At 53.3% G+C, this 130,604-nt stretch overlaps 2 protein-coding genes and 1 long non-coding RNA gene across 10 annotated transcripts in view; 1 reads left to right on the forward strand and 2 right to left on the reverse strand.

The window, feature by feature from the left end:
• Positions 1-2,125: 2,125 nt before the first annotated feature.
• Positions 2,126-96,392, reverse strand: ARHGAP23 (Rho GTPase activating protein 23). 6 transcript variants are annotated; one of them, XM_057300369.2, is made up of 25 exons: positions 87,120-87,272; positions 56,324-56,485; positions 53,655-53,682; positions 51,646-51,741; positions 51,391-51,469; positions 51,205-51,259; positions 47,237-48,401; positions 45,265-45,420; positions 44,929-45,040; positions 44,660-44,717; positions 42,571-42,714; positions 36,683-37,000; positions 35,079-35,140; positions 34,693-34,823; positions 32,428-32,549; positions 31,893-32,048; positions 28,373-28,451; positions 24,328-24,401; positions 23,953-24,042; positions 22,976-23,101; positions 16,689-16,730; positions 16,005-16,101; positions 15,561-15,583; positions 13,886-13,917; positions 4,470-4,575 (listed from the first exon to the last, which is right to left on the reverse strand). In XM_057300369.2, exons 1-23 carry the CDS (start codon positions 87,180-87,182, stop codon positions 15,564-15,566), a joined length of 3,435 nt encoding a protein of 1,144 aa, XP_057156352.2. In that variant the 5' UTR covers positions 87,183-87,272; the 3' UTR covers positions 4,470-4,575; positions 13,886-13,917; positions 15,561-15,563. The 6 variants fall into 6 exon arrangements, with proteins under 6 accessions (XP_034797891.2, XP_034797890.2, XP_054958155.2 ...); XM_034942000.3 differs by lacking the exons at positions 15,561-15,583; positions 87,120-87,272 and adding an exon at positions 96,243-96,392 and having other exon boundaries at positions 2,126-4,575; XM_034941999.3 differs by lacking the exon at positions 15,561-15,583 and having other exon boundaries at positions 2,126-4,575.
• On the forward strand, positions 62,285-70,640 carry LOC106633966 (uncharacterized). The gene is made up of 3 exons (XR_001337321.4): positions 62,285-62,960; positions 63,061-63,280; positions 63,863-70,640. It is a non-coding gene; the product is annotated as an uncharacterized LOC106633966 (long non-coding RNA).
• A 13,359-nt stretch (positions 96,393-109,751) lies between the features above and the next one.
• SOCS7 (suppressor of cytokine signaling 7) overlaps positions 109,752-130,604 on the reverse strand; it is a 54,930-nt gene continuing 34,077 nt past the window's right edge. For all 3 annotated transcript variants that reach the window (XM_034942005.3, XM_003846066.5, XM_034942004.3), the window contains 3 exons: positions 119,921-120,056; positions 119,367-119,517; positions 109,752-115,830 (listed from right to left, as the gene is read on the reverse strand). In XM_034942005.3, the coding sequence (XP_034797896.2) occupies positions 119,397-119,517; positions 119,921-120,056 (257 nt within the window). In that variant the 3' untranslated portion in view covers positions 109,752-115,830; positions 119,367-119,396. The remainder of the gene's footprint in view (positions 115,831-119,366; positions 119,518-119,920; positions 120,057-130,604) is intronic.

Consider the following 130,604-nt stretch of genomic DNA (forward strand, 5'->3'; position numbering starts at 1 on the left):
AGTGATTCACGCCTGTAATCCCAGCACTTTGGGAGGCCAAAGCAGGAGGATCGCTTGAACCCAGGAGTTCAAGACCAGCCTGGGCAACATAATGAGATCTTGTCTCTACTAAAAAAAAAAAAAAAAAAAAAAAAAAAAAAAAAATAGTTGAGTGTGGTGGCACATGCCTGTGGTCCCAGCTACACTGGAGACTGAGGCAGAAGGCTCACTTGTGCCCAGGAGGTCCAGGCTGCAGTGAGCTGTGATCACACCACTTCACTCCAGCCTGGGCAATGGAGCAAGACCCTGTCTCAAAAATAAATAAATAGAATAATAAAAATAAAAATAAATCTAGAGATATTTTCATTCCTCTTTTATTTATTTATTTATTTATTTATTGAGACAAAATCTCACTGTCACCCAGGCTGGAGTGCAGTGGCACAATCTCGGCTCACTGCAACCTCCACCTACCAGGTTAAAGCGATTCTCCTGCCTCAGCCTCCCGAGTAGCTTTCCTGAGTAGCTGGGATTACAGGCATGTGCCACCACGCCCGGCTAATTTTTGTATTTTTAATAGAGATGAGATTTCACCGTGTTGGCCAGGCTGGTCTCGAACTCCTAGCCTCAGGAGCTCCCTGCCTCAGCCTACCAAAGTGCTGGGATTATAGGCATGAGCCACTGTGCCAGGCCTATTCCTACTTTATTTTTGAAGGAGAGCACAGGGTTTTCATCCATTCTCACTCAAAGTCTACTACAGTCTGGAGAAGGTGGCCCAATGGGCTTGTTACCCCATCTCTGTGTCCTTTCTTTGGACTTAAACTTACCCTGGTTCCACAGCTTACTAGCTATGTGATCTTGGGCTGGGCAAGTTATGTCACTGCTGCATGCCTCCATTTCCTCATATATAAAATGCAGAAAACAATGGTGGTGTGCTCAAGAGTGTTGGAGGACTGATTTAAGACGTGTTGGCCGGGTGTGGTGGCCCATGCCTGTAATCCCAGCACTTTGGGAGGCCGAGGTGGGCGGATCACCTGAGGTCAGGAGTTCGAGACCAGCCTGACTAACGTGGAGAAACCCCATCTCTACTAAAAATACAAAATTAGCCTGGTGTGGTGGCGCATGCCTATAATCCCAGCTACTTAGGAGGCTGAGGCACGAGAATCACTTGAACCTGGGAGGTGGAGGTTGCAGTGAGCCGAGATCCAGCCTGGGCAACAAGAGCGAAACTCGGTCTCAAAAAAAATAAAAATAAAAAAAATAATAAGACGTGTAAAGCCCTTGGAGCTGGCAGAGCCTACAATGCTATAAGCTCATTTGCCCAACAGAAACAACTTGGGAGGGTGGGGCATAGGATTCAGTGAGCAACTGAGCTCTTCCCAGCTCCTGGGCTCCTCCCTAGATTCTCTTTATATATATACAGATTTAAATATATATATATATATATATATATATATTTAATAGAGGAGGGGAAGGGACTATACTATGTTGCCCAGGCTGGTCTTAAATTCCTGGGCTCCCGCCTTGGCCTCCCAAAGTGCTGGGATTACAGACGTGAGCCACTGCCCCAGCCCTCCCTAGATTCCCTTTAATGACTGTCACCTGGTCTTCCTACAGAAAGCTGCGAGGCTCAGCAGAGGCAGCCTGTAAACTGGCTGGGGCAACTACAAAGCAACCGCCGGCACAGAAGGATGCCCACCCCATGTTGTAAGCTTACACATGTGAAGGGGACAACCGGCAAAACCCATTCTGTCCTTTTGCAATATTATCTGGGCCTGGAGTGCCTACGACAGCTGGCCCAAGCCTCCTGTCTGCGGGGCAGGACTGCTGGAACCATTGTGAAGCTCCAGGTAGGCCTGAGAAGGTGCCTATGCACCTGCCTGGGCTCTGTAGGAATAGAGAGCAGGTGCCTGGAAACCTCGCACAGCAATGAGGGCCACCCACTCTTCCAACTCATATCTGTCCCTGTGTCATTGACCAGTCCCCCAGGACACTTACAAAAAGGTCACCAGGAAGAAGTCTGCCTCCGCCCTGCCACCCCTTGGTCCAGTCCCCATCGCCCTCCTTCCCTGGGCCAGGTACCTCTCCTGTCTCCCAGCCCCACTCTGGCCCTTTCCCTCCAAAACAAGTGAGACAGCTGACTCATGCCTTGAGGAAAGCCATTTATTTCCAAGATATAGACTGTACTTTTAAGACAGGACTTTTCAGAAGCAGGAAATTTTAGCTGTTGCCAGAGAGGTGTGTCAAGGACACAGTGAAAGGAGCCATGCGGACATGGGGTGGAAGGCTTTGTCCAACACTGTTACAACACTTATGTAAATGAGCAAAACATCTTTAAAAATCCTTATAAATTCTTTATAATATGTTACACATTTAGAGACAATATTTACAATAAAAGAATGGGGGAGGGAGGGAAAGAAATCTACTTTACAGTAAATCTTTGCATAAAACAAGAGGACTGATAGACGTGGCAGCGGGTTCACCACCTACCTGGGCTTCCCTGGAATGAGTGTGGGTGTGTGGGGGCTGGCCTAGTGATTGGAAGTCTATTTACAGCCTGTGGGGAGAAGAGGGCGCTGGGTCCTGTCCATCCTGCAGGAACAGCCCAGCTCAGACCCCATAAATCAGTGTGTGAGTGACAGAAAGACAGCAGGGGTGTTGACTATCCCTCCTCCTAAGGGGAAGAAGGTGGGCTTCTGTGTGCCTGGGCTGTGGAAGGAACAGGCACAGATGGAAAAACAAAAAGAGGGGTGAGGGAGGTACCAGCAAGGGGGACCCTGGACCCCCCCCCCAAAACTGTCTGGGGAACAGGCAGCTGCCCGTGGTTAAAGCGCTTAGAGGGTGACTCAGGCAAAAGGATGTTGGGGAGTAACCCTGGTGAGGGTTTCAGTCCTGCCTCCTTGGAATGGCCCCAACCCCCTTCTCTGGCTCTGGCAAGGGGGGCGGGCAGGATCCTGTGTGCACCAAAGGCAGGGAGCCCTGGGGCGCAAAGTGGGGACCAGGGTGGGGGTAGGGGGACAGAAGTCGCTACTGGAAACACCTTGGGACAATGACTGCACACACTCGCCCACACAAGCCCCTCCCCCCATGGACATACGCACCCTACAACTCCTCTCCCCAGACATACACACATCCCCACTTACAAGCTGAGGTGGGAGGGCAGAAGAAAGAAGCAAAAAGCCAGCATCACCCAGGATCTTTCCTTTAGTCTGAAACTCAGGGGTTCCCTAGCCACACCCCATGGTCCACAAGGGTCCCCAAGTGCAGCCACAGAAAGGCTCAGAAGGACCTATCGGGCGCATGTGTGCAGGGACACAGACCCCAGCAGCCCACGCCCCCTCCTCTTCTGCTCATCACCTCTGGAACCCCCTTCCATTCACTTAGTCCGGCCCCAGCCTTCTCCTCTGCCCTGCCAGTTCCAGCACACCAACTAGAGACACTGCCTGCTGCGCCCTCCACCCCCACCATGCACCCAGGGGCAACAGAAGAGGAGGTGCAGGCTGGTGAAGCCTCCTGGTTCCCAAGGGGCTCTAGGGAGGGGTGGCGCCCGAGCGGCGTGGGAGGTGGGGATCACAGACACTGATGCAGGCGGGAGGCGGCCGAGCGGCGCGGGGGCTGGCTCTGCAGGGACCCCGTGTCCCCGGGCGCGGGCGGCTGCGAGGCAGCGGACGACGGGGCCCGCGCCTTGGTGGACTCCAGGCTGCTGAGTCCGGAGTCCTTGTTGTCACTGTGCGCCCGCGCGCCCGCAGGCTCCGGGGGGCCCCCTCCGCCCAGCTCCTTCCACTCGTTGAAGTTGAGGTCAGTCAGCGGGCTCTGCACCACCACGGTGTGGCGGCGCCAGCTGCTCCGGCGCCGCCGGGTCTCGGGCGACAGCGGCCGCCGCAGGCGCACGGCGAGCATGTCGTCCGCCGTGCCGCGAAGCCTTAGCCGCAGCGCCTCCATGCGCGAGGGCCGCGAGGCCAGCGCCGCCGCCGGGGGCCGCAGCGACTCCTGGCTGCTGGACGACGCCGAGCCGGGCGGCTCCGGGGCGCGGGGACCACCCCGGCCCGCGCCCTCGCCGTCTGGGCGGCCCCGGGCCAGGCGGCGGCGCGCCAGAGTGTCGCAGGGCATGAGGTGGTGCGAGCTGAAGGACGGCCGGCGCGTCAGGCGCCCCCCAGGCCCCGCGCCCGCCGCGCCCTCAGTGTCCGTCTCCACGTGGCTCAGCTCGCTACGCTCGTCGTCCGCCTCGTCCCCCGCGCCTGCCCGCCGACCGCTAGCGCCCGAGCACACGCTGCGGTCCATGGTGGACAGGGTGGAGTAGCCCGACACAATGGAGCGCGTGTCCGCGGCCGGCCGCTCCTCCGGCGCCGCCGGGGGACTGAGACGTCCGGGGGCATCGGGGGCGACGGCGCCAGGCAGCGGCCCCTGCGGCCGCTCCTGAGTCCCCGGCGCTGTGGCCCCCGCCCCAGGCTTGTGCGCCTCCTGCTCCGAGTCGTCGTCGGTGCTGCTGCCCAGCCCCCGCGCCTCCCGCCGCTTCTTGCGCTTGCGGTTGACGGCCGAGATGAAGGAGATCGCCAGCATCTCCCGGGCGTACGGCTCCTTCTTGGGGGCCCACGAACCCTGTGTGGGAGACAGGTCAGGATGCGGGGGGCGCCCGGACTCGGCCCCCTGCCGACCCCGCTCTACCCGGTCCACCCCCACGTCACGGCACCCAGTCGCCACAAGCCCCAGCCAAGGCCAGCACCCACGGCCGCATCATAAAACGCTCCTCCTCCAGCCCCGTGCCGCCCTCCGTCCAGAGACTACCCCCGCTGGCCCAAATCTAGGCTCTCAGCTCTTTCTTGTGAGGTGGGCTGGTCTCCCAAAGCCCCCTTCCATTCTGTTTTCCGTATCCAGCCCTGGCTAAATCCTTTAGACACGGCTCTGGTGATGACAGTCTCTCCACAGTGAATAACGCTTGGCAGCCTGAATCCGTTTCACACACGCCCCTGGGGTGTCATCACCAGAGCTTCCTGCATGCTGATCCCCAAATCCCCGGCAGGGGCGCTCTCTGACCACAAGTCCCCCACCTCCTCTCCACCCGCCGCCACCTGGAAACCTGCCTTCCCACCTGCCCAGCATCTACAGGCCTCTCCAGGGCAACCCGCCCAAGTTCACGTCCTCCCCTTTCCGCCGGACCCCACCAGCTCCCCACCCCGCTAATCCCCAATCCCAGGTCAATCCCGCCGCCAGCTCCGCCCCTGCAAGTGGCTGAAAGATCCCGTATGGTGTCATGGTTTGGATTGGAGCCGCTCCCAAACTGTGATTTCCAACCCCAAGTTGGGCAACTTCATGCCGCTGTTCTCACCTGAACCAGCCCTCACTGCTACACCCTGTGGTGTTTTGGGGCCTTGGCCTTTCACACTTTCCCAGGAGGGCCCATGCTGCCGGCCATGGCCTTCTGGAAGCTGGTTTTCATCCGCCCTTCTGGCCTCTCCTCTGCCTCTTGGGAGGTTCTTCTTGCCCGCCCCCCGCCCCGCCTCTGCCTTCCCCACTAAGACTCAGTGTTCCCAGGACTGTTTTTGGCCCCTTTGCCTTCTCTGTTCGTGTTCCCTAGAAAATACCATTCCCAAGCAGCACTGCTATCCAGGCCTCCCTGTCCAACACCACACTCACTTGAGCTCCGGGACTCTTCTTCCCATTGAGAATCCATTTCTACCTGGGTGTCTGTAGGCTCTTAAAACTCACCTATCCGGAACCACAGCATCCTACCTACCCCTGCCCCAAACTGCCTCCATTCACACTGCTCACCTTAGGGCGGTCTTGTGACTCCTCCCTCTCTCCTCCACCCACAGCCAAGTCCTGGATTCTTTTGAAATGGCTCCCAAAGCCAACTCCTCCTCCTCCTCCTCCTCCTCCTCCTCCGGCAGGCCCTCATTCTGCCCTCGCTGGGCCCTCCTGCCCCTCCTAATAGGGTTTCCTGCCTCCACCCTTGCCCCAGCCCGGGTCTCTCCTCCAGAGCCACCATTCTGAAGCAGGAATCTGATCCTCACCCAGCTTTGCTCAGAAGCTTGCATGCCCCAGCACCCACCAGGATAAAGCACAAGTTCCCCAGTTCAGCACATGGGGCTCTTCACAACCCAGCCCCAACTTTCCCAGCCTACTGCGCTGCTCTGCCCTGACCCCAACCCCAACACAGCCCTCACTGTGGAAATACAGCCCTACTAACCCTTCCTTTGATGTGACCTACACTGTTACATTGCTGCCAGCCCTTAATGTCCCCCTGCCCTATTTGCTGGATGAGCTCCTACTCACCCTACAAGGCCCAGCTCGAACATGGCTTCCTCTGTACAGCAACTTCCCAGCCCTCCCTTTGCCTGAGATGGGAGATCACTTCTCTATGTTCCTGTCATCTCACTATGCTCCTAGCTCTTCTCACATCAGCCTCATCGAACTCTGAGCTCCTTAAGAGCAAAGGCTGTGACTTGGTTGTTTCTGCATGGCACATAACAGGTGCTCAATAAACATGAAATGAACAAACAATTGGTGAATGAAGTCCCCTTAACACAGGAAGCCTTGTAGAAGCAGACGCTGGGACTGGTTCCTCCTGTCTTGGGCTGGAATGACCTGACAAGGTCACGCTGCCCTTTCAACCCCTCCTCACAGACCACCTCTTGTTTCAGCCATGGTGTAATAATGAATGGAGACCCAGATGCCTCTTGTGGCCACTGCAGCCACTGTCCTCGCTCTCACATTAATTAGTTCTGAGAAAACCAGAGCATGTCAGGGACTCAGGAGTCACAGGCATGTGGCTCCTGGGCCATGGTTGCCCACAATGCACAACACCAGAAGGCACCCCCTGGAGTTGTGCAATGTGGTTGCACTGCTAGGATCAGCCTGGAGCATATGGTGGCCAGTACTGCTTTCTTTCCTGGCCAGTGCTCTCTGAGAGACTTAAGAGGCTGCTTGGATCACCTGATCAAACTACCCTCTCATCCCAGCTGGTTCCAGAAGCAACGAGATCAGACTGATTTCTCTTCCAAGGAATGCAGAGGTCAGCAGATTCACAGAATGATCAGGGAGTTAATCCAGGATATACTGCAGGAAAGCAGGGGGCCAGGAGGAGCAATGGACGGAAGTGACAAGGACCTGGATGTAGGTCACTATAATGAACTTTCTCCCTGTCACAGCAATCTTATGATGGAGGTCTCTGTCACCAGAGGTGTCCAGGTGCAGGCAGGGGCTCCATGCAGAGCTTACAGGGGACGCTTGCACCAGGCTAGAGCATTATTATTATTAATTATTATTATTTATTATTATTATTATTTTGAGACGGAGTCTCCCTCTGTCACCCAGGCTGGAGTGTAGGTGGCGCAATCTCGGTTCACTGTAACCTCTGCCTCCCGGGTTCAAGCAATTCTCATGACTCAGCCTCCCGAGTAGCTGGGATTACAGGCATGCACCACCACACCTGGCTAATTTTTGTATTTTTAGTAGAGACGGGTTTCACCGTGTTGGCTAGGCTGGTCTTGAACTCCTGGCCTCAAGTGATCCTCCCACCTTGGCCTTCCAAAGTGCTGGGATTATTACAGGCATCAGCCACCGCGCCCACAGCCTTTTTTTCTTTTGTCCAGTGTATTCATCCGACACACACGGAGCACCTGCCAGGTGTCAAGCACATGGCTGTGGAGTGGGCTTACAAACCTGGCCAGTGCAGTGCTCAGAGACCCAGACAGAAATGAGCCCAGTTCCACCAGCCAGTCATCAGCTGGTTTCACTCACTGCTATGGACTAAATCGTGTACCTCCCAAACTCACATGTGGAAGCCCTAACCCCCAGTTTGGAGGTGGAGCCTTTGAGAGATAATTAGGTTTAGGTGAAGGTGGGACCTTTTGATGGGATTAGTGCCCTTATTAGAAGGGACACCAAAGGGCTTGGGCTCTCTTGCGCTCTCTTTTCTTTCTGCCTTGCCTTGTAAGTACACAGTGTGAGAAGGTGGCCATCTACCATCTACAAGACAGGCAGGGAACCCTCACCAGAAATGAGCCACACTGGCACCTTGATCTTGGACTTCTAACCTGTAGAACTGTGAGAAAATCAATTTCTGTTGTCTGAGGCACCTAGCTATGGCATTTTATTACAGCAGCCTGAGATGACTTTATACACACCCTGCCCTCAAGCTCTAATCTCATAGCCGGGCAGGGTCACCCAGGGCAGGCCTCATCTCCTAACGGGTTCTGTCTCACAGGGGAGGCTCTGGAGCAGGTGACTTGCTGGTTGTGAGACCTGGGGCAAGTTACAGAAGCTCTTCTGGCCTCTGTTTCTTCAACTGCAAAATAAGGACAATTCTATCTCTAACTCACAGGGCATTTGTGAGGATTAGTAATTCTAAGCACAGTAACACAGCAAATGCTCAATAAATTGTAACTATTCATATTGTTGAATACTTTAAACTTAGGAATCAGCGATGACCAAAGGCATTATTGACAGCTAGACTGACACCTTCTGCCAAACAAGCTAATTACCAGCCGGAATACTCTGGAGAAGGCACTGTTAACTGGAGTCCCTGGGTAGGCTTTGGGGGTCCATAAACTCCTTGAACTTGCCACAGGATTTGTGTAGATAGGTGTCTTTCTGGAGCAAGAGTGCATAACTTTCCTTATTTCTTTTTTTTTTTTTTTTTTTTTGGAGACGGAGTCTCACTCTATTGCCAAGGCTGGGAATGCAATGGTGCAATCTTGGCCCACTGCAACCTCCGCCTCCCCAGTTCAAGCGATTCTCCTGCCTCAGCCGCCTGAGTAGCTGGGATTACAGGCGTGCACCACCCCCTCCAGCTAATTTTGTATTTTTAGTAGAGATGGGGTTTTGCCATATTGGCCAGGCTGGTCTCAAATTCCTGGCCTCAAGTGATCTCCCCACCCTGGCCTCCCAAAGTGCTGGGATTACAGGCATGAGCCACCATGCTTGGCCTCCTCTGATTCTTGAAGGTGCCTGAAGTAGATAGGGAATCCCTGCATTCCAATATCTGTTGTCAATGCAAAAATTTTCACAGCCAGTTCTCTGTCAGGGTCAGGGTCATGGGGAGGTTTCTTATGGGGCAAGGGTTGGGGTCAAGGAATTTGAGGAACTTGAATAGGGCAGGGCCGGGGAAATCAGAGCCTGGTCAGGAGCTAGACTTCTCCCTGTACCAGTGGGGGTGCTCGGGGATTATTGCAGGCTGTAAAGAAAGCTAAGCAGTAGGCGAGGGGCCACCAGAGAAGACAAAAGTGGTCCCCTTCCTCAAGAACTTGGAATTAAGATGATAACGAGAGTGGGGTGCCGTGGCTCATGCCTGTAATCTCAGCACTTTGGGAGGCCGAGGCAGCAGGATCCATTGAAGCCAGGAATTCAAGAACAGCCTACACAAAGAAGACCCCATTTCTACAAAAAAATACAAAAACATTAGGCAGGAGTGGTGGTGTGTGCCTGTAGTCCAGCTAACTCAGGAGGTTGAAGCAGGAGGATCACTTGAGCACAGCAGTTAGAGGCTGCAGTGAGCTGTGTTCAGGCCACTGCACTCCAGCCTGGGTGACAGAGCGAGACCTGTCTCAAAAAAAAAAAAAAAAAAAAAGATGATAAGGGAGCCTTCTGAGTAATGAACAACTCCACTCCACCCACCACGGAGCTGAGAGACTGCCATGTGTGCCTGGCCACACTCCTACCCGGGACAGCCTAAACCATCCACACAGGGAGGCGAGATCAGAATGTGGCTGTAACTTGGGGCACCGACGCCGCCTGGGTGTCCTGGACACAGCCTGGAGAACGTCTACAGACAGGACTGTCACATCTAGAACAATGGTTTCTGATGAGCTTGGGAGCACTCTGTCCAAATCGAATCCTCCCTAGAAACCCAGCAATGTGAGACAGAACCAAGAGTGGCTCAGATGGAGGCCGTGGGAGCTTGGATCCCTGCACGCTTGGTCCTGTCATACACCTGTTGGTGGTCACAACCCCATGGTGGCTCCAGGGAACACAGTTTGACCATCACGGACCTGGGTTTTAGAGTCAGGCAAGAGAGACAGAGGCTGGCAGTCGTGAGTGTCCGGCACTTGCAGGATTTGTGCCCACCCTCAGAGCTCACAGCCTGGCGGGAGGCCAGGCCCTGGTGCCCGAGGCAGCCCCTTCCTTACAGCCGGGACAGGAGGCCGCAGGCTCTCAGATGCCTGATGCCTCCTGCTTCCCTGACTCCGATTCCTGGTCTCCCCAGTAGATGAGACTGAGACCACTGCGGCACACACAACTCAACGTCCCTGTCCCTGCAACAGTTATTCCTATCGCTGTACTTCATAGACCGGCAGCCTCGTCTGTGCCTCCGTTTCTTAGAGGCTTGGCCGGTTGGTTTCAGCTCAGGCTCAGGACAGAGCCAGTCCCTGTGCCAGAAAATCAAGAAACACTCAGAGCCTGAGAACAGAGGATCAGAACTCAGATACCAGAGCACCAACCAAGGAAGGAGGCCACCTAACCAGCTCCCCTGCCTGAGGCCCAAGAATATGCCCAAACTTCTAGTTACTTAAGTTCTCTGAGCCTTGGTTCCCCACATCTGTAAAATGGGGATGGTACAAAATTCAAGGGTCTTCCGTAAAAATGAAATGAAACCGATGTTCGTGAAAAGTTATCTGCATACTGGCTGGCACCTAGTAGGCGCTCAGTAAATGTGCATTCCCTCCTCTTTCATCTCATGCTAGTGATTGTGATGAACTCACTGGGTCACAGTGAAGTCTCTGAGTCAGTTTACAGTAAAGACGTACTCTCTGAAAAGCACATTCTATTGTTCAAGGCCCTGTGATTGAGAAGGCCTCCTGCAGGAGTTCCCAGGTTAATGCAGGAGTCAGGCAGGCCCAGACTGGGAAGCGGTAACTGCTAGCGTCTCAGGAGGAAGGAATTTCAAGCCAGGAGGCTTCAGGGAGGCAGTGGCCTGTGAGCTCTGGGGAGGTCAGTGTTGAGTCCACTGGAGACACGGTGGGGTCACAGGAAGCAAATGAGGACATCTTCTGGCCAGAAGGGACTCAGAAGGGGCTCTCCGGGGACTGTGGAGAAGCCAGGCCCAAAGGGGCGGGGCACGGCTGCTGGGCAAAGTGCTGGCTCTCGAGAAGGGGCCGCAGCCTTCAGAGGCCTCGGCCTGCCCATGATGCTTCTCGGCCCCTTCAGGAAATCTGCCTTGCTTCATGGGACCCATTTCAGACTTCCTTCACTCTGCTCAGACTTTCCCTGCCACCTTCACGCCCAGCAGAGGTCTTCACCTTCCACTTCGCTGAGGAAAGAGCCATCAGCTGGGAGTGACCCCAATGACCTGCTGCCAACACTGCCTGCTAGTGTGCCCCTGCCACCTCCCTCTCTTCCTACTACACCTGGGGATGCATCTGCTAGGAGCACAGTCTACTGCTGCTTCACGGGCTCTGGGCCCAGCTCTTCCTCTCTCTCTCTGTCTCTCACCTGGATCATTCCCACTGGCAAGTAAATTTGTGCTTTCGTCTTTTTTTGTTTGTTTGTTTTTGAGATAGGATCTTGCTCTGTTGCCCAGGCTGGAGTGCAGTGGCATGATCATGGCTCATCACTGCAGCCTCAACCTCCCAAGCTCAAATGATCTTCCTGCCTCAGCCTCCCAAGTAGCTGGGACTACAGGCATGCCCCACCATGCCTGGTTAATTTTTGCATTTTTTGTAGAGTTGAGGACTCACTATGTTGTCCAGGCTGGTCTCGGACTCCTGGGCTCAAGGGATCCTCCTGCCTCGGCCTCCAAATGTGTTGGGATTACAGGCGTGAGCCACCATGCCTGGCTGCTTTCATCTTTTAATGAAAGTTTCCCTCAAGCCACATATTTTTCCATTTTTGTTCTGTAAATATCTCTTCACAATCGGACTTCTCACAAGAGTGGTCTATGTATGCGCTTTTCCCTCCCTCACTTTATTAGCTAATTCCATCTGGTTTCTGCCTCCACTGTGCCTCCAAACCTGCCAGACAGATAGTCTATTTCTTCATAAGCTTAGTGTCTGTCTCTCATTAGAAGATAAGCTTTGTGAGGGCAGGAACATATCTGTTTGGCTCATTATTTATATTTTCAGTACCCAGCACAGTACTGATATAAAGTAGACGTTCAACAAGTATTTGTGGTATTATCAAATGAATTAGCCCTATCTTTTTCAAAAGCATTGTTAGGTTTTGGTATCAGGGTAATGCTGGCCTCATAAATGAGTTGGAAAGTGTTTCCTCCTCTTCTATTTTCCTTTCTTTTTTTTGAGACGGAGTCTCGCTCTGTCGCCCAGACTGGAGTGCAGTGGCACGACCTCGGCTCACTGCAACCTCCTCTTCCCAGGTTCAAGCAATTATCCTGCCTCAGCCTCCTGAGTAGCTGGGATTACAGGTGCATGCCACCACACCCAGCTAATTTTTTTGTATTTTTAGTAGAGATGGGGTTTCACCATGTTGGCCAGGCTGGTCTTTAACTCTTGATCTCAAGATCCGACCTCAGCCTCCCAAAGTGCTAGGATTACAGGCGTGAGCCATGGTGCCCAGCCACCCTCTTTTATCTTCCAAAAGAGATAGTGGAGAATTGGTATTATTTCTTAAATAACTATTTAAATAACATTTGAATAATTCAAATATTTAAATAACTATTTAAATATATCAATATTTAAAATTATACTATTTTCTATTTAGAATATTTTAAAATTATTAAAGTAAATTGTTTAAAAATTTAAAAAATTCCTTAAATATTTGGTAGAATTTAACAGTGAAACCATCTGGTCCTGAAGTTTTCATTGTTGGGGGATTTTAAATTACATATTCAATTTCCTTAGGAGGTATAGGACTATTCAGGTTATCTATTTTTTCTTAAGTGAGTTTTGGCAGTCTGAATCTTTCAAAGAATTGGTCTATTTCATCTAAGTTATTGAATTTATGGGCAACTTTATGCCCATAAATTCAATTACTTAGGGGTCTATAGCCAGGCGCGGTGACTCACGCCTGTAATCCCAGCACTTTGGGAGGCCAAGGGGGGCGGATCACGAGGTCAGGAGATCAAGACCATCCTGGCTAACCTGGTGAAACCCCGTCTCCACTAAAAATACAAAAAATTAGCTGGACGTGATGGTGGGCGCCTGTAGTCCCAGCTACTCGGGAGGCTGAGGCAGGAGAATGGTGTGAACCTGGGAGGCGGAGCTTGCAGTGAGCCAAGGTGGTGCCACTGCACTCCAGCCTGGGTGACACAGCAAGACTCCGTCTCAAAAAAAATAAATAAATAAAAAATAAAAAATAACTTAGGGGTCTGTAGTGATGTCCCTCTTTCATCCCTGATACTGATAATCTGTGCCATCTTTCTTTTTATTCTGTTAGTCTGGCTAGAGGTTTATCAATTTCACTGATTTTTTTTCAAAGAACCAGCTTTTGGTTTCATTGCTTTTTTTCAACTGTTTTCAATTTCATGGATTTCTGCTCCTCTCTTTATTTCCTTCTGCTTGCTTTAGGCTCTCCAAAGACCTTAAAGGATATCTGTTTTATTTATTATAGCACCCCACAGATTTACTGATATTCCCATTTTATAGATGAGGAAGCTAAGGATCAGAAAGTGGTTAAGTAACTTGCCCAATGTCCCAAACTACTAAATGGTGGAGCCAGAACTCAAACCCAGGACTGTCTGACTCCAGAGTCTGTGCTTCTAACTACTGAGTGACATTGCCTCCTAGCCACATAACTCCCAGGCCAGGTCCTTCTACTACAGCAGATGCCTCACCAAACCTGCCAAGGTAAGCAATTTCTCAGCTTACCTTGGGCACTCGGTACCTCCTGCCTTCCCTCTCAGGGACCATCAACTTTCCCCATGGTCCAACTGCCATTCCCTCAATTCCCTTGAACAAAAACCAAAGTGGGCTGTCTTGTACAGGGATCAAGCCTTCAGAATTGCCTTCATACGTACCTTGGACTTGGCTGAACTACAGGTGGTAGAATCTGTTGGTGAAAGACAGAAAAAAAAAATGAAAGTTGCATCAGGAAAAAAGAAAGCTGAGTCTTACGCACACAATTCCCTCTCCTCAAAGGCTTCAGAAACCAGGGAATTCTGAAACATGAGATCTCCCCAGGCCCTAGGAGTATGATGGACATCTGATGTCCATCTATGGGAGAGGGATGGAGGAGAAAATGATGTTAACTGCCACTTCTTCTAGAGGCAGGAAGTGACATCAGGCTGCCAGCCACTGGCCCCTCATTGACCGATGGCTAAGGGCAGGGGGGCATTGTCTTTGAGCCTGGTTCCTCTCCCCTTCCCCGCCCGTCCCTGTTACTCTGAAGCACTGGAGAGAAAATGCCAAATATCAGGTGCAGTCCATGGAAACCACCACAGTGAAACACAGCAAATCACAGATGCTCTGGAGAAATGGAGACCACACAGTGCACAGAGAGGTGGGTGCCCTACATCCACCCCCGAGCACACAACAGAGAAGAGGGACCACATGAATAATGGATAAAAGGGCAAAAATGAAGTGGGTGGGACGCAGGAGGTGGAGTGGGCTGGTGATTAGAGCCTTGATAGGTTCCACCTCCGGACCTGGGGTCACCCTGCCTCATGGGCAGGGTCCCCAGTTATCACCCAGTTATGAAGGAGACTAAAAGCATGATTTCTATGGGACTTGGGTCCCACTCCTTTAATATCACTGGGGTGGAGAAGGAACCAGAAACACATCCTGGTGGGTCCCCTCCAAGGCTAAAGAGGGAGCAGGTTGGTCCAAGGGCCTCCTGGGGTCCCACAGGGTAGTGGGCAGGTGCGGTTAATCCACACTCTCTGGCAGGCAAGTTAGACGCCCCCCTCTCCGGACCCCTCCCCCTGCACAAGGTGAGAAAAGCAAGATGGGCGACCACACACAACACACAGGGCGCGGGGGGCGGCGGGTGATTAGAAGAGACACGGGGTCCCTCTCTGCCGTCCCACCCCCATGTCTTCTGGCCCCTCCTGAGCCTGCCTCTGGTGACTAGGGAGCTCCTGTGTGCCTCTGTCAGAGACGAACAGAAATGCTAAAACTAAAGGGAGGGACAACCATGGCGGGGGGAGGAGTCAGTGGCTGCAGCCACAAAGGGAGTGACCCTCATCTGTCTCTGAGCATGTAAATCATCTGTCCTCTGCCATGAGAGGGCCACAGGCCCTGCAAACAGGACTCAGGGCCCCGGTTTCTTAAGCAGGAAGAGGCGGCCCATTGGGGTGACTGAGGCAGGAGTTAGAGATGAAGAGAAGCTTCTGGGCGTGGCATCGCTGGTCTCCAGAGAGTGTCGGTCCCCAGCCTGGATGACTAGCAGTGGTGAGACTCGGCAAAGAGAGGCCGCAGGGTCTGTGGCACTGCAGGAGGGCAGCAATTCGATGCCCAGGTGTCCAGGCAATGGGGAGGGCCCTGGGCCCAGTGAGTGCCTCCTTCCTCCTGAGAAGGGGCTTTAGAATGGGAGGGGCATGGACTGCTGGGGTAAGTGGATAACAGGCAGGGGTAACTGGCATGTCAGTGTGGGGTCCTCACAGTCCGGGACATTCTGCCTGCCGCTGTGCCCACCCAGCCTTCTTATAATCACCCGCCACTGTTAGTGACCGAGGCCGCGACACCGCACTGTACCCTTTAAATCTCCAACAGGTCCGCTGGAGGAGGGGAGGGGGAGGAGAAGAGAAGGGGGTAGGAGGAGAGCACGGGGAGAGGAGGAGGGAGAGGCGGGGGTGCAAGGAGAAAAGGAAGAAAAATTAAAAAGAGGAACATGCCCAGAGGGACACAGCCAGCCCACGAGAAATTAAAGGCTGAGGAAAGAAACCAGTGAGAGAGGGGGAACAAAGCTCCGACCCTGCCCGGGGCGGGGCAGCTGCGCAGACAGGAGGTGGGCACGGGGCAAGCTGGACTTCCCCAGGGAGGGAGAAGGCCCCCAACAGCCCCATCTCCATGGTGGCTGGCAGGGGAGGGCCCCGCTGGGGTGGCACAGGGAAGCTGGGCATCTGGCCAGGCATCTGGGACCCTCAGGAATGCAGTGTCCACCCTCCCGCCTCCCCACTCCCAGGCCCCTGCGCTCACCTGACCCCGGGTCGCCAGGGGGCACTGTCCTGCCAATGTTGGGCAGGAGGTACTCAATGTTGGGCACTGCCTGAGGCTCCTTGTCGCCCACAGGGGTCTGCGAACAGGAGGAGGGGTCAGCTGGCATGCCCTCAGATGCTGGGCTGCCAACCCCCCAGAGGGGGGTGCCCTGATGACAGAGCCCATGTCTCCTCCATCAGACCGGGCTCACTGGGGCAGGGACCGTCTCCCTCATCAGCCGGGCGCTCTTGAGGATGATTCCTACATGTCCCCTATTAGACAGTTTTGTGCCTTCCTCAACACCTCGGAACCGCGAAGGCCAGAGCGGCCCCTTCAGCTAGGGGCAGGAGCTGTGTCTCCCGCACCAGACTGGAACTCCTCCAACCTAAGTCCTTCTCAGTAGCCTGGAGGGCAGGAGCTGCCTTTACTCCTGAATTGGGTTCCCTCTGAGCAAGGCCTATATCTCCCCCATTTCGACTGGGGATTCCTGAAGGCAAGCTTTGTGCTTCTCTATCAGACTAGGGGCTCCTGAGGAGAGGGTCTGTGTTTCCTCCATCAGACTTGAGGGAAGCCTCAAGGACAGACACCTTCCCCGGCTTAAGTCCCGCTGCCTGCCCCACCCCCAAGGACTGGGGCTCACCTCAGACCAGCCCCCATGCCAGCCCAGCCCGCGGCATCACTTACTCTCTCTCCCTTGTCCTCTTCGTCACTGAAGAACCAGTCTGACTGCAGAGAAGACAAAAGGAAGGGATGAAATCAGCATGGGAAAGAAGAGTCTCTTCCACCTGCTCATTCCAGAGGACCCGCTCAGGCGGCAAGGGGCGCCTCTCTCTCAACAAACCCCAGGCTGGCGGGGCTGCAAAAGAGGGCTCAGAGGGAGCTTAACGGACCCTAAAACCTGACTCCACAGACTATGAAAAACTCTGGGGGAGAGAAAAGGTGGGACCCCAGTGTGGGAGGAGACACGGCAGGGAGTGGGAGCATTCACCTCAGACAGGAGATAGGCTTAGGGAGAGCTTCGCTTTTACTGGCTTTTCTCTAAACACTGTCCTGAGCACACCCCTATGGTATACTCTCCATAGCGAGCCAGGGGGCAGGGAGGCACCAGTGCCGTTAGTGTTGGCCAGGTCCATGGCTGTGACAGCCGAGTGTGCCCCACGCCACCTGCCACCCATGGGTGCCACACTGACAACAGGGGTGTCACGTACTCAGCCCAGAAAAGGAAATGACAGGAGAAAGGTGTTGGAGGTTTCCTGAGGGGCAGGAGGTGAGAGCTTTCTCATAAAGGCCAAACAAGAGAGAAAATAAAGACCCCCACAGTTTAATATATTTTGTAAAATTTGAGAATCTTGAAGATAAAATTCTAAGTTTTCTGAAAAAAAAAATCCAGATTGCTTATAAATGAACACGTATCACAGGTACTTGGAACTTTCAGCAGCAAAACACAAGAAGACAAGAAAGTAAGTTTTGACGTGTTGAAGGAACCTAGAATTTTATACCCTGCTAAACTCTCATTTAAATCTGAGTGTAAAATAAAGCTATTCTTCTTTTTTTTTTCCAACAGAATCTCACTCTGTCACCCAGGCTGGAGTGCAGTGGTGCAATCTTGGCTCACTGCAACCTCTGCCTCCTGTGTTCAAGTGATTCTCTGGCTTCAGCCTCCCAAGTAGCTGGGATTACAGGTGCACACCATCACGCCTGGATAATTTTTGTATTTTTAGTAGAGATGGGGTTTCGTCATGTTGGCCAGACTGGTCTCAACTCCTGACCTCAAGTGATCCGCCCACCTCCACCTCCCAAAGTGCTGGGATTACTGGCATACCACAGATCGTTTTAATCACCCCTTAAGTGAACCTCCTGCTCTCTGGAGCCACCACACCTGGCCTTGAAATAAAGCTATCCTGAGACATCAGAAAATTTACTACACAAAGACTCTCTTAACTGAATACTTGAGCAAGTAAAGAGATGACCTTCGGCAAGCTCCAAGAAATAACTAAGGCCCTTTTGGCTTTTATTGTATTTATGTATTTATTTTTGAGATAGGGTCTCTCGCTGTTATCCAGGTTGGAATGCTGTGGCATGATCCTAGCTCACTGTACCCTTGAACTCCTGGGCTCAAGAGATTCTCCCACCTCAGCCTCCTGAATAGCTGGGACTACAGGCATGTGCCAGCTTGCACAGCTAATTTTAAAAAAAAAATTGTAGATTTTGGGATTACAAGCATGAGCCACTGCACCCTACCACTTTTGGCTTTTAGATGTGGTGGAAGGAAGACACAGAAACTGATAAGCATTAGAAATTGACAGTGACAGGCCGGGTGCAGTGACTCACACCTGTAATCCCAGCACTTTGGGAGGCTGAGGCGGGCGGATCACCTGAGGTCAGGAGTTTGAGACCAACCTGGCCAACATGGTGAAACCCCATCTCTACTAAAAATATAAAAATTAGCTGGGCATGGTTGTGCGCACCTGTAATCCCAGCTACTCAGGAGGGTGAGGTGGGGGAATCGCTTGAACCCGGGAGGCAGAGGTTGCAGTGAGCTGAGGTCGCACCACTGTACTCCAGCCTGGACAACAAGAGTGAAACTCCATCTCAAAAAAAATAAATGAATAAAAATTAAGGCAATTACCCTTTACCCCCCTCAACACCTATGAAAGAAGAGGAACAGGCAATTTATAATCTCATTATGTAGACTTAAAACACACAAAGAATATTATATATATTTAAGGATAGCCATGCATTTACAATAAGTGAAAGGTGTCCTGGAAGGACACATATTAGCCTATTAAGAGTGGGCACCTAGGGGAATGAAGAGGGGAAACAAGGGGACTTGCCTGAGCATACGCCATGAGCCTCAGTTATTATCGCTCATGATCTGACATGTGATTAACTCAAACAGCACAGGAAGGCCAGAAGGGAAAGAAGAAAGAGATAGAAGAGAAGAGAGCAAAGGAAGATAAGAAAAATGCAAGCTCTGGCCGGGCACAGTGGCTCACACCTATAGTCCCAGCACTTTGGGAGGCTGAGGCAGGTGCATCAGCTGAGGTCAGGAGTTCAAGACCAGCCTGGCCAACAGGGTGAAACCCCAGCTCTACTAAAAATACAAAAATTAGCCCGGCATGGTGGCATGCACCCATAATCCCAGCTACTTGGGGGTGCTGAGGTGGGAGGATCACTTGAGCCCAGGAGCTGGAGGCTGCAGTGAGTGGAGACCGCGCCGTTGCACTCCAGCCTGGGCGACAGAGTGAGACTCTGTCTCAAAAAAAAAAAAAAGAAAAGAAAAAGAAAAATGGAAGCTCTGGAGTCAGTCATCTTGGTTCAAGTTCACCTTAGCCAAGTTACTTTCCCTCTGTAAGTCTATTTACTTATCTCTAAAATGGGCATGATGTGAGTACCTCCTTCTAGGCCTGAGGAGGATCGAGATGAAATACTGTATGGAAAACGTCGAGTGCAGCACATCGTTAATGTATAATCGATGTCAGCTACCGCTATTCAAAAGTGTGGCTTCCAGAGACAGGCTGACCAGGGGACCAGGATCGGCCCAAAGAAGCCAGCCGTTAACTCAGGTTGGAAGGTGCCCAGAAGTACTCTGCAAGCCACAGCGTCTACAGGAAGCGCCCGGGTGGCCACGGCTCTCAAGAGGAATCCACACTAGTTCCTGCCACCCTGTTTCTGCACGTGCTGTTCTTTCCGCCTGGGATGCCCTTTCTCCCTGCTCTGCCTGGCTAAGTTCTCATCATGGTCCTCTAAGGCAGTTCAAGAACTCCATGACTACGACCCCAGCCCCGCACCCAGGGCCGGGGTGGGTCCTTCTGTGGGGCTTCCTTGGGCATAGCCCAGAGCACAAAGAGACGCAGCTCTTACTTTGATAAACATTATTAAATGAATAAATGAATGAGAAGCATCTTTTTTTTATGGATTTTTGTGTGTGTGTGTGTCAGGGTCTCACTCTGTCACCCAGGCTGGAGTGCAGTTTCGCAATCTCGGCTCACTGCAGCCTCCCACCTCAGCCCCCCAAGTAGTTGAGACCACAGACACGCACCACCACACCCACTGGCAATATTCCTTCTGAGCAGGCTCCCATTCACCTCCGTGTTCCCAGCACGGGGATCTGTCTCTGGCGTGGAATAATGACCACGACGAAGAGGATGACAGTCAGTTCTCACACGACACTTAGGACCTGCCAGGCACTGCCGCGAGTGCTTTAGCAGACATTCACAACGATGTGAGGTAAACAGTATTGTCATCTCTGCTTTACGGATGTGGAGACTGAGGCACAGCAGGTAAGGAACTTGTCCAAGGCCACACAGCACATAGGAGCAGGCTGGCCCCAGAGCCACTGCCGTCAATCCCCCCACCCCAGTGGGCACTTGGCAATGTCTGGAGACATTTTCGATTGTGACAACTAGAGTGATATTCCCAGCATCCAGCAGGTAGAAGCCAGCGATGCTGCTAAATGTCCTGTAACACACAGAACAGCCTCCCACAAGAAAGACTTATCTGGACCCCAGCGCTCACTAGTGCTGAGGCTGAGAAACATTAGGTATCGCTGCCTTTGCTGAGTGAGTCCCTGAGCAAATGCCCTGGGTGATCTTTGTTTGGGTTCCATTTGACTTCGTAAACATAGGCAGGGGCTCCTGGCAACTTGCCCGCTGCAAGATCAGACACCCAGGTTTGCTCTCCTCTCTGCTCTGCCATTATCTTGCTGTGTGGCCCTGGGCAAGTCGCTGTTCCTCTTTACCCCTCAGTTGCCACCCTCTTTCCGACCTGAAGACTGGTCTGGGTACCCCAAGTGACAGCAGCACTGCCCTGGCTATGGAGCCTCCAGCCTACACAGAGCTGGCACGCTTGGGTGGGCAGGCTTTCAGGGCTTGCAGAGTGGGTGGCTCATTCCCTCGACAATCATCCAGGGCTGGTTACGTTCAGATGCCAAGGAGGCAGAGAAGGGAAGGACACTAGCTCAGTTAGCTCTCGGGAATGAATCTCTGAGTAGAAAAGCCCAGCCTGGCTGGGCGTGATGGCTCACACCTGTAATCTCAGCACTTTGGAAGGCCGAGATGGGAGGATCGCTTGAGTCCAGGAGTTCAAGACTAGCCCTGGCAACATAGTAAGACCTCATCTCTACCAAAGAATACAAAAATTAGCCAGGTGGTGTGGTGGTGGCATCTCTAGTCCCAGCTACTCAGGAGGCTGAGATGGCAGGATCGCCTGAGCCTGGAAGTGGGCCGTATCTGCCCACTGCACTCCAGTGTGGGCGACAGACTGAGACTCTATCAAAAAAAAAAACAAAAAAACAAAAAAAAGCGAAAAGAAAGAGAGAGAGAGAAAGAGAAAGAAAAGCCCAGCCTGACGTAACCTCAATTAGCAATTTACTCAGTCATTTATACTCCACAAACACTGAGTAGCCACTGTGTGCCAGTAGTGTCAGTGCTAAATGAGACAAACTCCACCTTCTCCACCCTGCCCAGAGCAGGGACTCCCCCTTGGGGCTTTGGCCTCCTTCCTCCCTGAAGGCTGCAGTTCCTGACACCTCAGCTGACCTCAGACCTTGGGCTTCCAGGGACTTCTCCAGGAGCACAGGGCCAGACACCCATTCTTCCCTGCTGCTGCCCCCAAAACACACCCTCACGGGAGGTTCCGGGGCTCCCTGGTGCCCTGGAGAGCTAAGCTTTCCCAAGGCCTCATCAGGATCCCCGACGCTGCAGGGCAGCCCTGGCCTCCCAGACAGCTCTGGAGTGGTGTTCCCAGTGTCCGGATGCAGCAGGCTGTGATCCTCCCTCCTGTGGCTCGGAGCCCTGAGCATGCAGTGAAGGAGGGAGATGGGCAAGCAAGGCTGTTAACATGGCTCAGCTGCTCACCACCTCGCCTCCTTACCCTGGCCCCCTCCCTCCGTCCCAAGCCAGCTCAAGGAGGGACCTAGGAGTCTGGCCTTTGGGTTGATAGCAGGAGGAAAGCACAGGCTTTGGTTAGTCAGATCTGGCTTGAAATCTTGGGCTGCCACTTATTAGCTGTGTGACCATGAGCAAGTTGCTTTGCCTCTCTGAGCCTGTTTCCTCCTCTGTAAAATGGGGGTGATAGGGCCCAGCTTTCCTTCCCTAAAGTGTCTAGGGGGCTTGGGACTGAGGCTTCTCTTCCTCTGACCAGCTGCCAGTCTTATTTTCCCTGGCAGGAGGGGCTCTGTTCTCATCCTTTGTGGGCTCTAACAAGAATTGGAAATGGAAAATCTATGATTCATAATGACATCCGTGTGCACACCAGAAGGCGGCAGTGCTGCCTTAGGGTTGGGCTCTGGAAAACCAAGGCCTCCTGCGCCCTCTGCTGGCCACTCTGGGTTCTCCTCCGCCCATGCACAGTAACAAGAACCTACAGGACCAGGGCTGTTGGCATCCAGGAAGCCATGAGAAGGGAGGTGGCCAGCCCAGTACATGCCAAGCACTGGTGCAGGATCCTGCCTCAGGCCAAGGCCCTGTGCCCTGCCCCATCCACCCCTTGTTACCAGGAACATCACCACTATCTCCCCAAAACCTCAGTGGGGCCAGCAGGGAAAGTCACTAGAGCCGGGGCCTCCTGATATCAGGCCAGACCTTGGCCCCCGTCTGCTTGTGTCTGCCAGGACACCTCTCCAGGGGCCAACTTCTGCAGCTGCCCCTTCCGCCCTCCACCAGTAGCACCTTCCCTGCCCTTCCTCCTCTTCTACCTTTCCCAGGCATCTCGGATGCTCGGGGGCCTCTTGACTCTCCTGCTGGGGACACAACATCCCAGGGCAGCAGGGATTCCAGGATCCATTCCTGCCTTGCCTTGAAATGCAGCCCATGGCTTTGGAGGAGTATATACCACCCTAGCAGCATGCTCTAAAGCTGCCGAGCCCTTCCTGGGGCACACTCCGCCAGGCGGAGCAAGAGCGAGGGGCTCAGAGGAACATGGCCTGGGCCCCAGGGGCTGCCGGGCGCCCCCCCGGAACAGGGGCTTACGTGCTGGATCAGTGTCTCCACGATCTTGTAGCGGTCAGGCATGTGGGTCACCATGTCTGTCATGTTGTCCTCTGACGTCCTCACCAGTGTCGGCCCAAAGACCAGGGCCAGGTTCCGGGGTTCCATCTGGGCAGCAGGGAAAGCAGGTCACTGTCAACATCCTGAACTCGGTCCTCCCTCACTCTGGCACCTGAGGCCTCTGTCCCCAACTACATCCTCACCAGTCCCCAGCTTAGAGGGTGGACACCCCCTTGTATGGGCATGGAGATGCTTGATGAGTAGAGCACAGACCAGATTTCAGCCCCTTTCATCCCCAGGCCCAGCAGCCATGAGCAGTGCCCAACCTGCACACCTATACAAGGCAGCCCTGAGTGGTCAGTGCCAGCAGTGGGAGACCCTGCAGTAGGAAACATGTTGGAGGTCCCAGGGGTTATTTTAGGCCTGGGAAAAAAATCCGATCACTTCCAGGTGCCTGTAATCTCAGCTACTCGGGAGGCTGAGGCAGGAGCATCGCTTGAACCTGGGAGGCGAAGGTTGCAGTGAGCCGAGATCGTGCCAAGGCACTGCAGCCTGAGCGGCAGAGTGAGACTTCATCTCAAAACAAACAAACAAACAAACAAAACACAAAAAATCACTCCCCTCATTTTCCCCACTGCAGAACCAGAAGGCATAAGGGGTTTGATGAGGAAAATGCAATGCGAGGGACTTGAGCTAAGTCGGAGGATGGCAATGCATCAGATACGGGGCGCCGGGGTTCCCTGCCTCTGGAAAGCCCTCAGAAACTCAGGAGATGGCTCTCTGGGGGAAAGCACTGACCAGCATGTAGGAGCGGGGTGGGGACGGAGCAGTCATAGGAGGAGGGCGTGCCTAGAGGGGCCTGAGTTACTGGACCTGCTGGAGCTCAGTGCGTGCTGAGGGCCCCCACACAGTAAGTCCGTGCTTGCCTCCCCCAGACTCCATGCGGGACTCCTACCCACCTTGTTTTTCTCAGAGTGGTCAGCGATGGTCTTGAGATGGCCCACAAGGAATTTGAGCGTTTCATAGTAGTGTCCTGGGAGATCCCGGATCTGAGCAGGAGAGAGGAGGGGCATGGGGACAGGCTGTGAGGGCCTGCCCCTGTCCCCCGTCACCACCATGCCCCAAAGATCTCCCACTACCATGCCTCAGGGAGTCTGGAACCTATCCTCTAACCCCCGTTCTCTTGTATGGATGGGGAAACTGAGGCCCTGAGTGGAGCGGGGCTTCTCCAAGGCCACAGGGGTCGTGGGCAGCACCGGACTCCCTGCCTCCTGGGACAGAGGTGCTCAGGCAGCTGCCCCACCTCGTGCCTGACAGCACCTCTCTCTCCTTACCAGCTTCCGCAGCGTCCTCATTCGCTCCCGCGCGTCCTCAATGCGGTTGGCCTCGATGAAGTCGTTGTATTTGTCTAGAACACAGCGGAGACTCTTTAGAGAGGTGGGGGCAGCGCCTTCCCCTGTTCTCCCGGCCGAGGGCCCTGCTGGGAGGGCTGTGTTTTGAACTCCTCCAGTTCGGGGGCTCCAGCGTGGGCGACAGCCTCTTGTGTATGTGAACACACCCACCACAGCTGCACTCACCACAGCTGCACTCACCACAGCTACACTCGGGTGTGCACCTGACCTGGGGTAGCCCAGCTGTGTTCATTTGGGAGGCAATACCATCTGAGCTGCATGCTGATCCCAGAAAAGGGGTCCCTGCCCCCGTCTCCAGGACATGGACACCAAGGTTCAGCAGGTCAGAAGAGAAGGGCACCTGGAGAGGAGGAGGGGCTTCAGACAGCCTCCACCAAGGATTACCCCAACTCCCTTCAGAACAAGTCCATGGGGACCTTTAAAAAATGGAACATGATAAGCCTATTCTGAAATTCATCTGGATGAGCTAACGCACAAAGACAGCCAGGAATAGTTTTTAAAGAAAGAGTAACGCGGGAGGATCTGCCCTACCAGGGACTGAAACATCCCGAATGGATGGCACAACTGAAGCCGGCTGGCACGGCAGAAAAGGCAGAGCAATGTTAAGGCTAGAAAGGGGGGAAGCGGGCCATATGGATATTTATTATATGATAAAGGCAGCACTTCCAATCGGGGGGAAGGATGGGGGCCTCAACAGATGTCCCTGGGACAAATGGCTACCATCGGGGGCGGGGGGATCATTTCTAGCTCACAATACACAAATGCAATCACACGGCAGAGCCAATTGTGAAAATTATAAAAGCACTGGGGAAAAAGTAAGAAAATATTTTTATAATCCTAAGGCCATCCTAAACATGAGATGCAGAATCCATGAAGAAAAGATGAACAGCTTTGGTCACATTTTAAACAATTGTTTTCGGCCAGGCACGGTGGCTCACGTCTGTAATCCCAGCACTTTGGAAGGCTGAGGTGCATCAGCTGATCACTTGAGGTCAGGAGTTCAAGACCAGCCTGGCCAATGTGGCAAAACCTCATCTTTACTAAAAATATAAAAATTAACTGGGCATGGTGGTAGGCGCCTGTAATCCCAGCTACTTGGGAGGCTGAGACAGGAGAATGGCTTGAACCCGGGAGGCGGAGGTTGCAGTGAGCCGAGATCGTAACACTGCACTCCAGCCTGGATGACAGGGTGAGACTCGGTCTCAAAAAAATAAATAAAATTAAATAAAAATAAAATTAAAAATTGTTAGGCAGGGCGCGGTGGCTCACGCCTGTAATCCCAGCACTTTGGGAGGCCAAGGAGGGTGAATCACCTGAGGTCAGGAGTTCAAGACCAGCCTGGCCAACGTGGTGAAACCCCGTCTCTACCAAAAATACAAAAATTAGCTGGGCATGATGGTGGGCACCTGTAATCCCAGCTGTTCGGGAGACTGAGGCAGGAGAATCGCTTGAACCCAGGAGGCAGAGGTTGCAGTGAGCCAAGATCACACCATTGCACTCCAGCCTGGGCGACAAGAGTGAAACTCTGTCTCAAAAAACAAAACAAAACAACAACAACAAAAAATTTGTTTTCAGTTTCTACACTGCAAAGTGAAAGGCAAATGGCAGGCCAAAGCAAATATTTGCAAAAACTAACAAAGGGTTAATAGCTGTAAAACACAAAGAGCTTTTCTCCCACAAATCAACATAAGAAAAAGATAAACAACCCAACAGAAAAATGGGCACATGGTCTGATCAAGCAATTACAGAGAAAATAGAAACAGCCAATATGCTAATGAGAAAAGATTTAATCTCCCTAGTAATGAGGGCAATGAAAATAAAAACAATAATGAGATACCATTTCCCTTATCTGATTAGCAAAAGTTTATAATGTTAATAATATTTAATGCTGTCTGGGTGAAGTGGCTCAAGCCTAAAATCCCAGCACTTTGAAAGGCCGAGGCGCGATGATCACTTTAGACCAGGAGTTGAAGACCAGTCTGAGCAACGTAGTGAGACCCTGCCTCTACCAAAAAAAATTTTTTTTTAATTAGCTGGGTGTGGTGGCACAAACCTGTAGTCCCAGCTACTCAGGAGGCTGAGATGGGAGGATCACTTGAGCCCAGGAGGTTGAGGCTGCAGTGAGCCATGATTGTGCCACTGCATTCCAGTCTGGGCAACAGAGCAAGATCCTGTGTCAAATAATAGTATTTTTATTTTTATTTTATTTTATTATTTATTTATTTATTTATTTTGAGATGGAGTCTTGCTCTGTCACCCAGGCTGAAGTGCAGTGGTGCGATCTCGGCTCACTGCAACCTCTGCCTCCTGGGATCAAGCAATTCTCCTGTCTCAGCCTCCCTAGCAGCTGGGACTACAGGCACCCGCCACCACATCCAGCTAATTTTTGTATTTTTAGTAGAGATGGGGTTTCACCACAGTCAGGCTGGTCTTGAACTCCTGACCTCAGGTGATCCACCCGCCTCAGCCTTCCAAAGTGCTGGGATCACAGGCATAAGCCACCATGCCTGGCCTTCAAATAACAATAATAGTTATAATATCCAATGCTGTTGGGGATGTGGAGAGACAGACTCCTACATTTTAGTGGGAGTCTAAACCAGGGCCTCTTTCTCAGAGTGCAATTGACACTGGTCTCAGAAAGGTTCACCGGGACTTTGACCCAGCAATTCTACATCTAAGAATCTCCTTAGAGAGCACAGATCCAGGCGTGCAAGGACTTATTCAAGGAAAGCCATTGCAACAGGTTGTGTAATAGCAAACATTTGAAGACAACCTAAATATCCATCAATAGAGGAGTACTTAAAGAAATTGTAGTCTATTCAAACCATGAAATTCTATGTGGCTGATTTAAAAGAAGAATGAGGTAGAGCTCTCTGCACTGACACGAATGAATCTCAGAATTACAACTCTGCTTTTGTTAAAAACAACTCAACCAGCGGTGTGCTGGAGCCCGCTCACACCAGCTCCTGAGAGCGACTGTGTGCCTCTCTTCCCAATTCCATGTTGGTGACATCATGTTGGTGGCTTGAAATAAACCATGGTAGGAGTATTTACGCCATGGAAGCTGGAAAACGCTAGGCATTAGGGCTTTTTTCCCCCAGAGACAGATGTTAAACATCTGCCAGCACACCCCTGAACCCACCCAAATCCAAACCCCATGCAGGCACGTGTGTATCTCTGCCATGCATATAAGAGGGCCAGGAGAGAAACACAACAGATTGTGAATAAGCAGTTCAGCAAATGGCCAAAGCCCGTCAGTGCCCGACGCCTGGGGTGGAATCCTGGCTCTGCCATTTACAGCCTGTGCGACCTTGGGCAAGGCATTAAACCTCTCTGAGCCTTGGTTTCCTAATCTGCAGAGGGAAGACAATAGCACCTTCCTCATGGAGTTGCTGTAGGGAGTTGTGCTTGGCACACACTAATGCTCAGAAAGTGTTAGCCACAACCTCCCGTGAAAGGGAGCAGGACATTCACAGGGTCCTGTGCAGTTTTCTTCATTCACATCTGTACAATCTATGTTTTTTCAATAAGCTTTTGTGTTAAAAAATAAAAAAATAAAAAAAATAAGCCAGCGTGGTGGCTCATGCCTGTAATCCCAGCATTTTGTGAGGCTGGGGCAGGCAGGAGGATTGATTGAGCCCAGGAGTGCAACACCAGTCTGAGCAACATAGTGAGAAACTCCCCCCATCTCTGAAAAAAACTTTTAAATTAGCTGGGTGTGGTGGTGTTCACCTGCTGTCTCAGCTACTCAGGAGGCTGAGGTGGGAGGATCGCTTGAGCCCAGTAGCTTGAGGCTGCAATGAGCCGTGATTGCGCCACTGCACTCCAGCCTGGGCAACAGAGCAAGACTGTCTCAAAAAAAAAAAAAAAAAAAAGAGTAAAACCAACAAACCAAATGCAAAAGTAGTGGTCAGGGTGAGGCACGGACTGGTGTCCCCTCCCCGCCCCACTTCCACCTCCTACTCACCATCAGTGAAAAGAGGCTCGGGCAGCTTTCGGAAGAAGGACTTGAGCAGGCTGCTGATCACATTGAGGTCTTGCCAGCGCTGGGGGAGGGGTCAGATGTCAGGCCACAGGCAGGCCCAGCCCGATGCCCATGCCTCCATGATCATTCTCCCTAGAGCCCAATCAAGCCCACCAGGCCCTCCCTGGTACCTACTTAGACCAAGCTCTCTACTCATCAGGATGGTGGCAGCAGAACTGAGTCCCCACAGAGGTCCTGTGCCCACACTTACACTTGGCCCCAGCCCCTCCCTGCTCCTGCCAGTGCGTGGGCTCCAACACCTCCCCATGCACAGAAAGTCGCAGGCACTGTGGGGAGACAGTGAGTGGCAGCTGCTGCCTCCACGGGGCACAGTTTAAGCATCCGTGACACAGCAGTCATTCGTGCCGGCTCCTTCCTGTCTCAGGTCCTCTGCATGTGCTGGTTTCCTCAACCAGAACTTTCCTCCCCGCCTCCACACAACTGGCTCCTCATCCCCACCTAAAAGTCGCTCTTCAAAGAGGCCTTCTCTGACCCTCATAGCTAAAGCAGCCACCTTCACCACTGCCCTGTCATCTGCACCCCAGCCCTGACTTTGTTTCCTTCATGGTGCTTAACCCAATTTGTCATTATTTTCTGCTTTTGTTTCCGTGTTCATGCCTGTCTCCCTGCAGGACTGTAAGCTCCAGGAGGAGACAGGATCCCGTCTGTCTCATTTCCCACTGTGCTCCTATCACCTAGCAAGGACAGTTAACCTGGTACTTACATGGCCCTAAATCAGTAGTTCTAACAGAAGGAGGCAATTTTGTCCCCCAAACTCCCACTCCACCCACAGAGGACATTTGACAATGTCTGGAGCCATTTTGATTTTCCCAACTGGAAGGTGCCACTTGCATCTAGTGGATCGAGGCCAGGGATGATGCCAAATTCCCTCCAATGCACAGGACAACCCCACACAACAAATAATTGTTCTTCCCAAAATGTCCACTGAGATTGAGAAACCCTGCTCTAAAATAAATGGTTGTTGAGTACAAGAACTAACGGCCGGGTCGTTGTCCCTTCTATCCTCCAGGGGGCACCATCACCCCACATTGCAACCAAGTCGGGCACAGCCGCCTCGCTGGGAATGGCTCAGAATAACTCAGGCCCAGAAAGCGACCTAATACCCCCAACAAAGAGACACAGTACAGCAGTACACACACTCATTACAATGGATCCACAGCTTAATGCCAGACAATCCCATAAACAATACACTCCCCACAGGCTCACCAGGGGTTAGATTCATCCCCCACTACACTTACTCCCAGCACGACCCACAACAAATGACACAATGATATCCAAGACAAAACAACACACCCAATATACCTCGTATGCCCCCAGCTGGCCCTGGCTTGTACCAGCTGCCTGCCAGCATGGCCCCCTCATCTCACACACACCCAGTGCGGCTCCTGCCCACCCGACTCCGTTACCTCCTGGCCCTCAGGTGTGAGCTCCTCTCATCTCCCAGCTGCCAAACCCAATGCCCTGGCCAGTGCTTCCTGGTTCCTCCAGAGTGAAGTGTCTGCCCTCACCCCAGCCTCACTGGCGGCCCTCTCCTTCTGTCCCACTCAGAGCGTGGCCCCTGCTGTTCTGCGGCCCACCCTTGGTCATCCCATGCCCCAGCTGCAGAAGGACCCATGCCACTCTCTAGTCCACGCTCAATATAGCGCCTGTTTATGCCCTCACCCCATGCAAGGGACTTTCCACACCCCAAATCCAATGGAGCCACTCCCTGAGACGGCCCCTCCCTTCCGCCTCTCCTCACGCTGCCCCACTCCCTGGTTTCTGCCAAGGGAAGATACCACCAGCCCCAGCTCAAACATGCGGCTCTTCCTCGCCCCTCCTTCCTCCCTCTCATGCAGACAACTCTTAGGGTTGCTCCCATCCTCCCCCTTCCCCTGGGACCACCAAGTCCTCCCGACACTTAGCGCTTCCATAGGTCATTGACTTCTCCCCAGACCCCTGCCCTCCGCATTCGTATCCAATGGACATGAGCAGGAGCATTACTGTTTCTTGAACTTTGTTCTCACGATGCTTCCTCAGCTTAAGAACCATCAGAAGCTCCCTACTGTCCATCAGATCAAGGTCGAAGTCTTCAGTGAAGCCATCAAATGCCCTCTCTGTCCCCCTGGGGCCTCACCCTCCCCATCTCCAAGCCCAGGAGGTAGATACACTCTCTGTCCCCCTGGGGCCTCACCCTCCCCACCTCCAAGCCCAGGAGGTAGATCCACTCTCTGTCCTAACCCTCAAGCCCTCCCCGGCCCTTGCTGGGGTTTTGGAAAATGCCATCGTCTCACACCCCGAAAGGCTTCCCGTCCACCTGCCCCCTCCTATTCATTCCTCCAATACTCAAACCCTCCAGCCACCACCTGCTCCAGCCTGAGCACCCTCTCCTTCCTCATCACAGTGTGGTCCCTGATGAGAGATCATCTTTTTCTCTTGTCCACAATTTCACACACACTTGTCTCAGCTCCTCATTCTCCAAGGACAGGAAGACTTGTGTATTCCATGAGCCTTCACGTGTGTGATTCGTGGGACATCACTGCCCACGTTCATGGTTTTCCAAAATATCTTTTTTATCAGAGCCCCTTTGGGCAAATAAAATTGTACATGAAAACCCAGTACAACAGACTGGGCAAAGCAGGGTTGCTCTAGCAAGGACAGGGGGTCCTGACCTGCCCCTGGCCTCCCAAGGCCCCTCTGGGGAACCCTAGGACTCTGGGGAACACCCTTTGAGAATCGCCGGCCTTGCTGGAAACACTTAAGTGTGATTGCAGATCCCTTCACAGGCTGGTCTCATCTCGCCTGATCAGCCACTTCTCTTTCCATGTTGCAGCCACCCAAATTGCTGGCCATTCTAGAAAACATCATATATTCCCCTTTTTCTAAGCCGGCGGTTTGTAAACCATGGTCTGTAGGCAATATCTAGCCACAGCCTGCTTTTGGATGGCCCTTGAGCTAAGTATGGTTTTTACGTTGTTAAAGGATTAGGAAGAGAAGGAGGAGGAAGAGAAGGGGGGAACGCAACAGAGCAAACTACAGCAGAAAATATTTACTCTCTGCCTCCTACAGAGAAAGCTGGTTGACTCCTGGCACACTTTCCACGTCTACACCATTGAGCAGGCCATTCTGCTGCCTGGAATGCCCTCACCTGGCTTTCACCGGCCTTTGGTGAACTCTACTCATCCTAAACACTCGGACAAAACTGCCATCTGTGAGCCTCTGCCTCAGAGCTCCCCAGGCCATGACTGCATTTACTTGGTCAGCTTCAGCCTGGGGTGATGCCCATCCCCGGGCTGGCCAGCGGGGGCAGGTCCCATCTTGCCCATCTTGGTGTTCTGGACCAATGCCGGGCATGTCATAGGGCACAATGCATGCAACACAATAGACCACAGAACTCTCCAAGCGGAGCACCACCCACACACCATCTCAGCCCCCCTTCCACAGACCCCCCAGCTTCACCCACCTCATCCTGCAGGTTGATGTCACCAGGCCCGCGGTTGAGCTGCTCCTGTAGGCTGGACACCACTGCATTGTTGCCGGGCACTCGGTAAATGCCTGTGGACTCCAGCCCTCGTGCCTCCACAATGCGACAGCATGCAGCCACGATTAAGGGGACGCGCTGGGGACACATGGGAGGGGTGTTAGGGGGGACAGGGGCCAGAGGAGCTGGGGAGGCCAAGAAGGGGACAATGCAAGGCCCAGAGCTGCTGCCAGGAACCCTTGGGGGGAACAAAAGGCCCTTGCTGCCTCCAGTCTGAGAGCTAAAAATGACACCAAAGCCTCGCCATGGTCTGAGAAGGAGCCGGGCTCAGCCTCAGCCCTGCTGCTCCCTCCCTGGGAGGCCCGGGGCAGGCGGGGGCCTTCCCCTCTCTGGGCTGTTTTCCCAGCTGTGTTTGTACAATGAGGTGGAGAGCTGGTTCCATGTCCCTTGCTGCTCTGACCCTCTGTGCCTCGGTCTCCCCCTGCTGGGCCTGCTCTGGCGTGTGGCAGAGACCCACCTGGTTCTCCGTGGCTGGCTGGCACTCCTCCAGCCTGACCCCAAATGCCCTCGGGGCGGCCTTCTTATTTTTCTTGATGATGTTGATGCCCCAGGGGGTTTTGGGGGCTGCAGCACTGTCATCTGAAGTGGGGGAGACAGAGCCAGAGTGAGCTGGGGTATCCAGGAGGGTCACACACATTCACTGCCACATTCACACATTTGGACGTATGGGGATTCCATCAGAGAAGAAACCAGATGCCCAGAGCTGATGGGACATTGTATGGCAAGAGAGAAGGCCTGAAGGGGAGGATGCTTACCCCAAAGGAGAGGCCCAGAGCAATGCAAGGACTTCCGTGTGGCTCGTGGGCCAAAACTACAAGGCGGAAGCCACAGAACTTTGTTTCTTTAGAGATAGGGTCTCTGTCGCTCAGGCTGTAGTGCAGTGGTATGATCATAGCTCAATGCAGCCTCAAATTCCTGGGCTCAAGCAATCTTCCCTCCCCAGCCTCCCGAGTGGCTGGGACTATAAGCTCATACCACCACACCTGGCTAATTAAAAAAACATTTTTTTGCCAAGCACAGTGGCTTATGCTTGTAATCCCAGCACTTTGGGAAGCTGAGGCCGGCAGGACCACATGAGGCCAGGAGTTCGAGACCAGCTGGCCAACATGGCAAAACCCTGTCTCTACTAAACATACAAAAATTAGCCGGGCGTGGGCCGGGCGCGGTGGCTTACGCCTGTAATCCCAGCACTATGGGAGGCCGAGGCGGGCAGATCACGAGGTCAGGAGATCGAGACCATCCTGGCTAACACGGTGAAACCCTGTCTCTGCTAAAAATACAAAAAAATTAGCCAGGCGTGGTGGTGGGCGCCTGTAGTCCCAGCTACTCGGGAGGCTGAGGCAGGAGAATGGCGTGAACCCAGGAGGCGGAGCTTGCAGTGAGCCGAGATCACGCCACTGCACTCCAGCCTGGGCAACAGAGCGAGACTCCGTCTCAAAAAAAAATAAAAAAAAAAAAATTAGCCGGGCGTGGTGGCGCATGCCTGTAATCCCAGTTACTAGGGGGGCTGAGGCACAAGAATCGCTTGAACCTAAGAGGTGGAGGTTGCAATGAGCTGAGATCACGCCACTGCACTCCAGCCTGAGTGACAGAATGAGACTCTGTCTCTAAATAAATAAATAATATATAAAAAAATATTTTGTAGGGATAGGACCTTGCTATGTTACCCAGGCTGGTCTCAAACTCCTGGCCTCAAGCAATCCTCCAGCCTCAGCCTCCCAAAATGATGCTGGGATTATAGGTGTCAGCCACCATGCCTGCTGGCCCAAGGGAACAACTTTCTTTCTTTTTTTTTTTTTTTTTGAGACAGGGTCTCGCTCTGTCACCCAGGCTGGAGTGCAGTGGTGTGATCTCGGCTCACTGCAACCTCCACCTCCCAGGCTCAAGTGATTCTCATGTCTCAGCCTCCCAAGTAGTTGGGATTACAGGCGCACACCACCACGCCCGGGTACTTTTATTGTATTTTTTTTTTGAGACGGAGTCTCGCTCTGTCACCCAGGCTAGAGTGCAGTGGCGCGATCTTGGCTCAATGCAAGCTCCGCCTCCCAGGTTCATGCCATTCTCCTGCCTCAGCCTCCTGAGTAGCTGGGACTACAGGTGCCTGCCACCACACCCGGCTAATTTTTTGTATTTTTTAGTAGAGACGGGGTTTCACCGTGTTAGCCAGGATGGTCTCGATCTCCTGACCTCGTGATCCGCCCACCTCGGCCTCCCAAAGTGCTGGGATTACAGACGTGAGCCACCGCGCCCGGCCTTTTGTATTTTTAGTAGAGTTGGGGTTTCGCCATGTTGGTCAGGCTGGTCTTGAACTCCTGACCTCAGGTGATCTGCCCTGCCTTGGCCTCCCAAAGTGCTGGGATTACACGTGTGAGCCACCTTGCCCAGCCAGGTAAGAACTTTCTAACAGCCAAAGGTGAGGGAAATGGGAAAGGTTGCTCTTGGAAAGGGTGGACCTCTCATCCCTGCAGAGACACCAGCAAAGATTAGAGGACCACCCAGCAGGGATGTCAGGGAGGGGAATCAGGCTCCAGGCCCTTCCACCCCGAGACCCTGAGAGCCCCTAGACCCTCACAGGCATGCACACGCAGACAGACATACCGGCAGCCCTGGCACACAGTCAGGCACACACGAGCAGACACAGCCCAACACACACACGCGTGCCCTCCCCTCCCCATGCCCCCTGCCCCCACACACCACCCTGTCTCAGTGGCCACCTTCCTACCCTTGCTCCCTGCGGGCAGGTCCTGAGTCCTGAGGCCACGTGCCGCACTCTGCTTGAGGAACTCAGACTTGAGGCCCCCCAGGCCGCGAGAGCCTTTGGGGGAGGAATCAGCTTTGGGCCCAGAGCTATGGCTGTGTAGGAAAAAGGGGGAGAGGAGAGGTCTTCATTTGGGGTGGCCAAGCAGGCCACCCACCCTGGCCTCCCGCCCCTCGGGACCTCCCCTCCACCCTGAGGCAATGCCTCCATGCCTAACTGCAGCCTGGAGACCCTGGATACCCCTTCCCCCAGCAGAGGGCAGCCCTGGAGGTGGGCCAGGAAGACATCCTTTGCCTTCAGCCCCTTACCACCCCCACAGAGGATACTGCTCCACGAGGGCTGGGCCTCACCTCACTTTGCGATAATCATTAAGCTTCTTGCTGATCAGAGCTTGGTTGGCACAGCCGGGGTCCTGAAGCAGGAGAGGAGAGAGCGGATCATGTCAGTGCCCACAGCCAGCCCACCCCAGGGCTCATCCCTAGCCCTGCTTCCCCTCTTGTCCACCTGCCAGGTGGACAGCCCAGACCTTGGAGTGAGAAAGACCAGGCCTGGACTCCCCAGCACCCTCTCACCAGCTGAGGCCTTGGGGAAGCCTCTTAGCCTCTCTGAGCCTCAGTCTCCTCGGTAATAAACATGGGGGGCTAACAGGGAAGGCTCAGGGCCGGGTGCAGAATCATGCAGCACTCGCCACCGTCCTGGCAGACGCTGAGCAGGCATGGAGGAGGTGCCCCAGGAGGGACTGCTACTGCCATAGTGATGGTGACTTGGGATCCCCTGACTAAGCCTTGTTGGGGACAGCCAAGCCAGGCCCCCAGAGGAGGAGGCCCAAATTCCAGGTGCCTTCCTCCCCGCAGTGGGGAAAGCTGTTCCCGGGAGAGCAGAGCCTGGTCAGTGAGAGGATGTGACCTCAGCAAGAGGCCATGCACTAGCACCCCCTCCCACGGCCAGAGCAGGCCCAGGCCCACTGCCCTCTTGGCAGAGACCCCAGGCCTGGGACGCCCACATGACTTTGTGTGGGTGTCTCAAGGCACTTCTGTGTAGGTTCCTGGCCAAAGAAGTAAACAGGGAGGAATCCCTACCTAGGCCCCTGGAGTGTAGCTATGGCTGACCACAACGGGCACCATTAAAAAAAATTCTTCGGCTGGGCGCAGTGGCTCACACCTGTAATCCCAGCACTTTGGGAGGCTGAGGCAGGAGGATCACGAGGTCAGGAGATCAAGACCATCCTGGCTAACACAGTGAAACCCCATCTCTACTAAAAAAAAATTAGCCGGGCATGGTGGCATGCGCCTATAGTCCCAGCTACTCGGGAGGCTAAGGCAGGAGAATCACTTGAACCTGGGAGGCGGAGGTTGCAGTGAGCTGAGATCGCGCCACTGCACTCCAGCCTGGGCAACAGAGCGAGACTCTGCCTCAAAAAAAAAAAAAAAAAATTATCCCAAAATCCCTGCCGAGGCCCTTGGCTCCACCCCTGCCCACCTGTGGCCAAAGGCCAAGCCTCTCGGCCTCCTCACAAGGTCAATGTGCTCATCCTCCTGCAGACGGGCCAGCCCAGTGCAGTTCTGGTGCGGGGACACTCATGCCCTAACACACTCCATAGGAGGCCCCTGCCTTCCTCGCCTGCTGAGAAAAGCTGAGACTGGCCTGGAGCTGACCACTCCACACCGGAGCCTGCTCAAGGCGATCCTAACACAGTCACAATCATCCCTGTCATCATTAGGGTCAGGATGGTGACTGCCGGTCCCCGCACCTGAGGACGCCAGGTCCCCCGTGAGCCCTGCCTGTGCACCCTCCTCACCCCGAAACCTAGGGGGACACAATCACGAGGTGCACTCCTGTCAGCCCCCCTTTCTAGCAGAGGGAAGTGAGGCTCAGAGCGGGCATCCCAGGTCCACAGCCGGTGAGAGGCCACCCCGCCCGCCCTCTGTGGCTGCCGGGCTGGCCGGGCCCTCACCTCGCCCTCGGCCCTGCTGTTCTCCCGGATCGCTCTGATCCAGCCCAGCATGTCATCCCGGTCCTCAGCCTGAAAGAGATATTCACAGAAGTCAGCGGTGGTCAGCCGGAACACGTGCCTCCTCTTGGTCTCGCTGTAGGAGATGTCCACGAGGCAGGAGCCGATGCAGACGGGCGCCGCCTCGTCCTCACCTGCGCCGGCCGCCGCAGCCCCCGCCGCCGCCGGCCCGGGCTCCCGCCGCTCCTTGCTCAGCGAGAGCGAGCGCGCCCGCAGTGCGGCGTACACCCGCTTCCACTGGCGCAGGCCGCTGCCCGCTTTCTGCAGGGAGACACGGGGTTGGGGGAGACAGGAATGGTGAGAGGTCAGTTTTGCCCACTGCTCTCAGAGTAGCAGACAGAGGACAGCCAGGGGATGGACCCCACGCTGCCTACCAGGAGCCCCCTGCTCCACCCGGCTAGACCTGGGCAGCCTCCTGCCCACAGCCCACCAATGCTTTCTCAGCCCCTCGCCTGCCTAGACACCCCTACCCATCATCCTAAAGCCCCCCAGCAGACCCCAACCCTCTCCCCCTCTAAACACCAGCATCAACACTCACCAAGTGGTGGCAATGCTCAGACACCCAGCATGGCCCTCCATACATGAAATCCTGGGGATGCCATTCCCAGCCCACGCCCCTCCCCAGGCTGCCCCTCATCCCAGCAAACCTGCTCAGAAGCCGTCCGCACTCTTAGAGGGTTGTTCTCCCCACTTTCCTGCCGCCCACCCAAGACTCCACTTGCCCAGAAGCTCCTCTCAGGGACACCCAGAACCGCCATGTGGCCAAAGCCAGTGGCTGCTTCTCCCCAACTTGCCTTAACCCCTCAGCGGCATCTGACACAGCCAGCCCCTCCTTCCCTCTCCAGACCCTATCTCGGCACCTGAGACCCCACGTTCCCAGCTTTCTTCCTAATGCCACTGGCTCCTTCCTAGTCTTCTCTACTTGCCCTCCCCCACCCTCTACACCTGTAGTTAAACAGCCAGGAGACTCGTCCCCACGGGACATTTGTGTGGAGGGAGCTGGAGGGTGTGCTATGGCATCTGAGGGATGCGGCTAAACATTGCACAATGCACAGGACAGCCTCCCCCAACAAGGAATTATCTGGCCCAAAATGTCAGCAGAGCTGAGGGTAAGAGACCCCGCCCTAAAGGAGGCGGAGCTCCAGAACTTTGTCCTGACTCTCCTCTCCTCTCCTCTCCCTGCACACCTCCCTCAAGGATGTCACCTCTGCCGTGCCTTTAAACTAGGTCCATCTGCTGATGGCCATTCCCAAGCCCAGCGTCTCCCCCAGCCACAGCCCGGCACCCCCACCCTGCTCAGTGGCTTCATTTGCAGGTCCCATGGGCACTCTGCACAATACTTGCCAGGCCATGTGATTTCTTACCATCAAACCTCTTCTCCACTCTCTACCCCCATCTTTTCCAGCCCAGTCAATCCATCCAGTTGCCCAGAAACCTGGGAGCTGCCCTTGACTCCTCCCTTTTCCTCGCCCTTGACATCCCATCCATCAGGAAGTCACAACTATTCTGCCTCCAAAATATCCCGTCTCTGTCTTTCCTGCCACCACCCGGTCCACGCCATCAACGCCTCTTGCTTAGAGGATGCACAGACCTTCCCAGTCTCTACTCTCGCTCCTGCAACCATTCTCCAGCAGCAGCTGCAGCGATCATGTTAGAATGAAAAGGAGATCACATCTCTCCCCTGCTCAGCATCCTCTCAAGGGATCCCATCGCCCTCAGAATCAAATCTAAGGTCTCCTGTGGTCTGTCCCTGCCTTTCTCCAAATTCATCTTCACACCTTTCTCACTATGTCAAGCCAGGGGGCCCTTGCAGGTGAGCGAGCCAAGCCTTTCCTTTCTCAGGGCCTCTCTGCTTGCTGTTCCTTCTGCCTAAGCCCCCCTCCCTCACTTCTATATGTGGCTGCTTCCTTCTTCCCCTTCAGATCTGAGCTCCAGCATCACCAACGTCACCTCCTCAGTGAGGCCTTCTCTGGCCATATTTTTCCCTCAATGCAGCTCCCGCTTCTGATCAGCTTGATCCTTTCCAAGAACTTACTGCAGCCTCAGGCTGTCCTGGGGACAGGGAGCTTGTCCGTCCTCTCATTTCCATATCCCAGCGCCTACAGCAGCATGCAAGGGCTCATCAATATTTGTTGAATAAATGAATTAATGATCCTTGGAGCACCCTGAGGGCAGGAGCTCCATCTCCCATCAGACCAAGAGCTCCTCTCTGCTGGCTGGTGGCTCCACATCCAGCACAGGCCTCAGCTCTCCGAACAAACCAGACAAAGAGACCCCGTGGCTGGCAGATGGGCACAGCCCACATCTGGCCTCCCATCGTGTGGATCCTGAGCTGTGAGCCCTGCTCATCACAGAACTGCTGGATGGGGACAGGGACATTCAGAGCAGGAGACAGCAGAGCCCTCCAGGGAGAATTTTAATGTGACAGTGAGGTGGTGACAAGGGCACCTCTCTGAGGCTAAACCAGCGGCATAACCTAGGACAAGTCAACCGCACTCCCAGGCCTCAGTGTCTCCGGCTGGTAAATGAGTGAGGGAGTTGGTCACCAAGGCTGCATGCAGCTCCCATGCTGGGGCTGAGGCTGCGGGGACAAGTCACTGTCCCTTTCCCTCCTCTGCCTGACAGTCCGTGTCTCTGAAAGAGGCTGGGGCTGGGAGGGAGCACGGAGAGGGTGCCCACGGCCTGGGTGGACCAAGGGCCTGAGGCTGACTTGAAGATTCTCCTCTAACGTCCAGGCCACGGCACCAAGAGAACAAGTGATATCGGGTTTTGGCCAGCAAGGGAGTGGAGGCCTGGTCCTCCAGAACTGGCCAGTGAGCAGGAAGGGGACAGCTCCTGTCCCTGAACTGGGCTCAGGGCCCCCAGGAGCTGAGGGTCAGGCTCCCCGGCAGGGGGAGCCAGCCACCCTCACAAGGACCCTTCATGTGGCTCACACGTTAGACTGGAAGGGCTGGCCCACACGTGGCTCTCCTCGCACAGTGCACATGGCTGGTCCCTCCTTGCCTCATGGCTCCCACCCCATGGGTCACTGCCAATTTGCTGGCTCTTTTTGGTCTCTGTCAGCCTCCCCGGCCTCCCCACTTCTCTCAAGGCTCAGCCGGGTCTCTTGCCTTCTTCCTTCAAGCCCCTGCACAGAGGCACAGGTAACTCATCGGTGCTGACAGACAAAGGCCATCCCCAGGTGGGCCTCCCTCTAGTGCCACGCCCTCAGAGCCTCTCTCCCCAGGACACCTCCACTGGGGTCTGTCCCAGGGCCCTCAGACTCACATAGCCCCAGTGGAGCCACTTGGCTTCCTCTCCCCAAACCTGCTCCTCCAGTATGCCGTGGCCCAGGGAGGGTCCCACCACCCACCACCCTCCCTCAGCCCAAGCCAGGAATCCAGGAACCTTATCGCCTCCTCCTCCTTCCATACCTCCCAGCAGCCGGCAAGCCCTGGCCCTCCTTCCCCTGGAATCTCTCTCTAAAGTGTCTGCTCCACCCGGCCTCACGCCACTGCCTTGGGTCAGGGCCCCCAGCCTCACTCACCTGGACAAGGGCAATGGGATTGGCTCCTCCTGTCACAGACATAACCCCAGTCTCCTGCCATCCCCAGCCCACATTTAAAACCCTGGACAGAGCTGGGCACGGTGGCTCACGCCTGTAATCCAAGCACTTTGGGAGGCCAAGGCAGGCAGATCACTTGAGGTCAGGAGTTCAAGACCAGCCTGGCCAACATAGTGAAACCCAGTCTCTACTAAAACTACAAAAATTAGCTGGGTGTGGTAGCAGGCGCCTGTAGTCCTAGCTACTCAGGAGGCTGAGGCTCGAGAATTGCTTGAACCTGGGGGGCGGAGGTTGCAGTGAGCTGAGATCGTACCACTGTACTCCAGCCTGGGCAACAGAGTGAAACTCCGTCTCAAAAATAGATAAAATAAAATAAAATAAAATAAAATAATAAAACCCTGGACAGGCTCTTCCTGGGTATCAAGGCCCCACACTCTGGGCAGGCACCCAATTCCCCAGCTCATCTTCCACCTCTCGCCCTGGCTCCCAGCACACCTCTCCCCAGGACCCTCTAAGGAGACATCTTCCCTGTCAGGCCCCTCCACTGTCTCCAAGTTTTGTGGCTTCTCACCCTTTCGTGTCTCAGCCTCTGGATACCTCCCTACCCACGCCCACCCGCCCCCGCACCCCGGCGTCACGGCAGTCTGTGCACTTGGAACCATGACGCCACATGCGTTCTCTCTGCTCAACAGGAGCGACAGGAGCCCCAGGAGGGCAGGGCTGCCCTGGCTCCCTCACCACTAACTCCCCAGAACCTCCACAGAGGCTCCCGAGCAGGGCGGCCTTAGTCATTCTCCACAGAGGAGTGCCAGTCCTGCCTCGACTTCACCCTCACTTAATCCACAGCAGCCCTTGGGGTAGGATAACATTGTTCCCATCGTACAGATCAGAAAGTGAGGCTCAGGGAAGGTAAGTGGGGTGCCCAAAGCCACGTGCTTGATATGTGGCCGGATAGGAACTCAAAGTCTGTCTGCTTCAAAGCTTATGTTCTTTCCAGGGACCCCCAAGACCCCAGAAGGCAGGGTAGAAAATTCAAATAGCAGTAAGCGGGCTGGGCACGGTGGCTCACGCCTGTAATCCCAGCACTTTGGGAGGCCGAGGCAGACACATAATTTGAGGTCAGGAGTTCGAGACCAGCCTGACCAACATGGTGAAACTCCGTCTCTACTAAAAAAATACAAAAAAAAAAAAATTAGCCGGGTTTGGTGGTGAGTGCCTGTAGTCCCAGCTACCCAGGAGGCTGAGGCTGGAGAATTGCTTGAACCCAGGAGGTGGAGGTTGTAGTGAGCCGAGATCGCGCCACTGCACTCCAGCCTGGGCAACAGAGTGAGACTCCGTCTCAAAAAAAGAAAACAAATAGCAGTAAGCAGAAGTACAGCAGCTTCAAGTGCCAGGCACTGGGTAAACCCTTTACTTAGATCATCTCATTTAATCCTTAGCAACAGGCTTATGAGCTAGGGATTACTGTTAGCTCCATTTACAGGAGAGGACACTGAGTCATGGCCAGGTGAGTCACCCAGGCTCTCAGAGCAATGGGTGATGCAGTCAAGAGTCAAACCCGGGTTCATCCTAATCGCCAGGAGGGAAGGCAGTGGTCTCTCCTCCCACTTCTCCAGCCCACAGCGCAGCCTAGGGCCAGGATTTGCACCCCATGGATCCAGGGGCCCTGCCCTTCTCCTCTCAGAGTCCTGCTGGTTCCCTCCCAGGCCCTCCCCAACTACTCCCCGAAGCCCCCTTCGCCTCTCATCTGGATCTCCACGGTGGCTCCTAATTGGTCTTCTTGCCTCCAGCATGGCCCCTCCCTAACTCACTCCCAGGGAGCCAAATGGATATTTTAAAGCTGTAACTCCCTTGGCAAGAGCCCCCAAGAGCTTTTGGTTGCCCTTAGGATCAACACTAAGCCCTTTGCTGGCTTGCCTGCGTCTTCTTGGGCCTTAGCTCTCCTACGGAAATCACCCCGGCCTTGCTCCTTGTTTTCCATGAGCCCCAGCGGCCATCTTCAGGATGGCCTGTCAAGCCAGGGCCACTGTGGGATGGTTTTGCCAGAATTCCAAGCACGACTTGATCAGATCCATCCCACAGCAAAATCCACCTCTCTTGTTAACTTCTTTTACATAAGTTCTTTAAATCCCCCTGCCAGGAAGTTCTTCCTAGCATCTAACCTCCATCCTTCATGCAACAACCTACACTGGTTCTCTCTGGCTCCAGAGGCTGTCAGGGTGGGCCTAGGAGAGGCTGGAGGGTTCTGCTGGAGCCAGCTTCCACCTCATTCCTCCACCCATCTTACCTTCCCCTTCTTGGTGAGAATCTGCTTATAATACAACCAGCCTTCTCTCCTGATATCGCTGAAGGTCGCATCTGAGAGGTCAGAGGTTGAGTGTCGCTTAGAAGGAGCGTCAGCATCTTCAGAGGTGCCCCAGCTATCCAAGGACTGCAGGGAGACAACAGAGGACAATTTAGGGTGGCTCCCACAATGCCAGCATCTCAGGAACCCCATGGACCACTTGTGGCCGCACAGGCCTGATATATGTCTGTGCTACACCCCAATGTGCTGTGCGACCTCATGGGCATTGCTTGTCCTCTCTGGACCACTTGTGTTGAGGTCATGAGACATACATAAAGGAGAAGCCAGAAAGGAGGAAAGGCTATGACCTGTCAGCAGATCACACGCCTCACCACACTACAGGAGCCAATTCGGAGCCTCCCATAACTTTATAGACTTAGAAGAATTAAGGAAATGGAGGAAGTGATCGTGTCAACGAGGAGTTAAATAAACAGGGGAAGTGGGAACATCAACAAAGGCTGAGTGAGTGGAGCAGGTAGTCATGTCCACGAGGAGTTAAACAGAGGAAGTGACAGTCTCAACAGGACTCCAGCCAGAGGGCACAAGTCAAGGGAGAGTTAAGTAAGCAGAAAAAGTGATAAGAAATAAGCTAGGTGCCAATATCACCAGGGTGTTCAACCAACCAATGAGACAGAGCGCTTGACATCAAGATGGCTTTTCCAGTCCATCTATAATCAAAAACAGCCAGGGAAAGGTGGGGCGGGCACGCTGGCTCATGCCTGTAATCCCAGCACTTTGGGAAGCTGAGACAGGTGGATCACTTGAGGTCAGGAGTTCAAGATCAGCCTGGCCAACATGGTGAAACCCCATCTCTACTAAAAACACAAAAATTAGCCAGGTGTGGTGGCGCATGCCTGTAATCCCAGCTACTCAGGAGGCTGAGGCACGAGAATCGGTTGAACCCAGGAGGTGGAGGTTGCAGTGAGCTGAGATCGTGCCACTGCACTCCAGCCTGGGCAATAGAGTGAGACTCCATCTCAAAAAAAAAAAAAAGAAAGAAAAATCATGCATGAAAAATATATATATGATTTTAAAAACAACAATATGTCCAGGTGTGATGGCTTATGCCTGTAATTCCAGCATTGTGGGAGACCGAAGCAAGAAAATCATTTGAGGCCAGGTGCGGTGGCTCACGCCTGTAATCCCAGCACTTTGGGAGGCCGAAGTGGGTGGATCACCTGAGGTCAGGAGTTCGAGACCAGTCTGGCCAACATGGTGAAACCCAGTCTCTATTAAAAATACAAAAATTACCCAGACGTGGTGGCACACGCCTGTAATCCCAGCTGCTCGGGAGGCTGAGGCAGGAGAATAGCTTGAACCCAGGAGGCGGAGGTTGCAGTGAGCCAAGATCATGCCACTGCACTCCAGACTGGGCAATAGAGTGAGACTCTGTCTCAAAACAAACAAACAGCCAGGGCTATCACAGGCCTGATCCTGCCTCCCCAGGTCCTGAGGCTGGGAACTCTACCTGTCCACCAATCTCAACCCTGTGTCCCGGCCACACCTTTCCAGTGTCCACCCCGACCCCATCCCATGAAGACAAGACGCGATGCAAATACTGACTGAGGGTAGTGAAGGAAACAAATGAAGCCCCAAATATAAGTTCAGGGAGCTTCTATTCTAGCTGGGGAGCCAGGCAGGGAGGAAGGGAAACACCAATTGTGCATGAGGCGTGCTGAGGAGGAAAACATAGAGTAGCGAAGGGAGGCGTGAAATGTCAGGAGCGGAGGCTGGAATTTCAGGGAAGACCTAAAAAGCCCGCGAAGACAGTGGAGAAGTGAGTCATGTGGCTATGGGGGATGGGTCTGGAAAGAGGCAGTCCAGACCAGGGCCCATGGGCGGGGCTGCATGGTGTCATTCAGGGATGTCGGGGCCCACAGCAGAGGGCGGGTCCCGCGGTGGACACGAGGGTGAGGGGTGCAGGGAGGAGGAGGAAGGCAGGAGCTGGAGCAGGAACCCCCATGCAGAGGCTGTGGCCCCACCTCCCTGACACCCTCGCTCCTGCGCACGCACACACACTTGCAGCTCTCACCCCGTCGGTGAAGAAGCTCCGGAGCATCCGCAGGCTGGGTATGCGGTTTGGCAGGCGCCTGGAAAGCAAGGGTCGAGGGTGAGGGATGTGGGCAGCAAAGCTGGGACCTCACTATCTCGTCACCCACCAAACCCCAAGCCCAGAAGCCTTCCAGCGGGGGAGGCACACTGTCCCATGCATAGAGGACCCCCAGGGCCAAGAGCCCTGCCCCAGAGCAGCTGGCCACGGTGGCTGTGGCCACCCCACCCCATGTCCAGACAGGGCCTCACCGCAGAACCCGGCCCTCGTCGCGGAAGGTGTTGAGTCCATCATCGCAGGACTTGGAGCGCTCCGTGGTGATGGCCAGCAGGTAGGAGGAGCGGCGGCCAGCCTTGATGCTGCCTGCAAAGCCACCCACATCGGGCCTCACGGTCAGTGGGGCAGCAGGTCAGGGGCTTCCCAGAGCCCTCCCTTCTGGGCAGGGGCAGGAGGTGACTCTCCCAAGGAGCCGCAGGAGAAGCGGAAACCAGAGGAAGAGGCCAGACATCAAGCAGCAGGCCCAACAGAGACCCCTGGGACTGGGCAGCGAGGGAGAGGGTGGGGCTGGGGGTGTGGGGAGTGCTCACTGCAGTCCTGCGAGTAATGGCGTCCGAGGGTGAAAGTGAAGGTCGGGGAAGATGGGATGGTGCCCAGGACAGGGGCTGAGTTCATGGCACTGGAGACCACAGCAGAGGCAGGGACGTGCTTGGCTTGGAGGTCAATGCTGGGGCTGGTGGGCTCATCTATGCATGTGGAAGGAGAAAGGTGTGAAGGCAGCAGACAGCGGAGCCTGCCTGCCTCCACCCTAGCCTTGCCAGCCCCCGTGCCACTCGCCTCCAGGCTCAGACACATCCCAAAGGGTCCTGCTGGCAACATGCCCACTGTCAAGCATGACTGGCCCACTGTCCAGACTGTGGCCATGGAATCCTTACCCTCAGGAGTGGGGCTGAGCCACCCTCCTTAGACCGGGCTCCAGAGGACAGAGCCAATATTCCCCCATCAGACTGGGAGCCTGCTGAGGGCAGGGACGGTGTCTCCCTCATCAGACTGAGGGCACTTAGAGAGAATGAATTATGTCTCCCCTCTCAGACCAAGAGCCTCCTGAGGGCAGGGACAGTGTCTTCCCCATCAGACTGAGAGCTTCCTAAGGGCAAAAGCTCCCCCATCAGCTGGGGCTCCTCAAGGGCAGAGATGACATCTCCCCCTCAAACAGACTGTGCTGTGGAAGAAGAGACTGCCTCTCCTGGCCACAGCCTAGAGCCTTCCTTACTAGCAGAAGGGGCTGTGTCTCTGCTCCACCGAAGGCTGGCTGGGGGAGCCAGGGCTGTGTCTTCCCCCTGCCCCAGGCCTCCTCCCTCTCACTGTCTGGTAGGGTGAGCTCACCTCCCATCTACCACCATCCCTCTCCATTACCCTGCATCTTGCTCTTTCTCCCCAGCCCCGTCTATCGTGCTCCCTCTTGGACACCTCATATTCAACAGTCCTGAACTTTGTCCCCCTCTCACTCCCAACATGGGGGTGAGGCACCACCCCCAAGCCCGGCCAGAAACCTGGGCATCACCCAGCCACTCTACTCTCTTGCCTCTCCCTCTCCTGCATCCAGTCGAAGGCAAGGCAAGCCTTAGAGGGTTCCCTCTGCTCTCAAAAGCCAACCCCAGTGACTAATGAGACCCTTGGGCCTGAAAGGGTCCTCACAACCTGGAAGGGGGTCCTGCCTCTCTCCCTTCAGGGTCTTTGCATATTCTATTCCCTCTCCTTGAATATTCTTCCCCTGATAAACTCCTTCTCATCCTTCAAGTCTTAGCCCAAATGTTCTTTCTCCAAGATTCTCACCATAGCCCTTCTCTGAGCCCTTCTCCTCAAGCTCCCTGTCCCACGACACGCCCATCCCAATGGATTGTCCCTGCATGTCCACCACCCTCTGCTGGGCCATCCAGTCCAGGAGAGCATGGAGCCATGCACAGGGCCTGACACAAATATCTGTTGAGTCGATGGAGGGATGGAGGGTGGATGGAAAGGACAAAGAGGGAAAGATACAAAGGGAAGATGGAAGGAAGAATGGGAGAATGGAAGGAAGAGTCAAAGGAAAGAAAGATGGATGAACGGGTGGAAGAAAGGATGGAACAAATGAATGAACAAAAGAAGGAGGGAGAGAGGAAGGAAAGAAGGAAGAATAGATGGATGGATAGATGGACGAATGGATGGAACAAACGAATGAACAAAGGAGGGAGAGAGGAAGGAAAGAAGGAAGGAAGAACAGATGATGGATGAATGGATGGATGGATGGGGAGAGGGAAAAAAGAAAGAGTGTATGGAAAGATGCTGAAAGGATAAATGAATGAGAGGTAGGATGGAAGAAAGGATGACAGAGAACAGAAAGAAAGATGGAAGAATAGATGGATGGATGGATGAACAGATGAATGAATTGACAGAGAAACAAGATGATCCCACCAGCACCCAGCCGAATTCTGCCCATGGTAGACAGGCAGATGGGGTACAGCAGGACACAGACAGCCGACAGCTAAGTCCTCCAGGACAGCCACATGTACCATCACTCACCAATAAAGGGGATGGAAGCCAGAGAGTCTTCGGTGGTGGCCAAAGGGGCCACCTTCCTGCCCAGGCGTTCCCCTCGCCCACTGGCCTCTGGCTCTGGGGACTCGTCACCAAATCCAAGGTTCATCTGTCTTGCGGGGGTCAGCTGAACCTTGCGGCCCGTCGGGGGCTTCTGCCTCAGGACCACCTCATCGCGGCGATCCTCCGCAGGAGGCTCCAGGGCCCGGGTGCTGGGTTCCGGCCGTACGACCCTGGGTGGCTCGGAGGCCTCTGGTGGGAATGACGCAGGGGACTGGGCCAGGTTGAAGGTAGGCAGCCCCCCAAAGGGTGAGTCCCGGAAGGAGAGTGCGTGGAGGAGGCCGGTCCGGCGCTGGAATGATGGGCTGTAGCTCCGGTAGCCGATGTACCCGAGGTCATCCAGGCCCTGCAGGCCAGACGGGGGTGGGGCCTGGGGCCCTGGCAAGTCCCGAGTTGGGCAGGCGGGGGTGCGGGCAGACGAACGCTGGGAAGCCCAGCCACACCGCTCAAAGCGAGGTGACACCAGTGCCCCTGGCCCCAGTGCCTCGGCAGAACGGGTGGCCCGGCTCAAGTAGTCATCTGAGCGAGCTCGGTGCCAGCCCTCCTGGCCCAGCTGGCTCAAAGCATCCTGGGAGGTGGAGCAGGGCCACGGGCGGGGGGCAGCCACCTCCTCCAGCCGGTCCTGGGAGGCGCTGCGGGCCCGGGGGGCCATGGCTGGGCACCGTCTCTCCCCCGCCCGGCGGGGTACCTGGTTTGACAGCCAGTGTGACAAGGCCTGCTGGCACTCCAGTCTGCTGGGGGGCACCCGGCTGCCAGGCTCTGGGAAGGCACGGGGCGTCCGGGGCTCCGAGGAGAGGTGGGGGAAGGCACCAGGGCTGGGGCGGGGCTGGCTCATCCCCAAGGAAGAGTTGTCCAGGTGGGCACGGGCAGCAGGTGGCACACGGAGCCCCGGGTCACTCCAGGCAGCAGGACTCCGGGGGTCACTGGGCAGTGCTGAGGTGGGCTCAGGCACCATAGTGGCCCTGGTGGAGGCCCGGGCAGGAGGGGCGTAGGTCTTGCGGGGGTAGCAGATCGGGGGTGGCTCTGGGATGCTGCGGGCCTCTCCAGAATACGGCTCGTTCCCTTTCAGGTAGGCATCCTGGGAGTAGGCCTGGCCGGAGACACAGAGACAGGTAAGCAGGGCCAGACAAGTCCCACAGGGTAGGGGAACGGCAGCCCGAGGAGGTCAAGGAGCCCAGGAGGGGAATGAAGGGAGAGGACCAAGCGGTGGGGGGAACGAGGGGGAGGCATAAGTGGGTGGGGGTGGAAGGGCAGGTCCAGGGAGAGAACAAAGAAGAAGCAAGAAGCCTTTGAGACGCAGGCAAACTCCAGCAAAAGTGGGATTTCGCTAAGTCTGTGACAAGGACTGCCCTAGCCACAAACATTCCAGCATCTGTTTCCTGGGGTCCTCCCCCAGTCCTGGCCTCCACTGCCTGCCTGCCCCCTTATGTCCACCAATGCCCAAAGCTCCTCGGGTGGAGCCGGAAAACCCCACCGAGACCAGTCAAGGTGGCAGATGAGAGAAGAAAGCCGGCTAGGGGTGTGTCTGGGTGGGGCAGAGGCTGGCAGAGCCCAGCTGTCCCTCCATCCCCGGGAATGGGGAGCTGGCTCCTGAGCCACAGGGGTGAGAAGGAGTTTGCCCACCTCCTGCCAGGCTTGAAGGAAGGGACTTGAGCCACCTTCTGCCACCCCTGGGCCTGGAATTTGGCACTGGGAGCTGAGGCTGACGCTGCATTGCTAAGGAGTGACAGGGCCAGCGCCCAGGCCCAGCCAAAAAAGGAGTCAGCTCCCAGGGACAGCGGCCTTGTGGCCTGGGCCCAGCCTGGCCCCTGCTGAGCTGCCCAGGAGCCTAACTCAAGGCAAAGAACCAAAGGGTGGGAGGGTGAAACCAAACACACACACACACCACACTACGAGGAGACACTGGAAGATACACACCCAGAGACACACACACACACAGTAAAACACAATGAAACACACACAAATAACTACACCTCCAGTCCCAGGCACAAACATCATGTGATGAGGACAAGCTAAACCACACCCCCGCACACTCAGCCCCCTCCAGCTGGCACAGGGCCGGCACACACATACCTCTCCCTCCTGCCATCCCGCCATCTCCCCAGGCTCCCGGCATCATCACGGCGGCGGCAGCATCCCAGCCCGCCTCCGCCCACCCCCAGCTCCGTCTAACGCCCCCACTGACCACTGTGTTGCCCTGGCCAGGGCCTCCGGTCCCCCTCCGTCTGCCCTCCCTGCGGCTCCCCCTCACCCCCACCCGGCTCTCTCTCGGCTGGCTGGCGGGAGGAGGAGGGAGGAGAGGATGGGTGTGGAGGGGCCTCGCCGCGTCGGTGGTGGCGTCAGCAGCTGCCGAGGCCCGATTGGCCTCCAGCCTTGGCTTCCAACCACAGGAATGCCTGGGCCCCACCCTCCGGCTGGCAGAGATGCGGGGGCCAGTGGAGGCCCCCAGATGCTGTCATCTGGCGCTGCCAGCCCACCCCAGCCTGGGCAGCAGAACTTGAGGCTACTGCCCTTCCCACTCCTTGCCCCTGCCAACTGGAGAGAGTGGGGGACACCCTAGGGTCCCACCCTGTCACTCCCCCATAGCTGGCCTCGCCTCAGCCTGGGGGAGCTGTACAGGCAGGGCCTTGAGACTTGGGGTAAGCAGTCCACCTCAGATCCCCCCCTCCTTCCTCCCTCTCCCCAGGAAGAGCAAGGGGACAATCGAGGTCAGGGGTGGAGGTTTCCAGAAGGGCATCATGCCAGGCATGGCACTGTGATTACAGTGATTACGAGAGTGCGTCCAAGGCAGAAGCCAGCACAGTGGCTCCCAGGGCCTCCCCAGGGACAGTGACCTCAGGGGCAAGTAAGCCGCCATCTGGCTGGGACCCATGAGACCAGGGAGGTGGGCACTGGGCAAAGCGGACCGCCGGGGCTCCAGGCACAAAGAGGCAGTGTGTGAGTGTGTGTGTGTGTGTGTGTGTGTGTGTGTGTGTGGAAGGGTACGCTTGGGAGGGCAGGGCCTGCTTCGTGCAGTGTCTGGGCCACGCTCTCTGTGTGGCGGGCTGGATGCTGTCTTCTAGGTATGCTGAGGTGTCGAATGTATAAATTTGGAGTCCTGTGACACGGGTGGGCGCATGTGCTGAGATGGGCAGGAGGATGCCGCGGTGTTTGCGAGCATACATGTTGTGATAGTGCGGCGTGGGTGTGTAGTTGTGGAGGTCCGAGTGTGCAAGGTACTATGCTGTTTGTACTGCAGGGAGCCAAGGGGCTGGTGAGTGTGTCGTGTTTTAATGTTTGTGGGTGTGTGTTGTGGTGCACTTCGCTGTATGAGGGTGAACTGTGGCAGTGGGTGCTTGTGTGGTTGTCTGTATTGTGGCACGTGCCTGGTGCTGCATGTGTGTTGGGTGTGCTTCGTGCTATATAGAGGGCGGGACTGTGGGGCTGTGCTGTGTGGCTGTGTACCTGTGTGTGCTGCTCGGGTACTGTGTGGTGCACATGACAGTGGGTGGGGTGGGGTGTGCTGGGCAGTGTTCGATGTGTGCTCGGTGCCTGTGTGGACACACCCACCAGAGACACCCTCACTCAGGGCCAGACAGGGAGGGGGTGCAGGGAACAGGCATCTCTCCTAGGAGCTGACAAGAACGTGCCAGGCTGGCAGAGCCTGCTGGGCCACCCTCCTTCCAGATACCCTGGCAGGAATCCTGCCTGCCAAGGCCAGGTCTCCCGCTCCCCCAGCACAGAGCAGCTCTGAATGAAGCAACAACCAGCCCCAGCCCAGGGAGGGGCCTGGAATCCCCAATTGGGCAATGTCGGCCTGTGCCCTCCAAACACTTCCTTCTCTGCCTCCCAGGGGAGCCGGTGCTGCCCCAGGGCTCAGGGGTCTCCTCTCAGGCCACAGGGGCTGGACTCACCAGCTGGAGGATGTCCTCGTCCTTGGGCATGATAGACAGCTCCAGAGTGTCATCACTACAGAGACAGGCAGAACGTCAGGCTGGGTCAAGGAACAGGGTCCAGGAGGAAGGGATCCTGGTCTCCAGGGCATCCCCAGGGCAAAGGGGAGGGGAGATAATATGGGGCGAGGGGTCAGGGACACTCACCTATTCTGGATCAGAGCTATGACCTGAGAGTAGGTCTTCCCAATGACGCTTTCCCCATTCACCTTTACCAGCCGGTCTCCTGGGGACAAGGAGCGCATGAGTGGTGACCAAGGGGCATCAAAGGCCCCATCTGAGAACCCCTGTACCAGGCATGGCTAACACTGTGGGGACAGGAGCCTCCCCAGCACCTGGATCTGAGAATCAAATCCTAGCCAGAAGGTAGAAAGTAGAGCCCAGGTAACTGGGCCAGCTCACCTGTGCGAAGCCCCGCCCTATGGGCAGGGCCGTCTTCCTTCACATTCTTGACAAAGATGGTGTCCATGGGCTCCAGGCGGTGCCGGGGGGAGGGTCCTAGTGGGCATCAGCCAGGTTAGCTGGGGGTGGCTGCTGAAGGTCACACCCATGCACAGCTACACACACAGGGGACACACACTCAGAGAATGATTGCACTCGTCCAGTCACAAACATGCACAGGCTCAAACATCCACGAGGACACTGGACAGGTCCATGGAGGCACAGAACCCGACAGGAAGACACAGACCTGGGAGAAAGAAAACCTATGGGGACATACAAAGAGTCACTCCGTAAACACCTCCTGTGTCCTCTTCATGTGCTAAAAACTACACTAAAAAGGATGAACAGGCCAGGCGCGGTAGCTCACGCCTGTAATCCCAGTACTTTGGGAGGCCAAGGCGGGTGGATCACTTGAGGTCAGGAGTTCGAGACCAGCCTGGCCAATATGGTGAATCCCTGTCTCTACTAAAAATACAAAAATTAGCTGTGTGTGGTGGCACGCATGCCTGTAATCCCAGCTACTCAGGAAGCTGAGGCAGGAGAAACACTTGAACCTGGGAGGCAGAGGTTGTGGTAAGCCGGGATTGTGCCACTGCATTCCAGCCTGGGTGACAAAGTAAGACACTGTCTCAAAAAAAAAAAAAAAAAAAAAGGCCGGGTGCGGTGGTTCACGCCTGTAATCCCAGCACTTTGGGAGGCTGAGACAGACAGATCATGAGGTCAGGAGTTCAAGACCAGCCTGGCCAACATGGTGAAACCCTGTCTCTACTAAAAAATAAAAAAATTAGCCGGGCGCGGTGGCGGGCACCTGTAATCCCAGCTACTCAGGAGGCTGAGGCAGAAGAATTGCTTGAACCCGGGAGGTGGAGGTTGCAGTGAGCCCGGATAGCACCACTGCACTCCAGCCTGGGTGTCAGAGCAAGACTCCATCTCAAAAGAAAAAAAAAGGATGAACAAGCACAGCCCTTGTCCTTCCAGAGCTCCCTGTCCAGTGGGGGAGGCAGATTCTCACACACACATGTGCAGCACACACAAGTCACGAGACAGAGGAAAGGGCGCCATACAAGAGGCCATAACAGTTCTGAAGACATGTGGCAGAGTCAGACGCCCTCCTTACAGGGATGCCCACTCCCGCAGACCCAGCAAGACACCTAATACTCACATCCCCCACCTCCTCCCTTCCCCAGGCTCAGGGACTCCAAGCAGAGGTCCGAGGCCCCTAGGGAGGGCACAAACCGCATTGCACCCCAACAAAGTTTCTCTGCTCCTAAGTGCTGCTAACTCTAAGCTAACAGAGAAATGGGCCTGCTCTAGGTCAGCGGGCTCCTCCCTCACCACAGCCTCTGGATGGGGATGCAGGAGTGTTCTATGGCTGCCCAGCGAAAGCCCCAGTGGCAGAGCAGGAAGGCTGCCAGAGAAGGCACTCTGCCTTGAATAACCTGGGGGCCTGGGTGCCCACCGGGGCCTCTGGGGAGCAAGAGCCACAGCAAGGGGAGTCAGGCTCACATCACATGAGAGAAAGACCTTGGGGGATCCCTGACTTCCACCAGGACTCCACTGTCTCTGCCTCCAAGGACAGCCTTTGCTCAGCGCTCCCACCACCAGCCCCCAGGCCCTGCAGCCCTGCCCTGCCTTGTTCTAGGCTGGGAGCAGCTTGAGGGCAGGGGCCAGGTGGTAGACACCCATCTGCGCCCCAGAGTGCCGCCCACAGTGTGCCGAGCTCAGCAAACTTCTGTGGAGGAAATGCCCAAGGGAGACAAATGTGCGAAAAGAAAGGGGGAGGACAGAGAGAGTGAGGAGGAGGTGCCCAGAGGGGGCCAGACTAGGGGCACAGACAGGAGCAAAGGCAGGAACAGGAGTCAAGGGAGGGGGGCACAGAAAAGGACAGGCAGTCTTCGGGGAGGACAGGGAGAGACAGGAGCTGGAAGAGGAGTCCCGTGCAGGTCCAGCGCCCGCCAGTCCTCCCTTACCTCCTCCGCGGCCTCCATTCTCTTCCTCCTGCAGGGAACAGAGGAGTGGGTGTGGGCGTCAGTCCAGCCCTCAGCAGCCAGGGGTGGCCCAGCTCCAGTGGGCAGGGCCCCTTCAGGTTCCCGCCACCCCTTATCTCCTCCCAAGTAGCCCAGCAGGGGAGGGTGCGGGAGGGGTGTCCGAGGGGCACCAAGTCCGAGGCCAAGTTCCCCAGTGACATGTGCTCCCATCGCCTCAACACCCTAACCATCAGGGAACCCGCAATCCAACAAGTGACCCAAGACCCCTTCCCTGGGGGAGCTCCCAGCCCAACGAGGGAGGCATCACACAGGCTCACACACACAGAAGACCCGGGCAGTCACAGATAGGCACGTGACAAGCGCAAACTACAGCTATCAGCTCCAGGGAATACCAAGGGGAGGACTGATTAGAGTCCTCCTGGGGAGGGGACTCAAAAGACATCTGAGGGTGGCGGGTAGAAGGCATTGTGGACAAGGGAGGCGGGGTGTGCAGACGCTGGCTGGCAGGGATAAGCGCTCACAGCACACCAGGGGCTGAATCGCTGAGTTAAAGGAGAAAGTCAACAACAGCAAGTGACAATACTCAGGCTAAAGCACTCAGGCTTACAGGACAGAAAGAGGGAGCCAATGGAAGTTCTTCTGTGAGAGAGAGTGGAGGTGAAAATGAGAGTTAGGGGAGAGGATTCTGGCACCTGGGTGCAGGGTGTCAAGGGGACCCACTGGGAGGCCTCTGGGATCACCTGGTAGGTGATGGCACTAGACTTTGTGGGGGAATGAGGAAGGAGGGCATGGAGGTCAGAGGAACAGGCTAAGTCAGCTGGATGTGGCATTTTAGAGCTGGATCAGACCTTCAGCGTCATCTCTTCTAACCCTCTCCACACATGTACCCATTGTATAGCTCGCAGGGTATGGTGTGTTCAAGGCCACTCAGAGACTCAGTGGCAGAGCCAGGGCTGGAACCCAGGCCTCTGTGGCACCCCAATGAGGACAGGGTGGGTCACAGGAAAGCTGCTGGGCCCTTCTGGGGAGCAAGCACTCTGCCCCCGTCCTCATGTGTGGGGTGCACTCCGGCTGATGCAAGCTGACAGCACTGCGAGAGGGTGACAGAGGCAGACAGATGCATTTGGACGGCTGAGCTCCCTGCAGGCTGCCAGGCGGCAGCATGAAGGACGGGAGAACACAGCCTCCTCCCGCCTCCAGGCCAAAGGCCCCTCCCAGCCCTGGGCAGGTTCTGGAAAGGAGAGGCAGCCTGTCCCTGGCTTGCCCGGCCCTAGGTCTTCCAGCCCTAGACCCTATGCTGTCATGCTTCAGCAGGGTCCCCTGAGAGAAGATGCTGGGGGCAGCAGGAGGGGCATTCTGGGGAAAGAGTGAAGGAAGTACTGGGGGTTCCGGAGAACTAAGGGGCTGGTGTCCTTGGGCATGAAGTAGGGGTCTGTGCCCCCTCCACACTCCATCAGCCCCTACTTATGTTCTTCAGCACAGCTGTAGCCAATGAGAACAGTTATGCAGAAGCCCCAGAGCTTCCGGCATGCATGTGAGAGCTGCACAGTTACATGTACACATGACATGTATTTGCAGACACTATATGCACACAGAGAGATACACACATGCATGTCCATGGCCAGCACGCGATGCACACAGAGAGACATGTGAGCACACGAACACAGACAGTGAAGTCCCCTGTTTGGTTCTCTGATAGGTGGGACCAAGGGAGAGTCCCCCAATAGCTGTACAGGCAGATCCCAGTCCTAGGGAAAGTGGATAGAGGGGTTCATTCACTCCAAAATCAGTGTCTCCTCCCTGCTGGAAAAGAAGTGGTGATGGGAGCAGAGCCCTAGTCGGGGGCTTTGGTTGCTCCCTGGGGCCCCTTCTGTCTCCTTCCCATACTTCTGCTTCGCTGTCAGGGACCCCTCCCCCTAGCTCACAGCCTTGGATTGGGGTCAGGACCCCTGGTTCCTGGACTCAGAGAACACAACGTTTACATTAGGGCAGGAGGGACTCTGAGGGGTCAAGTTGATAAATGTCCTCAGGTTCCAGCAGGAGAAATGGAGCCCAGAGATGGGGAGGCAGCCCCAAATTCACAATGAGTGAGGAGTTGTCCCAGGACCGGAACTCTGGGCTCCTGTGTCCCAGCCTGGGTCTGTTTCCAGCACACTGAGCTGTGGCCAGCAGGGGCCAGGGGCGTGCTGGGAGGGCTCCCACAGGTGGGCTAGGCCCCTGAGAGCTCACGCTGGAGAGGGGAGGAGCAACCCCAGCTCAGAAGCAGCCGGTAGATCAGGGGTCCCAGGAACTCCCAGACAACTGTTCACCTGCCAGAGACAAGCGTCTGGGGGTGTGAGGTGAGCATCCTGGCTGCCCACCTGCAAGGTCCTCGCCCTGCACCAGCCACCCCTCCCTGTCTCCTGAGAAGCCCCAGGCCACAGTGATTAAAGTGTTTGTCCACGGTCACACGGTACAAATAACCCAGCCAAGGCTGGCACTGCCTCCCTGCAGTCCTCCTCCCCAGGCCACAGCAGAAGGGAGTCAGGCCGGACCCCAGGAAGGACTGCTTCTCTGAGAGGGTGAAAGGACCATGAAGGGGACTGGCACAAAAGAGTCTCCCTCCCTCATGAAAGCTTCCCCAGACCAGGGCAGCGGCGAGCCGGGCATACCTTCAGGCTGCAGTGCACGGCCGACTCGGGTGGGTACACGATGAAGTGGCGCAGAGTGAAGCCAAAGCCGTCCTGGGGACTTTTGTACAGCAGCAGCGTCCTCGGCCCCTGCCAGGGGAAGGGGCGCCTAGGAGAGCACCCATCCCTTGGGCCCAGTGGCAGCTGTGGGAGACAGAGAGGCCAGGCTGAGCGCCCGTGTGGCTGACACTTCTGGCTGTTTGCACCACCTCCTGCAGCCCACAGGACCGGAGGGGCACCAGAAGGGGTCTTTTGCCCTAGGGTTGCCAGGCATCCTCCCTGCCCATGACCTCCTCCTCACCCCTTCCTTACTCTCCCACCTTCATCAGCCCAATAGCTTTTTCCTTCTTTCCTTTCCCCTCAGTCCCCTCATAATGTCTTTGCCCTTGGGAAAATAACTCACTGAAGCAAGTTCATTCAGTTCAGTTCAGCTGAGTTCAGCAAATGTTCACTGAGCACCTACTATGTGCAGGACCCTGGATACAGCCTTCCTGCCCAGGAAGTGCCTGTCGTTGTCTTAGCTCATGCACAATCTCACACACACACATGCACACATATATGCACTCCCAGATAGACACATACTTATGCAGACACAGCCCCAGCCACATACACTCATGTAGACGGAACATACCACAAACATACAGACAAGCATGTGCAAATATGCAGACACACAGATACACACACACAAATGAGTACACATGTGCACACTTATGTAGACACATAGATATGCACAGAGTTGCACAGAATCAAAGTCCTGCACACACAACGCACATACAGACGCATGCGCATGCATCACAGACATGCAGATACACACATGCACAGCAGACCGGCACACACACATCCTTCAAGAACAGCAGCAGGAACACAGGGGGAACCAAGAACCAAGAGGGAGCGGACTGGACATCAGACACCTGAAGGGACTTCCTGAGGCTCCAGAGCCCAGCCCAGAGGCCTGGCTGGTTCACCAGAAAGGCTTGGGGTGGCTGGGCGCGGTGGCTCACACCTGTAATCCCAGCACTTTGGGAGGCCAAGGCGGGTGGAGACCAGCCTTTGCCAACATGGTAAAATCCTGTCTCTACCTGTAATCCCAGCACTTTGGGAGACCAAGGCGAGTTCGAGACCAGCCTGGCCAACATGGTGAAACCCTGTCTCTACCAAAAATACAAAAATTAGCCGGGCATGGTGGCTGGCACCTGTAATCCCAGCTACTCAAGAGGCTGAGGCAGGAGAATCGCTTGAACCCAGGAGGGAGAAGTTGCAGTGAACTGAGAGCGCGCCATTGCACTCCAGCCTAGTGACAGAGTGAGACTTCGTCTCAAAAAAAAAAAAAGGCTGGAGGTTTCAGAGACACTAAAGCCTCCTGTCAGACCTCCCAAAATTCTCAGGATTCTCCAAGATGATGTGGCAGAGGGTATCTGAAGACAAGAGTTTGGAGGGGGCACACAGGTCTGTTTCTGGGGCAAGAAGAAAAACAGTGCCTGAGACAGGGCTCCCTTTGGGACACAGAGAGGGAAGGTGGGTGACAGGAGGGTGTCAGATAGATGGTGCTCACGGAGCCCAACTGGGGAAGATGGGAGCCACGGAGAAGCTGCCTGGCTTTGAAAAGCCAAGAGGCCCCCTAGAGGACTCTTAAATCCATAACATCATGTGGCCTAACCTCTATGTTGCCCCTAGTCCAAGCCCCTCAGAGGGCAAAAAGCCACCACCAACACTCCTTACTCCCCTCAACTCCTCCTCGGCACCAGGCAGGAAGCATCAGCTGACAGGAGAAAGGCTGAGGGGCTGGGTGTGGAGGAAGAAGCTCATCAGTTCTGGAGTGAGGAGCTCCCGCTTCACTAGCAACATCCCCTTTTGTCCCCTTCTCGTAGCTGGAGAAAGCTCAAAAACATCGGCCACTCAAATGTCCTGATGCCAAGTTCATTCATGGACCATCCACCCTCCTGTCCACACACCCAGTGGAGGGAGACAGCTGCCCTCTGCTAAGGATTTCCGCATGGGGGAGAGCCTGGCTGCTGTCGAGCAGGTCTGGGGAAGAGGCTAGATCCTCCCATCTCAGAAGATTAAAGAAAAATGTGACAGAGACAATAGGCTATAGGCTTGCTTCATACAGCCCCAGGGGACAGAGCCAGGTGGAATATACAAGAGGCTGAGTGGAGCTCCATGCAAGGGAGACAGACCGTTCTAGACTGTTCTACTCCTATACGGTCTAGAAAACTACCCAGATGAGGCTATGAGTGCCCCCTACCAGACAGGGGCCACGTAAAAGCTGGAAGACCCCCAGTCCAGGAGGTCTCAGCAGGGGTTTTGACATCAGGGGTAGTCCAGCATCTTCCACCTGTAGCTTTAGCCTAGTCTCTCCCACGGTGCCCTGCACCCCCATGGGGGCCTGGGGAGCCCAGAGGAGAAAATTCTCTGGGAATTCTGCTGAGGTCTGAAATCCCCCGGATTTCCCATCTCTGCTGACCTGGCAAGGAACTGATCAGGGAGCGAAAAGGGTCTGGGGGTCCCCTCACCAACTGCCCTCTCCTACCAGAAGCCCCTGCTCCTCCCCAGTGTGGGCTGCCCCCTGCCTGTCCCCCACCCAGGCTCAGAGCTGAGGCTGTTTGCAGGGCCCATTGTTTTGCTGCTGTCCTGGATTAAGGTTCAAGCCACCAGCTGCCCCAGTGACGAGAAGTGGCTGGGACAGGTCCCCGCACGCCCCCCGCCCCTCCCCCAGCACACATCCTGCCTGGAGCTGCCAGCTGCCTGGGGGGGCTGCTCCCTGGGAGGGCCTGCATGGAATCCAGGGCAGGAGGCATGCCTTCCTCTCCGGGTCCCCTCCTCACCAAGCACTACCAGCATTCCCTCCCTTATCTCTACCTCTCCCTTTCCTCTGTTCCTTCCTTCCAGTCCCCTTCCTCCCACCTCTTCCAACTAGGCTCTTGAGAATGTCAGCTACCACACAGCCACAGCTACCACACACCTGCTTGAAGAGGAGACACCAGGACACCCATCAAAAGCCAGAGCTGGCATCTCCCCTGTGGGAAGTTCTTCCTTGTTTAACCTCAATCCTTCATGCTATAATACATGCATGTTCCTCTCCTCCCCTGTGACCTGGGACAGAACTGAGTCTTGTTCTCATCTTGAGGTGGGGGAAGTGATAGGTGCAAAAACCAGAGAAGGAGCCATTGATAACAACTAGAAAGGTGCACAGCTCACACACACAGCTCTGCCTCTCTGACTTAGGCACAGAGACAAGGGGACTGAGAGGGAGTTGCTCAGGGGACACAGGGACATTGCTGATTAAATTCTCCTGGCCTGGATCTATTTCCAAACACTCCCACCCTCATGTCAGGAAAGAAAGAGACGTCCAAAAATACCAGCTGATGGTGACAGCAGGGCAGACGGCCTTAGGCCACAAATTAGGCAGAGGTAGACACGTGGTGGGTTGGCAGCACCAGAAACTAGAACCCAGGAGCCCTGCTCCTCCCCCCGGGAGCATAAAGAGGTCATTGCAGGGAGCACAGTGTTCAGGCCGGGCATGGCGCCCACTGTGACTCACACCCTACCAGCCTGGTCCATCCCGGACATCAGAAACACGGCAGTCCCCCAAGCCCAGCCCTGTCAGCCCTGAGAGCACTCACTACCTGCAGGGGCCCGTCTGCCACTCAGCCTCCTCTGCCCACTAGGAAACCCTCGTGTGCCGTGTCCAGGTCCCCTACCAGGGGTGGGGTGGGTCTTGTGCCCTGCTCCATTCAGTGGTGCCTCTGCCTGCCTCGGACTCGGCGTCCCTGCCCACCCATACCCTCTGGGATTCCTAGAAGCCCCAGCGTCTCTTCAAACGCTCTGGTCCCTTCCATCCTTCCACTGCCTGGAAACCGAGAGGGCTGAGCCCCCTGGAGGCCTCGACCCAGACTGGGGGTTGTCATCCCAGAAGCCCTGGCAGAGCTCCAAGCCACAAATCCTGCCACCCTCAGCCCCATCTCTCAAGTGCCTCACTCACTCCCCGCTCCAGGGGCATCAGTCCTGGAATGCAGGGCGCACACAGCTCAAAGGCCGCAGGGAGTTGGTGACCCAGTCCCACTCAGACCCCAACAAGGCCTGCCCCGGCCCCGGCCCCGGCCCCGCGGCTCTCACCCTGGCCCGGCGCGGCCCGGGCGCGCGGCGGTCGCTGTGGCTGAGGCAGGGCAGCCAGAGGCAGCGCGGTTCCGGGGCGCTGCAGTCCACGCCGACGGCGCGCTCCCAGCGCCAACCCCCGGCCCCCGCGCGCTCCACGCGCCACACGGCGCTGCCCACCACCTCCGCGGCCGGCGGGGGCTCCCGGGCCCGGCCACCGCCCCGGCCCCAGTACGCCCCAGGCCGGCCTTCCGGAGACGCGCGCACCGCGCGGGGGCCCGGGGCCGCTGCTAGGCGCCCGGCAGACGGCGTCCTCGACCCCCCGGGCGGCCGGCGGGCCCCGGGGTTCCCCGCCCGCCCCCCGGAGCCGCGGGCCCGGGGCCCGGGGGCCCCGAAGGGACGGACGGCCCGCGCGGACGGCGGCAGGACGGCTGGAGCGGCTCCGCGCCTCCTGCGCCTCCCGGCTGAAGGCGCCCGAGCCCCGACACGCCCGCGAGTCTCGCAGGGCTGACGCCTCCCCCTCCGGGGCGGCCCCTGTCCGCGGCCGCCCAGATCTCACACTCACACCCCACACGCCAGGGCACTACACAGTCCCCCGCACGACCACACCCTCGCACCCTCACACGCAGACGGCAGCCCTGGACCCAGACACGCACTCTCCCCCGGCCCGCACACCTTGCACCCTTCCAGCGCGCGCGCGCGCGCACACACACACACACACACACACACATGCATACGCGCGCGCATCAGCCCCATCCACCCAGAGAAACAGCCACACATGCTCCAGGTGTCCCTCACGCTGCTGCACACCCTACCCACTCTGTACAGACCCGCACCACACACATCCACCTGCCCACACACACTCACCCTATGTGGACATACCCCAGAAACACACTATCCCCCCCCCACACACAGGACACTCTTCCACATCGTATACACACACCTCAGACATCCGCCCAAGTGTATACGGTCCACATACTCAGAGAGATGCATGTGCAAGCACGCCAGACCCACATTTACCCACCCACGCACTCCACACATACCCCACAGGGACCCCCACAACATGGCAGATGCCACGCACACACTGCACAGCTCAGGCACTCCAGGCATGGATGCCACAGCCCCTCGAGTGCTACACACACTGCCCTGCACAGAGTGACAGCCACATACTCTTAAGCGCAGATGGAGTCCCCAACACCCCCGTGGGAACCACCCTCCTTCCCAGGATTCCCTACCCATTAGCTCTACCTAGAGGGTCACTACAAGCTGACAATCATTCAAAGCTGCCCCCTCTCCCACCCCCTGGCATGTGAGCCAGATGGGAAGCGCCATGTTGTGCTAGCCCCTGCCCTGCTCGCCTTCCTGGCTCTTGCTCTTCCCAGGCCCCATCCGGGTGGGGCTAGCAGAGGCCTTGGCTAGTGGATGTGTAATCACCATCACCATTTCTAGCCCACTTGACTGTTCACCAACAATATCACCACAGCCACTTACTGTGGCCTGGGGCCATTTCTATGGCCTCATTTGTAGAGAAGGAAACTGAGGTCCAAGAGGACCCAGCTTGTTATGGCAGCACCAGGACTCCAACCCCAGGGCCCCTCATCCCAACTTCTATCCTACACCAAAATCCTAGCCAGCAGCCAGGAAAGCGGGGCAGCTCCAGCCCAACCCCACTCCTGAATCTAGGAGGAGTCCAGGAGGAAGCGTCATAAGGGTTGGGCCTTTTTGGGGCAGCTACCAGAAGGGAGCACCAAGCAGATGCAGCTCCCCTTCCCTCCCATTCCACCATCCACTGTCCCCAGCAAGAACCTGCGGGAGGGTGGCCCAATGGGGAGGTAGGAAATCCAGAAAGGGGGTGGGGGGGGAGATGGAGGGACAGAGATGGGGAGGGGCCTGGGGGCAGAGGGAGGGGAAGGCAGCAGACAACAAAGTGTCAGAAGGTGGAGAAGCAAAGGGACGGGAAGGGAGCCTAGGGGACGGAGGTGGGAGGGGAGGGGGAAGGGAGCAGAGCGGACCACGAGGGAGGTCGGGATCAAGGGAGGGAGAAGGAAGAGAGAGGAAGGGTGAGGGTGAGGCGTGTGGGGGCGGCTGCCTGTGTCAGCCAGGGAGCTGGTTTTGTTCTCCTGTTTCCTGTTTGCTGGGCTCCCCCTCCGTGCAGGAGCTGGACCCCCCACCCCCACCCTGGCGGAAGCCAGATGGGAAGAGTGAGGCTGCCACGAGCTGAGTCAGGAGAGCTTAGGGGGAGAGCGGGAAAGGACTGCAGCCGGAGAGAGCAGGACGCGCCATCTCCATTGGCACCCTCTCCCGCCCCACTTCCATCGCTAGAAAACTAAGGATTCGGTGTTGGGACCACTCCTGCCCTGACCTGCCCTGTGACTCCGTCATACTCTCCAAAGGCCAGACCCTCCTAGACCAGCTGGAACCACCATCAAGATGTCCCCAGCCATGTCAGACTCTGGGGCCCCAAGCGGAGGGCAACCAGATGTCTTCAGCTCCAAGTCTGGCCTCTCCTCCCAGCAAGCAGCCAGTAAGTCCTTTCAGGTGCCTAACTTGCATTCCTCTTGCTGCTAGTCCAGTCCCTGGTTCTAAGGAAATGGAATGACTCTCCCCTCTCATCCCCCATGGAGCCTCTGATGGCCAACAGGTGCTGCTGTGTGCCCAGATCAAGAATCCACCTCTGCGGAATTCAAAACCGCTGAGGATTCTGGGACAGCAGGGAGGAGAGAGGTGGAGACGCAACATGGGTTTTCTGTGTTCAGACTGCAGAGACCTTGGAAAGGATCAACCATATACAATGTCCATTTCCTGCCCTCTAACCTGGCAGGGGAGCAAGGCCCAGCCAAGGAGGTAACAGATTCCTCCAACACAAACCACACCTTCCTTCCCCACCCCCACCACCTCCACACCCAGCTGCCTCTGTGGGGACTTCAGGGGGAGAGTGCACACAGTGGGGCCTCAAAGGTTATGTAGCTTGAATAAATGATCCTCCAGGCCTGGGGAGCCTCTCCGCTCCCTCCCCCATTTCCTCTGGGAAAGGAATGTGGGGTGGGCCCCAGAGGGTGGTGGCGGAGGGGGCCCAGGGCTGGGAAATACCAGGCGTAGCTGAGATTCTATTCCAAGCCTTCCTGCCTAGCGTGAGTCCTCCCCCCACGCCCTGCCCAGCTTCCTCCCCCTGCATCAGAAATTACCCTGCTGAGCTGCCCCTTCCATCCCCCTCTAGTTTGACCAGCTTGCAAAATCCATTCAACCTCATCTTCCTGAGGGTCCCTGGGGAGGGGCTTGAAGGCTGCATCCCCAAAGGAAGGGCATCCAGTCTTCCCTCCTTCCAAGAGATCACTGTCTTTTACTATTTGAAAGCACTTTCACTTGTTCTCATTTGACACCCTAAGAATCAGATAACCAGAGATTTTTTTGATACCCGTTTTTCAGTTACAGAAACTGAGGCTTGGCCAGGCGTGGTGGCTCACACCTGCAATCTCAGCACTGGGAGGCCAAGGTGGGCAGATCGCTTGAGCCCAGGAGTTTGAGACCAGCCTGAGGAACATGGCGAAACCCCATCTCTACAAAAAATACAGAAATTAGCCAAGTGTGGTGGCACGTGTCTGTAGTTTCAGCTACTCAGGAGGCTTAGGTGGGAGGATCACCTGAGCCTGGGAGGTAGAGGTTGCAATGAGCAGAGATCACGCCATTGCTCTCCAGCCAGGGAGACAGAGTGAGACCCTGTCCCAAAATAAATAAATAAATAAGAATAAAATTTAAAAAAGAAACTGAGGCTCAAAGAGAACAAGTGACTAGTTCAAGGACTCATTTTCACTAAGCTGGGACCAGATCCCAGGGTTCTAACCGCTTACCAGATCCTTTTCCATTACCCTCTTGTTTAACCACATCTTGAGTACCTGCTGTGGGCCAGGAGCTGAGATACTTTGGAGAGTCTTTCAGGAATATTGTCCCAGCTCCTGAAACCTTTAGGGATCCCCAAGTTCTAGACTCTGGCCAAAGCCGGCTGCCTTCACCCCCACCAAGGGAGACCCCCACAAACCAAGGGAGCCCTGCTCTCAGGTGCACAGGGCCTCTTCTCTCTGGGAGGTGACAGTTTTTTGAGGGTGGGGCCAGACACCTCCCAGGCTATCCCTCACAGGAGAGGATGGTCTGGACTGGAGGAGTAGAAGCAAGTAGGCACTGGGGAAGGGGAGGAGAGCGTCCTGAGTCCCAAGGGTCAGAGATAGGAGCAAGAAGGAAACTGACGTGTTGCAGGGCGTGTGGTTCAGGAAGTGAGAGAGGGGCTCAGGGTCGATTCTGCCTGCTTTTCCTTCCTCCAGCTTGCTCAGCACTCTTCCCAGAATGTGGGCCCCAAACTGCCAGGTGACAAACAATGCCCCCACCCCAAGAGAGTCATCCAGCATGTTTGAAGCTCCATCTGGTCCTGTACACCAGTTGCACACCACCAAACGCAGACCCATGACCACTCCACAATCTCGCACACAGACAGGGCAAATCCCACCACAGATCCGTGCATCCCAGGCATGCAGGCAATGCGATACTGACACATGCCCGCTCCGCCCACGCCTGGGCCTCTGAACCCTGCTCCAGTCTCCTCAGTCAAGGGCGGCTGCCCCCTCGGGCCTCTTCCACCCTTTTGCCCCATTCAGATGCCTGGTTCCCAGCATTGCTTGGGTAGAGACTCCCGCCTGACAAGCCCCAGCAGGCCAAGTTGATGAGCCGGCCAAGCAAGCCTGTGTCTCCCCAGCGCCCTCCATGTACACATAACCCCCATCACCGGGAACCTGGGCACCCCGCACTGGCACTATGTCTGGCCCATGGGTAGGGGATGGTTCCCAGGGTCTCCCCAGACCCAGTGCTCTTCCCCTGTAGGGCCACTCTTGCCCAGGGTTAGGATGGACTGTGCTCCCTCTCCCTCAAACTAGGCCAGAGCCACGGAAGCCTGGGAAGGGAGATGAGGAAGCACTTGTCACTCCAGACATCCCACCACCATCAGGGAGGTGGGCTGAGATAATGCCAAATGCACAAAATCCTCAAAATCTGTCTGGGCATGATGATTCATGCCTATAATCCCAGCACTCTGGGAGGCCAAGGCAGGAGGATCGCTTGAGCCCAGAAGTTCAAGACCAGCCTGGGCAACACGGCGAAACCCCGTCTCTACAAAAAATATAAAAATTAGCCAGGTGTGGTAGTGCATGCCTGTGGTCTCAACTACTCAGGAGGCTGAGGTGGGGAGGATCACCTGAACCCAGGGAGGTCAAGGCTGCAGTGTGAGACCCAGTCTCAAAAAAAAAAAAAAAAAAAAAGGCTGGGCAACTTGGCAAGACCCCATCTTTACAAAAAATTTAAAAATTAATCGGGGATGGTGGCGTGCACCTCTGGTCCCAGCTATTCAGGAGGCTAAGGTGGGAAGATCACTTGAGCCCAGGAAGTCAAGGGTGCAGTGAGCTGTGTTCGCGCCACTGCACTCCAGCCTGGGTGACGGACCAAGACCCTGTCTCAAAAAAAAAAAAAAAAAAACTCCCCAAGTTCTTTCAGTGGCAGCACAGTTCAGGGGCTGACACACGGGATCTGGAGTCCTCTGGAGGCTGAGTCAGAGCCCTATCTCTACCACTTTCTAGATATGAGACTTTGGGTGAGTTACTTAACCTCTTTAAGCCTTGGTTCCTCATCAATAAAATAGTAATGACATGTATTTCCACCTCAAAGGTTGTTGGGAGGATTAAGTAAATTAAAGAAAGTCTTAGCACAGGCTCAGAGCACATAGTAGGGATTTAATAAATGCAGGCTGTTTCGACGGCTTTTTGGATAGTCATCACAGTCACACTGACATTCAGACATGCAGACACTCAGCCATGGATACACAAAGACACGGTGACACATGCGGACGCTCATAGACCCAGGCAAGCTCATCCTTCCCGGCATCACCCCCACCTCCCACTGCCAGCCCCAGGTTCCTACAGGCTCTTGACGTGCCCCAGTTCCTCCCAAGCAGGGAGGATTCAGTAGGATCTCCCACTTCCTTGGCTGAACTTTGGCAAGCCCAGAGCACTACCTTATGGGCCCTCTGGGAGTAGGGAAGGGGTAGGCAACATGAGACCCCAGGATGGGGCCTCTCCCAGCAGGCAAGGAGCATGGCAAAGGTGCCAGGCTGGCAGGGTCTCCAGTGCCAGAGGAGGGCCAGTTCCTCCCTCAGGGACAACAGAGGAAGGGGAGACTAAAGAGGAGCCTCTTTCCTCTTGGTGGGAAATGAGCACTTACAGAAAAGGGTGCGTCTAGCCAGCCACAAAGTAAACACCAGGGCCATTGCCCAGGCAACAGCAGGCTGGCATGGGACAGGGCTTACCACAAACCCTCCGTACCCCCTGATTTACCCACTCAGCAGCCCCTTGGCTGTCTCTGGGGTCTCCATTCTGGTCTCTGGGCCTGTCTGCAGACTCCTCAAAGGGAAGAAGCTATGCCTCCTCCATCAGACTGTGTGCTCCTTGAAAACAAGGGATTTTTGCCCCACATCAGTCTAGGGTCTCCCAAAAGGCATGGCCTGTGTCTTTCCCCTCAGATTGGAGGATGCCCAAGGGCCTGGCCTGAGTCTCCCCCTTAGACTGAGAGCTCCCTAAGGACAATGGCTGCTGGGTTTTCAGAATGGATTTGCCCTCCTAGAGAGCTTTGTGCATAGCGGGCTCTCAAAAATTATTTTATTTATTTATTTATTTTTTCAGACGGAGTCTCTGTTGCCCAGGCTGGAGTGAAGTGGCGAGATCTCGGCTCACTGCAACCTCCACCTCCTGTGTTCAAGTGATTCTCCTGCCTCAGCCTCCCGAGTAGCTGGGATTACAGGCACGTGCCACCACGCCCGGCTAAATTTTGTATTTTCAGTAGAGACGGGGTTTCACCATGTTGGCCAGGCTAATCTCGAACTCCTGACCTCAAATGATCCACCCGCCTCGGCCTCCCGAAGTGCTGGGATTACAGGCATGAGCCACCATGCCCAGCTCAAAAATTATTTCTTAATGGTGAGGATGTGGAGAAATTGGATTGCTGTGGGAATGTAAAATGGTGTGTCTGTGGCCAGGCACAGTGGCTCATACCTGTAATCCCAGTGTTTGGGAGGCCAGGAGTGCAAGACCAGCCTGGGAAACATACAGAGACCCCATCTTTATAAAAAATGCAAAATTGGCCAAACGTGATGGCACACACTTGTAGTCCCAGCTACTTGGGAGGCTGAGGTGGGAGGATCCCTTGAACCCAGGAGTTGGAGGCTGCAGTGAGCTATGATGCTATGATCACACTACTGCTCTTCAGCCTGGGCCACAGAGGAAGACTCCCTCTCTAAAAACGCAATAAAAAATAAATAAATAAAATGGTGGAGTTGCTATGGAAATCAGTATGGCAGTTTCTCAAAAAATTAAACATGGACAGGAGGCTAAGGCAGGAGAATCGCTTGAACCAGGGAGGCGGAGGTTGCAGTGAGCCAAGAGCGCGCCGTTGCACTCCAGCCTGGGCAACAAAAGTGAAACTCCGTCTCAAAAAAAAAAAAAAAAATTAAACACAGAATTACCATATGATCCAGTAATTCCACTTCTGGGTATATATCCACAACAACTGAAAGCAGGGATTAGAAGAAATGTTTGTACACCCATGTTTGTAGCAGTGTTATTCACAACAGCCAAGAAACGGAAGCAACCCAAGTGTCCATCTATGGATGAATGGACAAACAAAATGAGGTATATCTATACAATGAAATTGTCTGTATTATTGTATTACATATAATACATACATGATATGAATAATAATAATTGTATTATTTAGCCTTTTAAAATAAGTGAAGGCCAGGCGGGTGGCTCACACCTGTAATCCCAGCACTTTGGGAGGCTGAGGTGGGAGGATTACTTGAACCCAGGAGTTCAAGACCAGCCCGGGCAACATGGTGAAACAACATCTCTACCAAAAAAAAAAAAAAATTAGCCGGGTGTGGTGGCACATACATATAGTCCCAGCTGCTTGGGAGGCTAAGGTGGGAGGATGGCTTGAGCACAGGAGATGGAGGTTACAATGAGCTGAAATCGCGCCACTACACCTCAGCCTAGGGGAGCCAGACCCTGTCTCAAAAAAAAAAAAAAAGAAATTTGACACATGCTACGATGTGGATGAACCTTGAAGACATTATGCTAAGTGAAAGGATTAATATTGGCTGGGCTTGGTGGCTCACATCTGTAATCCCAGCACCTGTATTCCCAGCACTTTGGGAGGCTGAGGTGGGAGAATCACTTGAGGTCAGGAGTCCAGGGCCAGCCTGGACAACATGGTGAAACCCTGTCTCTACCAAAAATAAAAAAATAGCAGAGCGTGGTAGCATGCACCTATAATCCCAGCTCCTCAGGAAGCTGAGATGGGAGGATCCCTTGAGCCCAGGGCGTCAACGCTCCAGTGAGCCGTGATCACACCACTGCACTCCAGCCTGGGTGACAAAGCAAGACCCTGTCTCAAAAAAAAAAAAAGGAATGAATGAATTAATATTATATTATTCCACTTAAGGTGATAGTGGAATATCACCACTTATGGTGATAACACAATAATATGGATGTACTTAATGCCACTTTACAGTTAAAAATGGTTAAAATTATAAATTTTGTTTTATATATATATTTTTTTTCAGATGGAGTTTCGCTCTTGTTGCTCAGGCTGGAGTGTGGAGTGCAATGGCGCGCTCTCAGCTCACTGCAACCTCTGCCTCCCCGGTTCAAGCGATTCTCCTGCCTCAGCCTCCTGAGTAGCTGGGACTACAGGTGCGAGCCACCATGCCCAGCTATCTTTTTTTTTTTTTTTTTTAAGTAGAGACAGGGTTTCACTGTGTTAGCCAGGATGGTCTCGATCTCCTGATCTTGTGATCTGCCCACCTCGGCTTCCCAAAGTGCTGGGATTTGGGAATACAGGCGTGAGCCACAGCACCCGGCCGTATTATATATTTTATAATTTTTTTAAAAAGGCCAAGTCAGAAATCAAACACACACAAAAAATAAAAGGCCAGGCACGGTGGCTCAGGCCTGTAATCCCAGCACTTTGGAAGGCCGAGGCAGTTGGATCACCTGAGGTCAGGAGTTTGAGACCAGCCTTGCCAACATGGTGAAACCCCATCTCTACTAAAAATACAAAAATTAGCTGGGCGTGATGTCAGGTGCCTGTAATCCCAGCTACTCTGGAGGCTGAGGTAGGAGAATTGCTTGAACCCAGGAGGTGGAGGTTGCAGTGAGCCGAGATCGCGCCATTGCACTCCGGCCTGGACGGCAAGAGCAAAACTCTGTCTCAAAAAAAAAAAAATGTTGAAAGATGAAACAAATGAACAGGTCTCTCCTTGGTGCCCAGGAGAAGGCTCTGCCCACAGAGGTTGCCCAGGAGCTGGGCACCTCCTGCCTGGAAGACCTTTCCCTGCCGTCCCTTCTCCACTGCACCTCCTCAGAGTCTCTACTGTCATCTTTGGAGCCCTAGAGGTCCCCGCACAGGGGGATCGCCCAGCCTGAACCTGGCACGCATCAGGTCCTTGGCGTTGATGGGGGCCTGCCATCTACAGAGGCTGCCATCCCCAGTCATGCACAAACTCTTCCAAGGCTGCCGGCAGGAACTTGGAAGAGTTTTCTTGGCAGAAACCTGGCTCAGTGTGGGGGTCCTCAAACCCACCAAGCACACACATGCCCGTTCCAACGCGCCACACGCTCACACCCACCTGTAACATACACACAAGGGTGTGCCCACAGAGACACCGCCGCGTCCTCTCAGGCACTCCTGGAAATGAGCCCGCACAATGAAGGGTGCACATCTCGGCTGCCTGGCAGGCAGGTCCCGTGGCCAGCAGAGCCCCCTGCTGGCCCAGCACTGGCATGCCTCGTCTCCTTGACAACCCAGAGCGAGCAGAAGGGTCCTCATTCCCTCAACCTCGCTCCCCAGGCCCCTCAGCTCCAACCTGCCCTAGGATCTTCCCCTCCCCATCTCCTACAGAGGAGAAGAATCCCCTGCAGAAGGACAGAGCAACTGTGGAATCTCGGGGTCTCCCTTTGGTCAAGGAGAGAGGCCAGAGCCCCTTTTCAGACTAGACTGGAGCAGTCATTCCTAGAGGCAGGGGAATGCCTGCAATGACTCTTCTCTAAGGTCAGCAGATCCATCCCCCGGTCTCACACTGGACAGTGCATTTCAGAGGAGACTAGAGGAGAGCTCTAGGTGTGACTCCGCCTGCCCCCCGCCCCCCAAGAGTGCTTCCTGTTGTCTGACAGCCTGGGCAGAGGTAACAGGTGCACACACTGGTTTCCTTCAGGCAAGAGCTGGGTCCCAGTCAAGCTAAGACCATGTCCCCTCCCAGGGCAGGTCTCAGCAGATTCCAAAAGTCTCCCGGGGGCACATGGGGCTCCCTGCAGGGAGAGGCTGTCAGCCCCACCCCTGAAACCACCCACCCCCTCACCCCAGCCCTGCCCATCCCTCCCGGTTACCCCTGCCTTCCCCTTCACACATGTGGCCCTGCCTATGAACTGAACCACTCCCTAATCCAGTCTGTGATGCCCAGAGGCAGCTGGACAGGTGGCAGGGACAGTGGCTCTGCAGGGACAAACAGCCTCCCCTGGGTCACTACCATGAGGGAGCCCCCTGGGCTGGGCTCTCTGGTCAGAAGAAGACAGATGGCATCATCCTCACTCCAGATCCTCCTCCCGCCTCCCCCTGCCAGTTTGCCTGGCCCCACATCTGGGGACAGGATAACAGCCACACAGTCATGAATACTTGCTGAGTGCTTACTATGCCCCAGGCAGCTGCTGTTAGATGCGCTAACTCATTTAACCAACCTCTGGAAATGAAGGTAGCACCCAGCACCCACCACCTGCAACTCCTGGCTCTCCACCGGGTTGGGTGCTAGGCAGGGAATGCTGGGTGACCTGCAGGGGCACCGAGGCTTGGGGACAGGGAGGCTGGTGAGAAAGTGACCACTGTCCTGGCATCAAGAAGGCTAACACAGAGAAAAGGCCACACTTGCCATTGGTACTGGCCCTGGCCCTTTTCTGGCTGTGTGACCTCAAGATCATCACTCAAGGTCACTCAAGTTTCCTTGTTTCTTCAGCTATAAAATAAAGACAGGGATAGCAGCCTGAAAAAGTTGCTGAGAACCAAGAATCAGGTGTTATGGCCCCAGCGCTCCATCCCCCCATCGGAGTAGACTCTGCTTCCTAGATGTCTCTGGAGTCTGCTCACTTCATTACACCATTGCCCTGCTCCAAGCGGCAGTCACCTCTCTGGTATCTGACAGTCCAGATTGATTATTTTAATATTATGACCACCAGGCCCTGTGGGACGCACCTTGGCCCCCACACTCACCACACCCTCTTCCTCTGTGCTCTGGCCACCCTAGCCTCCTTCCACCTCCTGTGAGGACCAGGCACCCTTCCAGCCTCGGGTCCTTTGCACATGCTGTTTCTGGAATGCAACCCATGCCCTGATTCACTCCTACCCACCCTGTTGCTCTTAACAAAAATGTCACTTCCCCAGGCACACCTCCTCTGGCCCCAGACCAGGTCAGTTACCTGTGCACCCTCTTGTCAGTGTCTACTTATTTATGAGCTTATTTTGACCAACATCTCCCGACAGGGCTGTAGGTCCTGGAAGGCAAGGACCATGTCTGCTTTGCTGGTGGTCAAATCCCTGGTTCCTGGCCCAGGGTGGGTGCTCTGCACACTGTTTCTAAATGTTGGAGAATGAATGAGCCTTTCCTCAGAGAGTTAGGGGTAACCAGAACCCTGTCCCCAGGAGGGGTCTGGCAGAGGCAGGGGCTTTTTATATCCCCACCCCTTCCTCAGAGGGAACCAGATCCAGAAGTCGGGGGTGCTGGAATAAGGAAGAAAGGGGGGCCGGGCGTGGTGGCTCATGCCTGTAATCACAGAACTTGGGGAGACAGAGGCAGGAGGATCCCTTGAGCCCAGGAGTTTGAGACCAGCCTGGTCAACATAGTAAGACCCCATCTCCACAAAAATAATAGTAAAAATTAGCCAGGTGCCGTGGGGCATGCCTGTAGTCCCAGTTACTTGGGAGGCTGAGGTGGGAGGATTGCTTGAGCCAAGAGTTCAAGGCTGCAGTGAGCCATGGTTGTGCCACTGTACTCCAGCCTGGGCGACAGAGCCAGATCCAGGCTCAAAAAAAAGGAGTGGGGGAGAAAGGGGTGGGGAAAAAGGGGGGAGCTGCTTCAATCCTCTTTGCATCTCTGTGCCCTCACCCCAGCTGGCCACACTCCAGCCACGAGCCCTCCTCGTGGGTTCTGCAACGTGCCAAGCCCTTGTCCTGAGACTCAGGGCCTGCTCCCCACATCCAAGTTCCCCTCTCCCTGGACTATAATACAGTGCCTGCCTGCCCCCTCCCCCTCCCCTTCTTCCCTTGACTCAACCCTTACCCTCCAGGTCTCAGCTTGACTTTCTGAAATGCTTGTTTAACTTAGCAAGCTAAGGAATCTGCCATGGTGCCACAGCTAATGTCAGCTCAGGATTGAAGCTGTGGGCAGAGCCCAGACTCTCGGCCACCTCATTATACGCCTCATTACTACTGGTTTCTCCCTCCAGGCCCCGCCCTCTCTGGGGCCTCAGTTTCCTTATGTGGGCTCTTCCATGATGAGGGACTTGGACATCTGTAGATTTCAGGAAGATTGGTTGAGAGGAAGAAGGTGGGGGAAGAGGTTAAGGGAGGAGGGGAAGGGGGAAAGAGAGAAGAGAGGAGGGAGGGGAGGACAACAGAGGGGTGGCTGCCTTGGGCCAGCCAGACATGAGAAACGCCAAGTATGTGAAGTACGCCAGCCCTGAGCTATGAATAGTGCTCCAGGCTGGCAGCCCAGGTGGGCCTTTCTGCCCCTCCCACGGGAGCTCTGCACAGGGGGCCTGAAATGGGGAATGGGGCATGGGCTGGGGAAGCACACTTGGGGACAGAGCAAGGGGTGTTGTCATGCAGGTGAGATGCAAATACACAGCAGCAGGCAGGTCTGATTGGTGGATCCCTGTGGGGCTGGGAGCATAGGCCGAATGGTCACTCAGCAAAAGGCAGTGCCCAATCTGCAGCACAACCCAGGGCCTCTGCCCACCTGCGCTGTGGCCCCTGCAGCTGCATTTCCCAGGCTTGGAGGTTCCTTCTGGTCACCCGTGGCCAAAATCCCACTGACGCTGTGCAGCCTCTGGAGGCCTCTAAAGGTCGTGGTAAGGCTCTGCCTGCCCTGGACACCATCTCTGACCACCCCAGCACCAGGTCAGCCTCTCCTTGGAGCTCACAGGTCTGACAGACAGCTGGGCACCTGGAAATTACGACATCCCCAGTCCCGGCCTCTAGATCCCTCTCCTCATCAGTGATCCCGGTGGGACACATACTGGGCTTAGAGGCTGGAGGCCCAGTCCACGGCCCCTGTCTGGCCACTTGTGTGCCCCCAAAGAAAGCAGTCACCTTCAGAGCTGGTTCCTCTTTCTTTCATTCTAGGACTGTTCACTGGGTGCCACCAAGGGCCTGGCACCGGGCTAGGGGGGCCAGTGACACAAGGGAAGACGAGTCAGAGGCCAGGTTTCAGGTCCCAACTGCATGACCTTGGTCAAGTCCTTTCCCTCTCCAAGCCTCAGTCTCCTCAGCTGTAAACTGGGTCCTGGAGAGGACTCAGCGTTGAGTGCCTGGCATGTAGAAGTTGCTCAACAAATCAGTCCCGTAGTCTGAGGATTTTCAAAAACTAACAAAAGCAGTCCCTGGTTTTATAAAACCAAAGACATAGACATGCAACAAATAAAGGTACTGTAGGGCATAGTGTTTAAAAGTTCCTAAGCAGAGCCTGGGCATAGTGCCTCATGCCTGTAATCCCAGCACTTTGGGAGGCCGAGTTCGGAGGATCACTTGAAGCCAGGAGTTAGACACCAGCTTGGCCAACATGGTGAAACCTTGTCTCTACCAAAAATACAAAAATTAGCCAGATGCAGTGGTGCGTGCCTATAGTTCCAGCTACTCGGGAGGCTGAGGCAGGAGAATCGCTTGAACCCAGGAGGAGGAGGTTGCAGTGAGCAGAGATCGCGCCATTGCACTCCAGCCTGGGTGACAGAGCAAGACTGTCTAAAAAAAAAAGTTCCGACTGGGCTCGGTAGCTCAAGCCTGTAATCCCAGCACTCTAGGAGGCCGAGGCAGGCCGATCACCTAAGGTCAGGAGTTAGACCAGCCTGGTCAACACGATGAGACCCCATCTCTACTAAAAATACAAAAATTAGCCGGGCAGGAGAATCGCTTGAACCTGGGAGTTGGAGGTTGAAGTGAGCCAAGATCGCGCCACCGCACTCCAGCCTGGGTGACAGAGCAAGACTTGGTCTCAAAAAAAAAAAAAAAGTTCCTAAGCAGGATTCAGAGGAAGCTGGTTTGAATCCTGACTCAGGCCCACTTCCTAGCTGTATGTCACTGGACAAATTACTAACCTCCCTAAGCTTCTGTTTCCACAGTTATTAAATAGAGATAATCCATCGCCCATGGGATTGTTGTGCAGATTAAAGAGACGGTGTGTGTAAAGTGCTCAGCACAGCAGTGTCTGGCCCTGAGGCCCGCAATACAAGTTTGCTATAACCAATACTCCCATTGTTATTATTATTGGTGGGCAATACAGTGTCAAGTGCTATGGGAACACTCAATTCATCAGTCAGCAGCGTTCACTCAACAGGGCCTGGCCTAGAAGCTGGATATAGAGCAGTGAACAAGACAAAGTCCCTACCCTCACGGGGCACAAGGTCTAGTGCACAGAGGAGGAAGTCGCCATATATTTGAGTGGTGGAGGGAGGCTTTACGGAAGATATTTGAACTGGGCATTGAAAGAGGAATAGGAGTTGGAGAAATGGAAAAGGCAGAGAAGGCCCTTCTAGACAAGGGAAAGAGACGGTACAGCAAGTTTCTGGAAAGGGGAAGAGGGTGACATACTCCCACTCTTTTTTTTTTTTTTTTTAGACAGAGTCTCACTCTTGTCACCCAGGCTGGAGTGCTATGGTGCGATCTCGGCTCACTGCAACCTCTGCCTCCCGGGTTCAAGTGATTCTCCTGCCTCAGCCTCCCAAGTAGCTGGGATTTACAGGTGCCCGCCACTACACCCAGCTAATTTTTGTATTTTTATGTATGTATGTATCTATTTATTTATTTTGAGATGGAGTTTCGCTCTATTTGCCCAGGCTGGAGTGCAAAGGTGCAATCTAGGCTCACCACAACCTCTGCCTCCCAGGTTCAAGCGATTCTCCTGCCTCAGCCTTCCTGAGTAGCTGGGATTACAGGCATGTGCCACCACTCCCAGCTAATTTTGTATTTTTAGTAGAGACGGGGTTTCTCCATGTTGGTCAGGCTGGTCTCAAACTCCCGACCTCAGATGATCCGCCCACCTCAGCCTCCCAAAGTGCTGGGATTACAGGTGTGAGCCATCACGCCCAGCCAACATACTCCACTCTTATCCTACCCTTCCAACTGTACCTCCAGTTTCAGCTCCCATCTCCTTTCACCTGGTCTGCTGCCTCCACTGCCCGAGACCCTTGTGTGGCTCCAAAGTAGCTATGGGAGCAAGTTCCTCAGTATGGCATGAGGGATACGACCTGATGGGGGAGGGAAGGGGCGGGATCTGGTCTCATTGGCCTTGCCAACCTGACCTCCTCCCTCTATTCTGGGCCTTATATTCATCAATCCCTTAAGAGGCCAAGCTGGTTCATGCCTCCTTGCCTGTGCTAATGCTTGGTCCCTCTGCCTGGCACACCCTTCTCTCCCTTCTCCTCCATCCCTTTCTTGCCCCAGCAAACATCTTTCTTTTTTTTTTTCTTTTTTTTTTTTTTTGAGACAGAGTCTCACTCTGTCACCAGGCTGGAGTGTTCAGTGGCATGATCTTGGCTCGCTGCAACTTCCACCTCCCAGGTTCAAGTGATTCTCCTGCCTCAGCCCCCCAAGTAGCTGGGACTAAAGGCGCACGCCACCACGCCCAGCTAATTTTTGTATTTTTAGTAGAGATGGGGTTTCACCATGTTGGCCAGGACGGTCTCGATCTCTTGCCCTCGTGATTTGCCCACCTTGGCCGCCAAAAGTGCTGGGATGACAGGCGTGAGCCACCGTGCCTGGCCCTAGCAAACATCTTTCAAGCTTTGGCAAGCCTCATCTCCCCACAGTGAAGCCTTCTTCCCCTGAGAGCTGGAGCATCTTTGGAGGAGGCAGGGGCTCAGCCATGTTTATTGACAGAACCCTGGGGTCCCCCACGCCACTCACGAGCAAATCCAGACTCCACACTGAATCACAGAAGACACAGAGAAGCAGAACTTAATCTACATCTCTCTGCACCCACCACCCATTACATCTGCCCTCCCCACCCCTTCGTTATGCCAACCTTTGCTTGGATTTCAGGGCTCAGCTGTGGAAAAGAGGGTCTACCTTCCCTGGGTGAGGGGTGTCCTCCCAGGCTCTTTGTTGTCAGAGAATACAGCAGTCACCACAATGACAGACCTAGGATTCTGAAAGACCCAGCTTTAATATTTTTTGGGGGGGTAGGGGTGGGTAGGGTCTTGCTCTGTTGTCCAGGCTGGAGTGCAGCAGTGCAATCATAGCTCACTGTAGCCTCAAACTCCTGAGTTCAAGCAATATTCCCAGCTCAGCCTCCCGAGTAGCTGGGACTACAGGTGTGCACCACCACACCTGGCTAATTTTTTAGAGACAGGGTCTTGCTATGTTGCCCATGTTGGTCTCAAATTGATCTTTGGTTCATGCCTGTAATCCCAATACTTTGGGAGACCAAGGCAGGAGGATCACTTGAGCTCAGGAGTTCAAGACCAGCCTAGGCAATATAGGGAGACCCCCATCGCTACAAAAAAATTAGCCAAGCATGGTGGTGTGTGCCTGATTTTGCCACTGCACTCCAGCCTGGGTGACAGAGCAAAACCCTCTCTCTCAAAAAAAAAAAAAAAAAAAAAATCCTGGCGTCAAGCAATCCTCCTGTGGAAGCTTCCCAAGTCTCTGGGATTACAGATGTGAGCCACCATGCCTGGCCCAGCTTGAAATTTGATGCTTGGTGACCTTGAGTGAAGTTATTTGCCCACTCCAGGTCTCAGTTGTTGCATCTGTAATTATACACCCCCTTTATGACGGCACTTGAAAATCGATCAAAAAGGATTTCACTATAGAATCCTCAGGTTAATGATAGATTTGGAAACAGGAGATGAGAGAAAGGAGATTAATCATATCACCAACTGGTTTTTAACCAATCCCTATGGCAATTCTACCCAGCTTCCGGCTTCCAGTTTTAAACTCCTGTTATCGCCTTTGTGACCACACTCACTTTCCAACGATTACCATGGTGAAGACATTGGCTTGTGTAGGCTGCAGGTCCATCACCCCAGTCAGACTGGGCCATTTTTACATTAATATTTTTGGCAGGGGGCCCCTGAGGGGTGTTCTGGACTGATCGATGGGCTGGATGCAAATCTTAGAACTCATGGTTCTACAATCTTTGTGGAGACTTTTTGTCTGGCTTTTGGGCGGTAGGAAAAGCAGACAAGGAGGCCCTTGAGAGCAGGGTTGTTTCTCATTCATCCAGGTCCCAAGAGAGAGCCTGACGCAGAGCACGAGCAACCAGCGATCACCACTGACAGTGGGTTCGATTCGGCTCCGGCCCACTGGCGGACTTTCCCAAGCCCTGGGCCTCCCATGCTGGGATCAGGGCCTTCTCCTGCCCCCGGCTGAAATTACGGAGAGGGCAGGAGGGGCACTCTCCTCAGCATTTTTTTTGTGGGGGTAGGGGTAGCTGAGGGGAATATCCTCAGCATCCCCAGACCACGTCCCGTCTCTCAGATAAGGCTTTCCCTAGCACTGGGGGTACCTAGGCCTCTGGGCCACTGGAGAAGAAAAAGCTCCCAGTGGGGAAGGAAGAGGGGCTGTTTCTCCCTCATGTTGGCAACCCCAGCCTGGTTGTGTGGTCCCCATTTTCTGCCTCCTACCCTCTCCTCTTGCAAACATCCCCCCGACCATCTCCTGGGCTCTGGACCCAACCTCAGCTGTCCCCCTCGCCTTCCTTGAAACGTCTAGGTGCTGTGTGGGAGGGGCACAGCGCCAAGGCTTCATTAGAGCTAATGAAGCTCAGCTCTGCGATGCCAGTGCAAGATAACAGTGCGCAGACAGCCTCCATTGCAGCCTGGGGCCTCCGCCCCCTCCTCCACCTCTCTTGGGGAGGAGCCCAGGGCCACACCTCCAGAAGAGGAAAGGGAGATGTATAAGAATCTTCCCAGGCCAGGCACGGTGGCTCACGCCTGTAATCCCAACACTCTGGAAGGCTGAGGCGGGCGGATCACCTGAGGTCAGGAGTTTGAGACCAGCCTGACCAACATGGTGAACGCCCATCTCTACTAAAAATACAAAAAAATTAGCCGGGCATGGTAGAGGGCGCCTGTAATCCCAACTACTCGGGAGGCAGAGGCAGGAGAATCTCTTGAACCCGGGAGAGGTTGCAGTGAGCCGAGATCGCGCCATTGCACCCCAGCCTGGGTGACAAAGCGAGACTCTGTCTCGAAAACAACAACAACAAAAAATTTTCCCCAGTACAGAGACTGCCGTGAGGCCAAGGAGAGATCGGGTTCCAGGGCAAGAAGTACAAACAGCATCAGATTCAGGGGCAAGGTTCTCCCTTGGGCTGCCAAAGGCTCCCCTGTGCATTGCTCAGTCCAAAAGCCTGGGGTGCCCCTTTCTACTTGGACCTTGGGAACTCACCAGCAGGAACCACTCCTTCCTCTCCCTCTTTTCATGGAATCACCGCAGGTCAGAGCTGAAGGGACTCTGGGCACTTCTCTACAACCCTCTTATGACAACTCAACAACCTGAGGCCCCTTCCTCCTCCCACTTGGCATCCATCCTCTCAAGCAATCCTCCTGTCTCAGCCTCCCGAGTAGCTGAGACTACAGGTGTGAGCCACCATAGTCCCTACAGTTCCAACCACACAGGGCTGGCTTCCTTCCACTCTTGCTGGTCCCTTCCTCTCTGCTCTATCCCCTTGGCCTGTCCCTTCTCTAGGCCTCAGTTTCCCCATGAGGCAAATGGAGAGACAGGGAAGGAGGGTGGCCTCTGATATTCCTCCAGCTGAAGCAAAGGAAGATGTCCCCTCTCTAGGTAGCTTTCCTCCTCCTTCTGTCCCTTTTCAGGAACAATACAGAGTTCCTCCACCTTGAGCATAAGGGAGACTCTATGGGGGAGGTGGGGGTGTCCCCTCCAGCCTCTCCTTCCAGCCTTCGGGGGCTCTCAGGAGCAGGAAAAGCTCTGGATTGCCCAGGTCCCCACCTCTCCCTCCTCCCAAGAGCTCTGAGTCTGGCGTCCACACCCGATTCTTTCCAAGCTCTCACACTTTTGGGGAAATTAAAAAGGAAGAAGCAGCTGTTGATACAGGAGCACAGAGCCAGACAGAAGTCAGACAGGAGACAGAAACACTCTCGGGCCAGAATGAACTTGGCCCCTGCCTAGGTGCACCCCCACTTGGGGCTAAGGCCCCTTGCGTGGTTGTCCTCCCACATGGCTCCCACGCGGTCTCCCAGCCCACCACATTCCTCCGGCCCACACACCTCCGACCAACCTCCACACCCCAAGAGGCCAAGGCCGGGTCTGTTTCTATCCCTCAGGCCTCGGCCCGTGGGTCTCAGTCATCCCCATGCCCCGCCCCATGCTGTCTCTCCTCCCAGGGATTCAGGCCGAGCTTTGAAAGGGTCACTTCAAAGAGGACCTGCCTTCCGAGGGCCTAGCCAGACCCAGGGCCAGCTCCTCGGCCAGATTCCCAGCGGTTGGGGACAAAGGCCCCACTGTTCCCCGACCCCCGGATGCCCCCAAATGCACTGGGCATAAGAAGTCTTTCTTTCCCCAGTTCCACTCCTTACGGGCCCGGGCTCCTTGCCACTGGGAGTAGCCCTGGCTCCTCCTCCAGGAGAAGCTGGGGGGTTGGCGGGACAGGGAATTACTAGTTTCCCCACTGCCACCACCATACACCCAAACCCCTTGGGCACCCAGGATGATGACAAAATCCAGCCAGGCGCGGTGGCTCACGCTTGTAATCCCAGCACTTCGGGAGGCCAAGGCAAGTGGATCACCTGAGGTCAGGAGTTCGAGACCAGCCTGGCCAACATGCCAGCCAACATGCCGAAACCTTGTCTCTAAAAAAATAAAAAAAATTAGCCAGGTGTAGTGGCACACCTGTAATCCCAGCAGCCCAGGAGACTGAGGCACGAGGATGATGACGCAACCCCGGGGCCAACCTCAGGACCAGTGGCCCAGGCTCCTCTCTGTCCCTCGGCCACCAAGCCCTTCCTGGGCCTAGAATACAATCCCACATTTTCCCACCTATCAGAACCATACCCACCCTTGCAGGCCTCCTCCAGGCAGCCTCTCAGGACTACCTATCCTCTGGGGAGCCTCACAGTCCAAACCATAGCAGCCAACCCCTGATGTTCCCAGAGGCTGGGGACATCTCTGCCTGCTCTCCTCAATGCCCCACAGTAGGAAGTAGGATTCACCTGCTCCTCTAATTTCCTATCATATAGTGCTGATCCCAAGGCAGGGCCCTTAAAGTTTCCTGTGCCAAGCCTTTGCTGAATTCTCTCTAGTGCACATCATTCTCCAGCCTGTGCTTGCCCAGACCTCATTGCACCTCCAGTGATGGGGGCCTCATTACCTCCAGAGGCAGGTCACTTTCTCTTTAGATTACTCTGACCATAAAGGTCAGTACTTTTTACTGAGGCAAAAGTGCATTGTTCTCATTTCTATCCATTGATTTTTTTAAATAATAGTTGCTACCAATAATTGAGATTACTAAATCTCAGCCACTTTACCAATACTACCTCATTTAGCCCTCTCTGTAATTTTGAGGGATTATTTCAGGGATAAGAAAACCAGCCAGGTGTGGTGGCTCACACCTGTAACCCCCGCACTTTGGGAGGCCAAAGTGGGAGGATTGCTTGAGTCCAGGAATTTTGAGACCAGTCTGGGCAACATGGCAAAACTCTGTCTCTATAAAAAATACAAAAATGGAAAAATTAGCTGGGCATGGTGGCATGCACCTGTAGTCTCAACTACTCAGGAGGCTGAGGAGGGAGGCTCACTTGATCCCAGGAGTTCAAGGCTGCAGTGTACCAAGCTCACACCACTGCACTTCAGCCTGAGCAACAGAACAAGACCCTGCCTCAAAAGAATAAAAGAAAACCGAGGCTAAAACAATGAAGTAATTTGTCCAAGGGCACACAGTGAACAAGGAGTACATCTAAAATTTGGACCTCAGCAGACTGAAGGCAGGCAGAGCTTTTTTGTTTGGTTTGGTTTGGTTTTTTGAGACAGGGTCTCATTATGTTGCCCAGGCTGGAGTGCAGTGGTGCAATCACAGCTCACTGCAGACTCGAACCCCCCAGCTCAAGTGATTTTCCCACTTCCACCACCCGAGTAGCTGGGACTACATGCCCAGCTAATTTTTTTTTTTTTAAGACTACATTTTGCTCTTGTCACTCAGGCTAGAATGCAATGGCGTGATCTTGGCTCACTGCAATCCCCTTCTCCCAGGTTCAAGCGATTCTCCTGCCTCAGGCTCCCAAGTAGCTGGGACTACAGGTGTGTGTCACTTCACCCAGCTAATTTTGTAATTTTAGTAGAGACAGTGTTTCACCATGTTGGCCAGGCTGGTCTCAAACTCCTGACCTCAGGTGATCCACCCGCCTTGGCCTCCCAAAGTGCTGGGATTACAGGTGTCAGCCACTGCTCCTGGCCCCAGCTAATTTTTAAATTTTTTCTGTAGGTATTGGGTCTCCTTGTGTCACCCAGGCTGGTCTCAAACTCCTGAGTCCAAGTGATCCTCCTACCTTGGCCTCCCAAAGTGCTGGGATTACAGGTGTGAGCCTCTGTGCCCAGCACCAACACCGTTTCTGTGAGAGGTGGAGAACTGATAGGTGGGACAGGCCCTGCCCCAAACCAGGCGGTCTAACCCTCTAACTTCAAAAAGACAGAATCTTCCACCACAAAGTGATGCATTGAGCTGAACATCTCAGGGCCAGAGAGATGAAAAATAAACAGGCCTCTTGATTCCAAACTTTAGTTTTTTTCCCACATGCTCTTTCCTTAGCACCGACCCCTCAGAACTCTGAGGGAACAAGAGACGGAGGGAGAGCCAAAGAGAAGCCGAACACTGGGGAAGCCCCTGGTGGCCCCTGCCATGCTTCGATGTGGGCGAGTGGACCTTCCCTTCCTCTCTAGGTTTGGCTCAGGCACTGTTGTGAGAAAACAAGGCTTGATACACCTCCAAGCCGCCTTCCCAAGGCTCCAGCACCCCCACTTCCAAAGGGTTAGGCTACAGGAGTCTGTGGTTTTTGCATACACACTGTCCCATTAGTCATGAATTAATTCTTTTTTTTTTTTTAATCTTTTAACTTTATGGCCAAGGTAATAGCATCATTCGTGAATTCAGTCATTTGGTCTACAAACATTCTCTGAGGACTTGCTGTGTGCCAGGCCCTGTGGACACCGAAACAAACATGACACCTCTGGGGCCCCTTGGAACAGGGTTAAGAACATGGCCAACTCTTCAGCTCTGCTACTTACTTGCTGTATGGCCTTAGGAAGCCATGGTATCTCTTTGTGTCCATTTCTTTTTCTTTTCTTTTCTTTCTTTCTTTCTTTCTTTCTTTTTTTTTTTTTTTTTTTTGAGATGGGGTTTCACTCTTGTCACCCAGGCTGGAGTGTAATGGCATGATCTCGGCTCACTGCAACCTCTGCTTCCCCAGTTCAGGCAATTCTCCTGTCTCAGCCTCCCATGTAGCTGGAAGTACAGGCACGAATCACCATGCCCAGCTAATTTTTTGTGTTTTTAGTAGAGACGGGGTTTCACCAAGTTGGCCAGGCTGATCTCAAACTCCTGACCTCAGGTGATCTGCCCGCCTCGGCCTCCCAAAGTGCTGGGATTACAGGTGTGAGCCACTGTACCCGGCCTGTGTCAGTTTCTTAATCTGTCAAGTGGGGTGATGGTAATATACCAACATAGTGGTAAGCACTATGGAAGAAGTTGCTATTATCATTTTTCTCGGCCTCAAATAACTCCTACCTGGTAGGGTAGACGGATATGAGATGGACCATCACAGTGTCAGGGGTAGAGCTGGGCATGGGGCGCCCTGGGAGGCCACAGGCGGGGCTGTTCCCTGGTTTGTACTTCACAAACATTTATGGAGAACTGCTCTGTGCCAGGCTCTGTGCTGGCCACTGGGGACACAGAGATGAACAGGATACATTGTCCACTCATCCCTGCTCCTCCCTGCCCTCCCCTCTCCCTCTTGGAGCCCAGTCCATGAACCCTGCACTGAGGGGGGCCACGAAGGACAGAACCAACCACAGAGGGAAAGGCATGGCCTGGGAGCTGGGAGTCAGAAGATGGGTCCTTGTCTGCCGAGGCTGAGGGACCTTGGGCACTCCCCAGTCTGTTTCCCCACTGTAGCGTAAGAGAGTTGGACACGACCACCCCTTTGGTCCTCACCCACTCTGACAGGTGGTAAATACACCCCAACCCAAAAGGGCTTTAAAATCTCCCCAAAGTCCAGCCCCAAGGCCATCTCAGCCTGATGTCCCACTGAGGCAGTGGGGGAGGAGACACCCGCCTGGCACAGATTGGTACTGCCCTGCTGACAAACTGGCACAATTTCACAAGAAACAGGGGGGCCTGGATCTGAAGGCGGGTTGTTTGAAGGGGGTGGAGGGTGCTAGGGGAAAGGCAGCACCAGCTCCCACAGGCCCTATTCATGTCTCTCTCCCGAGATGGTGAGAGCAGGATCATTAAAACCAGGCTTTGTCCAAATCCCTGACCAAGCCAATATCTCACCTTTGAACCCCTGCAGCCAACAGAGCAGGGCTTCATGCCCCTTTGGAAGGAAAACACCAGTGAACTGAGCCCTGGCCCAGTGCTATGGGCTAGCATGGGGCAGGGTGGGAAAGATTGGAGGAGTAAAGAAATAGAACAAAAGACAAGCAACTAAGCTGCAATCCAGCCAGAAGCTGACCTTGATCTTGGGCTGTGTACAAAATGGACACGGATTTGGGGTGGGAGTGACAGCGGGACAGAGCAGGTCCTGAGAAGCCAGATAGTGAGGGTGAGAGCCAGACTCTAGAGCCAGACTGCCACATTCCTACCCTGGCTCCACAGTGCACTGGGGGTGTGATTTGGGCTGCAATATTGGCTGTCTGTGCCTCAGTGTCCTCAACTGTAAAATGGGGATAATAATGGTATCTACCTCTTAGTGGTATTGTGAGGATCAAATGAGGTAGTTTTTATAAATACTGGCCAGGAGTTTTTGCTGTCTGTGTATTAACTATGAGCTATACTGTGAAAGCAACTCCCCTTCCTTAAAAACACATTTTTTGTTTCCAGGCACCAGTGCTCATTTGAATATATTTGCTGGAATATTTGATACCTCCAATGACCATCTCCAGTTTTCTACACTGGAATCCAACTTCACAAGAATCCACTTGACCCACTATACTGGAGGAAACTTCCCTGCGTGGCTAGCCTGGGATGCTGTGGGTCACAAGCCCCTCCCTAGAAGTTCTCCTGAGTATCTAACTGCAGTCCCTCACACTGTAACTTCTTCCACGCTGCTGCTTTGTAGTCTCTCTTTTAACCTTACACATCAAGAAGTCCTTCTGAGTATCCCTGCAATGTAGGATGAAGCAATCCACTACCCACTCCTGCACTGCTCTCCTCAGAACCAGCACCCTCCCTCACCCCCACTCCCATCCATGCCAAGAATGCTGCACTTCTTCCCCGTGAGCCAGGGTCAGCCTGAGGAGAGGGGCACAAGCACAGGGCCTCTTCCCCCCACCCAGTCCTTCTCTGCTTGGGCTGGGATCCACACAAGCCTGACCTATTCCCGTAGTCAGACACCTTCCTAACAGCTTTCCTCCCCAAGCTTCATCTTGTGCCCTGACTACCCTCAAGTGTCCTGGGTTCTTGCCTGGGCACTGTCACTACATAGGCTCAGACCCTCTCTGTGAAATGGGACACCAACACCTACCCTGCCCACTCCCATTCTTCCTGTTTATTATTATTGAGGCCTTTGAATCCAGTACTGAATGTAGAGGATTTACTGCTCCCATGGTTCCCAAGAAGAGGTCAGGTCCTCAGATGCAGGATCTTGGAATTCCCAGCCACCTTGGGGTGGACCCAACCACACTGTGGGCAAGTGGAAGAAGCCGCTGGGGCCGGGGGCCTTTGGGCTGCCTTTGGAGGCGAAATGACTGGTTATATAATCGAGATTCAAATCGCATGCCAATGAGCACATGGCAGTGAGAGCCGTCACTTTGGGGAATGGGTTCTGTTGCCCTGGCAGAGGGGAGAACCACATGGGATCAAAAGCCACTCACCCCCAGCTAGGCCGCAGGGTTGGGGTGGAGACAGAGAGGGGTGCAGGGGATAGAGATGAAGTATGTGTTGCTGGTGGGGGATTGAATCCAAGGGACTCATGCTTAATGACCTCCACCCCCACCCCCCGTCCATCCTGAATTTCAAGTTCATAATTAGGAAACATACTTTGGCTGAAGGGAGTCGGGGAGAGATGCAGATTGAGGGAGAACTGAACACCCATCCAGCAACCAAGGAACACACCAGTCTCCAAAAGAGTTGCAAGCACCAGATCCCACCTTCAACACTGCCGGGAAAGCTGGGAGGAGGGTCCCCAAGTCTTTCAGCCCTGTCTAAAGAGGAACAGGCCTCAGCCCAGGCCTTGACCTCAACCTGGACCCCGGGGAATTTCTTTTCCGAGCTCAGGGAAACTGTTGGCCTGACAGTGTTCAACCCTTCAACTTAGGAGCAGGGAGGCCTGCTGGGGTGCTCCTGCAGGGCGGGCAGCCAGGCTCAGAGGTAAGGGAATGGCCCTGATGGGGGGATGGGGCCGGGAGGCCCCTGCTGGCCCCTCCCCAGCCTCAGCAGCTGGCAGATGAAAGAACCCAGGCAGAGCAGCCCAGCGCTGAGTAATGCCCCTGGCACCCTGCGCTCTGACCCACCCACAGCCGGTCGGAGAGGGCAGAGGGGAGGGCAGCCTCGCCGGCAGAGCCCGGGGTCCTGGGCCTGTGTCTAGAACTTCCCCAGGATCCAGGAGGGCGGCGGAACCGCGCCTGGCAACCCGTCCCGCAGTCCGACCCGGCAGGGGGCGAGTGTGGCGCGGGGAGGGGGTGTCCGGACGCCTTAGTGGAGGACGTCCCGCTCCGGGAACCCCCTCCCCCACCCCTCTCCCTCCAGCTGTGCCGGGGCCTCGCCAACGGAAAACGAAAACTCGGGCAGAGGAAACGGCGGCAGGCGCCCCGCCTGAAAAACCCGAACAAAAGCCGCGGGCCTCCCGCCCCCGCTGCCCAGCCGCTGGGGGCCTGGCACCGCCACCTGGGTCTGTGCCCCCTGTCCTGACAGCCCCGTGCCCGTCCCGACCCCTTGCCTGCTTCCGTCCTTCCCACCCCTCTACCCCGGACAGCTCTTGCTCGGGCCCCCTCCCGGGCCTGCCACCAGCTGAAGCTCCCCGCAGCGGTGCCCGCGGTGCCCGCGCCCACCGTGCGCCCCAGGCTGTGCAGGGCCAGCGGGGTCGCAGCGACCCTGGCCTGGCAGCCCGCTCCCCAGCAGCTACCGGCCCCGCCCACTTCCCTGGCCCAGCACCCTCACCTGGGGGGGCCGGGGCTCCGGGCGGGGCGGGATCCCGACCAGGCAGAAGGCGACTCCATTCATCGGGTGGCAGCGGCGGCTCTGCGGCCGGGGCACGGCTGGGGGCGCCGGCAGGGACTCGGGAGGGGCGGGGCCGGGGGCGGGGCCGAGCGCGGTGTGGGCCACCCCGGGGTCCGCCCCCTCGCCCCTCCCCCTTCCCACCACCCACCCCGCGCTCCCTTCGGGGTGCCCCGGCGGCCTCGCTCAAGGGCCACAGACCTGCAACCGGGCTGAGGCAGAGGCGAGCGCTGCCTGAGAGCTGGACGCCAGAGCCCAGCCTGGGGAAGAGAGGCGGTCTCCAGGAGACGCTTGCCCGGCCTCTAAGGGACCGGCCCAGATAGAGGGCCGTCCAGGCCCAGGAAAGAGGACAAGGGCACCGAACCCAGAACTAGCACGGGGACAGGGAGGGAGGGAGAGGGAAGCAAAGAGAAACAGCCAGCCAAAGATGGTCAGAAACAGAGATCCAGAGACCCAGAAAGCATGAGAAAGGCAGAGACAAGATAGAGACAGCGCAGAGAGAGGCAGAGAAAGTCAGAAACAAAGATGAGGAGACCCAGGATCAGAAAGGGGGGAAGACAGAAAAAGGCTTAGAGGCCTCCTTCCCTTTAGAGACCCCTAGACATTGAGACACAAGGGAAGATTTAGTGCAGGGGGTGGGGAGACGGGGTGCCCCTCAGTGTAGGGTAAGCCCCTCCCAGCCAGAGTCTCAGCCCAGGATCCCAGAGAGGAGGGGGAGTCGAGCATAGAAGAGAGGCTGGCAGGTGCCCCAGCCCTTCGGACCCCCACCCAGCCAGTCCTGGGGCTCAGGCCATGGGGCAGCCCACAGTCCTGCTCTGCAGTGAACAGCAGTGACAGCAGAGGCTCCCAGTCACCAGCACCCCACAGCCACCCTTCCTGGCTTCACTCTGAGCTGGGCCTAAAGAGATGCCCTGGTCCTGAGCCAGCTTCTTTCCTTGTCCCCCAGAAGGACCCCCTCCAGCCCATCCCCTGACAGTCCAGGGAGGGACAGTCCTTCTGTCTTTCTTTTCCTTTTTTTTTTTTTTTTTCGGCAGGGTCTCACTCTGTCACCCATGCTGGAGTACAGTGGCACAATCTAGGCTCACTGGAACCTCTGCCCCCAGGTTCAAGTGATCCTCCCACCTCAGCCTCCTTGAGTAGCTGGGACTACAGGCCCATGCCACACCGCCCACCTAACTTTTGTATTTTGGTAGAGATGAGGTTTCACCAGGATGGCCAGGCTGGTCTCAAACTCCTGACCTCAAGTGATATTCGCCTGCCTCAGCCTCCCAAAGTGCTGGGATTATAGGCGTGAGCCACCATGCCTGGCCTTGTCCTTCATTATTAGAAAATAGCTAGAAAATTCCTTCTACTATCTAACTCCCATTCTTCCTGCTTCTTACTTCCTCCAGCTTATGCTTACCTCTTTCCCATGACTTTTTCAGTTTAAGGGGCTTCCATATTCCTTTTCCCAGATTATGTAGAAAAGAAGGCGGAGGATAAAATAGGACTTGGAGAGAGGAGGCAGTGAAAGCGGGAAGGCCAGCTCTGCCTGCTGGAGTCACCACCTTCCTTGGGCAAGGAGACCCCTGAGAGCCGAGCAGCCCCAAGACCTCCACCCCTTTAACCTTGATCAGGGTTGGGAACTCAGGTCTTAGAGGGGTTGGGGTGCCCCAGACAACAATTAGGCCATCCCTACTCCTGTGAACCTGAGGAATGAGATACTGACTGGGGTTTAGCTCATATGCTTCATTTAATGTATTTTAAATCCCCTGGCAGTCAAGAGAAAGGGATTCTGTTTCATAATAATGGAGGGGCAGTTAAATGACTCCTCTCCCTTCCTCATCCCTTTTTATCAAGGTCATGTGCAGCCAGAATTAGCCTCCTCCACTTCTGGAAAGTCCTTCCTGCTGTCTAACTGTAATCTGTCATACTGCCTGGATTTTTTTTTTTTTTTTTTTTTTTTTTTGAGACGGAGTTTCACTCTTTTTGCCCAGGCTGGAGTGCAATGGTGCCATCTTGGCTCACTGCAACCTCTGCTTCCCAGATTCAAGCTATTCTTCTGCCTCAGCCTCCCAAGTAGCTGGGATTACAGGCGCCTACCACCACACCTGGCTAATTTTTTAATTTTTTGTATTTTTAGTAGAGACAGGGTTTCACCATGTTGGCCAGGACGGTCTCGATCTCTTGACCTCGTAATCCACCCTCCTCGGCCTCCTAAAGTGCTGGGATTACAGGCATGAGCCACCGTGCCTGGCCTACTGCTTGGATTTTCTTGCTTAACTTTCCACCAGGTCCCTGTTCCTGCCTCTTTCTGCCCTGTAGCTCCAATGGTCCAATGCTTGTTGCCACCTTGGCTCAGAGGTCCTTTCCTCCCAGGATAAAGGGTTATCTCTGTGAGGGAGAAAGGTTGGCATCTGAAATCAGACTGAACTGAGGCCATGGGGGAGGAGGGAGGGTGGTGGCCGTGGGGTGCCCCTGGCTCACTTTTTCCAGAGCCTGATGCCCTCAGACCCCACAGGAGGGGGTGAGAGGAAATGAGCTCACACTGACCGGCAGGCGAATTCCTCCCTCCACAATGCACTGCACAGCCTCCCCCACCCACTCCCACTTCCCAGAAAGTGTGGCTCTCTCCCCACCCTGCCGCCCTTCCCACCTCTTCCTGCACCTTGACCTGCACCCCCACCCTGTCCCAGCCCACCTCATCTATCTTCTCTAGCTGCTCTTCCTCCTCACCTTCCTCTCCATCCGGGCTCCCCTTCCTCTCTCGACACTCTGGGTCTCACTCCATGGATCCTGCCATCCGCCCCAGCACCCACTGTATTCCTGTACCCTATTTTTTTGGGGTTTGGAGCCATAGAGCCCAACATGGGGAGAGTCTCCCTGGTTGAGGACCCTCCTCATACTCCCCCTCTTTCCAAACTCCTTCCCCAGCCCAATCACCATCCTTCATTCACAAGGTCTACTATGTGAGGGGGTAGAGGAGAGGAGGGGGTGGGGTAGGTTGGCCCTGGGAATACAGAGGTGAGGCCTAGATCCTTCCCTTGAGGGGCCTGGATCTCTTCCAATTGTGACTCTATAAAGAACTCCCGGCACAGGAGCACATTCAGCTGGAGAAGCAGAGGAGGCTTCCCCAGGAGGTGCCTTGAGCTTCTTGGGCTTCCTGGATGGGGCAGGGGAGAGTGGGAATAGGGAAAAAGGCACTCCAGGGAGAGTGATGCTCAGGGCGAACCAGGGAGGCAGGAGAGAGAGCAGGCTCCGGCATCGGCATCGTGGCTGGAGCCAAGTGGAGGGTGCCTATGGGCAGGAAGCATGGAGGGATGAGGAAGGAAACACAGGCGGGGGTGTGATGCTGGAGGGGCTGCCCAGAGGCGCTTCCGTGCTAGCCTGGTTTGGGGCAGGGAGCTGAAGCAGCGATGTGCCATGGCCACCGTGGCACATAACGGGAACAGGAATGGAGGGCGGCAAGCAAAGTGATTCTGGGAGAAAGGTACCAAAGCAAGGGGCAGGGGCAACAAACAACAGAGGCTCTAGGATTTGGTGAGCAGGAGGAAGGAAATGGAAGAGTGCAGGGCAAGGCCAAGGCCTGGAATATCAGGTTGTCTAGGGTGTTCACAGAGAGAGGGGACAAGCCAGGCACGAAGTCCTTTGTATGTGAGATCCCAGTTAAGCCTCACAAAGGCCTGTGAAATAGATCTCAATCCTCATTCTATGGATAAGGAAAATGAGGCCCAGAGAACTCAAGTATCTTACCCAAGGCCACACAGGATTTGAACCCAGGCATTTGGGCTCCAGGGTCTATACACTTAACCCGCAGGCTGTGAGGCTGGTGGAATGGTGACAGGCTGCTTAAACCGTGGGTCCATCTTCTGAAAGAGAGGCTTGAGCTAGAGACTCTGGTAGTCCCTGAGACCAGGGGTGTGGTTCAGATTCTCCAGGGAGAGTGAAGAGTGAGAGGAACCCTGGCTTGGGGGTAGGCAGAGAAGGAGGCAACAAGGACTGGGAGGAAGCAGGCAGCCAGAGAAGGTGGCACTGTGTGGGGCAGAGATAACAGCCTCGGGGGCCAGTGGGTGTGGGGGTCAGACTGTGCAGGGAGGAGGGGCCCCAGGGAGGAGGTAGTCGAATCTGCCCACTGAGCATTAACAGGAAGGGACAGGCGACAGGCGGGCAGCACAGGTGGGTGTGGACAAGGCAGGTGTCTGTTTGGGTGGGGAAGACTTCAGCAGGCTGTTGGGTTGAGGAGCAGGTGCCAAGGAGAGACAGCCGGAGGGGACGCAAGGAGGGCGTGATGAGCGGACTGGAGGAAAAAGTATCTGGAGGGTGGGGCTCCAGAGGAGGAACCCAGGTTTATGATGTCCTCAAAGGAGCAGTGAATCAAGAATCTGAAGACCTGGGTTCAAATTCGTGCTGCACCCTCCCTGCCCCCCAGCCCCCAGTAGCTGTATGACTTTTGAGAACAAGTACATTCTCAGAACCTCAGTTTCACCCTCTGTAAGATGAAAACGATAAGGCCTTCTCGGCCTGCCTCTGACTTGAGGCTCACATTTGACAAAGAATCTGAAAAACTGTGAGCTGAAAAGGAAAAACCATAATGTATGAAAGGTGGGTTATGGGGCACGGGCACCTACACCTGGCCCCAGCTCAGGCCCTTCCACCAAAGGAGAAAGAGCATCCCCTGGTGGAGAAGGATGGCAGGGCAGGACTAAAGGGGACAGCGGTTCTTGCACTTTTATGGCTTCAGCCCCCAGGTCCTCTACTTGTCCCCCACAGGCAACACCCCCACCACAGTTTGTATCTCCAAAGCGAGAGATTAATCAAGTCAAGACATTTATTGGCCAGGCACGGTGGCTCACATCTGTAATCCCAGCACTCTGGGAGGCTGAGGAGGGCAGATCACTTGAGGTCAGGAGTTCGAGACCAGCCTGGCCAACATGGTGAAATCCCATCTCTACTAAAAATACAAAAACTTAGCCGGGCGTGGTGGTGTGCGCCTGTAATCCCAGCTACTCAGGAGGCTGAGGCAGGAGAATCGCTTGAACTGGGGAGATGGAGGTTACAGTGAGCTGCGATCATGCCACTGCACTCTTGCCTGGGCGATAGAATGAGACTCTGTTTCAAAAAAAAACAAAAAGCAAAACAAAAAATTAGCCAGGCATGGTGGCACGTGCCTGTAGTCTCAGCTACTTGGGAGGCTGAAGCAGGAGAATCGCTTGAACCCAGGAGTCAGAGGCTGCAGTGAGCCGAGATCATGCCGCGGCACTCTAGCCTGGGTGACAGAGCAGAACATCGTCTCAAAAAAAAAAAAAATTATTGAGCACCTAGTACATGCAAACTGCTGTGTTGGGTGGTAGGGAGGAAACCGTCCCCATATTCCACGGAGGGCAACAAACACAGCAAAGGGTGCCTGGGATGGTGCTGAGATCGTGGTGCAAGCACAATGTTGAGCAAAACAAGAAGGAGCCTCCAGTGACTAGGGGAGGAAGAAGGGGTCTTGGGAGGCAGGCAGGGTTTGTCCCAGACCTCAAAGCCCTCTACTAGCAAATGTCAGAGAAAGGAGGGAGAGGGTGGGGCACAGGCGCTGGCCACAGCCCCAGACATCCCATAGAGTGAACCTCACTGAGCATATTTAATGATGGAGGGTGGGGCAATGGTCCACTCAAGATGATGCCAGTTCCCACTCATCCCTGGTGTCAGGTCTCCCAGGAATCCTGTGAGAAGAATCCCACCTGAACACCCCTTGGGGAGGGAGGCTGAAGACCCATGGCCAGGCTGGGGCCAAAGAGCTCTGGTAATCTGCCAAGCAGCTGGGGCCTACGCAGAAAACCTCTGGACAGCTGGCTACGGCGGGAGCGAGAGGCTGCATCTTGTCTGAGCTGGCAGCAGGGTAAGCTGGCAGCAGGGTAAGCAAGCCACACCCAGCGAGGCCCCATGTCAGGTCAGGAGGTGGCCGACAGAAAATCCACCCCTGCCACTCCGAACTGGCCATCTTTAGGGAAACTACGTTTGGGAAACCCAGCCCAGCAGGCTTTTCACTGTGTGACACCCTGTCAGGGAAGGCCGGTGGCACGGACCGTGTGTATGAGTGAGTGTGCACGAGGCTCAAAGATGCCTTACAAAAACCATGCCGTCACTCAGCAGGGGCTTGCAAACACCAAGATGGAGAGGAAAGGAATTAAAATACGTTGAGCACCCACTATGTGCCAAGCTCTTTATAAACATTATTTCATTTAGTCCCCATGACAACACTGTAAGGTGGGTATTATTAGCCCTGCTATGTAAATGAGGAAACAGACACAGAGAGGCTAAGTAGCTTGTTCAAGATCTCCCAGCTAGGATTCAGGATTCTAGCCGAAGTCTGATGTTGCTCTTTCTATCGAATGATCCCTCTGGGAGGGGTCAGGCCAGGGAGTTCATTCCAGCTCAGGATGCTAAATTCTACAGTTCTACATAGGGCTTTTCAATTCTTCCTGCTTCTGTTCCAGGCTCCCAGCCCCTGCCCAGCCCCACCTGGTCCCCACACATCACTGCACATGGGACCCATCCTCCTCCCTGTCTCCATTTTGCCCTTCTGGAAGGGAAGAAGGAGAGGAGCAAAGAGGAAAGAAGGGGAACATAGAGGAAGGGAAGAGAGAGGAAGCGAAGGGGAAGGGATTAGAGAGGAGGCTCCCACCTCCCCGTCGAAGCTCTGGAAATCCCCCTGCAGCTGCTCCCCTCTCCTCTGTCTGGCCCTGAGCCAGCCCTGGGTGGGAGTGTTGGGAGTCAGATGAGGAGAAAAGAGGGGCGGGACTGACCACAGTGGGGCAAGCCCCTCAGTCCTGGCACTCACCCCACCCAGCAGTTCCAGCCCCCGTGAGAGATTCCAGGCATGCTCCCCTTTAAGGAAGCCCTCCATGCCAAAATCCACACATACCAAACAGACACATCGGCGGCTCACGCACTATAAAAGGATTCTTTGCTTTACAAGAGGGCTCAGCACATGGGAAACTTAAAATAGGAGCTTCCCCTGGTGCAATGAAAGAAGCTCTGATTTCAGACGCACTCCATACACACCACGCTTCCGGTGCATCCAGAAAGCCGGGCGTTAACCACATCAGCCTAAGCACCTCGGAGAGTGTGCCGATCATCAGAGTCCATGTCTGTGGGGAGGGACCTCACAGTCCAGGGGACAGGCTGAGCTGCTGTGCTTGGCAGAGGTGTCCTAGGACATCCAGAAAGGACCAAGAAGCCACCACTTGGCATAGCTGGCAGAGATTTCACAGCAGCCCAGACAGGATGAATGTCCAAGGCTTCCCAATGATTCTGTAATGGAGCCAAGGGCAGAAGCCCAATGTCCTGACTCCCCTTGATGTTTCTCCTCCCAGGGGAGGGTACAGGGGAGCAGGCTGTGGTCTGTCCTCTGGGAAAGGGGAAGCGGCTGATCCCTAGAACAGTTACGGAGGGCTGATGAAGGCCAATGATGGGCAGATGGGCTACTTGGAGGAACAACTCAGGCTGAGCTGCAGGCCCAGTGAGATGCATTTAGGATTCTCTAGACACCAAGTAGTAGTGGCCCCTAGCCCTGCCCCTCTTTTTAAAAAAAATCCAGGTGAAATTCACGTAACGTAAAATTAGCCATTTTACAGTGAGCAATTCAGTGGCATTTACTACTCTTCCCTCCCTCCCCGCCCTACCACTATTTTTGTGTTCAGTCAGTAATGACAATAGCAGCCAGGCCTGGTGCTCTGGGGAGCTGCCATTGGCCATTTAAATTAATGCCCAAGATGCCAAACAGGCCTGGAAACTGGACCAGCCACAGCCCCGCCCCAGACTCACACCCAGCCCAGGGAGGATGCCCAGAGCACTTTATGCCTCCCAGTGCCCCTCTCCAACCCCCCAGAACTTAGGGTCACCCCTTCCACAGACTCCACCTCCCCCAACTCCTCACCCTCCACTCCTCCTCACCCCTCTCCTCACCACCATCACAGGCCACCCACAAGCCCTCTGCCAGAGTGATAGGGGGCCTGTGCTCAGCCTGGAGGGGAGGGTCTCAGAGCCAGGGCCCCCAGCCACTGCTTTAGGCAGAACAGCCCCAAAGAGCTTGGGCCAGGAAAAGAAGGGAGTTAGGACGGCTGAGCACTGAAAGGTGTGTCCCAAATAGAAAACCTATCCCGCCTCTCCAGACCCCACCTGAGACCTCACCCCAAGTGGGGGTTGGGAAGGGAGTAAGGCAACCCCTGGAGCAGCCCCCTCGCTCTGCCCCCCATCAGGCTGCTGGCTTCTCTTAGATCAGGGGGCTGCAAGTCAGGATACAGCCCCTTGCTCACTGAAGGGGACTGGTCCAGCCTGTCTGGGATTTGCTGAGCTCCGTGCAGGGAATGAGAATTCTGAACAGAGGGGGTCTTCATCCCCGCCCACTGAGCCCAGCCCACACTCAGTGTATTCTGATGGAGCCTGTGTGAAAGGAAGGCAGCACCCCCCTCCCAAAACCGGGCTGGGGCTGCAGCTCTGCCTTTGGGGTGCATTTGGAGAAAGCCTCTTAGCCCACCCCATCTTTTCACTGACATGAAATGGTGGCAGCAGCTGCTGCAGCTGCTGTGACTGGGAAAGGAGGGGAGCCGGGCTGGAAGAAACCCCTTGATGTGTAGGGGGAGGGGACCGGCGTATCTTGAGGTCCCACCAGGAGGGACTGGGGGTCAACGAACCAGTAGTCATATGGCACAGAGCCCACCCACTCCTTCATTCTGCAGAGTCTGTAGCCTCCTTGGACCTGGGTTCAGGGAGCAGGGGCTGTACCCTTACCAAGTGGGGATGGGGGTTTCTCCGTGTGGGTGATCTCTTTCTGGAAAGGGGGTGGGGAGAGAGGTGCCCTCTGCACACGCCTCCCTGGGTGTCAGTGATAGGCGAGTACTCGTGTGTGTGTGTGTGTGAGCTCTGTGTCACATCAGTCCCATCCCTCCCCCAGAGCCCCCGCTCCGCCCGGAGCTCCAATGCCCCAACCCCTCCCTCGGTGGCGGCCCTCGGCGCTCGGCGCGCCCACCTCGCCGGGTCACAACGCCCGCAGCTCTCTCTCCCCTCTCGGCCGCGCACCCACGCCCGGCGCCCGCTCACCTGCTCCATGCTGGGCCCTGCTATGCCGTCCTCGCCGCGCCGGCCCCGGGGGGCGCAGGGGGAGGCGGCCCCTCCATGCGCCCTGTCCGGGCAGCTGCACCCGGCGACCGCCAAGCGCAAGTAGCGGCTGGTGTCAGCGCTCGAGCCCCCTCCCCGCCCCGCCCCGCCCCGCCGGCCCCGCCCCTCCGCCCGCCCCCTCCCCTCCTCACCCCGCCCGGCCCGTGGCAGCACCGCGCACCGGCGAGCACACGCGCTCACACGCAACCGCACAATCGCACGCACGCACGTGGGGGCACACACACAACGCGCACCCGACCCTCGCACATCCCTGGCTAGCCCGCTCCGGCACCCCTGTTCTGCCCGTCCTGGGGGCGCTGCTAGGGGAGAGGAGACCCCTGCAAGCGAAGCCGCTTTCCTCATTCCTGAGGCTCATCGGAGTCGGAAGGACCCTACTCTCATGCTACAGGGGCCAGAGAGTGGCTTGCCAGCGGTCTCACCGCACCTTGGCAACAGAGCTGATCCCAGTTGATCCCAGACCAACTGCCTCCCAAGCTGACGACCCGCTGCAGGGGGTGACTGACAGCAGGCCAGAGACACCCAGAGCACTGGGACTCAGGGAGACACTGTGCCACCCCCACCTCGAGATCGCTGTGGGAACAGGGAGCTGTTGCCAACGTCCAGCCTACAGTTGAAGGTGTTCTGAGGCCCTTGGCTGGGTGTGGGAAAAAGAGATGGGGATTCCTGTTGCCCACCCAGTGAGCCATGTTCCTGGCACTTGCCAAGCAGGAGGAGGGGGCTGATCTGTTTATCCACTCCCAGAGAAGGGGGATCTGAACCCCCAGATACTACTGGAGAACCTAATGTGTGGGCAGCGGGGCCGCCCACTCTGGTGAAGACCAAGGAGATGGCAAAAAGACACCTTCGCTCTCTGACACCCTCCATCAGGGGTGGCTTCTGACCACCCACTGCCCTCTGTTCTGCCTCTGACAGGGCAGGACAAACTGAGAGGGGCATCACATAAATGGTCATGTGAGAGGTGGGCACGCTGCCCTGGGCAGGGGTACGCAGTCCCCAGTGGACAAGGGTGGAAATTAACCTGCCCCGAGGTGGGCGGTGGGGTGGAGGCATTGGTTTACAGGCACTGGCTGCCCACACCCCCTGGGCCAATGCCCAGGCTGGCATGAAGGTGGCTTCACCACTTCTCACTGAGCCCTGGCCTCTTTGTTAGGCACCAGAGGATGAGGGAGAGGGGGTGGGAAGCTGAGATGGGGAGAGTTAAGATCCTCAGTGGCTCAGACAAAGGGGGCTTTATAGGCTGGGTGTGGGGGGCATGTTGGGGGCAGGGAGACAGGAATGTGGGCCAGGGAGGCCCTGAGCTCTGGGCAGCCCATTTTGGGGCTGAAGTTGGACTCCCCCAGCCTCCCATGCTGTGGCCCTGCAGGGTATTTGCTGCTTTGCTCCTGGGACTACAGCCAGGAGTACCCGGAGCCCTCATCCTTGGCCTCCCCTGGTGGCAATCTGGTGGGCACTGCCCACGCACTCCCAGTTTTCCCTGACCAGCTGGCTGCCGCCTCTCTTGGCTTCCCCGCCCGTGCCCTCCCAGCGGCCTTGTGGCTCCTGTCTGCTACTCAAGGACCCTGCTGGCTGCCTGGGGAGGGAGGGACAGACTTGGGTGGGGTCACAAGGCTATGAGGTCAATGGGGCCCTTTGTCCCTTCAGACGGAGTCTGTCTTGAGCTAAAGAGACTGGAGACAGAGAAGAGTGTCAGCCAGCAAGCCTGCCCCTCGCCCTGAGCCGCACTCTCCCGGGCTGTGGTGTAGCGGGGCCCTGGCTGTGGAAGCCAGGCTCCATTCTCTCCAGTTGGTTTCCCTCAGGTTCTCTTTCAGTGCTGAGGAAGTGAGAACAAGAAGGTGGTGGTGGCGGTAGCCACCCATGCTGGGCTTCTGAAACTGCTGTTGCTTGGCCAGGCCTAGGGTCTGGTGTTGGGCTTTGCAAGATCAGGGACTGTCTGTCCTCAGAGATGCTAATCTGGCTCTCAGGAGTAAACTCCTACTAGCCAAAGTCATGGTGGCTAGATTGCTAAACCCAATGCTATCTTATCAACACACCCTGAACACTGCAGGAAGATTCACAAGCAGAGTTCCTGAATAAGGAAGGGATAGTACCACCCACAGTCTCTGTGCCAGCCTGCAGGGTCCACAAGTGCAGTCCCCCAGTCCTCCCTCCTCCCTGGCAGGCTGGATCCCCCAGTGCTTCTCTTCTTCTACATCCCACAGGGACCAGAACCTTCAGCAACAATGTTGCCTCAGAGGTACAGCAGTGTGGAGAGGGGCAGGGCTCATTTGATATGAGCCCAGGCTGGAGTGCAGTGGTGCAATCACCACTTACTGCTGCCTCGACCTCCCAGGCTGAAATGATCCTCCCACCTCAGCCTGAGCAGCAGGGACTACAAGTGCATGCCACCATGCCTGGCTAATTTTTTATTTTTTTAGAGACGGGGTGTCAGTATGTAGCCCAGGCTTCCATGGATATTTATTATTTATTCTATCTCTTTGATAAAGTTAAAATAAGATACTTATCTCTTGATGAGTGTCTTGGCCAAAAACAATCTTTTAGGGGTTTAAAAAAAAATGTTCCGGGTGGGTCAGCATCGAATTTTCCAACCATCTCTTCCAGAGGCTTCAAGAGGGAGGCAGACCAGGACTCACCTCCCAGACCTGCCATTTAATATTCGCACAGTCTTGGGCAAGTGTTCTGACCTCTCTGCCCTGCAGCTCCCTTATCTGTAAACCAGACATGCTAACTGCACCACCTCACAGAGCTGTTGAAAGATGACATGAGAATGTGAGTCTAAAATGCTTGGTCTACTGGTGGGCACAGAAGTGATCAATAAAAGTTAAGCACCGGCAGGGTGTGGTGGCTCACACCTGTAATCCCAGCACTTTGGGAGGCCGAGGCTAGCGGATCACCTGAGGCCAGGAGTTCGAGACTAGCCTGGCCAACAAGGTGAAACCCTGTCTCCACCAAAATTACAAAAAATTAGCTGGGCGTGATGGCACATGCCTATAATCCCAGCTACTAGGGAGGCTGAGGCAGGAGAAATTCTTGAACCTGGGAGGCGGAGGTTGCAGTGAGCCGAGATTGTGCCACTGCAGTCCAGCCTGGGTGACAGAGCGAGACTCCATCTCACACACACACACAAAAAGTTAAGTGCCTTCTACAAAGGGCTGAATTAATTCATTTTATGTTGATTATTATTAGTTTTAGTTCAGCAGGTGACGATTTCTGACCTTGTCCCCAAATTCTAGGAGGCTATACCCTGGCTACAACCAGGTGTTCCCTTTGCGGGTGGCACCTGCTTTCAGCCAGTTGGGGGCTAGAGATGAAGAATGGCGGTTTCCAGCCTGGTGCTCATCCCTGCCCCCCAGTCTACTTCCTTCCACCTCGGTAGCCTCCAGGGCTCCCTGGGGAACACGGAGAAGGTAGAAAGGGAGCTAAGAGCCACGGGTAAGGCAGACAACTCCCGGGGTGCCATGGGCCTAGGAAGGGAGGAAGGAGGGGGATTACCCAGGAGGGAGTGGAAGGAGATGAGAGGGAAGGAGGGGGGCGGCGGGTGGCAGGCCCCACTCCTGCACCTGCTGCTCTGAGAACAAAGCCAAGAATGATGCAATCCTGGCCTGGTGCAGCTGAGGCTGCAGGGCCCCGAGAGAGAAGTGGGTGTCAGGGACGGGGAGGGCAGTGGGCAGCAGGGCAGGACGCCTGACCTTGATTCACAGCCAACGTGTGGCCCCTTCATGAGGCCCCTCAGCCTCCTCCTGAAGCCCCTCACCCAGGTCCAGACCCCTCCCCAGTAGTCACAGCCACCTAATAGGCAGGAGTAGGGCATGATGCAACCAGGCCATCACTCCAGGCAGCCTCCTCAGAGGGAGGGGCATGAGGAGAGGCCCTATCCGGCTCTCAGGCCTCGGGCGGCCGGTCTCTGTCCGCACCCTCTCCATACTGGAGACAAAAAGGCAAAGTCCTCCGAGAAGGTGAGATGGGAAGGTTCAGGAGAGCCCTAACCCGGAGCCTGCACAAAATAGTGCCTATTTATAGAATTAACTAGAACCCGCAGCAGACACAGACATGGTCCCGGGCCCCAGTCTCTCTCATGAGCAGCCATCAAGCAAGCGGGGGCGGGGTGCATGAACGTGGCATCCACCGTCCCCAGGTGTCCGCCTCGGCCCCCCAACTCTGCCCCGGAGCCAGGAGAACAAAGGCTTCTCGCTCTCCCTCCACCTGGAGGAGGGGGTCGTGTCCCACACACCAGGGCCAGGTGAGGGATGCCTCATGGGCCAGGGTCCCTGAAAGGGCAGGGCGTTTAATGGGTTAACAGAAGAGGACTGGAGACACCGTGTTTAGGAATATTTAAGTGCGGCCTCACCCCACCACCACCGAGGGGACCTGAGGGAACAGCAGGGTGGCTTAGCCCTGAGGAGCCACTAGGTGGCAGGAGAAGCCCAATGACTCACCCAGCTCTGCCCGCGGCCACCAGCAGCCTCCGGGCCCTTCCCCACCTGGAAGCTCCCTCCTCTCTTTTTCCCTACAGCCCGCTCCTCTGCAGCCTCCGGTAAGAGGAGCTTTTCATTCTTCCTCTGCCTTTGGCAAAAAGAATCTCAATCCTAGTTTTCAAAATACTGCTAACAGGGCCGGGCGCAGTGGCTCACGCCTGTAATCCCAGCACTTTGGGAGGCTGAGGTGGGAGGATGGCTTGAGCCCAGAAGTTTGAAGTTGTAGTGAGCTACAATAGCGCTGTTGCACTCCAGCCTGGGTGATGGGCGAGACTCTTTCCCTCTCCCAGCAAAAATTTAAAAAAAGGCCCGCTAATAATAATGATCATGGGGCCAGGAACGGTGGCTCACGCCTGTAATCCCAGCACTTTGGAAGGTTGAGGCAGACGGATCACCTGAGGTCAGGAGTTCGCGACCAGCCTGGCCAACATGGTGAAACCTAGTCTCTACGAAAAATACAAAAATTAGCCAGGCGTGGTGGCAGACGCCTATAATCCCAGCTACTCAGGAGACTGAGGCAGGAGAATTGCTTGAACCCAGGAGGCAGAGGTTGCAGTGAGCTGAGATCTTGCCACTGCAATCCAGCCGGGGTGACAGAGAGATACCCTGTCTCAAAAATAATAATAATAATAATGATCATAATCAGTGCCGAGAGAGAGAGAGAGAGAGATGACACACATTTGAGACAGAGTCTTGCTGTGTTGCCTAGGCCGGAGTGCAATGGCACCATCACCACTCACTGTAGCCTGGACCTTCCAGGCTCAAGCGATCCTCTCACCTCAGCCTCCTGAGTAGCTGAAATTACAGGCGCACGCCACCATGCCCAGCTAATTTTTTACTGTTTATGAAGACGGGGTCTTGCTATGTCGCGCAGGCTTTTGTGGATATTTATTAAGTGCTCAAGATGTACCAGGCATTTTACACACATGTCTCATTTACTCACACATGAGGTAGGAAATAAAACTCAGGAGGAAACAGACCAAAAAAGCATAAAGTGCCCAAGATCACACAACCAGCAGGTAGTAGAGCCGGGACTCAAACTTGGGTCAGCAAATCCTGGGCCAGGCCCTCCCCAGGAGTCTTAACAGGCAGGCAGGAGCATGGGAGGAGGTGAAGAGCCCGTGGATGCCCCTGAGATGTCTCATCTGCTATCCTCACCACCGCTCTCCCCCACAACCCCTTGAGATTCTAGGAGGGTGTCTTAGTCTTGGGAGTGAGATGTGAAAATGTTGTCTAAGTGATTCAAGCTCACAAAGCCTCTGCCCTGGCTGAGAACCATGGCACCATCCCCAAAGCCTCTCCGCCAGACTCCACAATGCATTCTGTGGTCTCCCCCACCAGCATTTGCTGAAAACAGTTCCCACATAAACTCCCATTCCAATATGGGAGCTCCCCGGTCCAGGCCCAAAGGTGATTCCAGACCAGAAGACCTTTCCCCACTGCCACCTCCCTCCTGGCCTGGCTCTGCCTCTGACCTGCTCCATGGTTTTTGGCAAACATTCACAGGTATCCCTTCATGTGCTTGGCTGGGGGGTGGGGGTCATCCCGGAAGATGAGCAAGACACAGAGCCCTCTCTCCACATGCAGTCGGCGTTTAACATGTCCAGAGCCGTATGGGATCCCAGTCAAAGACATATCTGCCCCGTATCCAGACAGGTTTTTCTTTGTTTTGAGACAGAGTTTTGCTCTGTCACCCAGGCTGGAGTGCAGTAGCTCAATCACAGCTCCCTGCAGCCTTGATCACCTGGGCTCAATCGATCCTCCTCCCTCAGTCTCTTAAATTGGTTGGGACTACAGGCACATGTCACCATGCCCAGCTAATTTTTTATTTTTTTTTCTTAGAGATGGGGTCTTGCCGGCCGGGCGCGGTGGCTCACGCCTGTAATCCCAGCACTTTGGGAGGCCGAGGTGGGTGGATCACGAGGTCAGGAGATCAAGACCATCCTGGCCAACATGGTGAAACCCCGTCTGTACTAAAAAAATACAAAAAATTAGCCAGGCGTGGTTGTGGGCATCTGTAGTCCTAGCTACTTGGGAGGCTGAGGCAGGAGAATGGCATGAACCCGGGAGGTGGAGCTTGCAGTGAGCCGACATCACGCCACTGCCCTCCAGCCTGGGTGACAGAGCGAGACTCCATCTCAAAAAAAAAAAAAAAAAAAAAAGAGATGGGGTCTTGCCATATTGCCTAGTCTGGTCTTGAGCTTCTGGGCTCAAGCAATGCTCCTGACTCTCTATTTTTTTTTTTTTTTTTTGAGACCGGGTCTCCCTCTGTCACCCAGGCTGGAGTGCAGTGGCACGATCTCGGCTCACTGCAACCTCCGCCTCCCAGATTCAAGTGATTCTTCTGCCTCAGCCTCCTGATTAGCTGGGATTACAGGTGCCCACCACCATGCCCAGCTAATTTTTATATTTTTAGTAGAGATGGGGTTTCACCATGTTGGCCAGGCTGGTCTCAAACTCCTGACCTCAGGTGATCCACCTGCCTCTGCCTCCCAAAGAGCTGGGATTACAGGCATGAGCCACCACGCCCTCCCCATACTCCTGACTCTTAAAGTGCCGGGATTATAGGCGTGGGCTACTGCGCCGGACCCATATATCAGGTTTTTCAATACCAGGGCATGGGGGAGAAGAGGCACCAAGAGATGACACCCACCGCATAGTGAAACATCTTGACTTTATCGGTCTCACACACAGGACAGCTGTTGCCAAAGACCTTCCTACCCATTTCCAAACCTTCTCAATGTCCCCCAAGCTCAGCCATTACCATTTCCTCTTACTTTTCTCTCCCAGTATAAATCTAGCTAGCCTCTCCCGTTCTCCCATCATCCCTGGATCTGCAGAATAAGGGCCCAGAAATAAAATCAAGTTTCTCAGCAGTGCAGGGGCCAGGAAGCCAGGCCTTGACACCCACCCCCCACCCTGACCCTGATGAGATGAGAAACCCGGGATGTAAGCCTAGGATGTGAGAAGGGGGCCTGGGTTGAGCTCTCTTTAAATGCAGGGTTTCTGTTAAGTGATAACTCAGCAGGGAGTAGCAGGTGGCTCAGTGCAGTCTCTGGCCACTGGACAAAGCCAGCTGACCCTAGATCAGTGGCGTCTTCCATCCAAGAGCAGCGACAGCTCTGTCATCCTCTATGATGCCAAGAGGAGGCAGTCCTCATCCCACCTCTGGAACATCTTGGGTTACCGCTGTATACTTCTTTCTTTCTTTCTTTCCCTCCCTCCCTTTCCTTCCTTCCTTCCTTCCTCTCTCTCTCCTCTCTCTCTTTTTACTTTTCTTTTTTTTTTTGGTCAGAGTCTCACTGTGTTGCCCAGGCTGGAGTGCAGTGTCACGATCTCAGCTCACTGCAACCTCCACCTCCCGGGTTCAAGTGATCCTCCTGCCTCATCCTCCACACACAGGCATGTGCCACGACGCCCATCTAATTTTTTGTATTTTTTAGTAAAGACGAGGTTTCACCATGTTGACCAGGCTGGTCTCAAACTCCTGACCTCAGGTGATCCACCCACCTCGGCCTCCCAAAGTGCTGGAATTACAGGCGTGAGCCACCGCATCCACCTTGTATCACATCTTTCACACTCCTACTCCAACCATGAAAATTTCAGTCTCTTGAGAAAGTTTTGCAGAAGACTGACATTTGGGGCCGGGCACTGTGGCTCATGCCTGTAATCATAGCACTCTGAGAGGCTGAGGCAGGTGGATCACTTGAGGCCAGGAGCTAGAGACCAGCCTGGCCAACATGACAAAACCCAGTCTCTACTAAAAAATACAAAAATTAGCCGAGTGTGGTGGCGCATGCCTGTAATCCCAGCTACTTTGGAGGCTGAGGCATGAGAATCACTTGAACCTGGGAGGCGGAGGTTGTAGTGAACTGAGATCGTGCCACTGCACTGCAGCCTGGGTGATAAAGCGAGACTCCGTCCCAAAAAAAAAAAAAAAAAAAAAAGAAGAAGAAGAAGAAGAAAAAGACTGGCATTTGGTGACTAAAAATCCCCACCTCTAAACAATCCAGTTGTCCAGTGTGAAAGGTGGAGATTCAGGTTCAAGGACTGGCTGACTAGAGGCGAGGGAATATTAGCAACATTCGTGGGAAGGGGGCTGATCTCATCTCCTCAACTTACCACCACCTTGGCACGGCCATTTAACTGTGCCAGGCCCTGGAAATGGGGAGAGAGATGAATAGGACACTGTCCCTCGCAGAGGTCACAGTCGGAACAAGCAGGCAGAGATAAATGAACAAATGTCATAAGAGAGGAAAGAGCCATTTGTTTGTGGCTAGTGACAATTCCAATTCCACAGAGTGACCCTGGGGCGGGGCCCTGAAGAATGAGTTCAGCAGGTAGAGAGGGTGACAGGTAAGGGTCCTCCAGGCACAGGGTGAACCATGAGGGAAGGCAGAGTGGCAGGAGGGATGCCATGATTACAGGCTTCACGTCACACGTGTGACCAGACTGAAGCCTACGTGTCAGGGAAGGAGAAACAGCATTGGAAGGCAGGTCGAGGGTCAAGATTTCAATGGGGATTTCTCTTGGTTGAAAGACATCAAAGACTGTAAACTAAAGAAATGACACCATTGGGCATGGTGGCTCATGCCTGAAATCTCAGCACTTTAGAGGCCAAGGTGGAGGATGCTTGAGCCCAGGAGTTCCAGACCAGCCTGGGCAACATAGTGAGACACTGTCTCTACAAAAAGATTAATTAGCCAGGCATGTTGGCTTGTATCTTAGTCCCAGCTACTCAGAAGCCTGAGGTGGGAGGATTGCTTGAATCTGGGAGGTTAAGGCTGCAGTGAGCCAAGATTGAGCCACTGTACTCCAACCTGGGCAACACAGTGAGATCTTATAGAAGGACATTTTGAAGGACTAGAGAGGAGAAACAGGAAGCAGGAAGACCAGTTGAAATTGTCCAGGTTCATGAAGGAGAATGCCTAATGAGGACATGGCAATAGACGGATGGTGAAATCATAGCTTCAATGGGGATGTGTGCAGCAGAGGAAGCTGCAAAATTCCTCTCAAAAACCCCTTGCGGAGGGGCTCCATTAGGGATCAGCTAGTGCCTCTCCTGAGCTGGAGTCAACTCTTGTGCCTTTGGCTGAGCACCAGTGAAAACAGTTGGTCTTCAGAATCCACGTAGTACAAATATGCACTAGAATCCTTATACGCGAGATGCTCACACTATGAGAGGCTGGAGGGAACCAAGAGACATAAAACTTACTGTTCCCATCTCACCTTCAATCGGGGGGGCACACAATGGAATGAATGAGGAATCTCCGGCACTATTACTTGCCAAGTGCTTATCGTTGAATTCAAGTAAGTATGTGCATGAGAAGACTCCATTGCAGAGGTTTGATGGAACAGCCTTTGTGATGAGGAGATGAAGCAGGTAGTTTCAGGTTTGGAGGTGAAGACAGTGGGAAGGGGTTTTATTTGGGGCCCATTGTTTCCAAAAGAATGCTAGGCTGGGCACAGTGGCTCATGCCTATAATCTCAGTGCTTTGAGAGGCCAAGGAGGGAAAATTGCCTGAGGCCAGGAATTCAAGGCTGGAGTGAGCTATGATCGTGACACTGCCCTTCAGCCTGGGCATCATAGCGAGACTCTTTCTCTACCAAAATTAAAAAAGAAAGTTTTTAAGTTAGCCAGACATAGTGGCACATGCAGCCCACCTACTCAGGCGGCTGAGGCGGGAAGTCAATGCAACTGGTCACCCAAGAGCTCTGATGGAGCTGCACGAGGAGATGAGTGTTGTTTTTGTGCCTGCTAACACAACATCCATTCTGCAGCTGATGGATCAAGGAGTAATTTCGACTTTCAAGTCTTATTTATTTTTCTGAGATGGAGTCTCTCTCTCTGTTGCCCAGGCTGGAGTGCAATGGCGTGATCTCGGCTCCCTGCAACCTCCGCCTCCTGGGTTCAAGTGATTCTCATGCTTCAGCCTCCCAAGTAGCTGGAATTACCAGCATGCATCACCACACCCGGCTTATTTTTGTATTTTTAGTACAGATGGGGTTTCATCATGTTGCCCAGACTGGTCTTGAACTCCTGACCTCAGGTGATCCACCCACCTCGGCCTCCCAAAATGCTGGGATTACAGGCATGAGCCACCGCGCCCAGCCCCAGCTTTTTTTTTTTTTTTTTTTTTTTTTTTTTTTTTTTTTTTTTTGAGACGGAGTCTTGCTCTGTTTCCTAGGCTGGAGTGCAGTGGTGGTGTGATCCTGGCTCACTGCAACCTCCACCTCTCAGGTTCAAGCAATTCTCCTGCCTCAGCCTCCTGAGTAGCTGGGATTACAGGTGTGTGCCACCACACCCAGATAATTTTTGCATTTTTAGTAGAGACGGGGTTTCACCATGTTGCCCAGGCTGGTCTTGAACTCCTGACCTCAGGTGACCCGCCCACCTTGGCCTCCCAAAGTGCTGGGATCACAGGCGTGAGACACTCCACCTGGCCCTCAAGTTTTACTATTTAAGAAATACAATCATGCCAGGCGCGGAGGCTCATGCCTATAATCCCAACACTTTGGGAGGCCAAGGCGGGCAGATCACGAGTTCAGGAGATCGAGACCATCCTGGCTAACACGGTGAAACGCCGTCTCTACTAAAAATACAAAAAATTACCCGGGCGTGGTGGCAGGCTCCTGTAGTCCCAGCTACTCAGGAGGCTGAGGCAGCAGAATCGCTTGAACCTGGGAGGCGGAGGTTGCAATGAACCGAGATCACACCACAGCACTCCAGCCTGGGTGACAGAGTCTCGCTCTGTCTCCAAAAAAAAAAAAAAAAAAAAAAAAGGAAATACATTCATAAGGCTGTAGCTGCCATAGTGATTCCTCTGATGGATCTGGGCAATGCAACTTAAAAACCTTTTGGAAAGGACTTGCCATTTTAGATGCCATTAAGAATATTCATGTCAGGCACGGTGGCTCACAATTGTAATCCCAGCATTTTGCAAGGCTAAGGCGGGTGGATCGCCTGAGATCAGGAGTTCAAGACCAGCCTGGCCAACATGGTGAAACCAGGTCTGTACTAAAAATACAAAAATTAGCCGGGCATGGTGATGCACATCTGAAATCCCAGCTACTCGGGAGGCTGAGGCAGGAGAATCGCTTGAACCCAGGAGGCACAGGTTGCAGTGAGCCGAGATCATGCCATTGCACTCCAGCCTGGGTGACAGAGCAAGACTCCATTTCCAAAAAACAAAGATCATTCATGATTCATGGGAGGAGGTCACAGTATCAACATGAACAGGAGTTTGAAAGAAGTTAATTCCACGAAGATGGAAGTTAATTCCACGAAGAAGTTAATTCCCCTATGAGGGGTTCAAGACTTCAGTGGAGGAAGTAACTGCAGATGTGGTGGTAATAGCATAACTAGAATTAGAAGTGGAGCCTTGAAGATGTGACTGAATTGCTACAATTTTATGATAAAACTTAAACAGATGGGAGTTGCTTTTTTTTTAAGGGACAAGACTGGGTCTTGCTTTGCTGCCCAGGCTGGCCTTAAACTCCTAGGCTCAAGGGATCCTCCTGCCTTGGCCTCCTGAGTAGCTGGGGCTACAGGTGCGTACCATCACACCTGTCTGGAGTTACTGCTTATGGATGAGCAAAGAAAGTAGTCTCTTAAGATAGAATCTACTCCTGGTGAAGATGCTGTGAACTTTGTTGAAATGACAACAAAGGACTGAGAATGTTACATGAACCTAGTTGATGAAGCAGTAGCAGGATTTGAGAGGGCTGACTCCAATTTCGAAAGGAGTTCTACTGTGTGGAAATGCTATCAAACAGCATCACATGCTACAGAGAAATCTTTTTTGAAAATAAGAGTCAAATCAATGCAGCAAACCTTATTGGTGTCTTAAGAAATTGCCACAGTAGGCCAGGTGCGGTGGCTCACGCCTGTAATCCCAGCACTTTTGGAGGCGGAGGCGGGCAGATCACGAGGTCAGGAGATTGAGACCATCCTGGCTAACACAGTGAAACCCTGTCTCTACTAAAAATACAAAAAATTAGCTGGGCGTGGTGGCGGGCGCCTGTAGTCCCAGCTACTCGGGAGGCTGAGGCAGAAGAATGGCGCGAACCTGGGAGGCGGAGCTTGCAGTGAGCCGAGATTGCACCACTGCACTCCAGCCTGAGCGACAGAGCAAGACTCCGTCTCAAAAAAAAAGAACAAGAAATTGCCGCAGCCACCCCAACCTTCAGCAACTGCCACTCTAACCCATCAGGAGCCATCAACATCGTGGTAAGATGCTTCATAAGCGAAAAGATTACAATTTGCTGAAGGCCCAGATGATTGTGTTTTTTAGCAATAAAGTATTTTTAAATTATGCACATTATTTTTTAAGATTACACACTTACAACAGCATAGTGTAAACATAACTTTTATATGCACTGGGAAACCAAAAAATTTGTGCAACTTGCTTTATTGTGATGTTCACTTTATTGCGGTTGTCTGGAATGGAACCCACAAAATCTCCGGGATACGCGGATACACACGTTGTCAACCAGAGGAACAACTTAGTCCCTTTCTCTCCGAAGAGCACAGCTTAAGCAATAGTAGGCTAGAAAGGCAGCAGGAGGGCTATGGGTTGAACTTAGGAAAAACCTTGGTGCCAGCCACAGGGAATACTAGGAATGACTGCTATGGTAAATATGAACTCTCCTTAGGTAGAGCCCCACGCCAATGCTCACCAAGACAAAAAGGCCACGGGCACTCAGCCCCAGAAAGCTCTCGGGAATGCTCCTGCACTTCCTAGGGAAGGAGAAGGTAGCTCTGAGCAGTGGCCATCAGCCTCAGGGATTTTTCAGCACCTCTAATTCTGACAAGCCTAGTGCTGGGTGCACTCTGCTTGGCTGACATCACAGGGATCACCCATTCCCCAGGGCTGGGTCATCAGATCCTATTGGGGCATGTCAGGAGTCACATGAGATGGGAGAGGGAGTGAAAAACACCAAACCAAAGAACATGAAATAATTTCTAAACATTTTTATTTCAAATCTCTTTTCACCCCTCCCCAAAAAGACATGGGTAGGTACAGCAATCATAAAAAGGAGATACAAACACAAGAGTCAAATGTCTCTCGCACTGACACTTACAAAAAACTGGGAATTGTACATGGGGTTTCCAAACAGGACCTGCAGCAGCTACTAACGTCCCTTTACGAGAGTCAAACATGCCTATTAATACAGTATATACAGACACCCCATTCTGGAACTAATCTACAGGGACATCCCTAACCCCACCCCCTCTATCCCCAGAAAAATACCAAAACACACCCAAAGTGCATTTGTTTTGTTTATATCAAAACCTCTTTCCCTTTCCCCATCCCACCCTCAGACCCCTCCCACCCCATTTAAGATTGGCCTGCAAGTCTATTTTAACCATTTAGTATTTTTTTATAGTTTATGAAAATAAATTATACAGCAACTATTTTAATAAATTAAGCACAAAAGGAAGGGTAAAAGAGGAAAACTAAATGGGAAGACAAAAGCCAGGCCACGCTTTGGCTTGGAGGAGGGCAGAGGGGGGGCTAACGGAGACAGAAGTGGTTGCAAGAGGTGGCTCCCTTTCTGGTGAAAAATTGGCAACCACCCCGAGCCCAGAATGACACCCCTCTTCATCGAGTTTCTTAAAAACAACCAAAAACGTACAGCAGTGGCTATGCCACAGGCAGCACCAGTGTGGGCATTCCAACAGCCAGCTACCCAAAGTGGCACCTGGACCCTACCTGTCCCTTGGACGAGGTTCTGGGCCTAAGAGTGAGGGGCAGGTCCCCGCCCAAGGGAGCACCAGAGATGGAGGAGTGAGACCAGGCTTCTGCTCCACCTGAGCTGGTTAGGGAGCTCAGGACGAAACTCTGAGCGGGGCAGTGTGGTATGTGATGATCCCAGAGTCTGAGGAAGAGTGTCCTAAGTTCCTCACACTCTATCTCCAGGAGGAACTACGATCGCAGTCCAGCTGCAACCAAACATGCATGTCTTCCTGCCGTGGCTGGCTGCTTTCTGTCTGCCCCTCCAGGCCTCTTGGTGTTGCGGAGGAGGGGGTAGGAGAGGGAAAGGGAACGGTTCCAGGTCCCCTCTAAACCCTCTAGAAATGAAATGGGAATGAAGCAGGTCACAAACTCAGCATGCAGGGCTGGCTTCCCGGGAGGTAGATGGGAGTGGGACGGGATAGCAGGTGTGGAGAGGACAGGAAGGGAAACAAGAAGAAACTGAGCGACACCTGCCAGGAAGGTCAAGAAGCAAGGAAAAGGACAAAGACAATATGAAACCTGCATGAAAAGACAGGTCCTTTTCTGGCAGATTAGAGAATCAACATTTTCAGTACAACTCATAATGCTACTTTCCTAACTGCAGTACCCGAGTCCCCAGCGCCTGTCTCTATGATCCAACCCCCATTTCACTGCTCCCAAGACTTTGCTCTCCATTTTATCAAGGCCTCCAATCATTTTGTGCTGAGTGTGAAGGCTCCAATGTGAAAGCAGGGTCTACCACAGGGACGTGCAGACTTGACCTTTGTGGCCCAATCATTTTATAGCTATCGCGGCGTAGGAGGGGGGCACACTTTTCTTTCTTTTTTTTTCTTTTTCTTTTTTTAATAAAAAAGGTTTTACTCCCCAGGAGCAAATAAATCATTTTGAACTACTGATAAACACTGCTGCAGTGAAAAGAAAGATGGCTACATGTATGCAATAGCACAAATTCAGTGGAAGAACAGCTGTGTTGACGATTAGAGATAAAAATCACTTATCCATTCCCTCCTTTCCCACAAACCAAACCGAGGATTCCCATAGGGAAAATGTCTAACTCAATAGCTCCTCCCTTACATGACAGGGGGCGTGTCATTCTCTTAACAGTGGAAAACAAATGCCAGGTCTCCGCCCAGTGGAGATGCTCTTAACACCCTAACTGGTAGCAAGACTTCTGCAAATGAGGACACACACACACACACACACACATGCATGCATATGCACACACACAGACTCAGACCTCCTTCCAGCAGCCATAGAGCTTTATCCCAGTGTCTTGTCCACTAACTTTAGGGCTCCAAAGTTAAGGGAGCGAGGCAGCAGGGAAGGGAAAGATCTAACTGAAGGAAAAAGCTCCTCCTCGCCCCAGTTTCTGCAGGGAGCAGAGGGCTTCAAGCAGGCCATGCTTTCCTGGGGGCCCTGGGGTGAGGGCTGACACGGCTGGATTCCAGGGCACTTCTGGTTCTACTCCCACCTCTCACCCCTAGACCTAGGAACTATAATTACCCCCACTCCCTAATTCTTCCTGGATGTCTGTTACAGGGGTGTCTGCAGCTATCTCCACACCATCCCCAACCTCAAGGGGGGCTTACATCATTAGCCCAAGTGAAATGTAGGGAAGGGGAAGGAGCAGGAGCCATGCAGGAGCTTCCCTTGGCCACACCTTTCTCCTCAGGGAGGTGGCGCCACCTCCATGGCTCAGGTTCCAAGATGTAACATTCACTTGGCCTAGGCACAGGCAGGTGACCAGGCAAAGGTCAGCACCAATGGTCCCAAAGAGCCGGCTGCCACCCACTTATCTAGTGCCCACACCAAAACCCCCGCCCGCCTACTCCTGTGCTACCAACATAGCACACGAATTTCAAGTAACAGCAAGTTGTAGCAGTAGTTGTCACTGGCTCACAGCAGCTCACTCTCAACCTGAGGAAGGTTACAGTAGATCAGTCATAAACAGGTGAGGGTTATACAGGCACTGAGGCCACTGGTATCACCCACCCACAACTTAGGAATCAACAGTGGGTCCCTAGATGTAAGCCTTTTCCAATTTGTGACTTGAAAATACAACCAGAAAGGAATTATTTTTTTTGAGATAGAGTCTCACTCTGTCGTCTAGGCTAGAGGGCAGTGGCGCAATCTCGGCTCAGTGCAACCTCCGCCTCCTGGGTTCAAGCAATTCTCCTGTCTCAGCCTCCCAAGTAGCTGGGACTACAGACGCAGGCCACCATGCCCAGCTAATTTTTGTATTTTAGTAGAGATAGGGTTTCACTGTTTGGCCAAGCTGGTCTTGAACTCCCGACCTCATAATCCACCCACCTCAGCCTCCCAAAGTGCTGGGATTACAGGCGTGAGCCACCGCGCCCAGACCTAGAAAGGAATACATTTAAATGAGCTCTGCACAGCACTGGCGAAGGAGGGACGGGCCTGGTCGGGGAGGTGAAGGGCAGGTGCTGCCACACCTGTTCCTCTGCTCCATTTACTCTCTGACCAGGCTGTATCCCAGAGAGCTGGCCCAGCCCCATGCCTCCCCCTCATCTTCCCCTAACTGCTCTGTGCAAGGCCACCCATGCAGGCACCAAACACCCACACCTGACGAAGACTGTCTCCTCTTGCGCTGCTGTTTTGCAGCCCACTCCAGAGAGAAAGGACTAGGCTGCGGCCAGGGCTGGGACCAGTGCACTGACACAGACACAGTTCAACACGACACTCCCCAGGAGGAGAAAGGTGGGTGGTGAGGTTGGGTCACACCTCCTCAGTTGGTTTGTTTTGTACCTGAGTGTATGAGTTCTCCAGAAGAAACCCCAGTAACACAGGGGGTGCGGAGGCTCTGCCTCCCTCACATGGCCTGAGCTGACCATAGTGAGGCCCTGGCAATGGGCAGGAGCCTTGCTGACTCCTTTGGGCTTTGGGCTCCACCTCACCATCATAACCCCTCGGCACTCAGGTCTGCCTGGTGGCTGGGAAGCTTCCATCTAGAAAACCGCACTGGAAAGGATTCTTTAACCATGTTGCTCTAACAGGGCTGTGCACTGTTCAGTACATGCCATGCAGATTTCTGCTTCCTTGCTTTTGCTCATGTGTTTTTCATCTCACTGTCTGTCCTGCCATTGACTACAACCCAAAGCCTCAGAGGCACAGAACTTTCCCAGACCATCTGGTCTACCCTGATCTTATCTACTATAAACGTCTTTAGATAGTCCTTGATTTTCTGCTTGATGTGCAGCAGTCACCTAAAAGCTCCCTTAGGCCACATATTACGTCTTTTACCTTTTTTGTTTTCTACAATATCTAGCGCAAAGCCAGGCACACACACACTAAAAAATAATATTAAAATTATGGGTGGTTGAAAAGGAACAAAAAAACGAAAGATCCCAGGCTGTATATCAGCCACCCAAGGATCTCAACAGATTCCAACTTCAGGCTCTATATTGGGGTGGCACTTCCTGCAAGATGGCGAGTTATATTACTTGTACTCTCACGAGGCAACACTCACATGCTAAGCCAATTTCTGGGATCACAATCTTGCTTAGTTGGTAATACTACCATGGAAGCCAAGGAAAGAAGAGGTACCACATGACAAATCAGAAGTGGGCTGTGTTTATGGTGCACAGCTCATCTTGTGGGCCACCCTTCCACAGTCAGGTAATGGTGCAAGTTTCCTCCCTGTTCAGCTACAAGGAGGAAGACTGGTCACTCCACGTGGGACTAAGGAAGAAGGCAATGCTCCCAGATGAGGCAGTCCTATAAATTACCAGGACACTGGGGCCCCACCCAAACCATCAGGAAGCCACAAACCTGACATTAGTATCTGTCTTGTGAGACGAGGCAACTATAAGCATGGGGAACCCAGAAAGAGAGTCCCACGGAACACACGCAAAGGAGTCATGAAGACCCAACAGCTCCACTGTTACATCTCAATAGCAAACCTCTCCCCAGAGCAGCTCTATAAGAAAGCAAACTCACAATGTCATATGAATTGGCCATGGCCAGCTGCAGAAACCATTAAAGACCATTGGAGTTTTTCTCCCCGCTCCTCCTGAAAGCAGGGACAGGCAGCTCTCAAATCGGTATCTGGCAGACTTTCCAGTGAGTGGAGACCAGCAGGATCTGATCCGGAAATGTCTGGGTTGCTAGAATGAACACAAGAAAATACAGAAGCCCTTGCTACCTCCCATCCCAGAAGCGGGATGGCAGTGATAAACCTAAAAACGTGAGATGCGATGCTCTCCTCTGACCTAAGGAAATCCCGTGAGGGCTGCGTTCTGAGAGCTTCCTCTAGGAAGAGCACAACTGTGGGAGCTGTATTTCTCACCTTCCTCCACATTCCCCCTCACAAGCTGACAGGCACATGGAAGTAACACTCACTCCTAAGTCATGAGTACAGTTTGCCATGAAGAACCTGGAAACATGCTCCATTAAATTCAGCAGCCCATGACTGGCTCTGAATCGCCCAGGTGATGAGAAACACGATTGCCATGACAGCTGGCAGAAGCAATAGGGATGCTGTTACCATGATCAGAGTGACATGTACAGTTATCTCAAGGGGCAATGGGTTGAGAGCAGAGGAAGAACGGGGTTAACTTCAGGTCATGGAACTTAAGGAATGAAGTAAATCACAACTAGTACAGCTTCCATGAGAGGTGTTTCTGAACTCAGGTTCCTAACCTTAAAAAAGGATGCAGGAGTCACTACTTCTCCCAGCTAAGGCCAATTGCTAGGTTTTGCCCAATATTCTTTTCGAGACCACCCACCCTCCTTTCTCTCCTGCTCCTACAACAGCTGCCCATGGCAACAAGAGGCAGATTCCCCCTTCCTCAGGAACTCCCAGTCCTTTGCAAACCTCAAGCCCCTCCTCCCATCTTCCAGGCCCACAGCACAGACTCTAACTCTGCCTTTGGCACCAGCTGAATGGCTGTCCCCTGTTCCCTCCTCCCACCCCTTCTTTGGACCTGCTCACCCTTCACACCACTTTCAATCCAACGGGCACAAACCCCAACTGCCTTCAAGGTGAGTTTTCCATACCAAGTAATACAAATATCAAAAACAAAACTTCTGAAAAAGAAACAGTGTTGAGACTTCTTCCAGTTTTCCAAGGAGCCCCTCCAGTCCTAAGATGCCCAGGGGTGGGTGTGAGGTGGAGCCCCACGCAGAATACGGTCATGTGCTTCTTCCAAGCCCCAGGGCTGCGTGGGGAACCAAAGTCTCTGCACAGAGAATCCCAACCTTCCTGTTCCCTCACTTTTCCTCTTCTTTTCATGGTAGCTTAATTTGGTTCTTCAAAGCTGGAGCTTGGCAACCAAATGCCTAGGTGGAAAAGGAAAAAAAATTAAAACAGTTCAACAGAATAGAACCAAAATGGAGTGAAATAACAGCCAGCCACTGGAGGTGGAGCAGCACACCTCAAAAGGAGAACGGAGCCTGGAGAGCTGAACGCTTCCATGAGGGCCACATGTGACTAGGGATGCAGCAGTGGCCTTTGTCAGGGGGACCTGAGCAGCCTATGACTTGGATGACAAAACAAGGTCCTGAAATAACTAATAAATATATCCTACCACATTGCATAAATTCTCTCTTTCCCTTTCCCTTACCCCTTCATTTCCTACCCATTTTTTCCCTGAGGCTCAATTGCTCTAGGGACTGAAAAGGGAAGTAAGCCCCTGGAGTAACCCCTTTTGAACCTGGCAAGAAAGAGCTCTATATTTCTTTCTTTCTTTTTTTTTTTTTTTTTTTTTTGAGACGGAGTCTCGCTCTGTCACCCAGGCTGGAGTGCAAAGGCATGATCTCGGCTCACTGCAATCTCCACTTCCTGGGTTCAAGATTCTCCTGTCTCAGCCTCCCAAGTAGCTGGGATTACAGGCATGAGCCACCATGCCTGGCTAATTTTGTATTTTTAGTAGAGACAGGGTTTCACCATGTTGGCCAGGCTAGTCTCAAACTCCTGACCTCGTGATGAGCCCGCCTCGGCCTCCCAAACTGCTGGGATTACAGACGTGAACCATCACACCTGGCCAGAGAGCTCTGTATTTCTGCAGCTTCTGTCAACTGGACAGGGTTGACACAGAAACACAAAGGCCACTGTTGCTTCCACCTTCCGACTTGAGACAGGCACTGTTCTAGCCATTACTCTATAGTCTGACTCCAAACCCCCTGGCATGAAATTCCCCAGGTAACAGCACACATAGACCAAGCAGGCCATTCAGAACTCCCAAATTAAAATCAGCCTGAACAACAAGAAGTCATAAAGGCCAAATTTCATACCCTAAAGACCTTTCCCAATGGGGCACAGTGGCTCATGCCTGTAATCCCAGAACTTTGGGAGGCCAAGGTGGGTGGATCACTTGAGTGAGGTCAGGAGTTTGAGACCCACCTGACAAACGTGGTGAAACCCAGTCTACTAAAAATACAAAATTAGCCAGGCGTGGTGGTGCACACCTGTAATCCCAGCCTCCCACTGGGAGGCTGAGGTGGGAGAATTGCTTGAACCCGGGAGATGGAGGTTGCAGTGAGCCAAGATCATGCCATTGCACTCCAGCCCGGGCAACAAGAGCGAAACTCCATCTCAAAAAAAAAAAAAAAAAAAAAAAAAAAAAAAAAAAAGACCTTTCCCTTGGGAAGTGTTACTTCCTCCCTTTCCAGGGCTCCTAGGGTCTACACCAGGAGCAAGTTCAGCATTACGCTTATTCTTTGCCACAGGCATCAATACTGATGTCACAGCAAAAAGGGATCCTGGGAGTTCAGTTCAAACCTTCGCCAATATATGACTGCCCCCAACACTCAAGACAAATGGCTACCCACTGGCCTGTTCCTGATCATGCCACGTCCTTCCCAGCTGAGGCAGGGCCTTTATACCTCTAGGTCCCCTTGCCCAGAATGCTCTGCTCCAAGGCACTCCCATGGCTGGCTCCTTGATATTTGGGTATCGGCTGAAATGGCACCTCCTCACAAGTCTCTCCCTGACCATCTAAACTTGAGGAGTATCCCACCACTAATCACTAAACTTTACCCAGTTTTACTTTCCTCACAACACTGTACAGTCACCTGAAATTAGCCCATTCATTTATGTTCATGTTTGCTGCCTGTCTTTCCTTAGGAGAAGGGAAGCTGAGTGAGAACAGGGCCTTTGCTTTGCTCAGCACTCTATTCTCAATTCATACTGGGTGCCAAATAAACACAAATATACAGCTATCTGCTGAATGGAAGCTCTTGAGGAAAACCATCCCAGTTTTGGACCTCTCTGTTAAGAAGGTTCTTGTAAAGTTGGACTGAAATCTAGTTCCTTGTAACTTACATTCATTTTGGTCCTTATCCATGTCTCTTTTTGCTGTGACATGGGAGGGCCTTGGGGCAGAGCATTCTGGGCAAGGGGACCTAGAGGTATAAAGGCCCTGCCTCAACTGGGAAGGGTGTGGCATGATCAGGAACAGGCTGGCAGGGAGCCACTTGTCTTGAGTGTTGGGAGCAGTCATGCACTGGCAAAGGTTTGAACTGAACTCTCAGGATCTCTTTTTGCTGTGACATCAGGATTGTTGCCTGTGGCAAAGAATAAGCGTAATGCTGAACTTGCTACCCACTGGAACCACAGAGAGGAGGTTAATCACTCTCTTCCTTAGGAAAACCCATCAAATGCATCTTTCAGCTATCCCTCCCTAAAACCTCCGTGCTCTGGGTTAATCACATTTCTTTCTAGGCCATTTATTCCCATATGATGAAGTTTGAGCTCTCCAATGCCACAAGGCCTTTCTCTGAACATGCTCCCTGTTTATATGGGTTCTTCTACAGCACTGCACCCACAGACGTGGTCCTCTAACTGAATGGCCTAATTACTCTTCAAGGGTAGTCAGGTAGGTGGACCTCCCTAGTGCTCTACCTCTCACCCTAATCTCAACTGCAAAGCCATCATGCAGAGAAATCCACCTAGACACAAGACATTAGATATTTAGTCATTTCCAAAGGCATACAATTTGCATATAATTGAAGACATGATGAGACTGTACATCTACTCCAGGATCCACACCAGAAGAAAGCAGTCACTGCACACTAGCAGTCAATCTTGCTTGTCACCACCACCACCAAAGTCATGGCTCCCTGGCAATTGTGTTCCCTACTCAGGAACTTGGCCCCACAATGTTCACTTTAGTGCAATTTAAAAGACTAATTGGAATTCATCTGCACAAACCAGTATTGCAAGATATTTTATGGGAAAATAAATGGGTAGAACTGTGTAATGATGGGAGAAGAGCCTCGTAGATAAATGAATTCCTTAGTTTCAACAATTTACTTTGTAATGGCCCAAATGGAACGCTAAATAGAAGAGTGGGCTGTTTTTCCTCATCCCCACATTCCAAGCTGTGGGACATGGTGGAGTCTCACTGAAGTGCATGCCTGTTGCAATTAAAGGCATGTTTGCATTCTCTTTGATGAAGTTTCCTTTCCCTTTAGCTTCCTGCTTTATATGCCATTTGTGCAGTATCAGGGAGATCAGCCCAAGTCTGTATGAGAGGCGGCTGCACTCTTCTTCTTATTTTTTTCAATTACCCTCTCCTTGCCAGAGGCCGCACTCTTAGCTACACTTGGGTGTCCCTCTCCTTGCTCACATTCAGTGATTAGCTTGCACGTTTCCTGGCAATCTACTTTCATGTCTTTCTCGTCTGTCTGCTTTTCTCCCAAATGGGATGTGTGCCCCTTGAGGACTCCACGGTCAGATCTTGTCATTCTATGGGCAAATGCCTGGATCGGGGCTATCCATGTTGGGAGTTGTGGGGAGGGGGCCCAAGGCTCAATGCATGATGATGACTGCCCAGGAAGAAATGTGGCTGGGCAGTGAGGCAGAGAGCTCATACCCTTGGTGGTGACCAGCAGGGAGCCCCTCGCTACGTGGAGGGTTCCACCTCTTGCTTCTGTTTGGAAATGAGCTGCGCTTCCTTTAGAGACAGGTATACCTCTTCCTGAGGATCATAGTAGTAGAACTTTCGGATATAAGAGATCAGAGGTCTGTGAAAAACAAATGACGGATATACACAAAAGGTTTTTATACAAAATATAAAAGAAGTAACTCCTTTGTTCAACTCTTCTTCACTCCCTACATGGTTGAGACCTAACACAATTCCCATTTTCTCAGTTATTATAGTTCTGTCTTCCTTACTCTTACCACTTCTACTCTATTCTTCCTAGAGACTGCAGAAGGAAGGCTGACACACACACCTTCCTCCCTCTAGCTGCAATATGACAGTTCTAGAGTTAGGTGCTAAGACACAGGAAATGTGAAAGAATGACATCTGCAAATATTTTATGCCAGACTCTGCCTGTGAAGGTAGCTTGCAGGCCTCACTGACATTGTTACCTCCCCACAACCCCCTTACTCATTCCTGTCCCAAACCTGACAACCCCATTGTACTTAGGCAGTGGGAGATCTGGGATGTGATCTATCCTGACGAGCTGTCGTATCCGGAATCTGCAAAGGTGCTGGAGGGATTTGACATTGCTGAATCGGGACACTGGATAGAGCAGCTGGACAGGAGTTGGTGGCAGTCCTTCAAGAAAGAAAACAAAGGAAAGTATTCAGAGAAAACAATGGAGCTAACTACCATTTCTTGTATGAAGAGAACCTAGGGAGGGGAAATGGGACTTCTTTATGGTTCATATATGTATTCTGTGCAAAAGCCCCTCCACAAAGTGCTGTTGATTTCCATTTCCAGAAGCACCACCACCACATTCACAATTAAGGAAATCTATTCTCTGCCAAAGGCCTCCCTAGCATCACTTTTTTGTGTGTCTTTTGTTTTGTTTTTTGAGACAGGGTCTCGTTCTGTCACCCAGGCTGGAGTGCAATGGCCCAGTCTCAGCTCACTGCAGCCTTGACCTCCCAGACTCAAGCAATCCTCCTGCCTCAGCCTCCTGAGTAGCTGGGACCACAGATGCATGCCATCGTACCCAGATAATTTTTGTATTTTTAGTAGAGACGGGGTTTCCCCATGTTGCCCAGGCTAGTCTCGAACTCCTGGGCTCAAGCAATCCACTCGCCTCGGCCTCCCAAAGTGCTAGGATTACAGGCGTGAGCCACTGTGCCTGGCTCCTAGCATCACTCATAACAGCTGAGAGTCCTGCTCCTCGGAGTAGCCCAATTATGCCAAACTAGAGACACTGCTTGGACCCAAGTGGCCAATCCCAGGCCTGAGGCTCTCGGGAAGGCCAAGAATCAAAAGGATCCCTGCTGGGAATGGGAGATACTTCTTGGGCACATCTAGCAGTATCCTGAAGGTGAGGACCCAGAAAAGCCGTTCAGAGGAGTCCCCACCAAATTCCAATTGGTTCAGCAGAGGCTGGTTCAGCAGAGAGGCTGGTAAGTAGAAGGTAACAGCTAGGATCAAAGTTAACAAGCCTATTATTCCTGCCATTATTTCAAGCCAGGATAATCAGGTTTAGCTACCTTTTATACCCAACCCCCATAACCCCCAGTTCCTGCTTCTGAAATTTTAGGCCAGGAGACCAAAAAAAGATGATGCTTTTAAAAGAACAACTACAATCGCTTGGGCAAGCTAGGATTAGTACCTCTCAGTGCAAACCCGCCTGCTGATTGATGCCAAATAGACTCAATGGGAGTACCACACCCTTATGTATTAGCAGGCTCTGTGCTGGGAAATCCCACCCCAAAAAGGGCCCCACGCCACAGCATGGAGACATCCAGAATGGCAGGAACACTGGGATTCAAGGGAACTAAGAATATTTTGCTTTCAATAAACAAAGGGGCTATGGAAGGTAAACAAGATTCTTTGAGAAAATCTGAGTTGCAAAACCTGTCAAAGAATTCTCAGCCATTGTCATATCAAAAGACATTCTATAGACACAACTGATTGGAAAATAAAATATCTACTATTATTGGGGTTTAAGTTCAAATAGTTTTTTTGTTTGTTTGTTTGTTTGTTTTTTGAGGCAGAGTCTTGCTCTGTCGCCCAGGCTGGGGTGCAGTGGCGCGATCTCGGCTCACTACAAGCTCTGCCTCCCGGGTTCATGCCATTCTCCTGCCTCAGCCTCCCGAGTAGCTGGGATTACAGGAACCCACCACCACGCCGGGCTAATTTTTTGTATTTTCAGTAGAGACGGGGTTTCACTGTGTTAGCCAGGATGGTCTTGATCTCCTGACCTTGTGATCCGCCCACCTCAGCCTCCCAAAGTGTTTGTTTGTTTTTTTAAGACAGAGTCTTGCTCTTGTTGCCCAGGCTGGAGTGCAGTGGCGCGATTTTGACTCACTGCAAGCTCCAACTCCTAGGTTCAAGCGATTCTCCTGCCTTAGCCTCTCGAGTAGCTGGGATTACAGGCGCCCGCCACCACACCCAGCTAATATTTGTATTTTTAGTAGAGACAGGGTTTCACCATGTTGGCTAGGCTAGTTTCGAACTCCTGACCTCAGGTGATCCACCTGCCTCAGCCTCCCAAAGTGCTGGGATTATAGGCGTGAGCCACCATGCCCGGCCCAGATAGTTTTAAAATTTTATTTGAAGGCATGAAAACAAAACAAATGAAAGCATGTACACTGCATCCCAAGGCCTTTCCATGATCACTGACAACATACTTTCCGGGGGAAAAAAAAAATCAAAATACATTATTTTATTGTTACTGAACAAGTTAAGCTCATCTTAAAAACATTTAACTCAGGCTGGGTGCAGTGGCACACGCCTATAATCCTAGTACTTTGGGAGACCAAGGAGATAAGATCACTTGAGGCCAGGAACTCGAGGCTACAGTGAGCCAAGATTGTGCCGCTGCACTCCAGCCTAGGTGACAAAGTATGACCCTGTCTCTAAAAAAAAAAACAAAAATAATAATGATAACTTATTTAGTCTTTAAAACTATACTTTGAGGCAAACACCACCATCCCCATTTCACATATAAAGAAACTGAGGTCCACTGAGCTTAGAGAACTTGCTGTGGCATGGAGCCACTAAAGCCGGCCTGCCTTGAACACCTGCCCTAAGGAAGAATTATCGGTAGCTCTGCCATAGCCGAGGAACCTCTCAGCAGGGTTCTCCAGGAGGGTCTCTAGAGTGCCTGCACCTCTGCCCATCTAACAAGGAGGTTGTCCAGGACAGTCACAGCACTCTGGTTCATGACCAGCCTCTCCTAGTCCCCTCCCTGGCACTCCCACCCCTTCAAAACTAAGTCTTGTATTTTGAAGCCCTACTTCTCTCCTCTACCCACATGGCTGGTCCTCTCCATTAAAAGAAAAGAAAAAGAACTCACACGTGAATTTCTCACCTGAATATATTTAACTCAAGTGGTTTTAAGAAATAATTTTGGGTTCAAATGCCTCTTTGAATTTGTCCTGTCCCTCACTGGTATTTATATATATTCTTTAGTAAATTAAACTGTGGCAAACAGAAAGCTTTGGGGGATTGGCTGTAATACTGGTAAACTCAACATGATGTTTCAGAGATAAAAGTAATTTATACATCTAATAATTTATTCCCAAAGATAACACTGTGCTTAAAGAGATCAGGATAATATGCAACATACAATTATCTGATTGTTTGCCTACTTGAATTTTAATGACCACATATACTTGCCTATTTAATTGTATTACTTTTAGCCTTTAGGTTTACAAATAGCAATTTGAAACCTGTTAATTTTCTGATATTCCCTGGTATTAATCTGACCATTTACTGTTTGCCCACAAACGCCAACAAACAATTAGAACTCTCACATTTAGAGCATGCTAACAGAAGCAGTTAAAAATGTGAAGAATCCAGGATAAGACCCAACTGCGGCTAAACGAGTAAGGGTGAAGTCGAACATTAATCGTCAGTAACTTTCTTCCAGTCCTCATGCCAGAGGTCCTGGGCACAAACCTAGTTTCTAGCCATGCACTATTTTTCGTTTCTCCCAACAAAGACCATGTTAGGGGTAAGAAATCTCTTCCAGGTATAAACACCCAAATACCCATGTCTTTCTGCCACACCAAAGGTTTTTCTGACCCCTGAAGACAGAATCAGATAAGGAATCACATCTGTTTCACATTCCAGATCTCATTTTCTTAACAGTGTAAGTAAAAAGAGAATAAACTAGGGAGTCTAGTTGACTTAAATGTAATCCTCCAAGAAGAAAAAAACAAGCACAAGGTCAAAAGTAAAAGAAGGCCCAGTGCGGTGGCTCACGCCTGTAATCCCAGCACCTTGGGAGGCTGAGGTGGGAGGACTGCTTGAGCCCAGGAGTTCAAGATTGGCGGGGGCAACATAGGGAGGGAGACCTTACCTCTACAAAAATTAAAATTAAAAAAATTAGCCAGGCATTGTGGTGCACAACAGTGGTCCCAGCTACTCAGGAGGCTTAAGTGGGAGGACTGCTTAAGCCCAGAAGGCTGAGGCTGCAGTGAGCTATGATTGTACCACTGCACTCCAGCCTGAGTGATAGGGTAAGACCCTGTCTAAAAAAAAGATACTCAGCTAACAGTGAAGCACTGTTTTTTAATATCCCACCCCTTTCTTCAGCTTGAAACAGCTTAAGAAAAACTAAACAATAGTTTAGCTTAGTGGGAGCAGGGGTGAGAGGGCAGAAGATTCACTTTTCCTTATATTCCCTTGCGCACTATTTGACCTTTTTACCACATACGTGTTATTTCACAATTTAAAAAGAAATACATAATAGAACTAATAAATGAGTTATGCAAGTTTACAGGATATAACATGAATGTGCAAAAAGCAATTAAATTTCTATACTCAAGCTATAAACAATCCAAAAATAATTAAAATTAAGAAAACAATTTACAATAGGATCAAAAACAAATACTAAAAAATAAATTTAACAAAAGAAATACACAACTTATATTATGAAAAAATATGGGCCAGGCACAGTGGCTCATACCTATAATCCCAGCACTTTGGGAGGCTGAGGCGAGGTGGATGGCTTGAGCCAAAGGGTTAGAGACCAGCCTGGGCAATGTGGTGAGACCCCATCTCTACTAAAAATATAAAGATCAGCTGGGCATGGTTGTGTGTGCCTATAGTCCCAGCTACACAGGAGGCTGAAGTGGAGGACACACTGGGCCAGGGAGGTGGAGGTTGTAGTTAGTGAGCAGCTGGGCATGGTTGTGTGTGCCTATAGTCCCAGCTACACAGGAGGCTGAAGTGGAGGACACACTGGGCCAGGGAGGTGGAGGTTGCAGTTAGTGAGCCAGGCACCACTGCACTCCAGACTGGGTGACAGTGGGACAAAAAAAAAAAAAAAAAAAAAGACAGAAAGAAAGAGGAGGAAGGAAGGAAGGAAGGAAAACGAACAAAAGAAAAAATATAAAACATTGTTCAAAGAGTTTTTAAAAAGACCTAAATAAGCAGAAAGACAGCCTATGTCCATGGATCAGAAGACATAATATTGTTGACATGCCAATATTCCCTCCCCAAATTGATGTACTGACTCAACTCCACACTCTTGCCAACATGGGGGTATTAAAATCTCAGTAGGCTTCTTTGCAGAAATTGACAATCTGATCCTAAAATTCATATGGAAATGCAAGAGACCCAAAATAGTCAAAACCAACTTGAAAAACAACAAAGTTGGAGACTCACACTTTTCCATCTCAAAAAGTACTACAAAACTATAGGAATCAAGACAGTAATGGCATAAGGATGGACATACAACTCAATGGAATAGAACTGAGTCCGGAAATTAACCTTCACAGTTACAATCAACTGATTTCAACAAGGATGCCAAGACAATTCAATGGGGAAAGAGTATCTTTTCAACAAATGGCGCTAGAACAACTGAATATTCACATGAAAAAGAATAAAGATGGACTCCTTTCTCATGCCATACACAAAAATTCAAGGCTGGGTACAGTGGCTCACACCTGTAATCCCAGAACTTTGAGAGGCTGAGGTGGGAGGATCACTTAAGGCCAGGAGGCAGAGGTTGCGGTGAGCCACGATCGTGCCACTGCACTCCAGCCTGGGTGACAGAGAGAGACTCTGTCTCTCTCTCTCTCACTCTCTCTCTCTCTCTCTATATATATATATGTACATATATATATACACACACACACCAAACAAAAAAATTAAAAAACAAAAATTAACTCAAAACGGATAGTAGACCTAATGTAAAAGCTAAAAGTTTAAGTCTCCTAGAAGAAAATATAGGCATTAAGCTCCATCACCTTTGGTTAGGCAAACTTTTCTAAATATAACAAGCAAAAAAAAAAAAAAAAAAAAGAGTTGGAATAGGAACTCATCAAAATCCTTCATGCTTCAAAGAATACCATCAAGAAAGTAAAAAGACAACCCACAGAATGGGAGAAAATATTTGTAATTTATATCTGACAAGGGACTTGTATCCAGAATATATAAAGAACTTTATTTTTTGAGATAAAATAAAAGCTGGAGTGCAGTGGCGTGATCTCGGTTCACTGCAACCTCCACCTCCTGGACTCAAGCAATCCTCCCATCTCAGTCTTCCAAGTAGCTAGGACTACAGACATGCACCACCACACTGGGCTAATTTTTAAATTTTTTGTAGAGACAGTGTCTCCCTGTATTGCCCAGGCAGGTCTTGAGCTCCTGGGCTCAAGCAATCCTCCTGCCCTGGCCTCCCTAAGTACTGGGCTTATAGGCACCATACCCAGCCTGTAAAGAACTCATAACTCAATAAGAAGACAAATAGCTCAATTACAAAATGAGCAAAGGCTGTGAATAGAGATACAATAGCCAATAAGCAGATGAAAAGATGTTAACATCATTAGCCATTAGGGAAATGCGAATCAAAACCACAATGAGCTACCACTTCATACTCACTAGGATGGCTATATTCAACAAGATGGACAATAACAAAATCTTGGGTGCAATTGTTTTGGGAGTCTGGCATGGGGTTAAATATGGGATTACCATATGACCCAGCAATTTCACGCCTAGGAATATATCCAAGAGAATTGAAAAGATATTCACATAAACAGCTGTACATGAATGTTCAAAGAAGCATTATTTATTTCATAATAGCCAAAAACTGGAAACAACCTAAAGAATGGAGAAACAAAATGTGGTACATCCAGAGTGGAATGTTATTCAGTCATAAAAAGGAATGCTGTGCTGACAGATGCTACAACACTGGTGAACTTTGAAAACATTATGCTAAGTAAAAGAAACAAGACATAAAAATATTGTATGATTCCATTTATGTGAAATGTACCAAACAGTCAAATCCATAGAAACGGAAAACAGATTAGTGGTTGGTAGGGGCCAGGAAGTAGAGGGAATACGGAGTAACTGCTAATAGTCTGAGGTTTTCATTTTGGTGTGATGAAAACATTCTAAAATTGATTGTGGTGACTGTTGTACAACTCTGTGAATATACTAAAAAACACTGAATTGCACAGTATTTTTTTTTCTTGAGACACAGTCTTGTTCTGTCACCCAGGATGAAGTACAGTGGCGTGATCTCAGCTTACTGCAACCTCTGCCTCCTGGGTTCAAGCAATTCTCCTGCCTCAGCCTCCTGAGTAGCTGGGACTACACGTGCTCACCACCGCTCCTAGCTAATTTTTGTATTTTTTTTTTTTTATCAAGATGGGGTTTCATGCCATGTTGTCCAGGCTGGACTTGAACCCCTAGGCTCAAGTAATCTACCTTCCTTGGCCTTGAATCACACATTTTAAATGGGTGAATTTCATGTTATGTGAATTACATCTCAATAAAGCTGTTAGATAAAAGCAAGGAAGGAAGGGAGGGAGAGAGGGAAAAAGAAATACCCCGACATGAAGAGCCTTCTGCTGGTCAAAGGTGAGACAATACGAGCTTCAATAATTATAACTGTAATGAATTAAAAGCCATTAAGTGGGCCAGGCACGGTGGTTCACACCTATGCCTATAATCCTAGCACTTTGGGAGGCCAATGCAGTTGGATCACCTGAGGTCAGGAGTTCGAGACCAGCCTGGCCAACATGGCGAAATCCCGTCTCTACTAAAAATACAAAAAAATTAGCCAGGTGTAGTGGCACGTGCCTGTAATCCCAGCTACATGGGAGGCTGGGGCAGGAGAATCGCTTGAACCCGGGAGTCGGAGGTTGCAGTGAGCCAAGATCACGCCACTGCACTCTAGCCTGGGTGACAGAGTGAGACTCTGTCTCAAAAAAAAAAAAAAGAAAGCCATTAAGTATGTTTAATTCCATGAATTTTATATGTATATAATATATAGTATATATATAATATGTATAATATAAATATATAAATATATAAAATATATTATATATATAATATATACAATATACAGTATAAATATATATAGTATATTGTATATATAAATGTATTGTGTATATATATACTATATATTGTGTATATATATATATATATTTTTTGAGACAGAGTCTCTCTGTCGCCCAGGCTGGAGTGCAGTGGGGTGATCTCGGCTCACTGTAATCTCCACTTCCCAGGTTCAAGTGATTCTCCTGCCCCAGCCTCCCAAGTAGCTGGGATTACAGGTGCCCACCACCACGCCCAGCTATTTTTTTTGTATTTTTAGTAGAGGATGGGGTTTAGCTATGTTGGCCAGGCTGGTGTTTAACTCCTGACCTCAGGTGATCCAACTGCCTCGGCCTCCCAAAATGCTGGGATTACAGGTGAGTCACTGCACCTGGCTGAATTAATCATATATATATATATATATATATATATATATATATATATATTTTTTTTTTTTTTTTTTTTTTTTTTTTTGAGATAAGAGTCTCGCTCTGTCGCCCAGGCTGAAATGCAGTGGCGCGATAGCTCACTGCAAGCTCTGCCTCCCGATTCACACCATTCTCCTGCCTCAGCCGCCCGAGTAGCTGGGACTATAGGTGCCCACCACCACGCCCGGCTAATTTTTTCTATTTTTTAGTAGAGACGGGGTTTCACCGTGTTAGCCAGGATGGTCTCAATCTCCTGACCTCATGATCCGCCCACCTCGGCCTCCCAAAGTGCTGGGATTACAGGCATGAGCCACTGTGCCCGGCCATTAATTATATTTTTCAAATGGTCACCTTCAAAGGATGATAGGGAACCAATTCATTATCTTGAAAATTAGTAAATAAAGAAAAAGAGTCAAGCATTTATCCTGCTTTTTCTATATGAATTTGGTAAATAATAGATGAGGAGAAATGTCTCTATAAAACTATTCCATCTAATAAATAAAAAGTGATAAAATTAGAGTATCATCATTTTGCAACTCCCAATGAACAGCTGCTAAGATCACAAAAAGAGACACAACCAGACATCATGTGTTTCCTATGGGCATGCCAAATACTACCTATATAATCTTGCTAAAAGGATCAAGCCTCAGTTTTTTTGTTTGTTTCTGAGATACAGTCTCACTCTGTCACCCAGGCTGGAGTGCAGTGGCATGAACACAGCTCACTGTGGCCTTGACATCACAGACTCAAGCGATTACCCTGCCTCGGCCACCTGGCTAATTTTTTTTTTTTTTTTTTTTTTTTTGAGACACAGCCTCCCTCTTTTGCCCAGGCTGAAGTGCAGTGGCACAATCTTGGCTCATTGCAACCTCCGCCTCCTGGGTTCAGGCCATTCTCCTGCCTCAGCCTCCCAAGTAGCTGGGATTACAGGTCTGGGCCACCATGCCTGGCTAATTTTTATATTTTTAGTGAGACAGGGTTTCCCCATGTTGGTCAGGCTGGTCTCAAACTCTTGACCTCAGGTGATCCACCTGCCTCGGCCTCCCAAAGTGCTGGGATTACAGGCCTGAGCCACCGCGCCTGGCCTCGGCTAGTTTTTAATTTATTTTTTTGGTAGAGACAGGGTCTTACCATGCTGCCCAGGCAGGTCTTGAACTCCTGGGTATAAGCGATCCTCCTGCCTCACCTCCCAAAGTACTGGGATTTTAGGCATGAGCTACTATTATATGTTCAGTCAAGCCTGAGTTTGAATCAGACTCCTGCTAATTTGTAAGAAATACAGAAGACAGGACAACATGCTAAACTCCAACAAGAGTATGTAATTAGTAAAATCCAAGGAAATTTTCCAGGTCAAACAGCCCAATTATTCAATAAGTAAATTGTAAGGAAATGAAAGAAAAAGCCACAGATTAAGAGATTTAAAAGACATGAAATTTTTTTTAAATGAGCAATATCAAACTATAGTGTTCAGGGATATACACTGGGGTGATAAAAGCATTCATGGAAAAATGAAAGGAAGTGATTATTATAAAGACAGGTGTAGAGATTAGTATGGGGCACACGGAAGGATTTCTGGAGTGGCTGGAAAAGTTTTGGTTCCTTTGCCTGAGTGGTGTTCACCTTACAATAATATTAAACCATGCATATGATTTTTGTGGCTTTCTATTTTAAAAAAAAAAAAAAGAAAGAAAAGAAATTCAGATGAAGTAATGCTGTCACGCTGCTCCCCCTCCCCAACGAATCCGCCTTTGAATTCAATTACCATTTTACAGGAAATTCAGAGTACAGAGGAACATATTAAACAACGTCATGGAGAAGCAATAGGTAAACTCCAAACATAACAATATTTTAAATATATAAATTGCAAGAAAAAAAAGGGAAAAAGAAATGGAGGAAGAAAACTACAAATTAAAAAAGAAGTGCTGCTGGGCCCGGTGGCTCACACCTGTAATCCCAGTACTTTGGGAGGCTGAGGTGGGTGGATCACGAGGTCAGCAGTTCAAGACCAACCTGACAAACATGATGAAACCCCGTCTCTACTAAAAATACAAAAAATTAGCTGGGCGTGGTGGCGGATGCCTGTAATCCCAGCAACTTGGGAGGCTGAGACAGGAGAATTGCTCAAAACCGGAAGGCGGAGGTTGCAGTGAGCTGAGATTGCGCCACTGCACTCTAGCCTGGAAAATAAGAGCAAAACTCCGTCAAAAAAAAAAAAAAAAAGAGCTGGGTGCAGTGGCTCACGCCTGTAATCCCACCACTTTGGGAAGCTGAGGTGGGTGGATCACAAAGTCAGGAGTTCAAGACAAGCCTGACCAACATGGTAAAACCCTGCCTCTACTAAAAATTAAAAAATTAGCCAGGTGTGGTGGTGTGTGCCTGTAATCCCAGCTACTCAGGAGGCTGAGGCAGGAGAATCACTTGAACCCGGGACGTGGAT

The sequence above is a fragment of the Pan paniscus genome, chromosome 19 (assembly GCF_029289425.2).
Source record: "Pan paniscus chromosome 19, NHGRI_mPanPan1-v2.0_pri, whole genome shotgun sequence".
Taxonomy (NCBI): domain Eukaryota; kingdom Metazoa; phylum Chordata; class Mammalia; order Primates; family Hominidae; genus Pan; species Pan paniscus.

Coding starts and splice junctions, on each gene's coding strand:
- ARHGAP23 (XM_034941999.3), bottom strand. CDS start 87,182: ATGAATGGAGTCGCCTTCTGCCTGGTCGGGATCCCGCCCCGCCCGGAG. Junction 37,001..42,570: donor TTCTCACCAAGAAGGGGAAG/GTAAGATGGGTG, acceptor GTCTCCCTGCAG/AAAGCGGGCAGCGGCCTGCG. Junction 24,402..28,372: donor CGAGCCTCTTTTCACTGATG/GTGAGTAGGAGG, acceptor GCTGTGTTCTAG/ACAAATACAACGACTTCATC.